Source organism: Microtus pennsylvanicus, chromosome 1 (assembly GCF_037038515.1).
Source record: "Microtus pennsylvanicus isolate mMicPen1 chromosome 1, mMicPen1.hap1, whole genome shotgun sequence".
Lineage (NCBI taxonomy): Eukaryota > Metazoa > Chordata > Mammalia > Rodentia > Cricetidae > Microtus > Microtus pennsylvanicus.
Genome location: NC_134579.1, coordinates 120265238 through 120400624, shown reverse-complemented (window position 1 = coordinate 120400624; position 135387 = coordinate 120265238). Strand labels below are relative to the sequence as shown.

Genomic DNA, 135387 nt, shown 5'->3' with positions numbered 1-135387 from the left:
ACCTGGAATCAGGAAGTGGAGGCAGGAGGATACCAAGTTTAGGGTTATCCTCTCCTGTATAGTGAGATCAAGACCATTCTGGGCTCCATGTCTCACAAAACGGTAACAAACATAAATAGTGCACACTAGTGACCTCCAAAGTGTCTCCTGGAGATATTTGTGTAGGGTATGCCAGTGTCTGCTTCCTCCCCCAGTCCTCAGTGAGGAAGAATGACACCTGGTCAATTTCAGAAACATGACAATAGTCAGGCACACACGAGACATGAGCTCAGCTGTATGAAGTGTCACGGGGCATTCGCAGCCTCCTTATCCTGTGACGATTTGTTTAGGTCCCCACTCCTCATCACAGTAGAAAGGAAACAGAACAAGGCTATCCATAGAGGTGAAGAGCAAATATGGCTAGGAAGCTGGGGGAGTGGGGACAGGAAGTGTCCAGGGGCTCTCCAAAACAGCTCTGGCTCAGACTCTCCCTTTCCAAAACAAAGAGAGATGGAACCTCAAACTTAAACAGAGATCTTGCTTGTTGAGGATGAGGTAAAGGAGAGAAGCTTCCAGAAGGGAGTGGACCTACTCTGGAAGGCTTCAGTCCCCCAGACTCCAGGACCCTCACCCTCAGAGAGCAGGCAGCAGCTTTTGGACCCGGGTGACAGATAGTACCTCATCTCGTCACGCAGCTAGCTCCCTAGCAATGATCTCAGAGACCTCCTAGGCTTTGCACAGACACACACACACACACACACACACACACACACACACACACACACACACACACACACACGCTGCTGTCTGCTGACCCAGTATGAGGTCTTTTTAAAATTTTATTTCAAAGCCTCTCTCCCTCTCTTTTCCTCATCACAGACTGCGGAGAGGTAAATCAAAATCAGTGCTCCTTGGCAGCCAGGGGAAGCGGGGGCTAAAAGGGAGGATGGTGCCAGCACTTCACACACTGTGGAAGTTGGGTTTTTTGTTGTTGTTTTGTTTTTTCCTTTTGCAATAACACCATCAACAAAAAGCCCATCCCACTATCTCATGCAGTCCAAGTAACATCAATCAGAAACAGTGGAGACAACAGACATGGCTAGCATGCTTCAGTATCCTAATACAAATGTCCACCAAGAAGTCAAATCTCCTATAGAAACAGCATTTAAAAACAACCCCATCAAATTCGGGGCAAAGAAGAAGCGCACTCGAATGAACAGCGTGTGAGCCAAGCTCCCCTCCCCCACCCTACCCTCCTTTCGATAAATACATGGTTTCCATTACTACCGGAGAATATTTACAGAGGGCTTGGCTGGAAAGTTCCATCGCAAGGTCATGGGTGCCCAGGTTCTCTCAGCAGCACAGCTTCACTGAAATGACAATCATCGGAGATGCCAACTCCTGTGTTTGGAGTTCAAATCCTCCAGAGAGATAGCCTATGCTAACAGGCAATGTCAGGCTCAAAAGCAAAACACAAAAAGGGAGGTATTCTATGACCTCTCACCCTTATGCTGGGTCTCTCTGATGTTAGCAAGTCCCCACTGCGATCTTGACAATATCTCTTTAAAGAGCCTGACACCCCTGATTCCCACCATAGCAAGCACCTTCCCTGGATGCTTTGCAAGGACTCTGTTCCTTGCTCAGAAAGGGACTAAATACAGAGAGTGTTTTCCAGATTCTGTGTAATTCCGGCTTGGTGAGGAGGGCTCGGCATGTTGCCTGCTGCCTCCCTGCCAAATAAACTCTTTGTTATTTTTTTTCCTTTGCTGATTTCAATTCTGGCAGTTAAGGGGTTGTGTGTGTGTGGCGGGGAGGCTTCAGCATTGAGTTCTCAGTTGCATTTTTATTTAATGGGTTATTTAGAGAACTGTAAGGCATGGATTCAATATGGAGAAGGAAAAATGAATGAAAGGAGCCCATTGTCACCGGACTGAGAGGGTGTGTACTTTAGGAGCTGATTACACTCAGCATAATTGACCGGGACCATTTCCCTTGTAGCCCTGTGCACCCTAATAACTGATGCTTCCTAGCAGACCCCTAGTCCCCAGGCACCAGGCAAGCGACCTGCAAATTCAGCCAGGGGAAAATGACTGTCCCTCTGGCAGGCAGTGTCCCAAATGCCAGATGCCAAGGCAGGGGGCTCAAGATCGGAGGTCAGCCTGGTCTCCAGCACCAGACCTTGTCTCAAAAATTAAAAATAAGAGTAACTGTCTCACTGAGCCCACGGCAGGCTCCCTCACCAACTCAACCACGAAGATCACAATAGAGGCAATAAAGTATCCATGCAGAGGAATAATACCTGTTTCTGTTGGAATCTTTTTTTAAAAAAATGAAAGCAAAAATTAATCATCACTTCTGAAGCAGTGAGCCCTTGCAGTCAAATATCAGTCAAGCACACAGCTTCATTATATATATATATAATATATGTATTTATATATCTATTTATTTATTTATATTAGCCCTTCGAGAAACTTCTGAAAACAGTAGCTTATCCTATGTATGTTTGGGGAGCAGGGGAATCGGACATTCCATTTAAAAGGTCCGCCCCCTCCCCAACATCCCCTGCTTGTAAATCACGCTCCTCCGTCAGAACGTAGCCATTTCTTGGCTCTTTATAAAACCTAAGCCCTGAATCCCCTCAGGAAGTGGGGGAGGCCACAGCAATCTCCCAGGGTATTGCTGCAGGGGGAGGAGGGAACTGCCAACTCCTAAGCAGCTTCTGCAACCAGGCTCGCCCCTCCTCCTTCCCAGGCACCCCGGGGTTTGCTCCTAAACCCCTGTGAGCCTTCCCTGCTCCCCCACAGAAAGACTCCCCAGTGGCACTCATCACTTGGCCCTTAAAAAAAAGAGGATATTCAAAGAGCAAAATAGAAACCTGTCATCCCCTGGCCTTCTGGGTCTGTCAGTTAAGACTCTGACCACGCCAAGGACACACTTAGCACCAAGAGAATTTGAAGTTCAGCACCACACACACCGGATAGGTAGGAAAAGAAAATGACATCCCGTTTCTCTGGCTGCGACCATAAGAGCTGTCTAGATAGGGACACAGAGAGAGACTAGGACATGTCAAGAAATGGAGAGGGACCCCCAGGCTGCACCCAACAAAACGGGCCCCACATCCCCTTTGTTTTTGTCCATCTTTGCCTTTGGCAGAGTTCCCACTACTCCACGCCAACATCTGTGCTGGGCAGTTGGTCCATGCTGAGGCTGATCCCACCAGTCCTTGTAAGTTTCCAGCACACACAGAGCAGCAAGCATCTGTCTCCCCGCTGCCCCAGACATTACAAAGTCTCAAAGTTCACATTGCAAGGTGCGGAAAGGGGAGGGACCACATGCCCCGCAGGCATGCACAGATACAGGATTTTGTATTTTCTCCTTTGTGTGTGTGTGTGTGTGTATATATATATATATGTATAGCTATATGTAAATAGCATCGGGGTGGCTATCTCTGCAGCTGGACTTCCCGGGGGCTTCCTCAGTCCGTGTTTCCACCATCAGCTCTGGGTGGGTCTTTCCACTCGGCTTCCTTCCAAGGTCCGGGCTCCCCGCTCAGGAAAATGGGAACCAGCTTCCTCCAAGGATACAGGGTTTCGCCAACCTATGGAAATAAAGATTTGTTTTTCTGTCAGTGCAGTCAGCTTCCCAGGTGATGTCTGTGCACCCAGGGAGGGGCAGAGGGGGCCTTGCAACACAAAGTTCTGACTTGTGGGGAGAGGGCTCTCCAAAGCCAGACCAGGGCTCTTCTCACAGTCCCAGAGGCTCTGTCTGTGTGGTAGTAGCAAGCCTTCCTTCCTGGAGTGCACATACCATTACCCCTACACACACACAAACACCCCCCCCCCACACACACACACACATGCTTTCAAACCTGTACATTTATATGGGCATCATCTGTGATTAAAAACAGAATTTGAGCCAGGCGTGGTTTGAGAAACTCTTGTAGCCTAGCATGCAAGAAACTTCTGGTTCCATCCATCCCCAGCATTGCAGTAAACCACACATGGTCTTGCATGCCTGCAATTCAAGCTCTGGGAAGGTGGTGCCAGGTGAATCAGGAAAGCAAGGTCATCCTTGGCCAGTCCTAGAAACTAGGAACTTCCAGGCTAGTCCATGTGACCACATAGGACCTTGTCTGGTTTGATTAATTTTGGCCCTGAAGGTAAATATCATTCTCTGTACCAAAATTAAATAAGTTTATAAATAGTAACAGATAAATAACAGGTAGATGATTGATAGGTAAGTCACCAGTAAATGATGGATGTGAGGGAGGGAGGGAGGGAGGGAGGGAGGGAGGGAGGGAGGGAGGAGGTCGGTAGGTAGGAGGTCGGTATGTAGGTGGTCGGTAGGTAGGTGGTCGGTAGGTCGATGGAACAATGAAAATCTAGAGGGTCATTACCTTTCCCTGTTTGCGAACAGGTTATTCATCTACTCTTCTCACACCTCCACCCCCATATTCCAGACAGAGTTGGGAACAATTTAGTTTTCTAACTCATTCTTTCATACCCACGCACACCCCAGTGCTGTGTTCTATGAGCCACTGCTGTACCCCTTGCTCATGGGACCTTCTGGAGCCATCAGGGGCAGAGGGGAAGAAGTTCGTAATATCTCTCTCAAAGAGCAGGTGCAGTCTGGGGAAACATGGGCTATGGCAGCCCAAGCAGAGGAAGCACATAGCCGCCTGAGAGAGAGCCCGACTGAGGGTGGGATTCCAAGGACCTAGCCAGGGTACAATGAGACTCTCAAGTCTGGGTATGTGGGAAGAAACAGAGCTAGCCGACAAGTGAGCGAGCACATGCCCCAAACATTAAAAACTAGCTCCCGGTCAACCCCACCTGCTACTGTGAGAAGATTCTCTGATGAGGGCCGGAGGCAGCACCAATCCGTTGGTATAAACTCAAGTGTTTAGAGGGCAGTTTGATAACGTGGCTATTTAGAGAAACAGTAACAGTAGGCTTCCCCCTTGGGCTGTAGTCTCCCCAGAAAATAGTTCTTGATCAGCTTCTGAGCCGTGAGACACAAGCATGGTCTTTCCATCTATAGAACGGATCATTAAAGTGAACTGGAGCAACCAGAGGACTCCGCATGGGAAAGCACCAGGAACTGGGGTCGCCTCGGATGTTAGCTGAATGCAGCTGGAGAAGGGAGGACAACCATGGCTCCCAAAGAGAGGAGACGTTACTTTCAAAACTGTCATCCCCTTTGATCCCAAAAGAAGGGAGTTAGTTTTCTTTCTAGGTAGCCAGCAACTTGCCTGTCCTACCTGTAAATAACTGAGCATAGAAAGAATCTAAGGGTTTCCTGGGTTTGTCAGTCAGCTTTCCATTGCTGTAACAAAATACCAGAGGTGATGATCAAGAGAGAAGGTTGACTTTATTCCTTTGAGGCTGGGATGTGGGATACTATAAAGCTGCTCTCCTCATGCTGACCAGGAAGCAAAAGAGGAAGAACCCGGGGTCCCAATATCCTCCAGGGTACACTTCCTGTGACTGAAAGACTTTGTACCAAAGCTTAAAGGCTCTACCACCTTGAGGTAGCACAACAGAGTGAAAACAAGCCTTTTTAACGCTCAGCCTTGGGGGATGCATCCAAGCCACATCCCTGCAGCTGCCAAAGGGAACAGCACTAGGGCCCGCTGAAGCACTGTTTGCTGAGTGATACCCACAGATATGAGCCCCACAAACAAGCGTGTGAACCGCTAATGTGTTCCTCACACTGCAGCCTCCATGTGACCAAGTCCCACAGTCGGGGCTGGCCTGGATATGCATTGTTGTTGCTCTTGTTTTTTGTTTTTGTTTTGCTTTTGCTTTTTTGGTTTTTTTGAGGTTTGCAGATCTCACTTGCAGAACAAATCCCACAGATGTGCCCAAAGACCCACTTCCAGCTTGCTCTGTGACCTCAGCAGCCACTTGAAAGGACTCAAGTGTTCCCCAATAGGAGGTTGGATTGGCAAACTAAACTATGTGTGGGTTAGAAAGATACAAAGTGAGGTGGAGCCTGATGGCACACACCTTTGGCCCCAACACTCAGGAGGCAGAGGCCGGTGGGTCTCTGTGACTTCCACGCCAGCTGAATCTTGTCTCAAAAGAGAAACACAGGGGCTGGAGAGATGGCTCAGAGGGTAAGAGCATTGCCTGCTCTTCCAAAGGTCCTGAGTTCAATTCCCAGCAACCACATGGTGGCTCACAACCATCTTTAATGAGGTCTGGTGCCCTCTTCTGGCCTGCAGGCATACACACAGACAGAATGTTGTATACATAATAAATAAATGAAAGCATAGACAAGACAGAAGACAGACAAAAACTCCATGGTACTAGAGCTGAGCTTGGGCTCACTGGAATAGTTAGGCCCTGGCTTCCATCCCCAACACCACAAAAAGTAAACATGCCGAGACAATGTTGTGGGTCTGAACTGAAAAGAGTGGTAGGTTAAACATTAAGGTCCCTTTCTCCTTTAGTATGTTTGTAGACATACACACACACACACACACACACACACACACACACACTTCAGTATTCTTTATCTGAAATGCTTGGTATTGAAGTGTTGGGGAGTGTGGGAGATGGAGAGATGTCTCAGTGGTTCAGAGCAATTGTTGCTCTTCTAGAAAACCCATGTTCAATTCCCAGCTTTCACTTGGCGGCTCACAACAATCATGAACCCTTGGGTACTGGCAGGCAAAACACCCATACACATAAAAATAGTAAACATGTTAAAAAAATATTTAATTTTGTTTAAAATTAAAAAGCCAAAGGAGTATGGAACTCTAATTGTATTTCTTGTGCTTACGCAGAGATGGGATCTCCAGAGCAAGCTGGCCAACCATACTAGCAGGAGCTGGTGAGTTCTGGATTCAAGCATATGCTTCCGTACATGAGGTGGAGAGAGATGGAGCCATGTGCACACAGATGAACTTACACACACACACACACACACACACACACACACACACGTTTTAAAGTTCATATTTTCAGATTAGAGGTGCTCAAATTGTCCAGCTAGGTGACAAACATAGTCTAATACATGTATGTATAATTTGGCAGAAGGACAGATTCTGTAAGTTTCGAATCTCCCTTGCCCAGACAGGCACTAAAGTTAGTTCTGTTTGGGATCTTTAATGTGCATTTACCAACTCTGTCTTTTTGTTCTTTCCTTCTTTTTCTTTGCTGTTTGTTTGTTTTTGTTTTTTCAAGACAGAGTTTCTCTGTGTAACAGCCCTGGCTGTCCTGGAACTCGCTCTGTAGACCAGGGCTGGCTTTGAACTCACAGAGATCCGCCTGCCTCTGCCTCCCGAGTGCTGGAATTAAAGGCGTGCACCCCCACAGCCCAACATTTTCTTTCTTATCTATCATTCTGTCTCTAGAGCCCAGCCTGGTGTTGAATTCTGTATCTGCTGCGCTCTGGCAAGTGTGGAGCATGCCAGCTCCCAGCAGCTTGACCTGGATGGAGTGAGACAGTGCTCCTGGTGCAGGGACTGAGGAGCTCTTTGGGGCAGCATCCTTGAAGATGGAAGATTGCTCTAGAGGGTTCTCACTTCAGTCTCCACCTGAGTTGTTCCTGCTGGAGGCTGAGGAGAGCCAATGGGACTGATAAACCGCTGGGAAGGGTGTCCCCTAGGCCTGGCCCCTGCTGGCGGTCATTAGGTATTGACACAGCCTATGAGGTCACTGACTAGTGTATGAGGAGACTAAAGCAACCATAGCTTCTGCCACTGCCACAGCCCAACAACTGACTTTCAGAAGGGCTCGCTCAACATAGGAGCAAACCCAAGTAAGCCGGGCATACTTTTCTCTTTTTGAGACAGAGTCTTGTTTTGCTGTTCAGGCTAGTCTCGGATTCCTGTCTTAAGCCATCCTCCTGCCTCACACTCCTGAGCATAGACCACAGCTGTGTGCCACCAAGCCCAACAGGGACAGACAGGGACTGTCCGATGTCAGGATGACTGTGTCTGTGTGTGCTAGGTGTTATAATATGGACTTGCTTTGGCGCGACGGTGTAACCTCTGAGAACTATGCATTTTGCTTGGAAGGTGTCCAAAAAAAAATGCTCACTGCAAGCTGGTTTCTAGGGTTACTAAGTGGACAGGGTGGATGCTCACTGAGAAGGTGACTAGATAAGCAAGTGGTGGTTCGTGCAAACAAAGGAACGGAGTGCAGCCATTGAAAAGGCTGATGCCCACCTTCCAGTCCCACAGGGGGAAGATCTCAATGGATGAGCTCAGGCGCTTAAAGTGGGATCTACACAGGTGTGTGTGGGCTGGAGGGAGGGCTTCCAGATGGAGGGAGGAGGAACTTCCAGGTGGAGGGAGGGCTGCCAGGGAGGATCCCACAGGTATGCACTGAAACTCATTGAGCCTCCTTTGGTAAGCCAGGATGAGCTGTGGTATGGATGGGTTTGTAACATACAGGGGTCTTACTGTCACGTGGGCATAGAGAATGTTGCCAAAACTTTTTATATTTTTAAGAAAAACTGCAGGAGAATGCCTGCTTCGTAAGTGCTTCAGGGAAATCAAAACTGAGGCTGTGTTCCCCGTGGAGGTCGCAAACTGAGTCTTTGTTCCCCGTGGAGGTTGCCCACACTCAACCCACGTTATGAGGAACAGCTACCTGGCTTTTAAGCTAACCACGTTTTACCACCATGGGTTTCCTCTGAGCCTCACTTTCCCCATCTGCAAGGTACAGGTTCCTTTGAGTCTTTACCATGAGCTTTCATTTTCTAGACAGTGTCTGTCATACACAAATGCTGCCAGGTGGTGGTGGCTCACGCCTTTAATCCCAGCACTCGGAAAGCAGAGGCAGGCGCACCTCAGTGAGTTCAAGGCCAACCTGGTCTACAAAGAGAGTTCCAGGATAGGCAAGACTGTTGCACAGAGAAACGCTGTCTTGAAAAACAGAATAAAGAAGTCCTTAGTGTTCTTCCCCACACCACACCATGAATGTGGCACACAGGCTGACCTCTGACCCCAAAGGAAAGCAGCACAGAACCCCAAACTGTCCAACTCCAAGGCACATCCATGCCAGGCTATGCACAGCAGCTTAGATCAGCCTGTCTCCCGAGGCCGGACACACAGGGCGGGTTCTTACAGCTTGGGTGACGTGGAGCCAGGCCCTCACTAGACAGGACCCATGGGTGCAGGTATCATTGTGATTCCAGTTCACAGAGCAGCACCCTGGGAGGCAAACGGACGTGCTCAGGGCCACACAGCTGATAAACGGCAGGTAGAGTCTTTATGTGAAGTCACTCTGACTCCAGGATTCATGTCCCCCACTGCTCTCCCTCAGGCACGAAATATGGATCAATATTCTTTTTTTGTTTTGTTTTGTTTTTCAAGACAGGGTTTCTCTGTGGTTTGGGAGCCTGTCCTGGAACTAGCTCTTGTAGACCAGGCTGGCCTCGAACTCCCAGAGATCCGCCTGCCTCTGCCTCCCGAGTGCTGGGATTAAAGGCGTGCGCCACCACCGCCCGGCCTGGGTCAATATTCTTTTTTTTTTTAAATATTTATTTATTTATTATGTATACAATATTCTGTCTGTATGTATGTCTGCAGGCAAGAAGAGGGCACCAGACCTCATTCCAGATGGTTGTGAGCTACCATGTGGTTGCCGGGAATTGAACTCAGGACCTTTGGAAGAGCAGGCAATGCTCTTAACCACTGAGCCATCTCTCCAGCCCCCTGGGTCAATATTCTTAATGGTGAAGTCAGAACTGATAAGTCCACGGTCTGCCAAAAGGCAGCGTTTCTTTTGTTTTTTCTGTTTTGTTTGGTGTATGTGTGTGTGTGTGTGTGTCTTTGTGTGGGTACTGTATATTTATGAGGCCAGAGGGGTCAATGTCAGGTGTCTTCACTTCCTCTCCACCTTAGTTTTTTGAGATAGGGTCTCACTGAACCTGACTGAGTTGCCAGTTTGGCTGGGTGGTCAGTGAGCTCCAGAGATCTGCCTGTCTCTGCCTCCCCAGCTCTGAGATTTCTGGCATTTGTGCAAAGCCTGGCTTTTATATGGGATCCAAACGCAGGTCCTCTGGTTTGGGTAGTAAACACTCCATTCACTGAGCTGTATCCCCACCCCCTATAGGCTGTATTTTTAAGTCTGGGCTGGTTTTCAAAATAGCAGTTCTTCTGGACTCCATTTCATTGGGCTCACACTGTCCCCACTAAAGATCAGAAGTCACTCCACTAAAAGCCATTTTCCCATTGCTAGCACAGTAGCACCCTGCACGGTTCATGAAGTCCCAAGCACCACAGCCAAGACTGTAATGATAGACATGAGTCCTGGCCTAGGGGCTAGATACCCCGAGAAACACTCCATGACTTTAGGGAGGTGGCCAAGACTTGGAGTTATCTGCACTCCTCATTGACAAGAGGTATAGATCATGAAGAACATTCCAGAGGAAGGCAAGCCCTGGGCAGCAGAGACAGGCAGATCTCTAGGAGTTTGAGGCCAGTGTGGTCTATAGAGAGTCGCATGCTAGCCAGGGTTACACAATGAGACTCTGACTCAAAAAGACAGACAAATAGAAAGACTCAGCTAGGGATGGGAGCAGCCAGCTCCACAGTCAAGCTGACAGGCAGTGATGTATCCAGGCTCCATCTTCTCACAGAGGAAGGAAAGTGGTAAGAGACCGGGTGAATGACAGTGTGTATCTAGATGCTAGGCACTTACTCATGTCTTCTAGGCCTAGAATCTAGAAGGTTCCTTTGAGTCTTTACCATGAGCTTTCATTTTCTAGACAGTCTCTGTCATACACAAATGTTGCCAGGTGGTGGTGGCACATGCCTTTAATCCCAGCACTCGGGGAGGCAGAGGCAGGTGGATCTCTGTGAGTTCAAGGCCAGCCTGGTCTACAGAGTGAGTTCCAGGACAGCCAGGGCTACACAGAGAAACCCTGTCTTGGAAAACAAAACAAAACAAAAAGGTTAGTACACGAATGGTGACAAGCACTTCCCTACCAGAGTTCTACTCTTAAAAACGTGGCCATTTTAGAGTCCGGTCTGTACAGAGCAGGCCACTGGGTGTTCCTCACCACGCCACAAACACCTGGACAGCCAACAGCGGTGGGTAGGGAACACAGATGAGGAAAGCCATAGGCTGCAGGTCTAGTCAACCCTGAAGTATCACAAGGGTGGGCCAGTGAAATGGCTTAGCGGGTAAAGGTACTTGCCACCAGGCTGGAGGCCTGGAGTTTGATCCCCAGGAGAGAACTGATTCCAGCAGGTTGGTTTCTGACCTCTACACCTAGGCTGTGGGGACACACACACACACACACGTACGTGCACATACATATAAACACACAAACACTGTGTGCACGCATGCAAACTTTTTTTAATATATAGAATACGGTTTCCATGACGTCGGGGATTTCTGGTTCTACAGCAGGTGTGAAGTGGTCACTTATTCAGGAATGGATAGAGCAGGTGCCTGGCACAGCCGAGGCTCTGGATTCCATGCTCAGCACCACAGAATTCTACTGATACAAACGTGAATAGTGGTAGAAAATCAGAGAAAGTGGCTGTGGGAAAAACCAAATAGGACGCGTTTCCTCAGCGCATAGCTGTTCAGCAGGGACCGGTAAGTCTCTGGGGGCTGAATGGTGCTGGGTCACACAAACATTAGCGGAGGGAAACAAAGCCAACTCCCTTCCTGCCTCCCAAGGAGCCTGGCTTTTTAAAACTTAGTGGTGGGAAGGCTGGACCCACCTGGCTGCATCTGGGACATCTTTAATTATCCAGTGAAGCGCTTCTACTTCCGTGGCTAATTCTGGCACTTGTACACACATCGCCCTCGCACTAGGCAAGCGAAGGTTTCAGACAGGGACCGTGTGGCCAGAAGGCTGCTGCTGTCCTGCACATCTGGCCCCTTCCCCGGAGTTCATCCTTAACATCTGTCGCCTGCAGCAACTGTCTCCCTCCCCTGCCAAGTAAGAGCCTGGGGCTGACCTCATAATCCTGGTGAATGCTGGGAGGCACCTCCAGATTTAACCACTTAATTCCCAAACTGCCCTGTCTAGCTGGTCAACCAGCCCAGCATTAATTCCTTAAAGCATCCCCATTATCTTCCTTGTAGCTGACTGCTTTGGCCACAGGCTCCTTTTTCCTCCTCTTCTAGTCCCAAAGCAGGAGTCTGCTGCCCTCCCCTGGTTCCCCTCTTAAAAACAGATTCCAGGCCCCCATATTCTCTTTCCCCTCCCTTCCCCCTCTAGAGGCACGCAGCTCCCAGCGCCCTCCCTCCCCACTCACTACACAATCTCTTTTGTTTCTCTCTGGTGTCTTTGGGCCTTGACTGGGTTACCTCACCCTCTTCCTCGGGGCCTCGCTAGCCCCCTAGGTGCACCCTCCCATCCCTACCACCTCTACTTTACCAGGTCCTCTCCTTCACTGCAGCCCCCAGGCGGGAGGGGGGTGTGGAGATGGGGGGGGAAGAGGTGGCCATCACTTCAAACTGGAAACTCCAGCGTCACCTCATGCTTTACAAAGACTTAGGTAAATGCTCTCCACCTCAGAGCATCTATCCCATCTGGAAGTGAAAAGAATGACCCCGACACTTTCAAGCTGAGTGAATCGAGAGCCAGGCCCAGCACTGACCACTCTTAAATAGCTACCGTCAGAGCACCTCCCAGCGTGATGGCTGGCCTTTACTGGCAGCCGCAGCTCTTACCTGAGGTCACACTGCCCACAAAGGCCAGGTAGCCCACTCCCATGCTAGAGGTGGAACCCGGGACCTCCTGTGTGCTGAGCAAACCCTTCCTTCCTTCTACCCGCTATGCTTGCAAACTCGGATAAACTTACCCATGTGTGCAGGAGCAGAGGCCAAAGGTGGAGGTCAGTGGAGGTCAGGTGTCTTTACTACTCTCTATCTTTTTTGGATACAATCGCACCTTTCCCCCCCCCCCCTTTTAGCTAGGCTGGCTGGCCAGGATCACCTGCCTCTACCTCACTCCACCCTCCCCCCAGAGCTGGGATTACATCTTCATGCTGCCCCACAGGGTTTGTACACACACAGGGGATCCAAACGCAGGTCCTCAAGCTTGCACGGAAAATGCTTCACCACTGAGCCAGCTCCCAGCCTCACTGCCTTGTCTGTTCTATCATCATACTCTGTCCTGAGCTGACGTCCCAAGTAAGACCAGCTAGGGGTGTGGCAGAGGGCTCTGTGGGTGAAGACATCACCAGCCCAGCCTACCGACTTGAGTTTTATATCTCGGACATACACAGAAGAGAACTGACACCCCCAAGTCGTCCTCTGACCTCTGACCTTGTGGCCTGGCACTTGTATGCCCACAAACAATGAATAAATAGAATAGAAATAAAAATTTCCCAAAAGGATGGTGCAGTTCGCCAGCAATGAACATGAGAGGACGTGGCCCATGTTGGAAAGAGAGCCAGCCGTTAAGTGCTCAGTAAGAGTCATGGTAGCACACATCGGAGGCCACTTTGTTGTTGTCATTGTTACTTTGCTGCCAGGGTTGAATCCATGTTAAGCACATGCTCCATGATCCATCATTGAGCTACACAGTAGCCCGACCCCGAGAGCTGCCCAGAAGCAGGGAACGCTGTTCATCCAACCTGTGTTGTAAGCTATTAGTGTTCCCATTTCACTACAGAAAAACTGAGTCTTCCTTCCTTCCTTCCTTCCTTCCTTCCTTCCTTCCTTCCTTCCTTCCTCATATTGGTAACTTTGAGGAAAAAAAATGTTACTGGCTCACAATTGGGGCTCAGAACAAGTTTGTTGATACCACCAACCCTGCTTAAAGCTAAGCTCCTGAAAGATTAGGAGTGGTGCCCCCCAGCCCAATACCCTCACCCAGACACACAAAGTAGGCATGAGTGTTCCCATCACCCGAGCTGAGTAAAGCGGAGAATGCCCCTCAGCCAGTACAGAATTCAACCAATTACTCTCTTGACTGATTTTCCTTGCTCTAGTCAACTTGGGCAGACTGGAAAATGATGGGCTTGGTCCTCTTGTCATGGGAGGAGGTGGTGAGGCCAAGGGGGGAACCCCAGCATGGGCTTCAGGCAGTGCAAGGGAAAATACTGGTACCTCCAGGGTCAGGAGCACCAGAGAGGTGAGAACCCTGATGGGTGCGGCTGTTGTGGGAGGTGCAGCAGGCAGGAGAACCCAGGAACTGGAATGGTTTTTGGGTCCCTAAGTCAGGGCACAGCATGGTGCTTCCTCCGGGACAGAAACAGACTAGGGTAGAAAGAAAGTCAGTTCTGAGGTGACTTGGGCTGCCGCTTCTGCAGCGGGCATCCACACCGAAACAAGAAAATCATCACCACCACCACCTGACTGCCATTCGGGCTCCAGTGTCCCAACTTCTCACCCTCGTCAGGGCGCAGACTGGAGTAACGGATCCACCTAGACCGCCGCCTCTTTTTCGGCGTCCCTGAGCACCCCAGCCCCTGACATGCATGCACACCTGTACGGGTACACGCTCCAGCCCTGGTCTTTGACCTCCTGGGTGGTAACAGAGCACTTCTGCCTTCCCGCCTGTACCCCACAACGCCAGAGTCCACCTCCCAGGTCCCTCACTACTAGCCTACCTTCCCTTCCTACTGACCTTTGCTCTGCCATCTCTTCTCAAAAATATTGATCCCACCCCCGGGATTCTGCAGCAGCAGTACTTTTGAAAAGAGGAACAGAGGGGAGACGCGCATGGGACCCCCAGAAACGGAGAATCGAGTTCAGGGCACCCCGAAGCGACACTTCTCTTCGCCAGCGCCCGGGCTGCGCGAGCCCACGCGACATCTGTCGCCCGCGCTCCCGGCTCACACCCCGCTCACCCCCGCAGCTCTCCGGGCGATGCCACCCCCCACGCTCCGGCTGCCGCCTCTCCCTGGGGCGGCGCGCCAGCTTTCCAAGGTGTCTGCGCGCCCGCGGGGCTGGGCTGGGATCAGCGCGACGTCTCCGGGTCTCTGGTTACCTCATCTGTGATCGTCGCCTCCCGACCCACCTCTCAGAGGTCAACCTAGTCGTCCCCACCACCCATTCTCTGAAGTTTCTCTACTCAAGAACGTAGGAAGGTAACCCTGATACTTCTTCCCCCAAATTAGCCTAACACAACGCCTGGCACGCAGGTCCCCTTACCAAGGACCCACCTACAGTCACCAAAAGTGAGACGCTCCGCTCAGCACCCTGTGACCGCACACAGCAGGCTCCTATACCTCACACTTCACACTGGAGGTGACGGGAGGCCAAGCTGTAAACCGCGACATCTTGCGGTAAAAGGAGCAACAAAGTTACCGGGGAAATGGGACGCTGAAGTGCGCCAACCTTGGGGATCGAGGACCACGACCCAGCCAGTGAGAAACTTCCATGGGAGGGGGGCGGGGGTCGTCACAGAGAATGGGGATTCAAAAACTGCAGACAGGACACTTGGGGAGAAGGGAGTTAAGAGCGGAGGTTTGGAGACCTGGTCAAGCCTGGAATGGCTGGTGGCTTGGATGGGACTGGGGACTCTAGGTGTATAATTAGGGAGTGGGTTTTAGCTACGACCAAGTGTGGTAACTCTGCGCGTGTTTACTGGGGCTGGTGACGACCGTCCGGGCTTCTAAAGCCCGAGAGGAGAGGAGGAAAGAAAATAGGGAGGGAGGAGAAAGGAGGAGAGATGAAAGGGAGAGGAGAGAGTGGAGAGGAAGGAGTGAGAGGGGAGTGGAGATACAACAGAGGAGGGAGAGAGGGGGAGGAGGAATGTCTGAAGACGGGAGAGGGAGAGGAGAGGGGAGGGGAGAGAGGATACAACAGAGGAGGGGGAGAGAGGAGAAAGAAAACAGATTGAAAAAAGACAGGATAAGGTAGAAAAAGAAGGGAAAGATAGACAAGGGAAAGAGAAGTGGGAAAGGAGAGAGTGAAGCCAGATGTGGTGTGTGTGTGTGTGTGTGTGAGAGAGAGAGAGAGAGAGAGACAGAGAGAGAGAGAGAGAGAGAGAGAGAGAGAGAGAGAGAGAGAGAGAGAGAGAGAGAGAGAGAGAGAAGGAACGGGTGGGAAGCGGCGCGTAGCAGTGTCTGGGCTGAGAAGGACTGGGCAAGTGAGGAGGAGCGAGCTGCTCCCCGCCGCGGCGCCCTGCCTCCCGCCGTCGCGCTCTCTCGCTCTCTCCCGCCAGCTCCCCAGCTCGCCCGCTGGTCCGCGTACCTGTTGCTCGGTCCGGGCTGGGTCTCGGCTCCGGTCCCCCCTACCAAGAAGGCCCCGCGCGCGCCGCCTACGCGCTCCGCCTGCCGAGCAGCCAGGCCGCCAGCGCCGCCACCTGCGCGGCCGCGCACAGCCAGGGCCAGCGGGCGCGGAGCGCGGGCAGCAGCGCAGGCAGCGGGTCCCGGGGCCGTGCGCGGCGCCGCATGGCGCGTCGGTGCAGCTCGTCGCCCAGCGCCTGCAGCCTCAGCGCGGTCACCTGCGCCGCCGCCCAGCGCAGCCCGGGGCGAGCGTCGCCGCAACCGCACACGGCCGGAGGCCCGCGGCCGCGATGCCGGGGACACGGGCACATGGCGTGCGGAGGAGCCTCCCCGGACCCCAAGTTTCGCCCTGCGCCGCGCGTTTGTTGTGCTGACGGCGCTATTATTAATTAAAGTGTCACATGGTGGAGGGGGCGGGGAGGGCGCGGGGAGGGGGTTACATCATCCGGCGGGGGGGGGTGCAGGAGAAGAAGCCGAGAGGTAACTTTTAACCCTCGCGACGCCGGCAGGGCGGGAACAGGCGGGATCGCGGGGCTTCGGGGATGCTGGCCCGAGGCGTCCACTGTCTCGCTTCTCGGGTTGCCGGCGGCTCTAGCTCGGACGCAGCCTCCGAAGCCAGCTCGGTGTACACTGGGAATGGCGCTCCGGGCGAGTTCGGCTGTTATTCGAAAAGATTCCCGGACTGTTGTGTGGCTTGGGTGACGGGAGACGGGGATTCCAGCGGGCATGCCCAGTTTCGGGGCACCTGTCAGCTTTTGGATCGGTGCACATACTCCTGATATGCGTTCACACCCACTTCTGGTGACCTGACCTAAGCACACCACGGGGTGAGAGCCTGAAACCTGGAATGGAGGAGGGGGTGGGAGGCGACCGGGACTGGAACGGTTGGACTCTCACTCCAATGGGTCGTCCTTGCACTCTAGAGCTCTCTCCCCTTCCCGCCCCGGGACCGTTATAGAGAGAAGTTCTTATTGCCTGCTTGCTTTGTGAACATTATCTTTCCTAATGAGGTTATGGTTGGTAGTGGACCTTGTAAAGCAATAGCTTGTCCCCTAGTGAGGTGACCTAACCCGAAGACCTCTAGTTCTGCACCAACCTGGAAAGTCCACTGGAGAGGGTGCGGACTAGCTAGAGAGTTCTTGGGACTCCTTAGGGTGTCAGGGAGACCCACCCCCTCCCACATCAAATCCACTAGAATTTGGACCTGAAGGTGCAGGGAGGTGCCTCCAAGCCAGTGATTTTAGAACCTTCGAGAAACTTCCCATCATCCCTTAAGACCTGCAGAGTATTGTCAAGGCCTGGCGAGGCCTTTGGTCCCTTGGAAAAGATTTCTCATAATCGTGAACTTGGTGCAGTAGCTCCAGACTGTCATCCTCCAGTCTCAGCACTACAAAGGCAGGGGTGTCACAAGTTCAAAGCCAACCAGGTTCACATAGTGGTTCCAGGCCAGCCAGGGCTACAGAGGGAGAACCTTATATTTAAAAAAACTCAGAGTCAGGGAGGACCACGTGGCCGTTCAGTCCTGTGAATTCACGTGATCCAAAGAGAAAACTGATATCCACAGCATGTCCTCTGATCGCCAGATGCATACTGTGCTGTGTGTATGCATGCACATAAAATAAAAAGATAAATAAGTTAATTTAAGTGTTGAAAAAAAACCCAATCCAAAAGACATAAAACTATGAACTCACTTTTTTGTGATTTTGTTGTTGTTATGGTTAGTGTTTTGTTTCACATAGTCCTGCTATGTGGTCCAGACTGGCATTTAACTGGACACTCTCCTGCCTCATCCTCCTGAGTGCTGGTGTGACCAGTGTGCCGTGACATGTTCAGCGTGGCTTACTTTCATCTGTGTTCATAGCTTCTTTTTTTAAAAAAGATTTATTTATTCATTATGTATACAACATTCCTTCCATGTGCACCTGCATACCAGAAGGGGGCACCAGATCTCATTACAGATGGCAGTGAGTCACCATGTGGTTGCTGGTTGCTGGGAATTGAACTCAGGACCTCTGGAAGAGGGGTCAGTGCTCTTAACCTCTGAGCCATCTCGCCAGCCCCCATAGCGTCTTTCTTAGCAGCTTGATGAACTGACGCTCAGAGCATGGCAGCCACGTTGTGTGCTCATGGTGACCCCGACTCACCTTCACGCAGTCTCAGTTCATCTTCCCTTACAATCGCCCACGCTGCCCAATTCCTTCCGTGGCAGCAGGCACACCAGAGTCCTGGCTTATGCTCCTAGAAAGAATCTGTCGCTGCCCTGTTTCTAAGATGAGGAAGCCAAGGCCCTGGTCCATGAGGCCTCTTGCCCAAGATAGGGGTTATTACAAAGCAAAGGCTGGCCCTGAACTAGGGCACCCAGTAGCAGGCACCAAGCCCTAGCCATGGGTAGACTGATAATGCCTCCCTCCCAGGACCAGGGCCCAGACTAAATGAAAGAACTGTGTGCCAAGTGCCTGGCATGCAGTGGGCCCAAATAAACCTTGGTCCCCTCTGCTTCTGGCCAGAACCACTTCCCCATCTCCTGGGACTCCCACTCCCTAATCCCAGCCATCCTCGCGAAGGACAGCTGAACCACTGCCCAAGTGTAGTGGTCCAAGATTGAAGATACAGTGTCTATTTAAAAAGCCCTTTGGATTTAAATTGAACAGTCCCCCCTCCCTTTTAATCTCCACGCTTTTAACGGCTCACTTCATGGACATTAATTTTAATGGGACGATTATTGCCCTGTTTGGAAGCCTGCCCCTCGAAGCGCTGGACTCACAAGGTGGCACTGGGTAGGCTCCCAGCAGCTTGGATGTTTTTTTTTAAAGCAGAGAGAGTGCAGCTTTGGCTGTGGGGTCGAGAGGAGAGAAGAGGAGAAGGGGGTTATGAGGAGATGAGGTCAAAGGGAGGCCTCTGTCTCCCCATCGCTGAATTAGGGTCTCTGAATTTTGCTCACACCAGTTACCCTGTCCCCCTTTGTACCTGGTGGCCTTTCAAAAATTTATTCCCCTCCCACTTTGTGTTTTTCCCATGTGCGTGCACATGTGTGTATGTGCGTGTGTGTGTGCGCACACACGTGACACGGAGTACATGTGGAGGTCAGAGAACAATTTGCAAGAGTCAGTTCTTTCCTTCTACCTTGTGGGTCTCAGGGATTGAACTCTGGTTATCAGCCTTGGTGGTAAGCACCCTTAATCACTGAACCCCAAGATGGACCCTGTCGAAGTATCCATTTCTTTAGCTATGGGGTGGAGATTATATCACTATCAACTTCATAGGCTTAGGAATCTTGTAAACCACCCCAACCACACTAGCATGGGGTCTAGGCTTACTGGCTTCATTTAATAAAGGATCCTTGTAGTGATATTTCATTTGTATTTTAATAAATAAAGCTTGCCTGAAGGTCAGAGAGTAAAACAGCTGCCCTGGTCAGCCTTACAGACCAGGCAGTGGTGACACACACCTTTAATCCCAGTAGCCACACTAGTTTGCCATAGAAATCGGGCAGTAGTGGTGCACGCCTTTAATCCCAGCCCTAGAGAGGAATATAAAACAGGAGGAGACAGCTCTCACACACAGTCTCATTCTGAGATTCCTGGAGGCAGGATCGCCATTTCAGACTGAGGTAGAGGTGAGAGCCAATGGCTGGGCTGTTTGGCTTTTCTGACCTTCAAGTTGAATCCCAATATCTGTCTCTGGGTTTTTGTTAATTTTGTTACAGAGCCAGGGCTGACAACAGAAGCCTGTAATCCCTGCTACTCAGAAGGCAGAGGCAGAAGCATCTCTAGGACCTTTTTGGGCTACAGAGTGAGTTCAAACCTAACCTGAGCAACTTAGTGAGACCCTGTCATGCTGGGTGTGTGGCTGGCAAGTGCTTGTTGAGACAAAGACTGGCTAGCTGAATGAATGAATGACTGGCTAACTGATAGTGACTGAGTGAGTGAATGAATGAATGAACGGCTGGTGGAATTAATGACCATCTGACTGGATAACTGATAATGACTGACTGAATGAACGAATGGGTGCTGGAATGAATGACTGAATGAATGAATGGCTGACTGGCTGAATCTCTGACTGACTAATTTGAATGAAAGAAAACATTTTAGTTGGTCTTTTCCTCTTTTAATGTCCATGGGGGGGGGGCGCTGGAGAGAGAGCTCAGTGGTCAGGCACATTTGCTGCTCTTCAAGAAGAACCAGGTTTGGTTCCCAACACTCATATCTGACAGCTTATCACTACCTGTAACTCCAGGTCCAGGGAATCCAATACCTGCCAGCTTCTGTGGACACTTGCACAAATGTGGCATCTACTTCACACACACACACACACACACACACACACACACACACACACACACACTAAGACATACAATGATGCACGTGAAAATGTTATAAACAATGACACACAAATATATGTATATATGTGTGTGTGTGTGCATGTGTGCATGTATGCATGTACATGCATGTATGTGTCTGGCTTAGACCATTCTCTTACCTCCTACAGAAACCAACACTGTTTTTACCGGAAAAGATTGTAGGCTCTTTTCTTTGATTAAAAAATGATTTACTCGCTCTGGTGTTTGAGAGCCAGGGACCTTTTCCTTGGGTGTTTTAATGCGTATGTCTGTGTACAGTGGCAAATGAAGGGACAGCTGTTGCCTCCCCCAGACAGCTGTTTCCGGAAGACATCTGTCAATGCCAAGTCCACATCTGATGGCAGGAGGCAGCTCACGGCACCATACTTTCTCTGCTTGAAGCCGGGGATGGCAGGGTGATAGGTTTAAATTTAGGAGCCAGAGGGACCTGGGTCACAGTGGCCATACTAAATTACAGCCAGCTGTCTTGGTAGTCTATTCTCTCTCTGGGCCTTGGATTTCCCATCTGTAGATGGGGAACGAAAACCCTGCTGTTAGGACGGCTGTGCGTACTACAGCAAAGAATTTATGCGGGTAGTTCATGACGTGATTGACACTAAAGTTACTTGTGATCTTTGTAGATGTCTTGGAGTTAGTAAATATCCACTCAGGAAACAAAATAGGGACTGTGACCCAATCCCACTGAGAAAACAAGGAGAGACAGTTCTCAGGGAGCCCGGAATCTGTCCTTTCCATTTGATGGAGCCAGAGCAGAATGGGTCTGTCGTGGGTATCCTGAGAAGATAGGGTAACTGTCTCCTGGGCTTGCTAATGACCCCTCTGGTGCCTTCCCTAAGGGCCTTGTTGAAAGTAAAGAGCTGCTGAATGACCACAGCAGGGGAGGAAAAAAATTAACCATTCCGTAATTAGTGTCACCACACAGATGAAGAGGGGTGAACCCGGTTTGCATAAAGCCTAATTCCTTGATTAGGAGTCAGGAGACAGGGGGCTGATTCAACTCCTGCCTCTGCTGGGAAAATTACACCTTATTGTCCCCCATTCAGGCAATAATCACCTCCCTGAGGTGGGATAGATTGAAGCTGACGAGATTGAAGGTGGGGGTGAAGGTGACTGCCGTGCAGTGATCCAGAGAGCCCAGGGACGGAACATGGTCCTCTCTAATCCCAACACCCCATTTCTTTTTATTTTATTTTATTTTATTTTATTGAGCTATACATTTTTCTCTGCTCCTCTGCCTCTCTCCTCCCCTTCAACCCTCTCCCATGGTCCCCATGCTTCCAATTTGCTCAGGAGATCTTGTCTTTCTACTTCTCATGTAGATTAGATCCATGTATGTCTCTCTTAGGGTACTCATTGTTGTCTAGGTTCTCTGGGATTGTGATTTGTAGGCTGGTTTCTTTGCTTTATGTTTAAAAACCTTACTTATGAGTGACTACATATGATATTTGTCTTTCTGGGTCTGGGTTACCTCACTTAATATGATGTTTTCTAGATCCATTCATTTGCCTGCAAATTTCAAGATGTCATTTTTCTCTGCTGTGTAGTACTCCATTGTGTAAATGTACCACATTTTTCTTATTCATTCTTCAGTCAAGGGGCATTTAGGTTGTTTCCAGGTTCTGGCTATGACAAACAAAGCTGCTATGAACAAAGTTGAGCACATGTCCTTGTGTCATGATTGAGCATTCTTTGGATATATACCCAAAAGTGGTATTGCTGGGTCTTGAGGAAGGTTGTTTCCTAATTTTTCTGAGAAATCACTGACATCCAGAGGGGTTGTACCAGCTTGCATTCCTACCAGCAATGCAGAAGTGTTCCCTTTACCCCATAACTTCTCCAGCATAAGTTGTCATCAATGTTCTTTGATCTTGGCCATTCTTACAGGTGTAACATGGAATCTCAGAGTTGTTTTGATTTGCATTTCTCTGATGACTAAGTGTGGGAACTGAAGCCCCGAGTTGATATCCCTGCCCCCATTTGAGGTGCTTATCTGCAAAGAAAACATAATAAATTCCCTCTGCTCCTGGAGCGGGGGAAGGAATTTTGAGTGCATGGTGACCGTTCCTTGATCCCTGCCAGGGTCAGGTTACAGTCCCTTTGCAGCCCCCTCCTCATTTGGTGCCATGGTATAAAAGCCAGCCCCACCGGGACAATAAAGAAGCTGTTCCACCTCAACCTCGTGCTCCGTGCATTCATTCAACCTGGACACCCTCCGCCGAGATTCTTGGTTCCAGCCCACGCTGGCGTGGCATCTGGAGGTCCCACCGAGATGTTGAGCATTTCCTTAAGTGTCTTTCAGCCATTTTAGATTCTTCTGTTGAGAGTTCTCTGTTTAGGTCTGTACTCCATTTTTTAATTGGGTTATTTGTTCTTTTGATGACCAATTTCTTGAGTTCTTTGTATATTTTAGTGGGGTTGGTGAAGAACTTTTCTCATTCTATAGGCTGCTGTTTTGTCTTGTTGACTGTGTCCTTTGCTTTACAAAGCTTTTCAGTTTCAGGAGGTCCCATTTATTAATTGTTTCCTTCAGTGTCTGAGCTACTGGGGTTATATTTAGGAAGTGGTCTCCTGTGCCAATGTGTTCAAGTGTACTTCCTACTTTCTCTTCTATAAGGTTCAGTGTGGTTGAGATCTTTGATCCATTTGAACTTGAGTTTTGTGCATGGTGATAGATATGGATCTATTTTCATTCTTCTACATGTTGACATCCAGTTATGCCAGCACCATTTGTTAAATATGCTTTCTTTTTTCCATTTGATATTTTTTGTTTCTTTGTCAAAAATCAGGTGTTCCTAGGCCAACACCCCATTTCTAGGTATCACTCTAGTTCAATGCAAGCAGGTGTTTCCCGGACAGCGTTCCATCCTCAGACCTAAAAGGCTTATTGACATCTAGAGACAGCAGTCAGAGCACTGCTGAACACCCCGCTATACACACCGTACAAGCTTTCTGGCCGCAAATGTCAGTACACTGTATTCAAGAGTCACCAGCCCAACAGGTTAGCTTCGCATGTGTGTGGGTCAAGAAGCAGGCGCACTGTCCAGCTCCAATCAGGCAGGGTTTTATTGTCCACTTGACAGCTCCAGAAGAGGGCTCGGTGACTTACAGTCCACATGCTCACCTGGCCTTTGCCCGCTCTTCCAGCAGCTTTAGTGCCCTGAGGTCACTCATGTTCATTTCTGTGTCGTATCTCAGTGTCTTCATAGCTGCAGCAGAGATGAATTGTTTTTTCATAATGTCCAGCTCACACAGCTGTTTGTTATCTGGCTCTTTCCAGAAAAAAAGTGTTAACTCCTGGCTCAAAGGAAGGGCTGAGTGTGTGCACAGATTTCATCAAGGGGCCAGGTCATACAGATGCTGCCACCTTGGCATCCTTGGTAAATCTGCTTTAATCCCGATAACCCCATGTGGACTAAGATGGCAGTGGAGAGCGGGAGAGATGTGGGCAGATTCAAGGTACACATCAAAGATGGCTGTCAGGACTCTCAGGTTTGACAGGTGATGGAGGGGATGGACCCGGTTCCTGTTTGAAGCATCTGGCTGGTGACATTGCTTGTGAAGTCAGGAAAAATGCTGGACGAGGTTCCAGAGAATTCTGTTGGTAAGGGGGGTATGTGGGACGGCAAAAAGTTGGGATGACTTGGAATAAAAAAAAGAGAGAGAAAGGAAGGGAGGGAGGGAGGGAGGGAGAAAGGAAGGAAGAAAGGAAGGAAGGAAGAAAAAGGAAGAAAGAAAAGAAATCATGTCATGTCGGGGCTCTTGTTTCAGAGGAGGCTGAATCAATATCTCAGTGATGCTGTTGACTCAATAATAAGAGTGTCTCCTTGCTGGAAGATTGCTCAGTAGTAAGAACGCTTGCTTTATAAGCATGAGAAACCAAGTTTTAGTATCTTGCACCCACTTAAAAAGCTGGGTTTTGCCAGGTGGTGATGGCACACACCTTTAACCCCAGCACTTGGGAGGCAGAGGCAGGTGGAGTTCCGTGAGTTTGAGACCAGTCAGGTCTACAGAGCAGCCAGGACAGTTACACACAGAAACCCTGTCTTTAAAAAAACAAAACAAAACAACAAAAACAAACAAATGAACAAAAGCTGAGTGTTGAGACTGGAGAGATGGCTCAGCTGTTATGAATGCTTGCAAGGGATCAGACTTCAAGTCCCAGTAGCCCTGTCGAGAAGTCCACAGCTGCATTCAGTAACCAATGCTCCAAGAGATCCAGCACCCTCTTCTAGCCCCCTCGGGCACCTGCATGCAATGTGCATACATACACACAGACACACATATGTATATGTAAGTAAAAATAAAATTTAAAATAACGTTACAAATGTCTAAGTGTGGCTGTATACACCTGTAAGCCCAGTGCTTTATGGGAACATGGGCAGGAGGCCTGATGCTAGGTTTTGAGTGCTACCTGCCCTTCCTCAGTCCATTGTCTGACTGGCCTGAGGATGGAGAGACAAAGGAAGTTGTGGAAGGATAACGGCCATCTGTAAGTCATCATACTGGGGCAGCAGCAGAAACTGAGCTGTGGTTCCCAGGGAAACACACAAATCAATAGCGGGCACAGAAGAGCTCGCTGACATGGGAGGTGCAAAGACTGCATTCCAAGAGCGCCCTCTGTGTTACAGTTCTCTAGAGGAGCCAGACACAGACTGTGTATGTTTTAAAGAAGAGCAATTGAATTGGTTTGTGAGATAGCGCTGGGAAATGTAACAATGTTTAAAAAACAGTTCTGTTGGAGAGGCTGGATGCCTCAGCAGTTCCAAGCCAGTGCTGATGGCTGAAGGGTCGCTGGTATTGAGTCCGATGTGGACGACTGGAAAAACTGGGGTCTGATCCGAGCAGGCAATGGCGATAGCCACACTGGCTTGCATGCCCCCTTCCTTTAATTGTCCTGTTCATTGGAATGGTGTCCCCCCACTTACGGCAGGTCCCCTCTACCCCAGACACTGTTTCACATGTCAGTTTTATCAGGAAACAGCCCCACAGACACAGAGGTGTGCTTCACCAGCCTATATGACAGCAAGACCTACTATCACCCTGCCTGTGGGGGACACTCTGTCTCCCCTATTTTAAGCACTTCTGGAAATCCCACTGATTGCTATCCCCTCCCCCCAGTCCCAATCCACACAAGAGCTGGCCATGTGGCTCAGGCTCCCTGCCTGGACTGAACACCAGGACCATCTGGAGACTGCTGGGGTTGCAGGAGAGTCTCCAGTCTGAGGAGGCTGCACAGAGGGCTAGCACCCAGTGACTGCCTGGGTGGGCTGGGTCATGACTGAACTCTGTCCCAGGAGATGGACTGCCGGTGGCCAGTGAACTCTGCAGAGATGGCTTCTGGGCTTCTGTGATGACAGCCACGGGCCAGACCTGAGTCTTGACATTGGGAGGATCTCTCTATGCTTGACTTTAGATTTCTCTATGCTTGACATCCTTTAACTGCAGCTCTTCTGCAAGTCAGCGAGACTTGGGGTCTGGTGCTTGTAACTGAAGGGCTGGGCTTCAAAGGTGCATGTGCAGTATGTCTGAAGGTGGCCCACATAGCTCTATAGGCATGGAGCCCTTAGTCGACGATGTCTCCATCTGCTAAGACTTATGGATCAGAGCCCTCCCGTCCTCTATCCCTCCTTCTCCTCTCCTCCCCTCTCTTCTCCACCCCTTCCTCCCCCTCCTTTCTCCTGTTCTCTTTCCACTCTTCTCCTCACTCCGTGTATATACCAGGCTAGGTTCAAACTTGCTATTCTCCTGCCTCAGACTTCTGAGCGCTGGGATGACAAGTGAGCCCTCACACCTGGCTTTGTTCTATTCTTAGTACATCACTGACCATATGCCAGCAGCCACAGTTCCACACCTTGAGGTGGCTACGGAACCCAACAAGAGCCACTATGTGGCCAGGGACATGAGCAAGCCAAGGTGTAGCCCCTGTGACAGTTGCTGAGTTGGACACTTGGGATGTCTTTGGAAAGGGTGTGGATTTGCCTTTTACAAGTGACACACCTTGGGGCTGTTCAGGGTCTCTGAGGACAAGTGGGTTTTCAAGTTCACCAGGAAAAGGTGGGGCATGTCTGTGCGCCAAGAAGAAACAAGAATGAACCCACAAAGGTCCTGACCCCCAGGAGAAATCGGTTGCCAGGACTGAGTCCCTTCTCGTACTTCAAAGAATAAGTCTATCACAGAAAAACGTTACCCACTGTACATACCACTGAAGCAGCTGGCTTTGGGCACGGGCAACCCAGAAACCTTTATGGTCAGCCACACATAGTATCACTTACTGTTTGCCCCAGGGCATCTTTCCTGCCATGGTATGGGTGTCCAAGGCGACCCATTTACTGCTATCCAGGCCTGACGTGGAAGGCTGACCTTCTCTGACGAAGGAGGAGAATCCCCAGGTAGCTGCTTCCAGCTCTTATCTCACTGAGCTGTGTTCTTCAGGCATCCTTGAAGGCACTTGTGGGATGGAGCTCATTTTGCTCATGGGAGGACCAACTGAAGAATTCTCCATGGGCCAGTCATCCCCACTTCTGGTAGTCACGTTGTCAAATAGACTAGCTTCTCAAAGCCCCCCCCCCCCCAGGCTCTGCCTTCTGGAAACATCAGGATATGTACCACAATGTACAGATGATAAAAAAACTCAGGCTTGGAACTGTAATCCCAGCTTTTGGGAGTCTGAGTCAGGAGGATTTCCATGAGTTCAAGGCTAACTTGGGCTACGTGGTTCCATACCACCTGGGCTACAGAGTGAGCCTTTGTCTCAGAAATGACAACTATCACAAAGTCTTCATTTTTATCTTTGCTGGAGAGTTCTTCTGTTATGATTTAGGTGTATATTCTTCATTCTAACACACACACACACACACCAAACAACAATATTATGTCCCAGCACTGTGAAGGGGAAGTGGGCTCAAAGCCCCACCCCTAATCAAGAAACCATTTGCAACTGATAGCTGCTGAGAGCAGGAAAATCAATGTTCTCTCCAGTGGAGTAACCCTGGGTACCAACCACACCCCAGGACAGGCCACCCACTCAGTAGTAGTGGACCAGCACAAATGGGGCCCCTTCCGTTTTGTTTCTGTTTGTGTGTGTATTGTGCTTTTTTTTTGATTTTGTGTTAGCTTTTTTGAGAGAGAATATGAAGTGGGATTGGTAGGGACAGAGGATCTGAGAGAAGTTGGGGGAGAGAAATGAGTATGACCAAAACATATTGTATGAAAACATTTTAAAATAAATTTTAAAAAAGACTCAAGATAGGGGCTAGAGAGATGGCTCAGAGGTAAGAGCACTGACTGCTCTGCCAGAGGTCTTGAGTTCAGTTCCCAGCAACCACATGGTGGCTGGCAACCATCCTTAATGAGATCTGGTGCCCTCCTCTGGTGGCATACATGCAGGCAGAACACTGTATATAGTAAATAAATAAAATCTTTAAAAAAATTCAATACGGTTTTCTGGAAAAAGACAACTTAAATTTTTTTTTCACAGTGGAGATGACAGTGTATTTCTATGGTTTGGACATGGTTTGAGTGCTCCCCCCCAGCTAAGGTTTCCTGTGTTGACATTTAATTCCCATGTAAGGTGTTATGTGTGTGGAAACTTAACTTACTATGCTTTTATTTATTTATTTATTTTTATTTATTTATTATGTATACAATATTCTGTCTGTGTGTATGTCTGCAGGCCAGAAGAGGGCACCAGACCTCATTACAGATGGTTGTGAGCCACCATGTGGTTGCCAGGAATTGAACTCAGGATCTTTGGAAGAGCAGGCAATGCTCTTAACCACTGAGCTGTCTCTCCAGCCCTTACTATGCTGTTTTGAGATGGGCTTCAGGGAGGAGGCTACAATGAAAGCCATTAAGGTGGGGACTCCATGATTTAAGCCTGGTGACTAAATAAGGAAACCAAGGGATGCCCACAGACTCACAGGCCCCATCTCTGCCATGCCAGAGGAGGGTATTGGATCCCCTGGGCTGTAGGTGCCAGGAATTGAACTCAGGTCCTTTGGGAGAGCAGCCAGTGCTTTTAAACCCCGAGCCATCTCTCCAGAGTCAGGATTACATCTTCTTCTCTTAAGGTAATATGCAGGCATTTCCTATTACTTGGCTCACGTTATTCTCCCACTCCACAGAGCCGCCATGTCCCAGGTGCCATTTCCAGTGCCGAAAATGAAGCAATAAAATCCTGCCTCTGGTTCGCATGGAGCTGGCATTCTAGATCTTTCTTCTATTTGACCCAGGCATGATTTATTTAACAGATGTCCCAGTTGTGACATTTACATCACTTGATTCCAATTTACTGTCCCCCGGTGGTGCTTCTGTAAGGATTGTTGCTAGTGTTCTTTATTATTAACACCTCTCCATGTTCTTTTTATTTGTTTACATGACTTTCTTAGAATAAGTCCTCGGAAGTAAAAATGCTGAAAGAAGTGGCTCTCTGGAAGTGTGGTGGAATGTCCTTTTCCGTCAGTCTGTCTATCTTCAATCAGCTTGTTGAAACTTACTGTTCTTTTTTTAAAGGATTTCCCTGTGTGTTTAAAATGTGTCTCTATGCACATCTATGTCCACTGAGTGCATTAGGTGCCCCTGAAGGCCTGAGGGCATTAGATCCCCTGGAGCTGGAGTTCCAGGCAGCTGTGAGCAGCCTGACATAGGTCCTGGGAATCTGAGTTCTCTGAAGGAGTCATAAGTGTTTTACTCTCTGCGTGACCTCCACAGCTCCATGACCCTGTTGCTATTTCCACTACAGGCAAAAACAAATGAACATGGTAGAGAAAGCCATCCAGTGTCCTACTTGGCTTAGATGTGGGCTGGGTGACTTAATGGTTAACTGAGTCACCATCCTCTAGAGTCCACAAACAAACAAACAAATACCCTAGTAGAACCCTGGGTTTGCAAATTACCAGTCATGTGTTTTGGGACGTATTTTTCAAGTCTTTATTCTTGGGTTTTCTCATCCATAAAGAGTTACCATACATCTCATTACCAGCTTCCGGTCTGAGAGCTGATCATCTTCAAGGACAAATTGTGCTAAAATAAAGTCACCAACAACTGTGTTGTGTGTTGTGATACGTGATGCTGGGGGATGAGCAGAGGGAGGACATGATGGACTCAGAACGCAAATAAGAATAGGCAAGTTTCTAGTGGGTTCTCCGCAGCTCACAGTGAGAGGATGTCATCGAGGTGCTCAGGGAAGGGGCTGGGCATTACTGTAACAAATAACTTCTACAGGTTTTGTTTACAAAGGTGCCTCGAGGCAGCATCGGTCTCGCTACCAGAGAGCAAACACATGAGACTCTAGAGGCCAGAGCCCCGTCCATGCCTGCTAGTCTCACTAAACCCGCCACACACTGGAAATTTAGAACAGAACATTGCTCGCAGCCAAGCTTGTCTGCAAGGCCACTCATCTGATGAACTTTAAAATAAGTAGGTTGTAAAATGTAGACATGACCCACACATGGCTTTTGTTTGAAGAAAGATGATGGAAGTAACAGACAGATGATGTAGGATAAGGAGAGGGAGGAGAGGAAGGGGCTTGCTTGCATTCAGGCTTCAATTCAATCAGAATTGCTTTGCATTCCATCAGATGCCCAGCCATGCAAAGCAGTAATCTGCAGGGCCAAGTGTCCAGTGCTCTTACTGTGGAGTGAGGGTCATTGTCTCTCACCAATATGGAGGTGGGGACACCATCCAATGCCATATCAATGTACTAACAATCTTTACCTCAAAGGGTGACATAGCTTATTCTGGAGCCAAACAGGAGTGATTGTGGTGTGAGAACCGCCTTCTGATGCCAGGGAAGGCTGAGGGTGGCGGGAGGCTGTGGGGGGAGAGACTGTGAAGAGCGGAGGGCAGACGAGAGACTTCATTTGCCAGTACACAGGTGTGAAGCGATTATTAAATAAAACTCGAGAGTCAGATATCAGGGTAAAAACCGATTGATCAGAGAAGCGGTGGTGAACTGACCAGTGACCTCCTCTCTCTCCCCTTCCTTGATCCCAAAGGGCCCTTGAATCTTCCTAAGCTCCTCCCTACTACCTCTTGTGCCTCTCTATATGTCCTGAGTCCCCCAGAATCTCTATGGCTAGTTCTAGGCAGCTCAAAGCTAGCTCACCCTCTGATTCAAGGTAAACTTCATTGACAGTCTTGGGAGTGGCAAAGTGTGATCAAAATATCCCACAGCACAGGTGGCAGGCAAGCTAGCAGTCAGTTAGGTGTCCGCAGGCACCCAGGCACACACTGATGTCCCCAGGCCACACCCAAACTGGCACACAGGCCTCCAGACCGACTCACAGGCTAACTTGTGACGGTTCAAGCTGTATTAACTCAGGCTGTGTTAACACAGAGCCCATACAAAAGTGTCACTTTGCCAGATGCGGTTGTATAAAAGATGACATCATTGTTTACTTTTGAGTTCCAAGGACATCCAATGTCAGCCATTTTGTGCTGACTCAGTGTGCCCCCCCCCCATACCCTGCCCTTGCTATCTTGGTCCACATTAACACCATGTTGTCAAAATATAAACTGACCCTTTAGGTCACCCAAACTCTATGCTCCAATGTGGTAGAGGTTTCATGAAAAGAACGAAGAAAATATGTAAAAAAAAATCAAGACACATTTAACATACATTGTTGGAAATATCAGGTAGCTGGTTGCAGCAATGTGGGGATGCTATCTGGTGACATTCTGATCTTTGGGGTTGGGAGAAGATAGGAGCTAAGCTAATATATCAAAAGGTTTCACCTGACAGTCTAGACCCAGAGGTGAGAGAGGAATGGCTAAGAAGAGGGCTGATGATAGCCCAAGACAAACAATGATTAGGCTCTAAACTCGCAACATTCCAACCTCCCCACACGCACTGAAGTTCTGAGCAGCTAATCAACCTTTAGTGGAAGATTCAGTGGGAAGTGGGGTTTCTTTCCAGAAATTTCCTTCACAGATACTTCTCCACCTTACTGCCTTTAGACGTGTGGTTCTGGAAATCTCTGATGATTTTCTGTGGCTGATTTTTCTCTTTATTAGCCAGTATTAGCTTAAATGACATCTCTTTAGAGAGCCCAGGACTTCATGGCTATCCTTAGTCACTAATTGGCCCCTTCCTGTGTCAATCACTTTGTTAATTCTTATTTTTCTACATAACCTTTCCCATAGATTCAGACATTCACATATATATATTTACCTTCGTTTTACTTGAATCTGGGTGTGTTGTGTGTAAATCTTAATGCTTACTTCAAGTTGAGCTGGCTTGGCAGAAAAGGATGCTTACTACCGAGACTGACGACTTGAGTTCGATCCCTGCGGCCCACATGGTGGAAAGAAAGAACCGACGCCTCCGAGTCTTTCTCTACACACATACACCACACACACACACACACACACACACACACACACACACACACACACACACACACACAAAAATACCAAAAAAAGTACTTAAAAAATAAATGCTATCTTTGCAATATGTATATAGCAGTCATTTAAAGCAGGTTTGCTGGACGAAGGAAAAGTGCTTCTTTGGTGCAAAGGTGGCAAAAACCCAGGGATGCCAGAGCGGAGGGGCGTGGCCGCCCGGAACCTAAGAGCCACATTCCCGGAAGTTTCCGGCCAGCGGCGGACACTTCCTGCGGATGGACGGTCCGCTAACAGCTGGCGGCCCGTGGGTGACGCGTAGGCCCGGGAGCGTCAAGCATGGACGACCACGGCCTGGAGGAATTCCGCCGGCGCTGGCAGGAGGAGTTGGCCCAGTCGCAGGCGCTGAGGCGGCGGCGGCGGCTCGAGGCCGGGGAGCGGCGGCCGCGGAGGCCCGAGGCGGGGGCGCGCGGTGAGCAGGCCTCGGGGTACCTGGCGCTGGCGCAGGGTCTACTGGAGGGTGCGGGCCGACCCCCGGCGCCCAGACCCGGCCGTGCCGACAGGAGAGACGCGAGCAGCCGCTCTCGCTCGCCCCCGGACCGCGATGCCGAGGAGCCTGAGCCGCTGGTGGACCAGCTCATCCGCGACTTGGTGAGTGGCCAGGGCAAGATGACTTTCTCTGTGGCCCACCCCAAGGAGGTGCCGACGCGGTCACAGCAGGGACCCTGTACACCCATGGCGCCCCTGGGAGTTTTGCCTGCAAACATTTTTGGGTGTTGACAGTGTGCGTGCATTTGGGCTTGCAAGAGGGTAGAGGATTGTTTCGAACAAGCAATGCTCAGAACAGAGTTCCCTAAAAGAGATTCGTCCCACAAAGTGACTACATGTGAGATTGAGAAATCCTGCCCTGGAAACATCCTTAAAGTTGTAAGATTGACTTTAGAAGAAGATTCGGAAAAAGCACAGGACAGACTTAATAGTCTCCTTTTCCTATATTATTTGATTTTCCTTACTTCCCGTGTTACTAAAACAAAACAAACAAATCCAACAAAACTTCATTTAGAAGAAACGAAAGTACCACGACGAAGAAGAATCCTTTGGTTAATATCCTTAGGAGGTTCTTACCCTTTGGAGGGCAGCCTCGGAGAATCAGGAGGCTTTTATGCCAGCATCTTTTACCAAGTTGGGAGAATCAAATCAAGACCCCCTGACAAGGATCCGTGGCTCCCAGGTTAAGAGTTAGGCCAGAATGGAAGGCTTTAATGGCCTCATTCAAACCAGGTTAAAAGAAAATTTCCACAGCGTTCCAGTAGGGAATACTTTCCTGTAAGTGGAAGTTGTATAGAGCAATGATGGGCTAGAACTGGAGAGATGGCTCGGTAGTTAAGAGCGGGCAGACTGCTTGTCTATCCAGAGTTGGGTTCCTAGTTAGTACCTGTGTCAGGTGACTCACAACCTCCTGTGTCTCCAGTTTCTGGAGATCTGATGTGTCTGGCTTCCGGGGGCACTTGCACACGAGTGCAACCCCTTATGCAGACACACACATATATATATTATTTTTAAAAAATGGATAATGTTATGCAATGGACAGTTTTGTTTAAATGACACTAGTAGCTTTTCTTTTGAGTTTCAATCCGTTCCCCTTTAAATCAAGCATCCTGTCTTGTGCTCCGCCTTGATTCTAAAGTGGCCACGATATCAGGTATATGCCTAAGGAAGGCTCTCAAAGGCAGCATTTTCTGCAGTCTCCCTGGGACTACCCCAGCTAATACATTCTGGGGATTGCGTGGATCCCTGTGTTTTGACTTGTCCAGGTGAAGTTTGAGCTGGCCTCCTTTGAGGCTTTAGTGATTTGTGGGTTCCTGGGTCCTCTCAGACCTGCTAAATCAGCAACCCAAGGAAGGAGGGCCATGTCTAATGTTTGAGAATCTGTGGAGGTTAAGATAGTCTTAGCTGCAGCTGCATAGTTTTATGTCAACTTGACACAAGCTAGAGTTATGAAGAGGAATGAGCCTCAGTTGAGGAAATACCTTCATAGGATTAAGCGGTAGGCAAACCTGTAGGGCATTTTCTTAATGAGTGATTGATGGGGGAGGGCCCAGCTTACTGTGGGTGGGAACACTCTTGGGCTGCTGGTCTTCTATAAGAAAGCAGTCTGAACAAGCCAGTAATCAGCACCCCTCCATGGCGTCTGCATCAGCTCCTGTCCTCAGGTTCATGTCCCGACTTCCTGCAGTGATGGACTACAATATGAAAGTGTAAGCCAAATAAACCCCGACTAAGATAGACCCTAAATCCCATACACAAGACTTTCCAGGCCTCACATGCCAACAGCATCCCCAAAACAGAAATAAAGTGTCCTAAAACGGAAGGGGTCTACCTAGGGGGAAAGTCCAGGCATAGCGAGCCTTACATTTCCTATGGAGTTGGCAAAAGCTTGACCCGTGTCCTGTCCCTGGACTCCCGCCTTTTCAGAAGCTCCTCATTAGGTACTGTTAGGGGCTCTTTTGAGCAGCAACCAACACCCCAGTTGGTGACACCTGTGGAGTAAAGAGGCAGTAAGTCATGTGCTTAGGTGACTGGAGTTACAGGAGGTTGAGCCGCCTGACATGGGTGCTAGGCATTGAACTCGGGTCCTCTAGAAGAGCAGACTTTGCTTTAAAAAAAAAAAAGATTTATTTCATATATATACATGCCTGCACAGCAGAAGAGGGCACCAGATTTCAGTATAGATGGTTGTGAGCCACCATGTGGTTGCTGGGAATTGAACTCAGGACCTCTGGAAGAGCAGCCAGTGCTCTTGATGTCTGAGCCATCTCTCCAGCCCCATGACACTGTTACTGTGTCACTCAGACTGGCATCAATCTCTCTCTCTCCTCTCTCTCTCTCTCTCTCTCTCTCTCTCTCTCTCTCTCTCTCTCTCTGTGTGTGTGTGTGTGTGTGTGTGTGTGTGTGTGTGTGTGTATTTTGTGTGAGAGAGAGAGAGGAGAAAGGAATCCTACAGTGTCTGTTTCTTTCTCTTCTCACCTTCTCTGGAGTCACAGGCATATGTCCTCACGCTTGCAGGACAAATGCTTTCTTTACTGACTGAGCCATTGCCCCATCCCTGGCCTTGAGCTTTTGATCTTCCTGCCTCCACCTCTTAAGTGCTGTAGTTAAAGCCTGAGCTTGGTGCTTGCTGTCCAGTGGTTTAGAGACAGTAGCTTCGATGTTCCTAACAGCCTGTTCCATAGCCGTTTTCAGGGCTACTTGGCTTTTAAGGGACAGTGAGCTCATCCTGTACCTTCAGTCTAAGAAATGACAGTAGTATTCATTTAAAAGCCTCAGATGCCTGTGGCAGTGAGTGTGAGCCCCACAGTGCACAGAAGTCACATGGGCAACTGAGCAGGGGTTGGGGCCTCGACTGTAGTTCATTAGGGGCTTTGCTCCACGTCTTACCAGATGGTTTTGTGATGACTTGTTTAATGGTGGCAACCAGAATTAAATGGTGGGTAGTATAGGATTTTTTTCTTAACTGTCCAGTTTTCTGTATTTAAGGTTCTTAATTACTGTCATACGTTGCTGTGAAAAGACACCGTGACCAAGGCAACTCTTAGAAAAAAAGCATTTAATTGGGGCTTGCTTATGGTTTTAGAAGGTTAGTTCATGATCATCATGACAGGAAATAGTCATGGTGCTGGAGCATTGGCTGAGAGCTTTACATCCTGGTTTGCAGGCTGTAGGCAGAGGGAGAATGAGAGAAACTGTGGGCTTTTGAAACCTCAAAGCCTACCCTGTTCTGCAAAACCTCTTACCTCCTCCTACAAAGCCACACCAACTAATTCTTCCCAAACAGTTCTGCTACCTGGGGACTGAGGATTCAAGCATATGAGCCTGTGGGGGACATTCTCATCCAGACCTTCACACAGGGTGTCACTCAAAGCCTGACAGTTCTGGGACCAAAGATGTGGGAGGAAGTGCTTTCACTGTTTGACTGGTTTGTTTGTTTTTATCAGATACATGTTAGGGTTGTGCTCTTGTCAGTATAATTGTCTGTTGGGAAAATTGTCTTTTGACATTTTGTTATTAGTCACACTTTGAAATGTACGATGTTAACTGCAGAGCTCAATGCTTTCTCTAGAATGTGCAGACACATGAAACACCTGATCGCAGGACTGGCTTCCTAGCCGGTCAGCACCACGTTTCTCGCTGTGTTCTCTTCCATGATGGCCCTGCTACTCACTCCACTCTGACATCTCTTCAGTGGCATCAGACAGTTTCAGTCTGGTTTGGGTTCTTGTGCAGAACATTCTGGATGAGTGGGTCCTGAAGCATGGACCTGATGTTGCTGTCATCAACACTGATAACTGTGGGTCGTTGGTTTAGTTGCTTTGGGGTTTGGGAGGGTAGTGCTGCTGGGAACATTTGTTTGTCTTTTGGGATGCATACATGTTTTTCTTGGTTATTTGCTCAGGAATAGAATTACAGGGTTGTAGACACGCAAGTCATAGTTAGAGCAATCTACTCCACAAACTTGCCATTTCTGTGTCAGTAACGGATATAGCAAAAGCAGCAGTGTTGTTAGTGCCAGCACCGCAAGGCAAGCTCTGTCTCACAGGAACTGCCTTATTGCGTGCACACTTCCCACTAATGCTGGAAAGGAAGGTGGAGCTCTCCGGGACTCCCCAAACCCACAGGCTGATGCAGCTGAGTCAGTGCACACTGGGGCTGGTTCTGCCTCCTGCCCCACCCCACACCTTTACAACTCTGTCAGACTGGCACCTCCAGGGTTTTGTCTGGTAGACTGTCCTTGAGTGTACTGTAGCTGAGGGTGATCTTGGACTTCTGATTCTCCAGCTTCTACTTCCCCTGATGCTGGAATTACAGTGTTTTGGTACCATGGGGTCAACTCAGGGCTCTTTAAGCAAGCACTGTTCCAAGCTACATTCCCAGGCCACTGTCCTGTTTTTGAGCCGTCTCCACTGCACTCTCGCTAGTGCGAGGGTAACAAAGAGAAGTGTTGCCGTCCGCTGGCACAGCTGCGTCAGAGTGTCTCTGGTTGGACAGAGGCCAGAACCTTTGATGGACAAGCACAGCTGCAGTGAGACTGTGACGTGTCTTTTATGAAGCCTTGCCTTCTTATGCGAGGCTTTTAGTCACAGCACTTAACCATCTTGCTTTGGGAGTGGCTTGTGAATACCTGCCCCGGCAGCTGGCAGTTTTGGGTAGACCAGTGCAAGGGATGGCGTACTCCGGTCAGGATTCCAGAGCTGTAGATACTGTCTTTTATGTCCCTCTCCTTGGGGACAGTGTGGTGTTTCAGTTATGCTTATGTAAGTTTCAGGCTTGTGACAGCCAGTTGCTTGGTCACATTTTATTGAGGTGGTGTATCACATCCCACTGACAAAGACACAGATGTCCAACTGACGCTGGCCTAGAAACACCCACTGGGTCTTTAGATCCCAGTAACAATTCCAGGAGGTGCTGCTCATTCTGGGCACTGGGGTAACTCGGCTGGGACCTCTCCCATCTGCCCCACTTGTCTGCTGGCTTTCTCCACAGTGGGCTGCCCCTTCTTGAGAGGATGGCTACAGCAGCTGCAGCTACATGTCCTGCCAGGGTAGCAGTGCTGGGAGAGCACAGCATGTGCTAAGTTGGACGCAGCTGAAGCCGTGTTCCTATTGGTCCAGACTGTATCATCTTGAGCCAATTACTGATTGAGATTTGTCCAGATTTTTGTCCAGTGGCCACTGGTGTTCATCTGACAGGTCTGCACTCACTGTTGAGCTAGGGCAGGGAAGTCAGTTGTGCCCAGAGTGGACTCTGCCTATACCTCGCCCGCTTCATGATTGGTGGAATGATGTTAGTTCAGGCAGGCCAGGCCTGGTAGAGCTCTGAATCTGCCCTGAGCTCAGATTCAGACCCTGCTGCTGCCTAGTTGCTTCCCTCATGGTGTGCTGAATTCACTGTCAATGGAACTGGACTGATTCCCCTGCCTCTGCTGTCTTCTACCTTCCTGTTAAGGCTCTTTAACTCCATCTGCTATGCTAGCGCTCTCTGATCTCTACAGCCCAAGTTTTCTTCTAGCTAAAATGTTCTTATCAGTGCTATTGGTTTAAAAAATGTTTTTTATGAACTAGCAGACCTCTGTGTGGGTGCCTTCTCCCATGATCTATTTGTGTATTTACCAAAACAAATGTGGATGTCTTTGCTGGGAGGTTCTTTTCCTTGAAGCTATATGGGCTTTATCCATCTATCCACCCATCCACCCACCCACTCATCCATCCACCCACCCGTCCGTCCGTCCGTCCATCCATCCGTCCATCTGTATGTCCATTCATATATCAATTCCTCAGTCCACACTGTTCATTAAGTGACATGTCAGCCCCACACACTATTCTAAGTGCTGAGGACAATAACAGTGAACAAGACAAAGCCAGCCCTGTTTGGGGACAGACACTTGCCAGGTAAGCAAGTGCTCTGGAGAGAAGAAAACCTAGGCAGAGTGGAGAGTGTCTGAGGAGAGGGGTTCCGTCTTACCCAGCATTGCCCAGGCTTTCTGGAAGGTTGAGCAGCTGCAGAGGAATGGGGGAGGGGCTAGACAGAGAGTGGTGCCAGTGACTTCCTCTGAGAGACAAGTGCTCACATGGGTCATACCCTGCACTTGCTTTAATGCTTGCAATTCTTTTTTTTTCTTCCATTTTTTTTTGCTTTAAAATGATGTGTGTGTATCTATCTGTATGCCAGTTTGTGCATGCTGCCAGCAGAGGCATTGGATTCCCTGGAGCTGGAGTTGTAGGAGGTTGTGAGCTATCTGACATGGGTACCAACAATTGAACTCAGGTTCTCTGCAAGAGCGGTAACTGCTCTTAACCCCAGAGCTATCTCTCCAGCCCCTGCAATTCATTCATTCATTCATTCGTTCGTTCGTTCATTCATTCATTCTTCCTTCTTTCTTCCCTCTCTCCCTCCCTCCCTTCCTCCCTTCTTTCCTTTCTGTCTGTCTTTCTGTCTCTCTATCTCTCTGTCTCCCTCCCTTCCTCCCTTCTTTCCTTTCTGTTCCTCCCTCCATTCCTCCCTTCTTCTTTTTGAAGCCGGTATAGTTGGAATTTTCTTTGGGCTGCCAACCAGCTCCCAAATAAAGACACGAATACTTATTGTTAATTATGAATGCTGGGTCTTATTAGGCTTGTCCCCCCCCCCCCCCAGCTCTTTTAGCTAAACCTGTTTCCTTCATCTGCATTTACCTTGAGGCTTTTTACCTTTCATTCTGTGAGTCCTACTTTCCTGCTTCCTCCTGCCTGGCTTTCTGGCTCCTGGCATCCTCCCCTACCCCCCAGCCAAAATTCCTTCTCCTGCCTGCTCTCCTCTCCTAGAAGTCTCCCATCTATACCTCTTCCCTTACTGTTGGCCATTCAACTTTCTATTAGACCAGTCAGGTTCCATAGTCAGACAAGGTAAAACAGCAGCACATCTTTACATAGTTAAACAAATGCAACGCATCTTGCTTAGTTAGACAGATGTTCTGCATTAGACCAGGTCTCTCCCTGCAGCCCTGGCAAGTCTTAAAATCCTTTGACCTTAGGAACCCTAACATGCTTGTTTTCACACCGAGCTCCACAGATTCTGTAGTGGGTCCGATTGTGCTTTGGCGTGTCTGCCGGGCCTTTTAACCAATCAAATTCACATGCTCAGTCCAGCCCTTCCCAAGCTGAGCTCCCTTCCCAATAGGCCCTCTTCTGCCCTCTGTCCTGCCTGGCTCCCCAGTCTCCCACCCCAGCTTGGAACCACAGCTTTGTGAGCAGAGGCTGGCCAGTGTGTTGCACAGACTTCCTTCACTGCCACACCCACCCAGCCTCCTGGGAGTCCCAAGTTCATAGCTGCCTCTTCTACCTCCCTTCTTTGCTGGAGCCCCCGGGGAAATCGCCAGTAGGTGATGAATGAGAATGTATCTCACAGTTTTGGAACCAGTTCTAAATAAATAAATCTCAGTGTCTTCACCAGGTGAGGGCACATGTGAGGCAGGCAGGTTAGCTTCTGTAGGTGGCTGTTGTCTGTGCAGACAGCCCACATCTTTACTGAACACTGCTCGACTCGACTTGGGGTTAGGTTCAGTTGAAGAGATAAATTGGCTTTTTGTGGACTGCTTGGGGAACTTAACCTCTCTTTATAGCATTTTATTATTATCATTATTATTTTGAGAAAGGATTCCTAAGTTCTAAATGGCTGACTTACTAATGAGCCCTTGTATACCTTGGGGGACTATCTCCTGTATTTATTCTGTTTTATATGCGATGACTTACCTCCATAAAAGATTCAACTCCTTCAGTGTAGAGGCCATTTCTCATGCATTTGCTAAAAGCACTTCCCTTCCCCCTGCCCTGGGCATGGCCCTGGATTCAGACAGCATTTTGCACATAAATTATTTTTTTAAAGCTGGATGGTGTGGCCCCTGTACAGATAGTCTAGGAACCCGAGAAGAAATCTGTGGTGTACACTGACACTCCTGTTATTTGTGCCAGGAAGGTATCTCAAGACAGAATTGGTGCCTATTTTGAGAGTGATTTGAGACTTTCCTCATCTACCACCTTATTTTCTCAAGCCAGAAGTGAAACTGGATGCCATCCATTCCTGTGGTGGGACTGTGTGGTATGTGGGTTCAGATAAGCCCAGCAGACACAGGCCTCTCCATCCCAGGGTCAGTAGGAGCAGTGAAGATCTGTTTAAACACCAGCCTAGAGAGCGTCTGAGTGGCGGTCGCTGCAGAGATAACTGTTAGGAAGTGCATCCAGAGTTGGTTTCTTCCCTCTGCGCTGATTTGGCTCCTAGTAATTACTCCTTCTTCTCCTAAACAAGGGAAGGCAGATCCAGTTTCTAACACGATGGCATAAAGACCATCCATTTATGGAGTCAGGCTTATATTAGCACATGGGGGACAATCAGCCTCCCTGGGGACAGATCTCTTCACAGTTTCTTTCGGTGTTTTTGGAGTGAGTTCAGTAGACTTTGGGAAAATCAGCATTCACTGACCTGAGCGTAACACAACCCCTTTGTGCGACTCCTCCCTTGACTGGAGGAGGAATCTAGAGTCTGAGCTTGGCAAACTGCGATGTCACTGTTGCTCAACTGATGTTCTTACAGTGTCACTTCAGCGTTTCTGTGCTGCTGCTTCTCAGAATGGCCATGTCGTCTGCTTTGTCATGGGGTCATCCTGCTGTGGCTTATAATTGTTAGGCTGGCTGTGTGCGCCAGGTTTCTAGATGGCAGCTCGACAGCATCTTCGTAGTATCCAGGGCTTTCTCTGCACACGAGCACAAGTAGTGTCCTTACGTTCACTGTGCACTGTGGGAGGAATGGCTGCATGTCATCATAGGAGACCTCTGCAGCAGCTGCAGTGGGAGGAATGGCTGCATGCCGTCACAGGAGACCTCTGCAGCAGCTGCAGTGGGAGGAATGGCTGCATGCTGCCACAGGAGACCTCTGCAGCAGCTGTGAGCTTGGAGTGCTTGCTGGACTACAGCTTGGATCAGGGTGTGGCTTCAGGTCTGCCTTAGGTCCGCACAGGGTTGACTAAACTGATGATGTAGTCTCTGATGAGGTGTTTCTCAAGTGGTGCGCTACTAACACAGCAAGCTGACGTTTATAGGCCAGTCACTTACCCTGTTGCCTCTGGTTGGATGGTAGAACACCCCCTCTTCACCTGCATGCTCCTGTATCACCTCAGTGGATATCAGAAGGAGGTTTCTATACCGGCCTGTACAACTGTATGCTTAGAACTCTTGGGGATGCTTGTACTCAGCACATGGTTTTATGGCCTCATTGGTTGTTTGGAGGGGAAGGCTGTGCTTAATGGAGTCAACTCTGAGGTGTACATTCACATGTGGGCTTAGTAGGCTGGCCATTTAGAGGTCTGAATTGAGGCCAGAGGCCTATGTGTTCTGGAGGGGATGGCACTTTGGTGGGGCAGGCCCTCTGGCATGTGGTAGGGGACTCAGCTGTGAACCAGTAGCAGGCAGGCCCCAATCTCTTATTTGGGGGAATCTGAGTGACCCACTGCCCCATCACTAAAGGCCACAGCATGAACATTTAGGGTGTGGTCTCCTGACCGTGGCCATGCATGTGCCATAACTGCTGGGTGCTCTTTGGATGACTGGCCTCCTTTTCTTCCTGCCATTCCCTAACCAGTGGTGGGAGCAGGAAGCTCAGCCACATAGAAGTGGGGGAGGGGACTTAGACTGGTTTGAATGGGCACTGTTGATTGACATTTTGGAGTCTAGAGGTACTCCTAAGAATGGTGATTTGAAAGGAAAGGTTGGCTCTGCAGTGTTCTTACAGTTTATCCTTGAAACAGTGGCTCCAGATCCTAGAGACAGCCTCGCACAGTGTGACTCACAGTGCAGTGGCCCTCAGCACTGGTGGTCTTAGCAGCCTGCTGGGTTTCATCTTTGCTACCCAGGCACCACAGCAAAGCCTTCCTGAGTTGTTAGATGCCCTCTAGAGTTGGTGATGCTGGTCTGTGTGTCATCCCCCGCTGATGGGATGTAGCCTAACTCTGCATGTAGTCCTTGTACTGCTGGTAATGTATTGGCTTCAAGTTAAAGGGCAGCAAGTCACCAACAGGCCAGCTAAGAGTGACTCGGAAGTCAGTAACATGAGAAAATGAAAAGGAGCTGACATGGCATTGAGGAAAGTGGCACCTAGCCTCTGCATGCTTAGCCCTAGGGCTTGCATTGGCTTCTATGGGAAATTTCTTCATGTGTTCCTTGGACAGGCACCCTGAGTTTGTTCAAAGAAATCTTAGGTATCTTTTGGCTGATCATTTGGGATCATGGTGCCTCCAGATTCTGCTCATCCCAACAGAGGCTCAGATCAGGGAGGGCAGTGGGAGGTGGGGTCATGTTTTCATGGAGGGACTGTCTTCCATGGTGAGCCTGGGAAACAGGCCAACAAAATAGGCATTTGATGGAAGGCTGTGAATTCTGCCCAGAATAAAACCAAGGCGGCATCTCATGTTCATCTCAAGACCAGTTTACAGTGTGGCCTACCGTAAAGGAGTCCACAGCTCAAACGAGCTCCTCGCCCTGGCTCACCCTGTCTTGCCCAGCCTCACTCAGCCATAGCTCTGGTTGTATCAGCATAAGGGGACATTTTTCTCTTGTTTCTTTACTTTGTGGACAGAGTTGGTCCTCTCTGCTTCTGCAGACAAAATAATGTAGAAGAAAAGGCAAGAAGGGCATTGGGAGTAGCATTGTGAATGATCGCTTCTCAGTTTGTGTGTGTCTGCCAGGTCCTGACCAGCAGTGATTCCTGCAGGAGGTTGGGGTATCTCTACCTGCATCTGGCCGGGAGTAGTGCTCTTCCGTGGTGAGTGAAGGTGTCATTGTAGGCGAGGACCTTGCCTGACTTGAGGCCCAGTGACTTTGCTTTGTTTTCTTAGGCAGAGCCCAGTGCCTCCCAATTACCCTTGCAGATGTTTTCCTGTTTTTCTGCATGGCCAGCATCCTTCCACTGACTGAACATTCTGTCCTTCTCTTCCTGCAGAGACTGGTCAGTGCCCTTTCCCCAGAGAGCATTTTTGGCCTGTGTGCTTAGTCTTGCTCTGTTTTTGCCATCAAACACCATGTTTCCTCCTAGGCTCCAGATTCTCCTTCAGTCCTGAGACTCCTGGATGAATAGTAACATGATTCTTGAACATTCTTGAACTTCAGGCTTGGAGGAGTCTGATTGGTGCTTGCACTCCTCCGTGCAGGGAGGCTGTCTTCTGAGGCGGCCACCTCGTGCTGTGGAAACTCATAGTGAGCGCTGATTAGCAACTTGCTTTCAGCAGTAAGTCAGTGATGGCAGCCAGAGCTTCTAAACATGAATTTCCCAAGCTTAGTCTGTTGGGACAGAGGGCACACACTGCAGCTTGGCCATAGCCATGACTGGCAGGAGGACCTGTTCAGGTCACACTTGGTCTTTCCCCATTTTTGGATTCCTTTGTGCACTGGGATCCACATGACCTTTGCTTTCCGCCTGAGCCCCTTACCTCATCTCCGACTGCTTACCCCAGGGCAGGCTGGCTTTTGTTGATGCACATTAATGAACAACACTTGGAGAAGCAGTTTGTTTGTACTGGCTCGCTCAGGTTCACCAGCGTAAGCCCCCAGAGCATTAAGAGACCCCAAGGAGGGGTGGGCCTGGCTCCAGCAGAGCAGCCTCCACCCTGCTCTTTGCCCATGAAAACATGCTAGTGACCTGGTCAGCACTTCTCCAGCTGGGGCCACTGTTCCCACGTGTTGGGGAGGCTTGCTTGGCCTTGGGGAGTGGCAGCCCCCTGGCCCAGGTGGGCTTTCTGGGGCACCTGCCACCTCACCTTCTCTTAGAATTCTGACAGGAGGTTTCTGACACTTGGGCACCCACTCCTGTAGCACCCGTGCTTCTCCTTCGGAGCATCATGGGAAATAGTCACGTGGCTTTCATAGTGACCCCACTGCTTCTCTCCCTGAAATGGCCCTGCTCTGGTCACTTACAAGAGTGTCCAGTGATGGACAGGTCTGGAAATGCAAGCTGCACTCAGCCTCACCCTCAACCTCTTCCTTCTGTTTCCACAGAATGAGATGGATGATGTGCCCTTCTTTGACGTCCAACTGCCTTATGAATTGGCAATCAATATATTTCAGTATCTGAATAGAAGAGAACTGGGTCGGTGTGCTCAGGTAAGCGTTTGCTGATACATGTTCAAGGGTCCCCAGCTCTGACTGAGTGTGGGGAGCCCCTAGAGCAGTTGATTCTGTAGAATCACAGTTGACAGAACTGATGAATGCATAACGGCCTTCTTGAAGGAAGCCTACCTTGAACCAACAGGGTCTTTCTTGTTCCACAGTCCCTTTGATGTATATCTCCTGGTGACTGTCTTCTGTGCTGGCTCTGAATTATGGCTGAAGTCCTGGGCTCTGCCTGCAGCGAGATAGCCTGTGTTAATGCATCACATGTGTTAGTAGAAAGACGTAGCCCTTAAATCAGACTAGTCATTAGGGTGGCAGCTACGGGTCAGCCCAGGGACAGATTGGTGAAGTCATGTTTTAGACAAATAGTCTAAATTACCCTTTAAATAGCAGAGCCACGCTCATGAGGCAAGTGAGAGGGGAGACACTGGGGGATTACACAGGAGCATTGCCCGTGTCTTGCCGACTCTGGAGCAGAACGGTGGCCAGGCCTTGGTTGCATGCAGGGATGTTGTGAGAACTCTTTCCCTGGGGAGACATAAACAAACATCTTATATGGGGCAAACACTTATATGATGACAAACAGTTCCATCACAGTGTTACCCAGGGAACTGCTTCCCTAAAGAGCATAGGTGGAAAGAAACCTATCGAAGCGTAATGACCCCAAAGCAGCCACACCCAGAAAGCCTTACCCCAACATGGATGTTGCATCCCAGCTGCATAGATGAAGAAACCTCTTCAGTTAACCTCCTACAGTTAATATTCCAGCTCCCCGGAGACTCCCAGTTAAGGCAGAATTGCATATGCATGGCCGGGAGGTGCAGGGGGAGCAGGTGTCTCTAGTGAGGGTCCAGTAACCATCCCCACCTCACTGTCTCTGAAGGAGGTCAGCAGGTTGAAGCTCCTGCACGTGGTCACAGCTGTCCTGATGATGGTGATGGCTGTCAGCTCAGCAAATAGCGCTCTGCAACAAGACACTGGAGGTCTGAGGTTGGCCATGGTCTATATTCCTGACCATGTATGCTCTTGGGAGGCCAAGGCTTATGCCCTTAACATTCTTTTCATGTTTTTGGCCAAAAGCATGTGATTAAATTACCTTTTCTCCTTTTAGGTTTCTTTCCAGTTGTCAAAATTTGTATGTCTAATAAATTGAATGAGTGTTCATAGCCGTGAATTTGACCTCTAGAGCCACCGCCAGAGAAAAAGAAACAAGCAAACAAACTTAGTTTCGCTAATGATGTAACTTAGCGGTAGAGTGCTTGATTAGTACATAAGGTCCTGGGTTTAAACCCATCACTGCAAACATAACCACTTCAATGGAAATCTGCAAATGTGGCAGCATGGCCACTGTGAAAGCCAGAAGTCATGTCATTGTGGATACAGTTCAGCATCCATCGTCTTGTGCACAGTAATTGCACAGATCAGCTGGGACAGTCCCTGGTATTGGGCCTTTTTATGAAGTATGTGCTTCGTCTGTTCCTTGAAGATGCTGAGCGCCTTTGGTATGTGATCGCAGCAGTGTTCCTTAAGTAGAGATGCCAGCACATGTTCTTGATGCAGTGTGTCTGCAGTAGTGGAACATTGACACGCACTCTGAAACATGTGCCAAAGTGTAAACAGTACTCAGTGCTGTCAGTTGCATGAAGAGTACCTACGTTGTCATCCCTACCCCTACCCCAGGAAATTTGGTTTATTGTTTTTTAGTTCATGCCTTGGCTCTGCTCCCAGGAATGGAGGCTGAGGGCATAGTTATCAGCCTAATGCCAGGGTATGGAGTCCTGGACCTTCTCAGCCAGCTCTGCCCTGCACAGCCAGCACTACGCACTCACCAGCGTTCTGCAAGTGGGCTGCTGTTGCAGGAACACTGCCTTCACATGGATTTCCGCTCTCACGTTTTGTGGAGAGCTCTCAAGTGACTACCTTTTGTCTAAAGAGTTAAAGAGTTAGTCAGGGCCGGACGGTGGTGGCGCACGCCTTTAATCCCAGCACTCGGGAGGCAGAGACAGGCGGATCTCTGTGAGTTCGAGGCCAGCCTGGTCTACAAGAGCTAGTTCCAGGACAGGCTCCAAAGCCACAGAGAAACCCTGTCTCGAAAAGCCAAAAAAGAAAAAAAAAAAAAAAGTTAATCAGGGCATGATAGGGTTAGGTGGGAGCAGTCCTCTTTGGTACAATGGGTTGCATTCAGGAGAGATTGACAGTTGACCTGCTGGACAATTATCCTGCAGGTGTGAACCATTTCATTTGCAGCACACCAGTCTAGTTCTCACTAGAACTCTAGAACTCTTCCCTTTCTCTCCAGTTGGCGTGTGTGTCTGTGTGTGTCTGTGTGTGTGTGTGTGAGAGAGAGAGAGAGACAGAGACAGAGACAGAGACAGACAGAGACAGAGACAGAGAGGGACCTATTTTGAGAACACGCGGAAGTGTGGAAACTATTTCCAATCAGGCCCCTTCAGTTCTCGGTGATGGAGTTGGTTGTGATAGGGAAGCTGAGCTTTCAGAATCTTACATGAAGACAACAGTGGATGGCCAGCAGTCAGGAGGATTGGCTTGTTTTCTGTCCTCGTTATCATAAACTACAAAGTGATAAATATAAAGAGTGTTTTCATTTGCTCCTGTGGTGGTTGTTTTTGCAGCAGGGAGAAAGTCCTGTTGAATGGGGTCCTACTGCTTTATGGGCTCCCTCTGCTCTGTCTCTCTCCTGTTCTCTTTTTCTCTTATAATCTAGGCATGTCGGGACTTTAGTGAAGTGGGGCCAGTTGTGTGGAATTGGCATCCTGAGCTAGTTTTGTGCTCTTTGAGAAACCTGTTGCTTAGGTCTTTATGCCAAGCTGCTCTCTGACTGGCAGCAAGTAGGCCTGACTGGAGATACCTCAGAGATGTCATTTGCCACTGCCCCAAAGTGCTTCCCTTCAGCTGGTACCCTCTGTACTGATGTGCACTTCACCCTTGGCAGCAGCCAATCTGTGGCACTGTGTGTGGATTGAGTGTCTCTGCTAGGAGGTCTTCCTTCAGAGTGTCATGAATACGGCAGGGCTCTTAGGAAGCACGTTATCAGTCTGACAGCACTAACATTTTGTGAGCATCCTTTCCATGTCCACAGGACTCCTAGTGTTTTAAAGGGTAATATTTTACCGTGCATATTGAGAAGATTGCCAATTTCAGAATTACAAAATTGTTTGGTTTCTGTGAGAAGAAAGTTAAGTGCTGTTGTATAGCAACATGAATAATTCTGAAGAGGGATGGTTTCTGGTATTTATCAGCTTTCTGTTGTTTTGTAGGCTCTTGCTGTGTAATCTAGTCTGTCTCAGGCCTCCAGACTTGTTTTAGCCTCCTCCTTGGTTCTGGGATTACAGGCATGGGCCACCATGTCCAGTTCCAGCATTCTTTTTAGTTCTTAGATTGATGTATTGTTTGTATGAGTATCCTGGCTGTGTGCCCTCACATGCACTGCTTAGAAAGTCAGAAGGCATCTGGCCCCCGGGAACTGGAGTCACAGATGGCTGTGAGCCATCCTGTGGGCACTGGGAACTGAGACCAGGTCCTCTGCAAGAGCCACAAGTGCTCCCAACTGCTGAGCCACCTTTCCAGCCCCTTCCAACATTCTTTTTAAACATTTGAAGGTAACTATGAATCTCCAGGAAGCTGCAGACATGCATGCAGACAGGTGCTGTGTGTCTGCCTGTTTCTTCCTGCGATGGTTCCTCCTGTGCTTAGTGGGAACAGCATCAGGCACATTGATGTCGGTCCACTCCATGATGCCTGCCTGGGTTTCACTGCTTTTTCATGCTCCCATCTGTATTTTTAATTCTGTTCTGTCTTACTGTAGGTGTACATCTGTGTGTTCTCTGCTACTGTCAGCACACAGAATGCTCACCACAGGGATCTCCTGTACCCTTGACGGCCACACCTATTTTACCCATGCCTCCTCTCCACCCCTAGCCCCAGCAGCCTCTGGCAGCCTTTGGTCAAAGAAATACATGTTATAATGTGGGTACTTCTTTTTCCAAAAATAAAATAATTTATTTTTATTTTATGTACATTGGTGTTTTGCCTGCAGGTATGTCTGTATGAGTTCGTTTGATCCCCTGGAACAGGAGTTGCAGACAGTTGTAAGCTATCATATGGGTGATGGGAATCAAACCCAGGTCCTCTGGAAGAGCAGCAATGCTCTTAACCACTACGCCATCTCTCCAGCACCCTTGTGACTATTTATTTCTTAATGTCTAGTTTTAGTAGTTGAGATGCATAGACAGTAATGTCAGAATTTTCAGGTAAAGGGTAGGAAGTTGCACATAGAGGTCCAAAGCATAGTGGGGCATATCTGTAATCCCAGCACTTGGGAGACTGAGGCAGGAAGACTGTGTAGACTCAAGACCAGCCTGGGCTACATAGTAAGACTTAGTCTTAAAGCCAATAAAGAAAAGGAAGAGGCAGAGGTGAGCCACTGAAGGTTGTGGTACAGTGAGCAGAAAGCAGGCAGGACCAAAACAAGCTAGTGATTTTGGGGCAGAGTCCCAGTGAGCCAGAGTCAGGCTGTCAGCTTTCAAGGGAGGGGTAATGCCATGAGCTGACCACGTGTTCACCTTGGGATGTTAACATTTGCATTTTACTTTACAGCTCTGATCCTGAAGTCTCTCTAAGTCATGGATCTGTCACTAAATAGGTGTGAGCAGACCCTCATGCCATGACTGCACAGATTTTAGTTCCCAGCAGCTCTTTAGTTTGACCATCTTGGTGGCTGTCAGAGTCATGTCAGAGGGTCTTTGTACACAAGCACAAAGCAAAAGCACCCCCAGGAGCCACTTAAGTGGCTGTCTACTTCACATGGGTTTAGAGAAAGGCAGAGCCACTAGGAAGGATGGGGTGCAGGAAACAGTGGACTGAGTGGCGGATACCGGAAGGATTCTGGTGGTCTACTATCATGTAGGACATCTTCCACGACTGAAAAAGTACAAAGAGAACATAGAAGGTGCGAGAATAAGAGAGTTAGAGCCTTCTGGGCCCAGTGCATGTAAGGGGTTGCAGAGTTCATAAAAACCAAAAGAGCTCTTTTCTTTTGAGTTTTTAAGACATTGGATTTACCCATTCCTCACTTCCAAGGTTTTGCTGAGGGCCAGGTGCCGTTCCTGACAGCAGGTGCTGCAGTGAGCAATGCTAGTGAGGACCCTTTATAGAGGGAGCGGGTCCTGTGCAGTGAAGACAGGCGGGAGAGGGAGGGAGGGTGGGAGGGAGACGGGCATGCAGGAGTCCTGAGGTAGGCAGAGCTGAGGCTGTCCTGTGGAGCATCTCCTGTGGATGAGGACTGGCAAGGTCAAAATGACTGGACTGTGGTATACACAGTGATCAACCTAATGTGTTCCTCCCCCAGATGTATCACTGGGCCCCTGTCCCTGTGTTCATGGTAAGAGACATTCGCAGATGCTGCTCAACTAGAGTCCTGGTGAGAGAAAGTGGCTGTGTGGTAACTGGACAGGCTAATGCAGGTAAAGGACCAGAGCTCAGATGGAGACAGATACTGTTGACATTCTGGCTTTGAGGGCAGAGGAAGGGACCACATGCCAAGGACGACTTCCGGAAGCTGGGACTGTTACTAAAACCTCCTGAAAGGATGTTGCCTTGACAAGCACTGGCTCCCACACTCACCTGCAGGGTCTGTGAAGGAGAGTTTGTGTGGAGCCCTGCATCCGTGGTCCTCAGAACACGTGGAAACTGGTGCAGGACATTGAGCAGGAGTGAGCACAGGAGAGACAGAAACTGAAGGGCATTCTGGTGAGCTAGGAAGGTCTTGCAGTGTTGCCAGCAGCAATCAAGATCGTCTCTGTGTGTTGAACGCATCGCTTTGCCTGCTCTAGGGAGACCAGCTAAGGCTGTGAAGTCATCTAGAGGAGAGGACATGGTGACTATTGAGGGTTATACAGTACAGATGGCTGGAGTCACGATTGCATGAGGGCGGGGAGAAGGCTAGTGCAGGGAGTGAGGCTGGGGTTGAGTCCCCAGCTGAGCCTGGGGTGCTGCTGGCACATCAGTGGTAATTAAGCCAGGACACCAAAAGAGAAGGGACACAAGAAAGCGAGTGTCCCGAGAGTGCTCGGGATGGGGCGTGAGGCCAGGCAGGGAGGAGACAGTGCTCTCCTTGTCACTGTCACCTGACAGACAGCTTCTGGAGAGAGAGCTGACTGACTCAGAGCACAAGGTAGCCCATGGCAGCAGGAGCAGAGAGGGCAGGAAGAGGGCTGGGCTGTAACCCCAAAACCCCTTCCACGTTTAGCTATATCCCATCTACTAAGGTTCTTCCCCAGCAGCTGCTGCCGGCCAGCTGGGACTGCACGCCCTAACACGTAAGCCTGGCACCAAAACATGAAAGCTTTCAGGGCAGCAGGAGAGACTGAAGACGTAAGTGCTGCTGTTTGTCATGGGGACAGGACTCAAAATGACCACAGGTGTTGGTCTCCTTGCAGGGTGTCTTGGTGTGTGTGTGGGAAGCTCCTGGGCTCAGGAGCACAAAGAAAGACAACAGCTGAGGTAAGGAGCGCATAGATGCTGTCCTGCTCTGTGGAGTGCTTTCCTCAGGCCAACCTGGGGTCTGGACCTGTGGAGAGAGCCTAGTCCAGGCCGACCTAATAAAGCCAGTTGTTTTTTGTTTTTTGTTTTTTTTGCCAAGGGCTTTTTTTTCTCAATGTGGCAATTCACAGTGGAGCCATAAAGCAGAATGCTGCAGCTACTTTTATTAGCAAAAGTTCTTGCAGCTGAGGCTCACACAGTGGGGTTCTGAGCTGGGCCGTTCCAGTTCTGGGTTGTTAAAGACAATTAGACCTTTGGAAATGTAAGGCTTGTAAACTTGTTGGATTACAATATAAGTTAAGAAAGCAAAACTGTTAGAAAGGCTTTCCTTGAGTGGGACCCTTTCAGATTTGCTTGTGAAAGTTTAGCTGTCTGTCATTTTCTCCTTTGAAAGGAAGCAGCCCTTTGTGTAGTTTGCTGATGACTGTTGGTGCGTCACTGTGTAATACCTGGTTATGGTGTGATTGGGACCATGGAAATCGTTCTCGGCTTACCTCTTACAGATCCTCCAAAGATGTGCCCTGCTGATTCTTAAAGGCCCTTCTTCCCAGGCAGGCAGAAGCAGCCAGCACATACTTGCCCAAGGCCCAGTTTGGGCAGCTGGAGGTGGGAGGTGGGGACGATTGTTGCCTCGGGTTGACCTGCAGAGCTGGAACTGAACCGTGCCTGCCCTGAAGACGTAGAAGCAGTTGGGTGTGGGAGACAGAGCCTCCGATGCCCTTCCTCTTAGAGATGAACAGTGCCAGACGAGAGGCTCCGAGGAGTCCCAGCAAAGGATTCTGTTGCTCAAACCTGAGTTCTCTTAACTCATTTCACTTTGGGATCCCTCTTCAGAAACCTGCCAGCACTGCAAGAAGCCAGCGTCCATTAGATCGCACTGCCGCCTGTGTCTGTAGAGTCTGCGGCCATCCTAAGTCTTGTTCAGTAGTTGCAGCTCAGGAATTTTATTAAAGTTTGTCTAATTATAAATTCTAGGGATCAAAGTTCATACCCTATGTCAAGCTAACACTGTATCCTTGGAGAGCCCAAGTGTTTGTCACTCCTTGTAACCACATTAGGTCCAAGTTGTAGTGGTCTAGAAGAAAAGCACCTTCCCCTCTGGAGTTGAGTGTGGCTGCCCTGCCATGGCTGACTCTGCTTCCCTCTCCCTTGTGCTTTGTGCTCAGCTCCGTCCTGGCATAGACAGATGAACAGACACTACTGGGTGTCATGGGTAGGCTCAGCTGTGGACCAAATTAGCCAAAAACAAAACCAGTGTTCTGTCTAGTAAAAACTGGGGTCTCCACTTGACTGAGTCGTTTCCTGGTTTTTACGGCCTGACCACGTGTGCTCAACAGCCCGTGGTTGAGGTAGATGTGTGGCCTGACAGTGTGGTTAAGTGGATCTGTGACTGATGGTGTGGCCGTGCCAGTGTGGGCTAGCTTCCGTGGTTTGTCTTCAGCCTGTCTTGCTTAGCTCCCCCTCCCTTTCATTCCTCCCTCTTAGAAATAAGACACAAAGACCCACAGATCACATTTTATCAATGACTGACAGGTGTGAAAAAAAGCTATTGCAGCGGAAGACAGAGCCGGAGTTCATGTTATCTGAGGAGTGTGGATCAGTAGGCAATGGGGTGACAGTTAAGGTGGGCAGTGTGGTTAGAAACTTAAGGATTTACTTATGGAAAGACAGTATTGTGAAAGTGAGATTGAACTTTGTGTTCATGAGGGATGGGGTACACATATGTACATGCATACATGTGAAGATCAGAAGCCAACCTTGGCTTCATTCCTCATTTCCTGTCTACTTTATCCTTTTCCCCTTGACTGGTCAAGAGCTCACAATGGTCTGGTTGGACTTGCTGGTCAGCCACTACCAGGGATTCCCCTGCCTCTGCCCCTCCCAAACCCAGTATGGGAGGGTTTTCAAATGCATGCCACCATAGCCAGTATTTATGTGGGTCCTGGGGGTAAGCGTAAGCGTAAGTGCTTGCACGGCAAGTACTCTGCTGATAGAGCTATCTCCCCATTTGGAACTATATATGTATGCATAAAACATATATATTATGTTTATGTGTATTTGCTGCCTGTATGTGTGTGCACCATGTTTGTGCAGTGCCTGTGGAGATCAGAAGGTGGTGTCAATCATTTCCCCTGGATTAGAATAGAGGCAGTTGTGAGCCACCTTGTGTGTGCTGAACTTGGTCCTCTGGAAGGATAGCCAGTGGTCTTAACAGCTGAGCCATCTCTTTAGCCCTACCCTTTGGAACTTTAAAAAAAAAATGAGGGCTGGAGAGATGGCTCAGAGGTTAAGAGCACTGACTGTTCTTCTGGAGGTCTTGAGTTCAATTCCCAGCAACTACATGGTGGCTCACAACCATCTGTAATGAGATCTGGTGCCCTCTTCTGGCCTGCAGGTGTGGCGGCTGAACACTGTGTACATAATAAATAAATAAATCTTTAAAAAAAAATTGAACTCTAGTTCACGTTTTTGAAAGACCTGAAAGAATATACAACTTGAAGTCCCTGACGGGAAAAAGAGAAAAAACAGTGAGAGATTTGTAGTCATTGGAAACTTCATTTTTTTTTCCTTCGAGACAGGGTTTCTCTGTGTAGCCACGACTGTCCTGGAATTCACTCTTAGACCAGGCTGTCCTTGAACTCAGAGATCTGCCTGCCTCTGTCTCCCAAGAGCTGGGATTAAAGGCTGCACCATTACCACTTGGCAGGAAGCGTCTTACAATATTCTAAGTAGGTGGCATAAGTATGAGGCTGTCCATAACAACGAATTTGATGTGCCTTTAACGTCTAGTAAGCTGAGCCACTCTGGAGGCTTAAGCACACCATCCCTGGAAGCCATGATGACCTGTCTGTAAGCGAATGAACAAAGTGATGCGTAAGGGCTGGGGTGGGGACTAGCCTGTTGCACACGTGCCTTCTGCCAGTTACCAGTCCTGTGAACAAAAGCAGAGCCCCATCTCAAATGGTCCTGGTCATGGCACCCAATAGCCCATGGTTGGGGGACTGTCCCACTTTGAGTACCTCAGTCAAATGGGGGAGTTTACATTCACAGATATTGGGTAGCATTCTGAAAGGTGGCTATGGAAACCAGTCATGTGCCCGTGGCCGAATGAGGAGGAAGAGAAAGGACAGTGCTTAGTCCAGTGAGAGAATGACAAGGGTACACAGTGGAAGCTGCTGTCCTCAAAAGGGACAGCCAAGGTGGTTTAGCAGAGTGGAAGGAAGCACACTGTAGCAGGCCACCTTGTGGCAGCCCATACATTGGGAAAGGTAGCTCACTATGGAAGAGGGTGCTCCAGATTGCCTGAACCCCAGCAGCGAAGGATGCTAGGGTGCCTTCTTGTAGTAGCGTGTGTCCAGTTGATCTGCACACTCCCTCTTAATTCTCAGCTTGAGCTGTGTGGTGACAGCTGTTCTGGGGCTGAGAGGCAGAGCTCATGGAGTCCAGCCACCTTTGACTTTATGAAGTTTCTTCTATTTCTGAGTCTTCTGTCCTTTTTTTGAGACAGGGTTTCTCTGTGTAGCCCTGGCTGTTCTGGAACTCACAGTGTTCTTCCTCTGCCATCTGAGTGTGGGGATTAAAGGCCTGGGGCATTATATCTGGCTGGAGTCTTTTTTTAGATTTTATGTATGAGTTTTGCCTGCATGTATGTGTGTGCCACCTGTGTGCCTGGTGCCCATGGAGGTCAGGAGACAGCGTCAGATCTCTCAGAGCTAGAATTAGAGGTGGCTGTGAGCCGCCTGTGGGTACTGGAAATTGAACCCAGGTTCTCTGCAAGAGCAGCTGGTGAGTGCCGTTATTTGGTTGAGTCATCTCTCCAGCCCTCTTAACTTTTGTTCATCTATTCCTTTAGTGATGCCTTGGGTTAAAAAAACATTCTCTAATGTGCCATTTTTACTAACGGTTTGAGTAATTTTCTTTGTTATTATTATAATCACTATCACTGTTTTTGGTGGTTTGAAGCAGGGTCTCACTGTAGACTGGGCTGTCTCGAACTCACAGAGATCCACGCCTCTGCCCCCAGTGCTGGGATTACGGAGGTGCTCCACCAGATCTGGCTTTGGTTATTCTCTCAACAGTTGCCCAGGTAACAGGGAATTGAAATTCAGCCCCTTCACCTCACAGCTCCTCATATGTCTTCCAGCCTCTGCACTTTGTGCACTTGGTTGTTGGCACACACAGGTTTCAGAGGCTTTGTTCTGTAGAGTGGATGATCTCACCTGAGGGACTGATTTTCTGCTGGCTCAGATTGGCCAGTGAGCCCTCTAGTGAATGCTTGCTGCAGTTAGCTCCCCTCACAGCTCCTCTTGTGCACCCTGACTAGGAATCTTCTTCCTGAGCCCGGCCCTCATTGAGTCTTATAGCTGCTGTTTTGCCCTGTGCTAGGGTCTCCTTTCATATTTGCTTATATGTGCTTACTTGATTCTGTTTTGTTTACAATGGGCATTTCGGGTGACTGCTGTGGCTCTGTGGCTGAGCTTCTGCCTAAACGCCCACATTTGAACTAGCCACTCCTGCCTCTGGAAGGGGTGAGCTAACGATAGTTTAGGTGTCACTGTGGCCCCTGAAGTCTCCTTAGCTAGTGACTGAATAGCAGCAGTGGCCCTTCAGCCTCTGCTGAGGGCCCATTGTGTGTTGGTTACAGCTCTGCCTTAGCCTTGGTAGCTTCATGCTTGTGCAGAGTTTCACGGCCAGCTGGAATCTAGAAGTCAGGGCTTTCTTATTGCCCCTGCCTCAAGTGCCCAGCAAAACCCCTGTTAGCAGCATGCTAGACTCCCAGAAATGCCAGGGTTTTCGAAGATCTTGGGGACACTCATTCCTGTTTTTCCTCTTGAACTGTTTGACCAGCATCTTGTCAGTCCCACTCTCAGAGCCTTCTCCAGTACTGCAGTGTTGAAACAACTGCTCTTTCCTCAAGATAGTGGCTTGTGATGTACTTCTGGCTGACAACAACTCACTGTAGCCCAGGCTAGCCTTGATCTCACCAGCCCCTCTGCCTTACTCTGCCTTAGCTTCCTGAGTGCTGGGAGTACAGGTGTGAGCCACCATGCTGGGCCAGCAATGTTAGGCTCATTTAACCCTCACTGTTTGGAATAGCTGCCCTGCAGGTAAAACAGATCAGGTAAATCATCCGGAGTGCTTTCCAGCAATCCACCAGGCAGGTCAGCGCTGCCAGCTCTTTAGGAATTAGGTTTGGTAAGCTCAAAGCCTGCCTGTTCCATCCTGTGCCTCCACCCCCACTACTGCTGGCTGTGTAGTTGTTATAAATCTGAGGCTGACGGTTTTCAAGGAGCTGAAGGAAGAAGAGGTAACACAAGTTGATGGGCTAGTGCCTCACAGTCTTTACTGAGTCCAACCTTTCTTTTTTTCCTTGTTTGTTTTTAAAGGTAGAGTCTCACTATGTACTTCTGGCTGGCCTGGAACTCACTTTGTAGACCAGGCTGACTTTGAACTCACGTATAATTGCCTACCTTTCCTAAGTGCTGGAATTAAAGGCATGCACCACCACACTCTGCCGTTATCCTTTTTAACATTTATTTACTTGTTTGTTTGTTTATTGAGTACTGGTCCTTAGAAGGTTCAAGCTTTTCATCACCTTCTGAAACAGTCAATAAAATAAAAACTCTGCTGACACATGCTTAAGTATGGGTACATGTAAACCACAGTTTACACATGGAGGTGTCGGTCCTCAACTTCCACCTTGAGATAGAGTTGTTCTCTTTTTATTAAACTTAATTATTGTGTATATGATGTATTTGTATGGTGTGTGTGTGCACATGTTTTTATGGTGCGCATGTTTGTATGGTGCTTGTGTTGTATAGTGCTTGTTTGTATGGTGCACATGTGTGTATGATGTATGAGTATATGGTACATTTGTGTGGTGCACGTGTGTGTATGATGCGTGTGTGTATGGTGTGGTGCTCTTGTTTGTATGGCATGGTGCACTCATGTATATAAGGCATGCATTTTTGGCGTGCATGTATGTATGGTATGTTCATATCTCAGCCTATGCGTATGGAGTTCAGAACCAGTTCTCTCTCACCTTTATGTGGGTTCTGGGGAATCAAACTCAAGTTGTCAGGCTTGTACAGCAGGCACTGTGACTACTGAGCCATCTCCCTGGGTTTCTTATTCACCACTGTGTGTGTACGTGCTGGCACTGGAATCCAGGTGTCCTCCCACCTTCCCACAGGAGATGGGCACTGCCTCCAGCTTTACCTGGCCCTGAGGATCCAAACTCAGGTCCTTACACTGCAGCAAATACCAGACCCACCAACCCGTCTCCTCAGCTCCTTTCCCTTTCCTGCTTACAGTACTAGCCAGACCTAGAGCCTCCATGTGCTAGGTAAGCACTCGACCACTGAGCGATTGCCCAGCCCAGCCTTCATTTTTGGTAGTGCTCTAATTGCCACCACGGAGGGGCAATTAGACTTTGAGACATCTTCACACCCCCATCCCAGCTGGTCCCCTCGGTCATGTTCTCTTCCCTCATCCTCCAAGGTCTGGTAGTCCCCCAAGGAGTGGTAGCAAGTGTAGGTTCTTGTAAGCTGCTGGCCTTCTCTGTTTACCAGGAGTGAACTTCAGTCTCAGGGTGATGGCAAACATGGCCTCCATCCTCCATCCCCAGTGCATGCTGTAGACGAATGATGTTGCTCTGTGGGGTCAGTTTCTCATTTGCCCACGAGAGTTCATGCTTGGTGTATGGTCCTGTGATGGGGTAAGCCTGGTACACCCCTACTGAGGGCTGGAAAAGAACAAACATCTGAGAGTTAAAGCGGTTGGTTCTTCCTGGTACTGTGGGGATTGGAGATTTGTGCCAGAAGTAAGTCATTTCTCCACCATATATTGTGGGTCCTGCCCAACAGCGCGAGGGCTGTATTAATGCTAACACTGTGTTTTAATCTGTATGTATAAGAGTTCTCCATGCAGCATAAATTTGAATTTTATACCTCAGAAATTTAGTTAGATTAAAACCTTCCACATCACAGGCCACCAGACTCCGCTTTGTAAGATGGTCACGCAGATCTGTCCACAAAGTCACCTGAGAAGCTCCATGTGCTTGTATGGTCCTTACCGTGTTCAGTTTGTTCTTTTAGCATTTTTTTGTATTGGTGCATTGTTTGTCTCTTTCATTTGTTAGATGATAATGTATCACACCATTTAAAATGTGACGTTACATGGTGGTATAACAGTTTTGAAATCTTGAAAGATATAACTGGAAACATTTGCTTGTATTTTTTCCACCTCAGTGTGTTTTGTTAATGAGACGTTCTATGCTGCCATAAGCCCGGAGCTGTAATATAGGTGTTGATTGATTTTGGATGGCAAGGCCTCTCTAATTGCAGATCTTGACATTTGCGTCACTTGTGCTGTTCTAGGTGAGCAAGACATGGAAGGTGATTTCTGAAGACGAGGTGCTGTGGTACCGGCTGTGCCAGCAAGAGGGGCATCTTCCCCGGAGCAGCATCTCTGACTACTCCTGCTGGAAGCTCATCTTGCAAGAGTGCCTTGCCAAGGAGCATATGTTAAGAACCAACTGGAAGGTAGGCAGTGGCCAGCGGCATCCCCTGAGGCAGGGACAGTGGACAGCAGGCCTGCAGTTGCTGCCTGAGGCTCATTCCTAGAGTGGAGGGAGCAGGGTGTGCTGAGCAACCCCAAGCCCCTCCAATCATTGATTTCAGCATCTTCCTTACAGTCTAGAGCTTCTTCCTGCTGTGCAGGAAGGGGGCTGAAGTGGATTGTCTGACACTGCCTTTCCTGGCTGGTTAGGGTCACTGAAATCTTCTGTCAACCCCCTGCTCCTTTCTCTTTCCTTGCCTCCAAGAGGGCTGACAAAGCAGCAGCACCATGCACAGGCAAGAGACCCTTGGAGGCCCCTGTGGAGCTGCTGCTGGAGAGGTGGTGTGGTGCTGAGTGCTGTCTGCTCTTGCCTCACGTAACCCTTGGCTTGCTGCCCTGACATTTATCACTTCAAGGCTCTACAGAAATACTAGATCAAGCTAAGCATTTGCAGAGAAGCATTTCTGGGAGAGCAAGCTGTCAGGAAGCATGTTCCAGGGTTTGGTGAAGCACAGCGAGGTGGTGCATGGCCAAGCTGCTTCCCACCTAGGCAGCTGGGAAGTCACCCATTGGAGATGGGGTAGAACTGGGCCTTTCTCTCACTTAAAGGTTAATCCAGATAGACTTTGAGGCAAGAAAGCCTTGTCATGACTGGTGATGATATGTTTCCTATGTGATGTCTGGTCTGTCTGTAGTCACCTTGTAACCAGATTAATAACCAGTGCACTGGTTCCATGACATCAGTGAGCAGTGCTTACCCCTCTGAGATGGCCAGCTTCAGCACTGGTGATGTTGGGCCAGCTCTTTTCAGGATGCCAAGCGATACACCAGGGTCCCCACTAGATGCCAATAGCACTCTGCCCTTGTTGTGGCACACAAGATGTCTCCTCTCCAGGTGTTACCAGGTATTCCCTGGGTGGCCAGTTGCTCCTAGTTAAGAACTAGTCATCACTGGAGAGTTGGCCAGGCCAGTCTTCTTAGCGCATGAAGACACTGGCCCCATGGCACCTGCATCCATAGAAGGTAGCAGGAAGTAGGCTCCTAATTAGGTCTTCTGATGGATGGGTAGAATGATCTGTGTAAGAAAGCTGCTCAGATGAAGCAAGGCCTGGACACAGAGGCCGCAGTCCACCTGACGGCAGAGGAAGGAAGGCTTGGAGCTGGGCTTTCCTACCTTTCTGTCCAGAGAGGCAGGAACCAGGAGAGTGAGCTTGTCCCTGGCATTGAATTCAGAGATTTCAGAGCCAAGGGAAGACAACAGCTCTGCTTATGCTGCTGCTTTGGGGTGGGATGTGGGGTGGGGGAAAGGGGAGGAGGGCAGGGTGTCCTCATTTGGGCTAGAGGTAGTAGAAGTAAGGAGCCTTTGGCATTTGGTCACAGTTCACAAGGAAGATGTGATGCTACCCAATGTCTGTTCCCTGTTTTTCTCCAGCAAGTGTAAAACCATCAGGTGTGCTTTGTATGTAGTTGTCTGTCAAGTGATCTGGTTAGACGGGCAGCAGCACGTGGGGGGCTCCTGGCATCCTAGGTCACCTCCCGAACTCTGAGCAGTGAGGACCTCTTGGGTGAAATTTAAGTGACGGGTCGTTGGCTACATGTCAAGGTAGACATCTTAGTGCAGTTTTAGGAAGACCCTTCACTGACACATGGTGACACTGGGTGGCTCAGAGTAAACACTGCTCCCAGGCCTGTGACCCTAGGGATGGTCTGACATGGCCCCTGTGTTCAGGGCTCTGGCCAAGTCACAGGTACAGTGATTCTGACCTAACTGAGATTTATTTCAGAGGGCAGGCAGTTGGCATGGTAACTCCTAAGTTAGTGTCTGAAAACCCCAGAAAGGACCCTAGAGTTCTGAGGACTTCCTCTTAAGGCATGAGCCGTGAATGCATGTCTACCTGGACCTGCAGCTCAGAGCTGGCTGGAAATGGGTTTCCATAAAGCTTTCCTTCTGGCCTTTGCCTCGCAAATGCCAGGAAGGATGAGATTTTTAATGTCCTAGCTGCGTGCTGTTCTTCTCTCTCTCCAATAGGGGAGCCAGGACCATGCTTGGATCTAGAATGGGAGGCAGCTTCTCCATTTGTGAGCTCAAACAGCACCTGCCAGTATACCAATGTAAAGATGGTTTCAGCGATTATGGGAAATAACCCAAAAGTCACACGAGGGCCCAGAGCCGGGACCTGCCTCCTTTCACCCTCTCACTCCCCACTTATGTTCCCAGGGAGCACCCCAAGTTCAGGCTTAGGCCTTTCTTCGAAGACCATTTCCCAGAGAAGTCAGACTCTTAGTCAGAATGGCGTCTTTTCTGCCCTCTCTGGTCTGTGTCCCCTGTGAGCGTTTCATTTATTCTGAAGTTCTTTTACATGTCCACTAAATGCTTTCTCCTGCAAGCTGAACTGCTTAATGTACTTGATGTACTGCTTCAGGCCCTGCCCTGTGCAGGGACACTTACCTGTGTGCACATACTTCTTCCTACTGGTGACATTCTGGGGACAGGCCAGCACCTCATTCACTGCTCCATGCAGTGCCTCTGGTATAGGCTCACCATGTTGCCATTTTATCCTCCTGAATGCCCAGTGTCGTGTGTGAGGTCAGTGCCACTGAAGACGGTTGTGACGTGTGAGACAGAGCACGTTTTCAAGGGGCCACCCCAAGGCTAGTATAAACCACACCCCCTTTTCCTCACAGAATTGTTTACAAGGGGCTACCCCAAGACTGGTATAAACCACACCCCCTTTTCCTCACAGAATCGCAAAGGTGCCGTGAGTGAGCTGGAGCACGTTCCTGATGCCGTTTTGTGTGATGTGCGCTCTCATGATGGTGTCGTCATCGCAGGGTAAGCAAAGCCATGTTCCTTCGCATCAGCTCAGTCTGTGTCTTCACTTTGTACCCTCTGCCCAAGTACCCCACTTGGGTACTGTGGCCGCTGCTCCTCCTTCCCATCAGTGCAGCTTCTGCAGGCCTTGTTGTATCCTGGCTGGGACATTTAACATCAGCTTCTGAGTTTCTTTGGCTGCTGTTCCAGAACCCACTGTGAGGAGTTCTTCATGGCTGTTACCACAGAGATCTGGACATGCATTCTTTTATTGTACAATCAGATCAACTGTATTGTAGGGTTACGATGTCTCTTGAGCTAGTGTCTGAAAATGTAAACTATATATACTTTTGTCATCTCAGCCTGTGTGCCAGAAAGCAGGAATGTAGCCCATTCTTCTGGGTCAGTTGGCTTTGTGGGAACTGCTGCAGGACTCCTGCCTAGAGGAAACCAGAACTAAGAGCCAGCCTTGGACTTCTACAGTCAACAGTCAGCTCTTCCTTCATCGTTTTCTCTCCTTAAGTAGCATTCCTCAGTGAGCACCGCGTGAAGGCCAGCAAATGGCTCAGGCGGTCAAAGTGCTGCCACCAAACCTGACAATACCCGAGTCTGACCCTGGAACCCACACCTCATGGTGGTGGAAGGAGAGAACCAGTTTTTGCAAGAAGTTGTCTGACCTCTGTATGTGCCATGACACCACACCCAAATAAATAAAATGTTTTAAAAAAAATTAAAGCACCATTTGAATTGAAATTCCAAATAGATTATTGAAATATTTTATGGCAGGCCCTGACATTAAAAATTGTTTCTCTTTCATTACACTTTATTCATTTATTTACTTGTGTTATATGTGTGTTTGGGAGTGCACACAGTACTTGTTTGCAGGTCAGAGGACAACTTACAGGATTGGTTTCTCCTGCTACTGTGTGGGTCTCAGGGGTCGGACTCAGTTTGTCAGGTTTGGTGGCAGGCGCCCTTAACCACTGAGCCATCTCACTGGTCCTTCTGATTTAAAGATGATCTGGCCAGGAAGGCCAACTCTCCTTAGCTTCTATTCACTGGCCTCACTTTCTTAAGTGACCCCTCAGCTCTTACATCTGAGTGGGTAACCTGCTTCCTGTCTGTCTGTCTGTCAGGAGCAGTCAGACCTATAGCTTCATTGTGAGGTGTGGTTCTCTGAGCTCCTTGACAGCAGAGAGCTTTGCCCCATGCCTGAGGACCAGTGGTAACCAGCCAGGGTTACATTGCTCTGGGTTCTGCCTAAACACATAAGGAGGTTGTGATGCTGCAGCTGGACTAAGAATCCTGGCAGACTGGAGATATAGGTGACCCTCCTTCCTCAAGGCCAGTTAAGAGCTTCTGAATGTATAGCCCCCAGAAAGACAGAGTCTGAAGGTAGCTGCTGCCCTCTCCCCCTCCTTCCTCTCCCTGGGGATCTGCTCAGCACTAGATAGGCCACCAAAGGCCCAGCCATACCAGTGTTCTGGGGATCGATTGTGTGAAACTTGAGCTGCGGGTCACAGAGCCTCCTCGGCTCCTCTCTGAGAGAAGCTGCAGTTGATGGCTCCGTCCGAGACCCTGCGATCTTACTGTGTGCAGAGCATCTTGTGTTTATCATTAAAATTTTATCTGGCGGTTACGATGCTTGTTTTCTGGGTCAGCTCCTGAATCCTTTTCATTTGAGACAGTGGTGTTTGTGGTTACCTCATTCCCAATCAATGTTGTATTCTCTAGGCTTTCTGCAGTTCAGCATCTCCAAGGAGCCTCTTAAAGAGACAGCACTGCCTCTCCTGCTTTTGCTCATGCTGATTTCCATACTCTTCTTGTTTCTCTTTGTTTGGCAGAAGTAGAACCTGACCAAAGGTTGTGCTCCATGTTTTAGCCTCTGAGATCTACTCCTGCGGTTGAAATGCAGGCTTGCTCCTCCCCACCTTGGCATTATCTGTCCACTGCCCTTGCCCCTTTCCTGTCTTAGACGTTCTTGATCGTCCCTTCCTGACATTCAGACTCCTGTGTGGTCTGTGGTGATTCCTAACTCAAGTGCACTGTGTGTTTGCCACACTGTCTGTTGAGTCACCTGCCACATCTGTGTGAAAACTGAGCTATAGTGAATATACCACGGTGTTCACATTTCACTCTCAAACAGTGAACCTCAGACATTTCAAGATTCTACAACTGCTGCTGCTAATTCCAGAGCATCCTGCAAAAAACCCATTTCCCGTGCTTTATTTTTATTTTTTTGTTGTTGTTGTTTTGTTTTGTTTTGTTTTTGTTTTTTCGAGACAGGGTTTCTCTGTAGCTTTAGAGCCGTGCTTTTGTTTTTCAAAAGAGGGTTTTTCTGTGTAGCCCTGGCTGTCCTGGAACTCTTTTGGTAGACCAAGCTGGCCTTGAACTCAGAGATCCACCAGCCTCTGCCTCCTGAGTGCTGGGACTAAAGGTCTGTGCTACCACACTCAAGAACCTCAGTCCCTATTTTTGATGGGCCATTTGAGCCCTGCCTCCTTCCAGGAGTTCCAGGAGTTCCTGAATACTCTTGATTAAGACTGTTACCCTGGGGTGGTGTGTGGTTCTGTTACCCTGGGGTGGTTAGTAGTGCTGTATGTGATTTTGTATGGAATAAGCACCAACATTTCATACATAGCCTCTCTCCCCTCCCATTATACTTCATTTTCCCTGGGAAGGCAGAGAAATGTTTGGGATTTTTTGTTTGTTTGTTTGATTTTTAGTTGTCACAACTTAAAACCATGGAGTTTTAAGCTTGGAAGCTACTTCAGCGCTGATCTTGTTCCAGAACTCTCGGGTGTAAGTGGCAGAGACTCAGAGCCTAAATGGACACTTGCCCTGTGCACACACCACCCTCCCATCTCCTCTGAAGCCTGTCACAGCATCATTTTGTTCAAGATGCTAATGTAGTCATGTTACTTTTGCAGAAGTGTTAGAGAGTGGCTGGAGTCTCCTGACCCCACAGTCTGCACCTGTAACTTGCTGGACCACGTGTGTTGTTTTCCAGGCTAGTTTTCACTTATTTTCATATAATATAGTCAAAGCTTATATTGTATATTATTACTTTTTTCTTGCAGAGTTCTTCTGTTACTTTTCATTACTTTCTTAGACTTAATGCAAAATTCCCCAGCTAGTTCCTAGTTTTCCCCTTCATTCACCCAATGGCAGACAGTAAATTAAGTCGCTTTCGGTTTCCTAATTGTTCTGAGAAGTGTGTTGGAGGATGACATAGGACATATAGACACAAATTAGAAGGCTGTGATATCACTAGGCTACATACTCTCTGAGGGATACAGTTGTGTGTGGCCTGCTGCTGAATGGGCCGTTGTGTGGCACACGATGTGGTAGCGTTAAGAGCATTTCATGTGTATGGTCTGCAGATGGTTTTGTTTCTGTTTTGGTGCCGCAGATCGTCTTTAAGATTATAAAGCAGAGGCTGCTGCAGAAGCTTGGTGTCCTTTGTAAACACGTGTCCAGTTCAGGTTCTGTGCTATCACTGTGTTGATAGTTTTCTAAGTGGAATCCCTTCTGTGAGTCTGTGGACTGAAAGGAATTTTCTATCTTCCAGATTCAGAGACTTTGAAAGCTCTTCCATAGCCCTCAGTTTTCCCAGTGTGACTTTGTGATTTGAAGTTTGCAAACCACACCTCACGCTTGCTCCTGTGCACATCTCCTTATTTCTGGATGCTGCCAGAAATACCTCTGTCCTCGGGCCTCTGGTGGCTTTCTGGCTCATAATCTACCAGCCGTTACCTCTTGAGCATCTTGCGGTTTGATTCTGTTGACTGCACCCTTCTTGAGAAGGCAGGGTTGTGTGGTAAACATCTTTGGCCCCATAGCACCACCCAGGTGACATGGAGAGCAAGTCCTGGAGTCCCAAATGAAGTCTCCCTCTGGCCTTTCCTCTTGTCTTACTGAGTCTCCATAGGTTACTCAGCCGGGAGACCAGCATCCCAGAGCATGTGAGGGCTAGCTGAGCCTGCTTCTGCTAGGACTAGTGCTTCAGACATCTCTGTTCCAGTTAAAATTTTCCACTTCTTAGGGAAAAAATCATGTTCAAATTAACTCTAAGTACATCCCTTCCTGTCCTGCCAGACTCAGTGTCCACCTGTATGTCTGTGCCCTGGCCCTTGCTGTGCTGGCCGGGCGGCCCCAGCCTGCCTTCTGTGTCACATTTCATCTGCAGAGCTGGTTGGCAGTGCATCAGGAGATGTCTGGGTGGCCTGTTTTTTAACTTTCAATTTTGTAGGTGACTACTTTTAAAATTTTAGGAGGTTCTTTAAATTGTATGTTGGAATTGAACGTTTAGCTCAGGAGAAGTGTGTTTGGAAAACACGAGGTGTTAGGTTCAGTTCCCATCACAAAGAAAAGAGCATCAGGAATGCTGCATGAATTTGTGGAGGAGAGTTCATAGAGGCAGAGAGTTGCGATAGTCTCCCTGTTCTCTGGGGCTTGGCTTCTCTTCTCCCCAGTGGTCCTTCGGAAGTTAAGACTTGCAAACAGATGGCATCATGGACTCAGAAAGCTCACTGCACCAGCCCAAGGTGTGGGGCCAAGTTGTGTTTGCTGTGCGTACTGCCGGAGAGCCACCTAGAGAAGAGCAGCCCAGGCAGAGCCTGGGGGTCCTGGGAGCTAAGCCTGGGTTCCTTTGAGGTCCCATGCCAGCTCTGCCGTCATTAAGCTATTAGCTCACCAAAAGCTTTTATCCATGCCCAGGAGTGTATGGTGGTGTGTAGTACCTCCCACTCGCTTGGGATCACATGTCTGTGGCATCCCATTTCCATTAGTTAGCTCACTTTCTACTCAGACTAGAAGACTGCATCTCTCAGATGTTTAAAGTATTTACCCATTTACATGCTAAGGGATGCTTCAGTCTACCCAGGTGTTTCCCCTGGTTTCCATGGTCACCATGCATGGTTCCTGCCTTTCCTGGAGAAAGCCACAGCTGTGCATCCTTGTTTCCCCTCTGTAGTGGGGTTGGAGGGAAAACTATCAGTTAGTGCTGCACAAGTTAACTCTTCCTTTACCTGAAAGTGCTGGGCTGGCCTATTCTCTCTCCATCCTCAGAGGCAAGCGCACTGGAGCAGATGCTGAGAAACACTGCAGCTGTCTCGCAGCCAGGTGAGCCCTGTCTGTGTCTCCACTGCAGGCCTGGTGCTAGTTTATCTTGTCATCTGTCCACAGGCTCTGGGATCTCAGTGTTTGTTCTTTGGACTTGGAGTTTCTTTAGGCTCATAAGCTCATATGGTGTCATCTGCCTCAGGCCTTGGTCATTCACAGTGAGAGTCATATAGGAATGCTGTTTAAACACAGTTGTCCAGGACTGACCAGCATCTTCCCTCCACTTTCTCAGCCAAATCTTCCTCCACTCTGAATGTGTGGCAGCCCTGAGAGGCTGCGCTCTAAAGTTCCCAGGTGCGCCAGCTCTGCTGCCGAGAAGTTAGAAAGAGCAGATAGCCCTGCATGCTCCTCAGGGGCTGCCTGGGACAGCAGGGTTTGTGAGTGCCACCCTGGGGTGACGTTCTCGTATGTTCTGTCACCGTCCTCACACTTAACCAGGACGTGCTTTCCAGCTTTCTCCTTTTCAGCCTCCTTTCCTGCCAGTTTTCCTTTCAGCCTCGCCTCGTATGGATTTTGTGCGGCTGCTTATGGCTCTGGGCTGCTTCCCATAAGGGGCTCCGTCATGACCCACCAGGGACCGCTTTTTTAAAATACTTTGAAATTTATTTATTTTCTGCTGCGAGGCCTGCGTGCTCCTCTAGTAAATAAGTCTGAGGTAAGCTGCTGATACCCGACCAGGGGAGCTTTGCATTCATTACATCTTTAATGAAGGCGCTCCAGAACGTCCTTAATAAATACTGATGAACTCATGGCTGCATTTATCCATCTCTGCTTCTCCAGGGAATTATGGGAAGGGCCACAGCTCCAATAACTCTGCATAATCATCATCGACTCTGACTCTATTGATTGTCATTAACCAAGATATATGGAGAGCAGTTCTAAGTGTGCAGTGTGTGGACCACACAAGGGCCATTAAGATGTTCATTAGTTTTCAATTGCTACGTCTTACGCCCCCTCAATGTTGGCTCTGGTGCATTTCCACAGAGTGGCTGCACTGTGGGGCCGAGTTCATTTTGTTAATTGTGCAGTACAGCAGTCATGTTCTGTAGAAAACGGTAAATACCCTGGATTTTATTGATCACTACAGAAGGCACGGAGCAAGTGAAGAGTTCTCAGAGCCTCTGTGTGTGTGCTGAGGGTGTAAATAGCCTCTGTATGTGGGTGCTGCACCTCACTGGCCTTCAGCCACTTCCACCGCCCAGGTTGAAGCCAGAAGATCCCGCATTCTGGTCGCGGTCAGCGTGGGTAGGCTGCTCACAGCACTCTGTGCACAGAAGCAGTTCTCAGGCTAACAAAGGCTACAGCTGCTGATGGCTATGGGACGGCATGGGAGATGCTGGGGAGTGGAGTGGGAAGAAAGGGACCTGACACCAAGGAGAGTACTCCAGACATGCCCAGGACCAGGCCAGGTTCCTCCTGGGAAGCCCACTGCAGCTGGTCCAGAGGATTGTGAGCACTTAGGAGTGCTCGACTATGGGGAGAGGGTGTCCCTCTGTACTCCTGGGCTACACTGGTCACTAGTAATCCACTACAGCATTTGTGTGTCTTCCTTCCTGGAGTCCTTGGCACGGGGCTTCAAGTGTTTGAAACCATGTGCTGCTGAGGCCTGATCAGAATAGAGTTGGGACTTCATTTGAGAGTGGCAAAAACAGGGTCCTGTGAAGGCAGAAGAAATTTCGATGATCTTTGTTATGTGCTTGCCAAGGGTATGGAAGGTGTTCTTGGGTCAACCCAGCCTCATGCTCCGGTTCCCACTGTTGCTGGTGTCTGACTTCCCATGAAATAGGGTGGTGAGACTGATGGAGAGAGTTTGGTGGAGCAGGGAGGGGGGAGGGCTGTGTCCTGCCCAGCTGAGCACAGTATGCAAACCACAAATTCTCTGTGCTTCACTTAACTGGGGTTGGTTCTTGTGAGCGGTGTCTGTTGAAAGCTGTTCTTTTGGGGTGTGAAGTGCCTGATGGGCTTAGCAGCAGGCTGAGGCAACGATCGCTTGACTCTGCCTCAGCACTCTTCTGTCAAACCCTCCTCCACTTGTCCAGGTTGCTTGGAAGAGCCGAGGACTCGTTTGTGTCTAGTGACTAAGATCTGGCACCGGGAGCACATGTAGCCTCCCCTGCAGAGTGTCACACGGGAGGGATATGAATGGTCGTGCAAGGTAGGACCAGTTCCTCTAGCCCCCTTTCTTGTGGCCTTTTGCTCTGAATAAATCTTCTGCTGGAAGAAGCATCCATTAGCAAAAGCTCTTTGATGGTAATCATTTTAAATTGGCGATTGCCCTGGTGTACTGAGGAGCCTGGCATTGGAGTCAGTTACTGTCTCTGACCACCTCCATTTAGAGGTAAGCACCACCTCGCCAGGCATAGCATGACTGGGAAAGCAGGTGGTTCTTCATGTCCCTGGCCCTTGTGCATCTGGGGTGAATCCCCACTTGCTGTGACGAGGTTGCCTCCACTCTTCTGTGCCGTACATCAGCTCATGTTTTAGTTGTACCGTGCACGCTAATTACAGCCATCAACGCCAAGGTTCAGAGGCTTCCTGACAGTGCGACTGTCATAGTGGGGTCTTAATTGGTTGAGTGTAATTGTCATTAGGCTGTAGTGGAGCATCTGGAGCCTTTTCCACCTCCATACCCGTGTCTTCCCTTGCCCTGGCCATTGTGAGTTAAGCACGCTTTAGACCACACTTAGGAGTTCGTGCAGGTCCCTCTGCCCTAGCTAGTGTTATCCATTGGTGAAAATGCCTGCCTGCAGCCTGCTCCAGCAGCACCACCTGTTGTTGGTTTCTCCCTTAGCTCTCAGAGCCTGTGCATGGGTCCTACAGCGCCTGTTCAAATGGGAAATCTGCTTTCTCGGTGAAAGGGGCAAATGCTTGTGATTTGCACACTTCTTTGGCTGCGAAGAACAGTTAATTCAAGTGGCTGTTTGGAAAGTTCCCTGTTTATGCAAATAACTGGGCTTGCGTGCTGTCTCCTAGAGCTACAGTCTAGTGTGCTTGGAAGGAGAGCAGAAGTCTGAGGAGAGTCGCCTGTGTTCTGGGTGTTCTAGCCTCCCGTTAGTACTGGAGGCTGCTGGCTGGGAGCAAGGACAGCTGCTGCCACCTGTGAGCACACTGCTGGTGACCTGCCCTTTCCAGACACCAGTTCTCGGTAGCATTAGCTTGTGTGAGATAGAGATGCAGGCCAGGTGAGGAGGCAAGGCCAACTGGTGATAGCACACAGCTGCTGAGACAGCAAGGCAGGCTGGCTGCAGGCAGGGCTGGCAAGGAGTCTAGGATGGCCCCTGGAATGAGTGGGAGGCCCTGGTGTGTAAGTGTTGGAGGGAGTGGAGATAGCTCTGAGAGGGAAGCCGTGTGCTGCCAGGTGGAGTGAACGCAGTGACTTCGCTGTGCCCTCTGCTTATCCCCAGTGAGGACACAGCAGTAATGTCTCACACCGCTCGCTCACTGCTGTGTGGCTCAGAGTGAAGCATGTTTTCCTTGCCGTGTTCCTTGCTGTTTGTCTCAGAATTATCTGGAGAGGGCGGTGAGCTGGAGCACTGATCCCTCAGAGCCTGCTCTCTATCCCCTGCTCCTCCCGCTGTACCCCAAGGGAGCATCAGCATGAAGTTTGCTGCAGACAAGCATTTTCAGCAATGGACAGGAATGCTGAGTGAGGGCAGAGGGACCTGCACGAACTCCTGGAGGAACACAGTGTGAAGATCATGGACGTGCTGAAAGTCCGGCCAGGGCTGCCGGGAGCACGAACATCCCGTGCTTATTTTCTTCTCATGAGCCTTTCTCTTCATCTTGCTTTTCTGAGTTCTTCCTTTTGTTGAGTTGAACCTCAAGAGTGGACTCACAGTCTAGACTCCCATGCTTGCCTTCCTGACTGTAGCTGAAACTGGCTGTATTCCAGTGATCAACCCAAGTCAGACTGAGGGTGCTGAGCTGGGTGCAGTTGTGTGTAGGCTCCTCACCAACAGTGGTCATCTAGACCACGTCCTGAAGAGCCTGGAGTCTGTGGCTGTGTTGTTCAGGGCACATGAGTGTACAGCTTTGGTCATGCACTGCCACTGTTACAGACAGTAGGAGGGTAATGATTGTTGGAGCAGCAGCAGTCAGTGTTGGGAGCCTCCTGCTGTGTGCTCCTCGTGCAGAGCTCTGCCTGCACCCGGTCCTGCAGAGTGAGCTCATGTGCACATGTAGACTAATAGCTGGGGAGCACTGCAGTGTGTGCTCGAGGAGTCCTCCTGAGTCAGGGCACGCAGTGAACGCATTAAGAAACCTCACCCTGGGGGCTGAGATGGCCGTGTGGGTGAAGCACTGCCCTAAAAGGCCTGGCCTCGCACGTCCAGTTTTGGAACCACGTGATGGTAGAAAGAGAGTCTGCTCGGCAAAGTTTCCCTCTGACTTTCACATGTGCTGTGGCAAACATGTGCCCCTCCTCCAGCATACATGCACACAGTTGTTGTAGGAGCTGCGGGGCTGCGTTCCGGCCCCCCTGGCGCCCACATGGCTAGCTTTATCCGAAATAATTACATGGAAACTGTATTCTTTTAAATACTGCTTGGCCCATTATATCTAGACTCTTCTAGGCTAATTCTCACATATTAATTTAGCTCATTTCTAATAATCTGTTGTAGCACCACCAGGTGCGCTTACCGGGAAAGATTCAAAATGTCTGACCTGGTGGCTTGCTTCATCACATCTGCCCGGGAGAGGGTGCATGGCCTCTGAGCTCACTTCCTCTTCCTCCCAGTATTCTGTTCTGTTTACTCCACCCACCTATGTTCTAGCCTATCAGGGCCAAGCAGTTTCTTTATTACTTAACCAATGAAATCAACAGATTGATATATGACACTCCCACATCACACAGTAAATACATAACCATGGGACTCTGACCTGAGACTGGCCTTCTGTAGCCACCCCAGACACTCATGTGTCCTAGGTTTTGGAGATGAATTAAGTTTTTTGACTCTACAATGTTGTGTGGTTGGGGCCTCAGGAAGACTGTTCCTTAGCATCCCTGTGGTCCTCATGAGGCCCCCACAGGTGCTTCTCCTCAGTCCCCGCCCTCCTCAACGGAGGGATTCAGCAGGAGGAATGCGGACACCTCAGTAACAGGCAGTGTAGCATCATTTGGCTGCACCATCATCTTGGGACTTCATGACCGAGTAGATCATCCAGGAAGTGACCAAAGCCACAGGCTAGAGTTAGTGCCTTGCTTTCTTAGTGGGCAGGACGGCGCCTTTCACAGGAAGGCAGCAGTGCCTGAGCAGGAGTCCTCAGGGGCCCTTACCAGTTAGCTCTGCTCCTGGAGGAGGTGAGAGAGCTTAGCTGCAGGACTGATAGTTTTCAGTCCCAGCTGCTCTTGTGTCTCTGCAGGCACAGTTCATGAGGACACCAGCATGCGTCCCTGTTTCTCCCTTGATTCCTAGTGTGGAAGGAGCGGAGGCGACAGCCTGTTGATGAGGGTGGGAGGGGGGACACCATCGCAGTGCTCATTCCTTCTCTCCACCTCCCTTCCTTCTTGAGACAGGGTCTCGTGGTGTAGATCTGGTCATCCTGGAATTCACTCTGTAGAACAGGCTGACTTTGAACTCACAGAGCTCTGCCTGCCTCTGCCTCTCGAGTGCTGGGATTGAAGGTAGTTCACAGCCTTTTGTGGTCAGTTGACTCCTTCCCCACTAGTCATCCATCCAGACAACTACAGGAATGGAGCCTCCCAGCCCGCCCATGTGCTGCTGTCTGTACTCTCCAGATTTCCCTTGGAACCAAGAATGTTCTTCTCTTCCAGATACACGTCAGGGGACGTGAGGGTGTGGGACACCCGCACCTGGGACTATGTGGCCCCCTTCCTAGAATCTGAGTCGGAAGAGGAGGAGCCTGGAATGCAGCCATATGTCTCCTTTGTGAGGATCAACAGCTCGCTGGCAGTTGCAGCTTATGAGGATGGTGAGTACCCCAGTACCCCAGCCCTCTGCCTCCCTGTGCAGGAGAAAGCCTCATCAACTGCAGCAGCTGCAGCTGCTCCCATATCCTCCATGCACACACATTCACGTGCTCCTGCCTCCTGTGCATAGGCATATACACATTCACACATACCCGCCTCTTCCTGGGAACACAAGCACATGCACGTTCATGCACTGCCTTCTGCCTCTATATGAAGAAGCTAGCCAATAACCCTGGTCCATTAGTAGACATTGGAACATGGTACCCATTAAAACTGGTGTTTAATTCATCCTGGAACCCTGGAGCTGGATGTCAGTGCCAGGCATGATGAGGCTGGCCAGACCATCTTAAGCAAATGGTGTGTTTAGTTTAAAATATTAAATATACTTGGCCTCCTTTTCCTGTATCCTCGGCTCAGGCTGAAAAGACTAGAGATAAGGATAGAGGGGTGATCTGACATGGATGGGCAGAAAACTGGCGATCAGTGCCTGCCTTTACCTGGCACTCACCCACCAAGCGTGGTCCTTGATGTGTTGTCTCCAGCCTGGAGAGAGTGTGTGTGAGCAACTGTGGGTTTATAGAACTGTTATGGAAATGATGGGACATGTGACATTGTTAGCTGATGGAAGTGATCACTGCCTGCCTACTGCTCACAGTCCTGATGTCCATTGTGTCAAAGTCTGCAGCTCCAAGAGCCCCACCTACCCCCACCCTGGCCTGGAAGTTGTACCGTAGCACATTTCTGGGACTCAGTGTTCGTACCAGGGCCATGCAGATCTTCAGGCAGCATGGTGTCATTTGGCACAGAGGGGTGGAGCTATGGTAGCCATTAGGGAGTTTTATAAATGTCTAATATTCAGTGATAAAAATTCAGATCTAAAAAGAGCAAATATAAGGATTTAAAAAAATTGAGCAAAACTTTGTACTTTATTCTTCTGGTTAATGTTATTAGACACTACAAATGGACATTTGATAAGTTAAGACGGGTGTGGCTCAGCATTGTGCTTGCCTGCCATGCATGAGGCCCTAGTTTCAACTCTAGCTTCCTCAGAATGGTAGCAGCAGCAGCAGTAGCACCAGCATGCTGCTTCTGTGGCCTTGTTAAGCTTTTCCATGCATAGTTGCTGATCCCAGGTGAGCAGTGTAGCCTCGGCCTGAGCTGATCCCAGGTGGGCAGTGTAGCTGCAGACTGAGCATGCTTGCTGCTTAGCCTGTAGCTGGACTCGCAGCTTTGGAATGCTCTAACAGCACTTCCTGTCCTGCATTCTTGAATGGCAGACTCTTCTATCATTGAGGAAACTGAAGACTAGAGGGTAAAGTTGAAATCCAGCTGCTGTCGTCTCCCAGCTCCTGTGTTGGCTGGAGTGGTGTTACTGACAGCAAACACAGAGACTCTTGTGAGTCCTGAGCTCATCATAGCTGATGAGCTTACAAATAGAGCTTGAAGGGAAAATAAAGTGTGGTGCAAATTAGGTATGCAGGCAAACATACAGGCACACAGTGACTGTACACACATGAACACACGTGCAGATATGGGGAGCCTCCTCCGCTGAGCTATACTTGCTGCTGACAAGAGTGTCTTTGGCCCAGTCACTGCCATTGCATATAAATAGGGGAGCACCCTAGGCATGGTAAACAACTTTCTTCACGGTAAATACTTGAACATAGAATTTCAAAACATATGTCAAATATTTTGCTTAAAAACCTTAATTCATCCAGGATTAGTGGACATCTTTACCAACAGTATTTGGGAGGCAGAGGCAGGTGAGTTCCAAGTTTGAGGCCAGCCTGGTCTACTTAGCTGCAGGCCGTCTGGGGCTACAAATTCATAGTTAAAGGGCAAACAACAAAGCTGTTGAAAAGGTAAAAGGAGCCACTCCTAGTCTTCTAGGTCTTCTCATCTTCCTAAGCCAGCTTCGTGCACTTCAGTGGGTCTTGTTGTTTTTAAACCAATGCTGCACGTTGGTGACCTGTGTTACTCCTTCCTCTTCTCAGTGCTGTGCCCTGGTGCCATGCTGTACCATGCCACACGTGTGGAGCCCTTATCGCTGGACATCTGGACTCCTTGTTCTTGTTGAGTGCAGTGACCTTGAATTTGTGCATACGTAAATCCAGGCTGCAGCACTGGCCATTGCTAGACTGAAGGCTTCAGTGCTTGGGGTTTGCATGAATAATGACTGAATTGTCCCTACAAGTGTTCTGTCAGATGCTAGTCTTTTGCTGTTGTCTAACTTTCATGTGTATGGGGTTTTGCCTACATGTATATACTTGTGCACTACGTGCACGTAGTGCCTGTGGAAGCTGAATCCCCTAGCACCGGAGTTATGTACAGTTGTGAGCCACCATGTGCGTGCAGGGTCTATGGAAAAGCAGCTAGTCCTCTAACCACTGAGCAATCTCTCCAGCTCCCCTCCTTGGCTTTTTGATGTAGTATCATATCTGAAAGCCTCATTTTTCACACCTAGGTAGCTCTCCTTTTTGTATATGCCTGTGACTCATTGCAAAGCAGGTGTGTGTGCATTTGCTCTCACAAGCAGCATTGTAGTGAAAAGCTTTGTACAGATGTCCTTTCACGTGTAAGAAGGATTTCCAGGTAGGAGGTGAGCACAGATGCCATTCTGTCTTTGCTCTTCTCAGTTTGGGGTATTGATGGATGTGATAGGGAATGGAACATGACTGTGGTTGTGGTTCTCCTGGTGGGAATAGTTGAACTTTTTCTTATGCATGCCTGCTGCTTGTAGTCCTTCTGTTTCCCTTGTAGTTATATCATACTTAAATCCTAGCCAAATGAATCCATTCTATATCAGTAGGAAGTAGGGACCTGAGTATTGGTAGTCATTGGCACCGTGAGACAGGCTGCCACATCCCACAGGTCCGGGCTTTTGAGTAGGAGCAATTTGTGCTTGGTCTATTCAGGGACACTGTTGACCTGTCTGGTTACATCTTGTGCTTTAGGATCTCAGGTCATGCTGGCAGGCAGTCACTTCGCTGTGAGGTCAACTGCAGTCCTTTCAGGGTTCAGGATTTGCCTCAGAGCTTTGGCTTTGTCCACTTCAGTGTGAAGAGAGGAAGAGCATTCCTCCCGCAGGAACTCACCTCTCATGCTAGGCAGGCTTTACCAGTCATGTCAGATTGCCGGGATTTCCATGGTGGATAGCAGCTTCTGGCCCTTTTCTCCATCCCAGGTGGCCTTGGCCTCAGCCTCACTTGGGTGACAGATTGACATATTCCCGAAGAGCTGATTTAGTGCTCACAGGTGTAAATATCAAACGCACAAACTCCTTGTCCCCTTTCAAGAGCAGTGGTTGATGCTTCTTGGTCAAAAACACTAGAAAAGGGCCTTGTGGGGTCTGCTGTGTGTAGTTCAGGGAGTTAATGAACTCCGGCCTTCTCACTGTGCATAAGTGAGGTTCCGAAGCCATTGAGACCCAGACCCCTTGTTGAAGCTGCCATGCTCTCCTTAGCAGGAGCCTCCCTGCAGGGAACTTGGGAGACAGCCCTTCAGCACCCTTCCTGAGCTGCGCCTTGAGAGGCCTGCGCATGCACTGGGGAGCTGGGATTTGGCGGGCGATCCACAGTTGTGAGCTGAATTCCACCCCACTGGCCTCATATTTCTTGTGCCTTGTTTCCAATTGTCAGCCCCCTCCAGTTTGATTTTACCACTAATTGTGCTGTACGTTACCATCCTGAAATGAATCAAATCAAAATGCTTTTCCTGGAGCATTAGATAAAGCAAGTGAAGGTTCTGAGTAATGAGCAGACGCTGCTAATGCAGGGACAGCAGGGACCTTGCCAGGACGCCATCTGCTCCGTGCCTGCCTGCCTGCCTTTGGCCTCAAGCCATGACATTAGGGGATGGCAGTGCGCTGGGACCCATGCCCCACTCGAGTTGCCCTCAAAACCTACTCTTGGTGAGAGTGAGATTAGACACTTGTTCTGCGAGAAAAAGTTCCTGTCTGTCTCCCTGAGGGGGAAAAAAGAGGCAAGACCTGGGGTGTCAGTACTTAAGACCTCTATGGGTCAGGGCAGCTTTCTCTCTGGTACCACCAGGCAGGGTGAGTGGGCTCATTTATTCCTGCCGCACCTCGTGCAGTTGTCACACGCGCGCAGGCCTCATTGTCCTGCTGGATCCTGGAGAAACATTTCTCACTTACCAATGGATCAGTGCTGGGTGGGGGTGTCTGCAAGCCCCTCCATAACTGTAAACGGTGGTGTAAAAGACCAGTTTTCTTAGGCAGCTCTGGAGACTGGGTGCTCCTAAGGTCCGTTCTCTAGGTTTACATTTAAAAACTAGAATTGTAGCCGGGCGGTGGTGGCGCACGCCTTTAATCCCAGCACTCGGGAGGCAGAGGCAGGTGGATCTCTGTGAGTTCGAGACCAGCCTGGTCTACAAGAGCTAGTTCCAGGACAGGCTCCAAAGCCACAGAGAAACCCTGTCTCGAAAAACCAAAAAAAAAAAAAAAAAAAAAAAACAAACTAGAATTGTCCCAGAATTGTGTCCGTGTATGCTGACTGTCGGCGGTGATGCCCACACTACGTGGTTGACTCCTTCCCTCTGGCCAGGGCTAGTGCTTTAGAAATGGAGCACCATGATTGTGAGGTTTGTGTGAGCTGCGAGCTGCCTGCCCACTCTGCTTGTGGATTGTGGAGAACTTTTCTCTTAAAGTCTGAATAACGAGCTCTTGCCTGCTGTCCCAACTGCCCTGAGGCTCAGGAACAAAGAACAGAATGAAAACCGCCAGACACTGACAGCGTTTCCATAGCAGTGGGGATGCTCGCGGTTTATGATACTCAGGAGAGTCAGCAAACAAGTGCGTGGTGACTAGTGGGTGGGCTCAGTAGGTGAAGGTGTTTGCTGTCACACATGATGCCCTGAGTTCTTCCCAGAACCATGTGCTTGAAAGAGCACCAAGTCCACATGCACGCACACTCTAAGTGTTGTCTGTTTTTAAGTGCAGAGTTCAGAACTGAGATGGTTTAGAAGTATTTAAGACATTGAACTCTTTGATTTTTGAGTCAGGATCTCTCTGTGTAGTCCTGGCTGTCCTGAAGCTCCCTGGGTAGACCAGACTGGCCTTGGAGACATCAAACTTTAATTGACAGATACTCAGCACATCCCAGGGCATTCCATTTTGTTCATTAGACAAGCTGTGGAAACTGTAATGTGTTGAGCTGCTGAATCAAACTGTTGCTTTGAAGGCTTTTTTTGCCCCTCAGGGAGAAGAGCTGGGCACCATGCTTGTCATGTGTGCCCGGGGCAGGCTGTTCCCTCAGCAGAGGCTGCAGGGGACTCACTAGGGAGGACTGTGTTGATGAATCTGTCCTTTATTTCCTAGTGTAGTGGTGAGCCATGGTTAAAGTGACTTGGTGTTGGAGAGCTGTTAGTAAATCACAATCCATTGTCTGAAGTCAGTCCAGACATCGACTTAAGTGAACAGGTGACAGTGTTGCCCACCAGGACTCCACTGTCCCCAGATGCAGCGACACTGGTTCCACTGCGTATTGTGCCTCTCCCTCACCGACCTTGAACTGTAAGGGGCATCTGCCTAGAATGGTGGTGCGCAGTCTTCCGGCATCTCCTGCTTACCCCCGTATGGCAGCACACAGGTCTCCTACTGTGTCCTTTCTAGTGTTTAAAGCTCTTTAAGTGTTCGTAGAGCAGATCATGGGATGAGGCAGTCTCCCCACAGAAGTGAACAGTTCAGGAGGCATTCAAGAAAACCCATTTAACTTCCTTTTTGCCTCCTGAATTCTGAGAACTGCTGAATTCAACCTCTCACCAATAAGGCTCCTTGACCCTTCAGGGTAGGAGAGAACCATCTGCCCTGTCAGGACTGTTGTTGTTGAATGCATCACTCAAGGTAGACATAAAAATGTTTCTTGATTAAAACAACAGCAGCAGCAGCAGCAACAAAAATTCCGTAAATCAACACCCGAGGGCTTTGCTTTTCTGCTGGTACTTGCCTCTCAAGGATGTTGGCTTTCTCATTGTGGAGGGAGCTGAGTAGTACCTGAAGCAGTTTCCGGTAACCGTCCTGCTATTGATTGTGTGCATAGACCACAGCAAGGCTGTTCACAGTGTCTCTGGTTTGCCGCACTAAGGGGGATGCTCTGTTTTCATCCAGCCACCTGTGTGTGTGGTCCTGCTTTATGTCACCAGCCGAGGACTCGAGGGTCATGTGCACTGTCTTTGCAGTAAGCTCCTGCCTGACAGTGAGTGTACAGCTTCACAGGTCTGCCCTGCTGAGTCCTTGTGTGATCTCTTTCCAAGGTTGCTAATTGGATGTTACTGGGTTGGGTGGGATGGGGGTGCCCTATGCAAGAGGCAGCATGAGCTTAGAACCATTAAAGCTGAAGACAGATTGACTCATAAAACCATCCTTGGTAAATTCCCTTGTCAACTGGCTCTATTATCCATGTCTGTTGTCTCTGTAGGTCCTACCATAGCTCTCTGTCCTCCTTCCAGTGTCTCCTTCTCCCTTCAGTATCCTCCTCCTTCTAGTGCCCCCTCCTCCTCTTCCTCTTCCTCTTCCTTCTACTGCCCCCTCCTCCTCCTTCCTGTGCCCTCCTCCTTCTAGTGCCAGCCTCCTCCTCACAGTGCCCCTTCTCCTTCTAATGCCCTCCTCCTTCTCTCAGTGCCCTCCTCCTCCTTCCGTACCCTCCTCCTCCTCCCAGTCCCCCTCCTCCTCCTCCCACTGCCCCCTCCTCTTCCTCCTCCTAGTGCCCCCTCCTCCTCCCAATGCCCCCTCCTCCTCCCAGTGCCCCCTCCTCCTCCCAGTGCCCCCTCCTTCTAGTGCCCTCCTCCTCCTTCTCCTTCTTCTCCCAGTGCCCTCCTCCTCTCCCCAGTGCCCTTCTCTTCCCTTTCAGTGTCCACTTAGATTGACTTTGTGCACGTGACACAGCAGTGATGCCTGAAGGCTCGCACACACCAGTGTTCCTGTTCAGTCTGTATCATCCCTGAGTGGTGGAGAGAGCGTTCTCTTTGTCTTCATCTTCACTGTGAGTCCCAAGAGCAGCAGACATGCGCATCAGTAAGGTCTGATGCTAAGGGCTGCTCTGAGTCTCAGGAACCCAGGTTACAAATGGTGAGCAGTCATCTGTGTAAGAACGTCAGTGCTCAGATTGGTGGGCCTGTGTGAGTTCATTACAGATGAGGTGCCGAGAATGAGACATAAACACCCTCCCTTCCATCCTGCGTACTGCGTGCTGCCTGAGTAGGGCGAGGGGCATTTGCTTCAAGGGCTGCAAGCACTGCTAGGAGTCTTGGGAAGAAACTAAAGACAAGGGGTCTGATGCTGTCATTCCCATCTGAGCAAAGGTTTCTCGGGAGAGACCATGAGCTCGGACTTCCAGAAACTTGATCTGCATAGTCCTTCCTGTAAGGTAATCACCTAATATGCCTCTGAGTTAAAGCCTACAGGAGGAGGACCCATAGGACAGCTGCTCCTTCTGCATGACAGTCACTTTCCCTAATGTAGGCGAGACACATTATTGGGATGATGCTTTGAAGGCCGTCTCCACTGCGCCAGCGCAGGAGAGGAACTGGGACATCTGTGGTGCAAAGCTCTTCCATTGTCTTTGTATTGTATCTCTTCATCTGCCTGAGAATGACTGACGGGTGGCGTGTGACGTTGACTCTCCTGCATCTGTTTCAGGATTATTGCAGCCAGGTGACTGGTAGTCTCCCTAAATTCCCCAGGAGTTGGTAGTTTTGAGGATTCAGAACCAGAAATACAGGCAACAGTTTGTTGAGCATTGTTCGTTGGGGCTTTTTCGGGGATTTGAGGCAGGGACCCTACCAGTCTCCAGAGGAGTTAGCATCTTTAACCATGGATATCTCCTGTGGCCCAGAAAGCAGACTTCCTATGTGTAGGCAGCCCTTCACACCGGCTCAGGCCTCATGGGGCCAAGGCGTCAGTCATGGCAGGACTCTGACTAAAAGCTTTAAAATGTGCATTTATGTTTACTGGAGTCTCAAGGAAAAAAATCTCTACCTTCTGACCCTGAGGTTGACTAGAGCTTTAGAGTCTCCGTCTGAGGAGCTCTCATTGGTTCTGCAGGCTCTTGTGTTGACCTTGTCGTGCACTCTTGTCCATGCCCAGGGCTGTGGACGATTCTCGGGGATCCAGGAGCTCTGGAATGTAAACCTGGAGTCTTGGCCCAGGGCAGGTGTTCCTGGGTGGTATGACAAAAGCTAGCTGAGCAGAAGCAGTTCTTGCAAGCACACACCTTAACGATGGACTGTAAGCTGAAAACTGTAGCCAACCCTTCCGAAGTTGCTTTTGGTCACAGAGACAAAGGTGGAACTGGAACAGTGTTGTGTGGTCATGGGTGGAGAAGGCTGAGCAGTGACCATGTCTTGAGCCCTGCTCTTGAGGATGCTGTAGGGAGGAATGGCTGTCTGTGGAACATGGGCAGGAAGGACAACCTTGAGAAGTATGAGAAGGCGTCACATACAAAGAACGTAGAGCTAGCCTGATAGTGTCCCATTAGTCAGATCTGGCCAGCTCGAGTATCAACGTGAGCAAGGACAGCACAGATTATAACCCAGTGAATAGGCACGCACAAGCATGCTGTGACAAGGGCAGAAGGATAAAAAGGGAAAGTGAGGAAGTCTGCTAAGCAGGAACGTCAGCTCATAAATATAAAAAGATGGTGGGAGTGGAAAGTCACTAATTGGTGACTAATAACTAGATGAGGAGAAAAAATAGTTTATGCTAAATCTAATAGATAAGAATGAGACAAGATCAGAATGTTCTATAGTCCCAAAGAGTATCTTCCGAAAACATTCATTAAAGGAGAGAAGAGTGGTATGCAGTGGGGCAGCCTGGCAGTCTGTCTGTGAGGGGCCATGCTGACATATTTGTGCATGACGGCATGGCAGAATCAGCAGAGTGCAGCTCTGACCAGCCAGCTGCACACAGTCGTGAGGCAGTAAAGGGCGAACCCAGGTGGAGGGTCATCCCATGAAGTGGCTGCCCTTTCTCAGGGCTGTTGGAGTCATGGAGAGCTAGGGCAGTCTCTCAAGGCTGTTCTAGACTGTAGGACAATCAGCATTTCAGGGGTCAGATCCTGGGTCTTGTCATGCTGAGCTTCACTGAGCTGCATGCTACCTCTGGGCCTTGGGAGAGGACAGCCAAGTACTGAGGCATCCTGGCTTGGGTCTCATAAAGGATGTAGTTAGGCAGAGGCTTGAGGACGGGTTATGGGGCTTCTTGAGACCCTCTGTGACTTTGAAATTATTTCATAATAATAAGAATGAAACTTTTTTGTCTCTGCTCAAGAGTGTGCATTTGGAATTGGATTTTTCCATCCAGGTTTTTCTTTTAATTTATGTGTGCACATACTTGTACACACATGTATATGCATACATGTACATGTGTGTGTATGAATGTGCACAGTATCTGAGCTAATGTCTGCCTGCTTTTGTGACAAGTACTTCACATACTGAGCCATCTCTCCAGCTCTTCTGTTACCAGGAACTCAAAAACTAGATAAAATATGTTAAACCGTGAGTTTCCAACATTGCCATCCCTCAGAGAAGAATAAAGGTGAGGCCCAGAGTTACCTTAGTGTACAGGCAAGGGACAGCACAGGCCAAAGCAAGGGAAGTGAACATGTGGAGCGCTATGAGTTTACGAGGCAGCTGCAAGAGCCCAGGATGCATGGTGGACAGAAACCTGGTCAGTCCAGACACAAAGATACTTTTATTCACTTAACAATCTCTCTAACAGTGAGTAGGTTTCCTCATACACAGTAATAGCAGTGCTTGGTGGCGGTGGGCAGGATAGAACATATGTAGAAGCTATTTTTGTTGTTGTTGTTTTGGTTGTTACCAAAAACCTTAGCAGAAACGATAGTTTTCTGTTTGTTTAAGAGCATCTGTGAAAACCCTGAGCCCAATCCATCACTAATCATACCAGGGATGGTCTTAGAAACCAGGTCCCACTGGCTCAGTGCTGCACAGGACTCCTAGCTGCTGCAGAACGTGAGAACTAGACACAGAAGGAAAAGACCCATAGATAGAGAACTTCCTGAAGGGCCCAGTGGGTCAGATACTGAAGAGGCGGCCTGGAGTCTGCCAACTGCTGGGCAGATGCACAGACACACACGGGAACTTCATTTGAGGGATGAAGCCTAATTCTTCATTTTATTTTTCTCTCTCTACTGTTCCTGCTCTATTCTTCCTCTGCTCTGTTCTTTTGCCCTGCTCTTCTTCCCTGACGGTTTCCTTCTGCCTCTCTTGTTTTTTCTTATCCCTTTTCTAACTCCTAAGACAAAAAATTTTTACATAAGAAAAGATTACTTCACAACCACAAGTTGCATATTTCCCAAAACCAAAATCTTTACACAGGAAGAAATCACATGATCACAAATTTTATGTTTTCCTTAGAAGCCCACATGTAGTTAAACATTTTTCTTTTTATTAATTTTCCCACCATAACATGTTCACCCCAAAGCAATGAGTCTTTTGCAATTGATTTATAATTTATTGATTTTTTTTATAATTGATTAATAGAGTTTTAAGCAAGCCACATATATTTCAGCCAATCTCTTTTGTATTGGTAGGAAACTGCGGTTACAAAGAAAGAATCATTTTATTTATCTCAAAAGGTAATATTACAAAAGATCTTAAAAGAATTGCAAATCTAAATTTTTATTTATAAAAAATAGTCATTTCTACTTTAAGTCCTCATTGACAATTTTTATTAAATTATGCCAGGAAGCTGAGGATGAAAATGGGTACAAGAGATTAACCATCACCTTCAATCACCAACCCATCTTTAACAAGAAAGGTACATCAGTTAGTAATAACCAAGCTGCCACTGTTCTTGTTCCCCTGACCTCAATGAGACCTTTGCTCAACTATTAAAAGAGTGCTTTTCTAAACTTTAAATTGTTCCTCAAGATTTTCTATATCAAAGCCAAACAAAACAAAAACATCTTTTTTTGTTTGTTTGTTTGTTTTTTGAGACAGGGTTTCTCTGTACCTTTGGTGCTTGTCCTGGAACTAGCTCTTGTAGACCAGGCTGGCCTCGAACTCACAGAGATCCGCCTGCCTCTGCCTCCCAAGTGCTGGGATTAAAGGCATGCGCCACCACCACCCGGTTAACAAAAACATCTTAAACAACTTTACTAACAATCCCCAACTCTAAATTCTTTCCAAGGCTGGTGGTTGAATAATCTGCTCCAGGAGCAGTGCTTGGCAAACACCAATCACTATTATTGCACCCGTGACAATGTCCAGTGAGGGGCTAGACGCCCTCTTGGAGTTTTCATCCAACTGATAGATTATAAGGGGTGTGGAGACCATGAGGGCAGTAAGCAGAGCCATGTTCATTAACAGCATGCGGTCCTCAAGACTCTAGTCCTCAGCTCTGTCTCTCCCAGGCTCACCCAACTGACTATGCTAACTGCTGGGCTGTTTTCCGTGAGTTCCAAAGCTGTTGCAGTTCCTCTCACATGGCCTCTGACAATAATTTATGTATACAATCCATATCATGAATACACAAAAAAAATCAGTTATATTCAAGTAGCAGCAAACAATTACAAACTTGTTTTGCATTAAAATGTGAGGGAGTGAGGGGAAAAAAAAGAAGACTGGGTAAGAAGGCTGCTTGTTTGTTTCCCAGCCACCCAGACCCAAAATAATCACATAGAAACTATATTAATTACAATACTGTTTGGCCAATGACTCTAATGTATTCCTAACTAGCTCTTACATCTTGAATTAACCCATTTCTATTAATCTGTGTATCGGCATGAGGCTGTGGCGTAATAGTATGGATCCATTGTATCTGTCTTCTTTGGCAGCTACATGGCGTCTCCCTGACTCTGCCTTCTTTTCTCCTCTATCTTTGCTTGGAATTCTTGCCTTGCTCTATTCTACGCTGCCATAGGCCCAAAGCAGCTTCTTTTTAAACCAATGATAATAAAACATATTTACAGCATACATAGGGGAATCCCACATCACCTCCTCTTTTCTGTCTAAATAAAAAGGAAAGTTTTAACTTTAACATAGCAAGATTACATACAACAAAACAGTTATCAAGCAAGAATTATAGTTACAATATTTAGTCCATTTCCATTTAGCAAATTAAGGAAAATATTCTGTCATCTATCCTATTTTTGTGAGTCTAAAGTTTTATATCTAGTCTATCTTTTATAATTATAACTATCTTTCATCAACTCCATTAAAGTCCCCAGAAGGATCTAATATTACCTAAGTAAACAGGAAGTGCATTGTAAGCAACTTCCAAAATTCTAGAATTGACAGAGACAGCTTGCTGCCTGGACAGTCACCCAAAGTTTTTCTTGTAACATTGGGGCATCCATCTTTAGTCTACAGGCCTATAGTATCCAGCACACTTTTTCATGAAGCAGAAAATTATAAAGACAGTTTTGCCTATATTGGCAGTTTGTCTGTTACTTTTGTGTGTGTGTCCTGTAGAATGTCTGGCTGACTCTTTTTTTTTAAATTGATTTTTCTTGAGCTCTACATTTTTCTCTGTTTCCCTCCCTGCCTCTCCCCTCCCTCCTTCAACCCTCCCCCAAGGTCCCCATGCTCCCAATTTACTCAGGAGATCTTATCTTTTTCTACTTTCTACTTCCCATGTAGATTAGATCTATGTAAGTCTCTCTTAGTGTCCTCATTGTTGTCTAAATTCTCTGGGATTGTGGTTTGTAGGCTGGTTTTCTTTGCTTTATGTTTAAAAACCACCTATGAGTGAGTACATGTGATAATTGTCTTTCTGTGTCTCAGTTACCTCACCCAAAATAATGTTTTCTAGCTCCATCCATTTTCCTGCAAAATTCAAGATGCCATTATTTTTTTCTGCTGTGTAGTACTCCACTGTGTACATGTACCACATTTTCCTTATCCATTCTTCAGTCGAGGGGCATTTAGGTTGTTTCCAGGTTCTGGCTATGACAAACACAGCTGCTATGAACATAGTTCAGCACATGCCCTTGTGGCACAAAAGTGGTATTGCTGGGTCTTGAGGAAGGTTGTTTCCTAATTTTCTGAGAAATCACCACACTGACATCCAAAGGGGCTGTACCAGCTTGCACTTCCACCAGCAATGCAGGAGTGTTCCCTTTTCCCCACATCCTCTCCAGCATAAGTTGTCATCAGTGTTTTTGATCTTGACCATTCTTACAGGTATAAGATGGAATCTCAGAGTTGTTTTGATTTGCATTTCTCTGATGACTAAGGATGTTGAACATTTCCTTAAGTGTCTTTCAGCCATTTTAGATTCTTCTGTTGAGAGTTCTCTGTTTAGGTCTGTCAGACTCTTTTATGAAGCAGGAACTCCGAAGGACTATCTCATCTTCCTTTGGCAACTTGAGCAGTCATTTTTCTGTGGGTCCTGTATGTCCAGTTTATACAGCATACCATCAAGCAGTCCAGTCAAGGGCAGTTCCTTGCCCAAATGGCTAGTGAAGACAAATTTCATAATGAGTTTTTTTTAAATGCCCTTCAACCTCCCCAAAGTAATTGGTGCTGTCAGAAGCAGACATGACTCATTGTCAAGAAAAATCTAAGTTCTTAAAACATTTTAAATGCCATATTCTGTGCATCCCTCAAAGATTTGAAAAATACCTATCCATCTGAAATGTATTTTTTACATCCAGAAAGCCTACCATGACTATCATTTTGACTATTATAAATGACTCTCTATTAATCCGTATTTTTAACCATGCATTAATTTTTAGATGAGCTGCACAAACACAATACCTTAAACAAGAGCAGAAATACAAATATAACAAAACTGATCTTAAATTTGTATCAATAAACCAAGATCCATACTCATGCAAAGTATTTCTGTATCATATACCCTTTTAAATGAAATCAAACATTTATAAACAATATTTGGGAATTTAGGCATTGTTTTCTCTAAACTGCTTTCTGCTTTTTGTTAGATGAAGTAGCTTTGGGGGTTTATGGAGACCTTTTGGAAGAATTGGGGAGGAGAAAATATGAGAAAAAAATATTTTTCAAGGAAAAAAGTGTGTTGAGGGAGTTGAGGATTAGTTCAACAAAATACAGTAAGATTTCTGTGCTGGGAACTTTCTGGAATATGTGAGGGGACTAAAGAAAGCCATATACAAGACTTGCCATGTCTACAGTCTGCTTACCCAGCTGATGGGGATCTCAGGCAGAGTCCAGGTTAGCTGTGAGTGTGTGAAGATGGATATACTGATGCTATGATGTGAGCCCTAGGAGAGTTTAAAAGTCTAAATTAAAAAATATATATACAGAGCCAAAAATAATGTGGAAAAAGGAGCTATAACCTAGAGGATACAAGATTTACCGTAAAAACCAGAGTTCAAGACCATGTTGTTGGGCACCAGAGTGGACCTGTGCACCAGGGATTACACGAAGTCCACACAGGGAAATCACTTGTTGCTCAGTCTGGACCACCTAACAGAAGGGGCCTCTGTGGGCAGTGTCCACTCCCAACAGTACTCCTCCCTGAAAGGGCTCTCAGACTCAGCAGACAGGGCTGTCTAAGGTGATTCCAGAGCGCACCAGCTTGACAGCCAAGATTGAGCACCCCCATATGCTGTGTGGCTTGCAGCTAGATGTAGAAAGAACTTTAGAGAGATACAGACAGCAAACAGTTAAACACAGCAATGCAGTAACTGTTGCTTCAGTGAGATGCTTGATGGCCGCTGTTGAAAAGATGATCCGTGCTAGCTACCGAGTCACATGGTCAAGACGTCATAAAGCACCATTCCCCACCTCCAATGGCTTAACTTAAGAGACCTACTAAGTGCTGGTGAGCCTGCCTGATGGGAACAGCCTTAGTGAAGAAAGCTCGTGACAAGTGGAGTGTGGGCTGCCTTAGGATGCAGTGTTCCACTGGGTGACAGCACGTGCACACACACACTTGTGCTTGGTTGTCTATAGAACATTGCCCATGGTAGCTCTACACTGGACGCAGCCCCAAGACTATGAGCTGGCAAGTGTGCCTTGTGTATCCATGCAATGGAATGCTGCACATCAGTCAAGTTGGGTGGACTGTCAGCCACGCAGCAACAGTGAGCTGAACCTCTGCAGTGTTACAGTGCATGAAATCAGCCAGATGGTCAAAAGTGCATCCTGCATAAAAATTCCACTGCTAGGGAGTCCTAGGGCAGGTAGATCCCTCACAATAAACAAGGTGAGTAGTCACCAGAAGCTGGAACTGTGGGGAGAGACTTGGCCATAGAAGGGTGTAAGGGGACTTCTGGGTCTGGAGTAGTTCTCTATGGTATAGTGGAGGCTACAGGACCAGCGTTTTCCATTCTGGCCAAACTGTACATTGAAAATTGATAACTTTGTATATGTAGTGTATTACACTCAATAGAGTTGGTTTTTAAAAAGCATACCATTTTAATTACAGTTGCAACATAGTCTTGTTCTTGTACTGATGATTATTTTGGTCAGTGCAAAAGCAGTAGCTCTGAGTGTGACTCATGTCCTAGTTCTGATTCCTAAGGTCACAGGAGTATATTGGTGTAGAACCTGAACTGGAGAGATGGCTCAGGTTCAGAGCACTTACTGTTCTAGCAGAAGATCCGGGTTTGATTCCCAGCACCTTAACTCTAATTCAAGGACTCCAGAGCCCCCTGCTGGCCTCCTCAGGCACTGCACTGACACATAACAAACACAGGGTCAGGGGTTGGTTAAAATACACATTGTGCTCTCGTAGTACAATGCTGAGTCCAGCCCCCACACAGATTCTGGTTTAAATATTAATGCTGGAAGTGACAGGCTAGGACACCTGTGTACAAAGTGAGTCTGAAACATCTTTGGGTAAACAGGATTGGAGATAGCAGTCAAGCTAAATTAGAATTCCCAGAGAATGAAATAGGGACATCTTGAATAACGAAATAATCTTGTGATGGATTATAATCCAAAGGGTGCACCCAAGACCAGCAAGCTCTCTGCTTACTGGGGATATCGTTCAGTTACTGTGAGGGGCTGTGGTTAAGTGTCAGGTGACCTATGGATTCAGTTTTCTCACTCCGTTTGATATTGGATAACTAAAAAACAGCTGTGCTTTGCCGTATCTTGTCTTTCTGTGTCCCCTCCTGAGTCTGTTGGACTGTGGGAGTTCCTTGGCCCTCTGGGGACTTGGATTGGGACCTTAAGGCTGCAGGGGCCACCCTGAGGTTGTCTGTGAATCTGAGAAGGAGCTTCGCTGGCCAGAGACTATGAAAAGATTGGTAAGCCACATACAGTGGTGCGAGCTGTTATCCCAGCCTCCGGGGAGGCTGAGGCATGGGATTATTTGAGCCTATGAGTTACAGATCATTCTGGACAATAGTGCAAGACCACGACTTAAAACAGTTAACAAAACCAGAAGTTAATATGCTTGTGCTTGTAGCATGATTAATAAAAACCCAGAGATAGAAATTGGGGTTCAACCTGAAGGTCAGAGAAGAAAAACAGCCAGCCACTGGCTCTTACCTCTATCTCAGTCTGAAATGGCGATCCTGCCTCTAGGAATCTCAGAACAAGACTGTGTGTGAGAGCTGTCTCCTCCCGTGTTATATTCCTCTCTAGGGCTGGGATTAAAGACGTGAACCACTACCGCCCGTCTTCTATGGCAAACTATAGTGTGGCTCCTGAGATTAAAGGTGTGTGCTTCCGCTGCCTGGTCTGTAAGACTGACCAGTGTGGCTGTTTTACTCTCTAAACTTCAGGCAAGCTTTATTTATTAGAATACAAATGAAATCTCACTACACAGACTGACTCCATACTCACTGTTTAGCTCCTACCTCAGCCTGCTTCGTGCTGGTTTACGCACGCACCGTCATGCCTGACCTCATCGTTTTACTCTATTAGAAATAGTCCTAAAATTGTGTTTTAAACCCTTGTATGAGGGGTTGGTTAAGAGCGCTGGTTGCTCTTCCAGAGGACCCATATGGCGGCTCACGCCTATGTGTAGCTCCAGTACCAGGGGATCAGACACTGTAGGCACTAAGCATGCAAGTGGTACACAGACTTACACACAAAACACCCACACACATACAGTTTTACAGTCCTCTTAAGAAAAATGTAACACAAAACTTGAAATGACTGGTGTCGTAAACCCTACCACTGTCTTCTGCTTCAGTAGCTGTCAGCATCACTAAATTAAGTGGTTCTGAGTTCTGTACAGCTATGTCATAACCAAAGTAACTTAGGGGAAGAAGGAGTTTACTGGGCTTACACTTCCGGTCATAGTCTATTGGTAGGGAAGTCAGGGCAGGAACTCAAGCAAGAATCTGGGAAGGTGCTTGATGTCCCACACAACATTACCTCCAGCCAGGGAATTCATAGCCAGAGAAGTGCAGCAAGAACCATGGAGGATGCTGCTTGCTGGCTCACACACAGGCCCATACCCAGCTGACTTTCTTAGACAGCTCAGTACTATCAGCCCAGGGATGGTGCCACCCACAGTGGGCCGGGCCCTCCTTTATACATTAAAAATCAAGACAGTTCCCCACAGACATAACATACCCAAAGGCCAGTCTCGTCTGACTCTCCTTTAATTAAGACTCCCTTCTTTTAAAAAAGATTTTTTATTATGTGTATGAATATTTTGCCTGCATGTATGCATGTTTACTACATGTGTCCCTGGTGCCAAAGAAGATCAGAAGAGGGAGTTGAAGACGCTCAGATTGGAGTTGCAGACAGTTGTGAGCTGCCATGTGGGTTCTGGGAATTGAACCTGGATCCTCTATTAAGAGCAACAAATACTCTGAACCACTGAGCCAACTTGGCAGTCTGGAGACTCCTTCTCTGGTGACCCTAGGCTGTGCCGAGCTGACTGCTGAGCTAACCGGTTAGAAATAAGCAGGTTTAAAGAAGGGAGAGCAGCACAGTGCCAGCGTTTACTAGAAGCTCCTGGCTGTGCTGCGATGGCTGCTTCAGCTCATCCAGGGAGGATGTGGCAACCAGAGTTTTTGGACTCAGAGTTTAATTCACCTGAATTGATTAAAAGACCTTTTAAAATTTGAGTTTCTAATTTAATTTTGCCCACCAGAATTAAATATCCTCTATAAAATTATGCAAATCGTACTTGAAAAAGTTCACACTAGTCAGATCGTTATCAGATATGTAATGGGCTGTGTATACTTTTACATACATTGCATGGGGAAAGATTGAAGCCGTGTGGAAGTGCACATGACAGGAAAGCACTTCTGGTTTGTCTTAGGCGTCACTATTAAGCTATGACTGTCCCAGGACCCCAGTTAGCCTCCCCACCAGCATCTGAAGCTCTCCTAGACGGTGTGTCCCTGTTCCCCTCAGGGACATGATAGGAAGGCAGTGACCAATAGCATCAGGCTTTGCCAAAGTGATGCCTTGATGATGTCCCCTGCCTTCTAAGGTCATCCTGGTAAAGCCTCCTCTGCGTTGGCTGGCTTCTCTGCCCGTCTCCTCTTCCTTGGTCTCTGCACTCCAGACTGCACGGAGATGCTGGGCAGTTAGCAGTGTGCTGTTCACGCCCCCTCAGCCTACTCTCTCTTTTTAGATGTTCTCTCCTGATGACTGTGCACCTGAGAGCTTCTAGGAACCCACCCTCCTCCCTACCTCCCTCCTTGAGCCTCTGCTGCCCTGCTCATCCCAACTTCGGCCTCTGCTCCTCTTTCCCTAACCTTGGTCTTCAAGCCCGTTCAGAGTCCAATCTAAAATGCACTTTCCAGAATATTTTCTATTTATTGTTTCCTCTGGAGGCAGCGGCATGTGACCTTGGGGAAAGAGTCATCTTCGTGCTGCCCTTTTCTCCTTCGAGACATCCCTGTCTCAGCCCTCTGTACCCTTGCTTGCACCGATCTACACCCTTTTCTGGGGAGATGATTCAGGGGGTAAAGGACTCGCTGTGTAGTGTCCACACAAAAGTCATCTGTGGTGGCACTCCTACATGCCTGGACTCCAGTGCAGGGGAAGCCAACATAGGTGGATCCCTGGGGCTCACTGGGCAGCCAGACAAGCAAAGAAGTGAGAGACCCAGAGCCAGCTCTTGTCCTTTCACATTTGATGTCTGCAGCCTGAGTTCAGTGTGGTGTGCAGTTGATGAAGAGATCGTGTTCATGTTTAGTGAGTGCTCTGGGTACATTTTAAATTTCTGTTAGAAATCTTTTTTCCCTTGTTATAGGATTCCTTCTGCGTCCTTCTTAACTGATTGTAGAAAAGCATTTATTTCCGTAGTGGGAACTGAGCATGCCAGCTGTCTGTATAAATAGCCAGCTCATTCCGTGTCTCTGAACACAGCTAATTGATCCTGTCTGTCTAGCTGAGCCTGAGCTTCAGGTGTTAATTGTGTGAGTGCAAGAGGCTTGAGCTCACAGTAGACGTGTCCTCAAAGGGAAGACTCCACGGAGATCACAAGCAAACGTGGTAGTTGAAGGGTCTAGTGTGTGGCTGTCTAAACTGTAACCTCTTTTAGACCGTAGGTAGGTGGAGCAGACCAGAGGGGAGGGGCAACGCCAGTGTTTGTTTCCAAAACCAGTTCAGTGGTTATTTACCTTTCAAGCAATTAATGTAATTACCATTGTGCTGAGAAGTAATTGGGGAAGTTCTGCCCTGAGCTCTTATGGCCCCACCGGGACAGTTTTAGTTGGGACTTATTTTTTTGATGGAAGCCTAATTGCAGTTTTGGCTTTGTGCACACAAACAGAAGCAACTAATTGTTTAGGCAAATAGCAGATTAATTTAAATATGCATCCCTAATAAAACAAAAATGGTATCCATTATGGTCCTTGTTCCCATGCCGAGTAATATAAATATTGTGCTCAAGCACCATTAGGCGGAGTTCTTCAGGACTGTCATCGCGATCGCACAGTGGTAGCACTTTCCTGATACGCGTAATCTTTACAAAAGCTAACATAAATCAGCTTAGACTCATTTAGATCCCATTTCTACTATGTGCAGTTTCATTACCACACTCTGGCTGGTCTCCTTTGGGAGGTGGAGGGACGTGCTACAGACTGGCATGGGTGCCCATCCACAGCTGCTTCACAGCCTTTATGTCTCCTCCAAAGCCTGGCCCTCGTCACTCATGTCACTGCTAATGACTTCCTGGTCTAGGGCAAGTGCTGAGTGCCTCTAGCCTGGCTGCTCATCAAGGTGGAGGGGACCGAGCAGGGAGCCCGTGGAGCTGCCAGGTCCTGCCCTGGCCTACTTGGGGGGCTTTGGCCTTCACTCGCTGTCTTCTCAGATGGGCTTCCTTTGTTTGCACCCTTTGCGAATTTCTGCTGTAGTCCCAGCACTGGCTGAGCTCTGCGGGTGTGAAGGTGCCCAGGATGGATGCCTGCTCCCTTTGTTACGCTCTTGTGGGGCCTGGCCTCCAACTCTCAGAGCTGAGGCTGCTGCAGGAAGTGGCCACACATTCCTAAGTCACCAGGTAGCTGCTAGGGACCTCTGTTTGCCTTCCTGAGAGATTTTCTTGTTCTACCTTGTCTTGAGATGCCGGGGGAGGTGGACAACACCTCAGTGCCTCCGAACTCTAAGATCTATTCCAAGCAGCAGGCCGAGGGCAGGCTTAGAGGACTGACTCATCTTTTGGCATCCACTGATCACACCAGGGATGGGGACCAGGGTTCACATTTTGTTTTGTGCTTGGAGTAGAAGCCCTTGTGGGATGGAGCTGGCTCCTTGGAGGAAGCTGGATTGTGGAGACAGAGAGGAGGAAAGAGTTGTAGAGGTTGGAGGTGAGATCTGTGGTATGCACAAGTGGCCTTGATCCTCAGTGTTTTCTAGGTTGCTGGTTCTGATCCCTTGTGTTTCCTGTCCTGGTTAAATGGCCCTTGCCTGTCTGGTCAGTTTCATTCTGTGCGTCTCCACTGGGGTCTGTTACTGCAACAGCATTGGCCTGGTTCTGCTAATGGCATACTCCTTCCGAACCCAGAACAGAGGGAGTGCAGAAACCCAGCACACAGCCTGCCTCTTCAGGTGTCTTCCACCCTGCTGCTGCGGCTGTAATGTGGTCATTCAGACAAATCCATGCCCGACTTTTAGATAGTGTACTCGTTAGAGGACTGAACTGCTCTGGTTCTGACCCTTATTGCTGGCATCTTCCTTAACAGCCATGTGGTGATCATGGACCAACTCAGCTCAGTGCCTAGAAAGGTCAGCAAAGTTTATAGCTTCCTTTCTGTTGCTGCGATAAAACACTGATCAGAAGCAACCGAGGGAGGAGGAAAAGGTTTCTTTAGGTCACATTTCTCAGTCCCAGTCCATTACTGAAGAAGGGCAGGACGGGCACTGAAGCAGAAACCTTGGAAGCAGTTGCTTGCTTGCTCACTCATACATATCCCAGAAGCACCTGCCAGGGAATGATGCTGCACACCGAGGACTGGGCCTTCCTGTGTCAGTTAACCATCAGACAGCCCCACCGCCACCCCATCATGCCCTCTGCATAGTTTCTGAGTTGAGACCTAACTCCTCAGGTGACTCTAGGCTGTATCAAGTAGACAGTTAACTCTTGGGAGGTCTACAAGTAAGGTGCTCTATAGAGGCCCCCAGAACTCCACTGCATGCAGTAAGGGTTCTACGCGGTCCTAACACAACCCTTGATGCAGCACAGGGCACAGCAAGCCCTTGCTCAGTGTGTGACTTTATTGGCTCCTCCTTCTTTCTTATGACCTCATGATGTAGCATGGAGCATTCTCATAGCAGAAGGGATTTGCTTTTCATGTCTCTGTAGTCCTCAGGTTGGGAAGTACTGGGATGGAACTGCGTTTAGTCTGTTGTCTGTCTGTCCCCCACCTAAGCTCTCCCCTTTAGTGATGCGGGAGTAGGAGGACCTTGTGCACACTGAGTGGGTCAGAGCTGCCCCGCTGCTACCCTGTGTTAGCAAAGTTTCTGGGTTTCTCATGTTGAAGGGGATGCTGGCGATGGCCATGGTATGGGGTGGGGGGGCTGGGGGCTATGAATCCCTCTTCTTGGTGTGGGTGAGAAGTGTCACTTGAAGCTAGGCTGTGGTGTGCTAAGCATGTATCTCAAGATCCTAAAGCAGCTGCTCAGTAATTCCAGGGAGAATTTTGGCCTAGAGGCCAGCAGAGGAATCATGATGGAGTAAGCACATACCAAACCTAGGTCCATGGGAAGATAAACACTGTAAGTAGTGGGACTAGAGAGAAGGCTCAGTGCTGCTCTGGCAGAGTGTCCCCAGATACCCACTGGGGAGCTCACAGCCACATACAACTCCAGCTTCAGGGTATTGGAGGCCTCCGGCCTCGTGGGCACCTACACTCATGTGATGTACATGCAACAGAAACACACATACACTTACATACTTAAAAATAAAATAGATCTAAAATGTAAGTAGTCTTAACTTGTATTTAAAAAACAAGACCAAACAGTATATAGACTATCTTCAAGAAATCCACTTTGTGTGTGTATGTATTTAGAGGCAAGTGATTATTCATCCTGGGTTTGCCATGTTGCTCAGACTAACCTCAGACTGTCGGTCTGCTGCCTCCTCCTTCCTGTTGCTGAGGCTGCAGGTGTATGTCACCATGCTAGTCCAAGAATCCTATAAAATAAAGACACAAAGCAAAATAAACAGATGGAAAGACAGTTCCTTGTTTTTATAAGAATCAAAACGAAGCTAGAGCTCTGGGAGAGTGGTAAAGGCAACCCAGGGACAGGAAGGGAGGGACTTTGTATGTGAGAAAGGGGCAGTTAATTCAAGAAAACGGAAGAGCACTAAATGTTTGCACACCAGAACTGGTGTTAGGAGACTGCAGTGATACCAATGCCATTGAGGGTAACAGCCTAGTTGTACACATAAGAATGTAACTGAAGAAGAGGGGTTATTAATGGTGACAGTATGGCAGGCGCCCAGACAGAGTGGCCATCAATGAGAGAGGCGACCTGAGTGTCTGAGGCAGCTTGGAGCTCTGGTTTGTGCTGAGGTATGTTTACATGTTCACTGCATCCAGTTCTGTTGAGAAAAGGACACTAGCCAAATCAGCCCTTGCCTAACAATGAAAACCACGTCTGTAGACACACTCCAAGGTGCACTCTCCACGTCTGTAGACACACTCCAAGGTGCACTCTCCACGTCTGTAGACACACTCCAAGGTGCACTCTCCACGTCTGTAGACACACTCCAAGGTGCACTCTCCACGTCTGTAGACACACTCCTGTAGTAATAAGGAGGGCGGCGGAGGGGCTGCGTCCCCAAATCCCCAGCCGCCTGGCTCTGCCCGGCTAGCTTATGCCCGAAATAATGACACAGACACTGTATTCTTTTAAACACTGCTTGGCCCTTAGCTCTAGCCCTTACTGGCTAATTGTCACATATTAATTTAGCCCATTTCTAATCATCTGTGTAGCGCCCCTAGGTGCGCTTACCGGGAAGATTCTAGCCTAAGTCCATCCTGGGTAGGAGCTTCATAGCGTGCGTCTTCCCTGGAGCAGGTAGCATGGCGTCTCTCCTGCGTCTGCTCCGGAGAGCAGAGCTGTGGAGTCTGACCTCACTTCCTCTTCCTCCCAGCGTTCTGTTCTGTTTACTCCACCCACCTAAGGGTGGGCCTATCCAATGGGCCTAGCAGTTTCTTTATTGCTTAGCCAATGAAATCAACAGATTGATATATGACACTCCCACATCACACTCCAAGGTGCACTCTCCACGTCTGTAGACACACTCCAAGGTGCACTCTCCACGTCTGTAGACACACTCCAAGGTGCACTCTCCACGTCTGTAGACACTCTCCACGTCTGTAGACACACTCCAAGGTGCACTCTCCACGTCTGTAGACACACTCCAAGCGTGCGCAGAGTGCACTGTTAAACAGCTCCCACGCCAGGCAGAACCTGGGGCGAGTTTGGTGGTGTGCCGGTCCTCACCAGGCCCCAGCATCTCACCCCAACTCAGTGCTCTCATGGAACAGGTGGTGATGAAGCAGTGGTCTAACACTTAAAGCTTCCACTGTTCTGCCTCTGTGGAATGGAGGACATTCTCTTCCCACAGCGAGAGGAGTCATGTGATGTGGAGTGTCCAGAGGTTCTGTGTGGCAGTTCTCACAGAGTGATGCATCAGAATGAACTCAGAGCAGTGTTTGGAAGAATTCATATTAAGATGAGGCTGCTTCGGGAAAGGGAGGATGGGACGGGATGGGGGATGGGGTGACGTCGGACACTAACTCCTATTTAATGAGTTGGGCCCTAAGAGCAGCCCATCTCCCTCTAAGTTAAAGAGTTTACCAAAGTGCATGCCAGGGACCATGGAGCCTTTTGTGACCTGCCTGTCCTCTATTTGATCATAGTTCTTAGAAAAGTGTGTACCGTTATGTTGAAGCCTTTCCCTGGAGGAGAGTCCTGTTGCTGTTTGTGACTACCAGCTGCAGGCCATTTGAAAGCCTTGCAACACCTAACTCTACGTCTGTGAGCAGGATGGTACCTTAGAGCAAGAGCCTGAATTCAAGGCACCTAGTGTGCAGATGAAGTGTGGTGCCAGGAAGAAAGAAGACAATAGACTTCTCAGTGAGAGAGTGAGTGGTGTCTAGGAAGGCTGGGAGCTAGGGCTGGCTCCATGGACAAGCCATAGAGGAAGCCATCTACATTTTTCATGGTGGGTCTCCCTTGATCTGCCCAGTAGTCCTGTGTGGTGGATACTGCTGTCTTCACTGTTAAGACACTGGTAAGGAAGAGTGACACACCCAAGTTCTACAGCTAGGAAGAAGTGGGATAGATTCAAACAAATATGCATGCGTGTCATCTTCACGGAGTACATCTGAAACATGCTTATTCTGTGCCTGTGTGTACTGGGTTTACAGTTGCTCTCTGCATTCCTCCTCCTAGGGATTCTTAACATTTGGGACCTGAGGACCGGGAAGTTCCCTATCCATCGTTTTGAGCACGATGCAAGAATACAGGCCCTCGCGCTCAGCCGGGAACAGGCCACGGTTGCCACTGCTTCTGCTTTTGACGTCGTGATGCTGTACCCTAACGAGGAGGGGTACTGGCATGTAGCTGCGGAATTTGAAGTTCAGAAACTGGTGAGCTCTTAGGATGTTTGTTAACTTGCATTCTGATAATCCTTGGGTCTAATAAAACAGATAGCAATGATGCCTGGGGCTTCAGTTTGTCAAACTCTCAACAGCCCACTGAAGTGGGTGATAGAATGTTCTTCAATCCCAAGAAGTCAGGAACGGCTCAGAGTGGTGGACAGACCCGCTTTTGCGTCTGAGCTGCGAAGTTGGGATTCAACTCCAAGTGTGGGACTGAGGCTATAGCTTAATGGTAGAACATTTACTTAATGTACATGAAGCCCAGGGGTCTAGCCCCTCCACCTCTGTGTGTGCAGGTATGTGCTTATGAGGAGGTCAGAGGTGTTGGATAATGGAGCTGGACGTGTAAGTGGTTGTGAGCTGGGAATCTAATTCAGGCCCTTTTCAAGAAGCAATATAAGCTCTTTCCTGCTGAGCCATCTCCCCACCCCAGCCCCACTTCTAAAACAAAATTACACAGCAACACAAGCAGACATGGAGCTGGTTCAGGGTTTGTTCTACCATGGTTCCTGCCTCCTTCCGGCTAGCACAGCAGATGCACCCTGGGACCTGAGCTTCGTTTCTGTCCCAACACCTAAGTGAACGGCAGTGGTGCATGGCAGTCTGTGTGGAAGGGCGCGTTCATCCCACACTCTTGTCCCTGAGTGAAGTCCATGAAAGGCAGTGTGGATTGCGAACCAGGCTCTGGGGTGCAAATAAAACTGAGCCAGCTCAGGGCTCTAACAACCTCAGTTGTACACAGATCTTGTCCACCATGCAGAGATGGTTTGGTGATAAAGCAGTACTCGTCTGTGCTGAATTTGAATTTAATTTGTGCACACTTCATTTTGGCATTAGCCAGAGAAACAGAAGAGCCAGCCTTGATCAAGGATTGATGGCGACTTGGAACCAACTCACCCTCCCTTTCCCTGTGGGAATCTTAGATTTGAATAGCAAGCACCTGGCATCAGGGCTTCACCTCCCTGAGCTGCTCGCTGCTGCAGATAAGCTCTGTGGCTGTCATGCAGTGTTCCTCGAACATGACCTATCCTGGGGCCTCCAGAGAGACATGGAGTGCAGGGCTAATATTGTAGACTAGCCACAGCTATGCAAGCTGAGCACCCCTCATGAAGAGTAAATCCTGCCTTGGCAGTCAGGTGCCATCCTGGGGCTGACTGGAAGCTTTTGGGGTCATTTACACTTCCCAGCGAATGGTGGCCACTGCCAATCTGAGCCTCTTGGCCTGCTAGAAATCCAACCGGAAGATGAAGTTAAATGGCTACCAAAAAGGTGTCTGTTTTAAGAAACTAAGAAATGGATTTTCTTTAGAGAGAGAAAGTGGGCAGCCCTGCTGAGGATGTGTCAACTCTCGGCATTGTTTGCCCGTCTGGATGCCAAGTTGTCACAGTATGCGCTGGGCATCCCTGCATCAGGCACCCCTACCCATGGAGCCGGATCATCTTTGTTCCCTAGCTGTGCTTCCTGAATAACAGTGGCACCATTCCCAGGTCTGCAGTCTAGCCTGGAGCAGCTGGCCTTTGTGATGGACCTGCAGCCCAAGATGTTGGGCTGCCTCGGCACAGTTTGGGCCCAAGATTAGCAGAGGCACTGGATGTTTGCTTGTGCTCAGCTCCCCAGGGCAGCCTGCAGAGCACGGGCTTTAGCGCCTCTGGCATACCGTCTGGGCGATGCTGTCCTCCACACCATGGGGTTTCATGATTCCACAGTGACTTACCCTCAGCATCCACACTCTGTGATTACTGAGCAGGTGTACCTGAAATAGACTGCTGTGGGGATCGGGTCACCCTAACTGGGGATCTTCCCTGTGCAGTCAGAGAAAATGCTGACATGACAGGAGCGTGTTTTGTCCGTCCTGGTCTCTGTCCTCAGGTGGTCCCGTGGCACAGGGCGATCAGTGCCTGACAGGCAGACAGGAGAGTGCTAAGAGCAGCTTGGGTCTTCTGGTGATGCATTTGTGGTACTTACACATAGTTTTCAGATGCTCTTCTTCATTTGGAACTCTGGGAGTCTTACTTTTTCAATTTCTGGTAAAACAACAAAATAAGGATTACTCTAAACACTACTGTGTTCAGGATTTAAAAGACCCAGTAAAACTAACAGCCAGAAACTGCCTTTCCATCTCACAGGCTGTTTCAACCCTTGAAGACACACCCCTGCCTGAGCCTTATGGTTCCACCCATTTGCCCAAATTTTGGGGTAGTTCCTTTGCTCCATCTCCATTGTGATCCCACTGGATGATAAAGAAGCCTTCAGGTTCTCCTGTGGTTGTTGGGCATTTGCTGCATGGCTGTATCATGTCTGCACAGTGACAGGAGCGGCCCTGCAGTGAACACCATGCACAGCCCTTTGCTGTGCGGATATCTGTCAGCACTGCTAGACGGACCTCCTGAGGGTCAGAGTGAGCTTGGCACTGTGGGAGGTGTTGCCAGTCTTTCCTGAGTAGGAGTCAGACTGGGTTACGTTCCCTGTTCACCTCTAACTCTGTGACCTCTGGCTTCCTGGTCCTCTTGGGGCGGCAGGTGGAAAATGGTGTCTCCGTGGTCTTTGCTTTGTTCCTTTCCTTCTCAGAGTGTGTTGTGTTTCTGCTGTTACAGGCATCTTTTCATCTGGTCAGGAGCCATGTTCATCCCTGTAAATAAATGATACCTATGCCCAACCTGTTTCTGTGAGCTGGGCCTCTGCCCTCTAGATGTACAGGGGAAATTCCTTTCATGACCAAATCAAGATGACTGTGGGTAACTAAACAACTCCTCTCTTTGCAGGTTGACTACCTGGAAATAGTTCCAGATACTGGGAGGTACCCTGTGGCAATAGCCACAGCTGGGGACCTGGTGTACCTGCTGAAGGCTGAGGACTCAGCCAGAACCCTCCATTATGTCTACGGCCAGCCTGCCACGTGTCTGGATGTCTCAGCCAGCCAGGTTGCCTTTGGGGTGAAGAGTCTGGGATGGGTGTATGAAGGAAACAAGGTACGGAAACAGTGGCTTGTACACTAGCAAGAAAAAGCATGGGGTTAATTTGTTAAATGCAGCTGAAACATTAAGCTCTTCCTGTTCTGGTTTAGCTTGGTTACTTGAAGTAGGGTCTCACTATCTCAGGCTGGCCTTGAACTCACTATGTAGCCTTGTGCCCCATCTCTTCCCGAGGGCTCGGAATAGCAGTGAGCACCACCATGCCTGGCTGCTGCACTCGTGATGCTCTTGTTTCCAGCTGTTAGGACAATGGACTAGCATGGCAGAAAAGAATCAAGCAAGTGAACGGAACATGAGTGAAGATTTTCTCCTCCACTGCACACAGTAGATTATTAGTGATTTCCCAGTGTCTTCATACCTAGACACATCTGTCGACAAGGGGCAGGTCTTTGCAGACATGGGGTCATGGTATGCACCCTGTTCTGTGCCTAGCATTTACTCAGCAATGTGCCTCAGACAGTGTTTCATATCTCATGGCCCAGCTCTCTGCCCTAGAGTTCCAGCATGTGCTTAGAGCTCATATAGGCTGTGTAGCCAATGCTCTCACTGATGTGCATGTATGTAGGCCACCCTCACTGTTTGGGTTGCCTCGGGGAGTGCTACACCACATACTGCGACTTGCAGAGATCCTTGTGCAGTCTGTCTTTAGGATATGCATCACAGTGTAGGTAGCCAGTGAGACAGCTTAGCAAGTAGAGACATTTACTACACAAGCCTGATGACCCCACTTCTGTCCCTGAAATGAGAAGAGCAAACTCCACAGAATTATCCTCCGACCTCTACTCATGTGCCATGGCTTATGTGTCCCATGCACACAATAATGCGATGAATTCAGGAAATGAAATGAAAATTTTCCATTACAGTTTCTGTAGTTATTAGCTGTATGAAAGTGCCCGCTGATGTGAGCAGACAGGAAGACAGTCTTCGCTAACTCTCGGGTGATGACTGTGTTTTAGCACTGCAGGATTTTCCTCCCAACTGCAGGCCAAGTCCTCCGTCTTAAAGCTGGCTGATGGAAGATTCAGGGGAGGCTGGTGAGCTTTCGTTTGTTTAGGATCCTTCTGGTTTGCCTGCTCTTGACCCCACTGGCAGTCGGGGTCTTCCTGGGAAGGAACATCTGAGCCTAGGGCTCCTTCTAATGAAGGAGTTCCCTTTCCTACACATCTGTGGTGTGAATTGGAGAGGCAGACTCAGTACATAAGGTCTGTAGCCCTGTCCCCGCAAGCCAAGTTGCCTAGACCTCCTTGTGCCTCTCTCTCTTAGACATTTTTTAGGTTAATATATTTTATATGTGAGAGTCGTTTATCTGCCTGTGTTCTGTGCACTACATGCGTGCCTTGTGCCCTTGGATGTCAGAGTGAGCTTTGCTCGGCTCCGTGGAGAAGAGTACTTGGTTCACGTCAGTGCTGCTCTGCTAGCCCTGGTGCGATTCTCTCTTCTCTGCTGCTCACACTTGGACCCAGGCTCCCATGCTGTTTCTGCGTTTCATTTCCCAGTATATGTGAGTTGTGCAGTCTGATACTGATTTGTTAGGTGCCACTGGGGCAGTACTCAAAAGCGGAAGCATCCGGGCTTCTACTTAGACAAATAAGAAGACTGGTCAGTGGCTGCAAAAGCCTTTCTGCAAGGCAGCACTTTGTCTTGGATCAGTCCACGTGCCAGAACAGACACTCCTTCTGGGTCACAGCTGGGAAACCTGAGGGGAAGACAGCAGCCGGAGTGACTTCCCAGGCAGGGGCAAGGAGGAGGGACCTGTTTCTCTGTCCGAGCTGTCCGAGGTTTCCTTCCTCCACTCTGAAAAGACTCTGGTTTCTAGAGGAAGGACTTGATGGCTCGTTTTGTCTGTTTTGCCCTCAGTTTTATTACCTCATTTGTTTTTAGTGCTCGCAGTGAAGTCAAGTGCTGGCAACATTAATCCTCATCTGTTTGAAGTCTTGGTATTTTTAATCGTTCTCTCTCTTTCGGTACCTAGGGCTCTACTTGCTAATAAGCATGGGCTCTGCCACTGAGCTGTGCCCTCGACTCTGCTCCTCTTCTCTGCCGTGTTACTCCTAAGGTCCTGCTCCTTAGCTGTCAAAGCTGCACTGACCCCTCCCCTCACAGACTTCCCGACCCAGTGGAAAGCACTGACTGTACAGTCAGCTCAGTAAGAAATTCGCTTTTTTAAAATTCATGCTTAAACGTGTCCCACCCTGCTCATTGCTCACTAGTTTTGGTTGATCTTTTAAAGTGAGGCATGGAGGTGTGTTGATCACACAAGTGTCGCTGAGCCCATCAGTTTACATGCTGACAGGAGCAGTCAGACGTGCAGATTTGCGTACCTCAGTATGGTGATGTTCCCCCAACATCAATGCCACCCACTTGGGGAGGGAGACGAGGACCAGGCGCTCGTCGGCCCTGTTCTTTAGTTTCACAGAGCATCTCCTTTTCTTCACTGTGTCTTCTGCTTCCTCGAAGCACTGGGTATTAATCATGGTTACTGGTATGTGATGGTTAAACCGTGTCATGGAGGTTCAGTGCTGTTTGTGAACACTGATTTGGCCATGTGCATTCAACTTGGCAATGCAAGCCACTGTGCCATTTATTAGATTGCTGTGAGCTGCCTAGCAGCAGGTCTGCCTGGAGCTGTGCACACATTGTGGGGGCGTCTGTGCCTCTGGCCTCTATAACTGGGCTTTTATGGGAACATTTGTACCTGGGGCTTAACTATACTTGACTGTTTGAGCCTTGAAGAGGACACACTGAAGTCCAAATGCTGAGATGGATTTTAGTTAGGAGTAAAACTCTGTAACTCTCTGTCGACGTGTATTGTTCCTGGTCACTGGACAATGCGTTTAACCACATGCTGACCACACTGGTGTTTTACAGGCACCACAGCTGCATGAGCATTGAGTAATGGTGTTTCAGCATCCACACTCCATCCACCCAGCAAACCAGCCAGCCTGTCATGTGGTCGTCACGGATACTCACCACATCAGTGTGTCTCTGGCATTTCTCCACACTGGGCCGTCAAGTGACTAAACTCTTAATAAGCCATTTACAAAGATGATCTGCCTGAGCTTGAGAGCAGGCTGTCCTCTGTGGTGCATGCGGAAGGCCTTAGAGAGTTAGTGCTCAGCACATCTGGACTCCCATGGGACGGTTATTCCCAGGCTTGATTTGGAGGTCAAGGCTGGTGGCCACAAGGATTTACCAGTATTTCTTTGGTTGTATAAAGTCAGAAAAAAAATGTCTAATTTATATTTTAGCTTTCCTTTAGAAGTTGGGTTTTTAACAGTTTTATGTTACTGGTGTTTTGCCTGAATGTATATTGTGCACTATGGTATGCAGTGCCTACAGAGGCCAGAAGAGGGCGCTGGACCTCTGGAGCTGGAGTTACAAATGGTTGAGAGCCACTATATGGGTGCTGGGAACTAAATCCAGGTCCTTGGCAAGAGCAGCCAGTGCTTTGAACTTTTGAGCCCCTGCTCCAGCCCCTAATGTTTTTTTTTTTAAAGCACTTTTATTCTGATAAGGTAAAGCATCCTCCTGATTCAGAAGTTCAAATGAGAGGAGCGCCAGCTGAGAGATTCCTCCAAGGTCCTCTCCATCCCCTGCCCGTCTTTTGGTTTTGGAGCCAAGTTGGTGATGCCCATTTCTTAGGCATCCTGAGATGGACCATGAGCAGCTTCCCAGCAAAGTGCCATCCTTCCTCTATAAAGTGTGGATGGAGCTGGACATGGTAGTGCACACCTTCAGTCCCAGCACTCTGGAGGCAGACAGGTGGACCTCTGAGTTCAGGGCCAGCCCAGCCAGTCAGGGCTCCACAGAGGAACCTTGTCTCGGGACAACAAGGATAAGCAGTAGAACTCTGTGCTACAGTTTTGCACCTTGTCTTTGCCTGCAGGGAAGTCTGTTGGGGTAGTTTTGTAAGACACATCATAGAGTTCCCTGGTCTTGTTCTGTCGGTTTTTGGAACTTTGTAGCATTGCAGCTGATGGGTGACCTCACCATCAGCACCAGAAGGTGGGTTACTCATTGAGGACCTGCTGGAGCAGAGTGGTGTGCTTCTTCATGACATTGATAGCACTGGCTCTGTGCTAGGGTGCGGTTGAGGGGACCGGCACGGCTCCCCAGGATCCTCTGTGGTTGGGGGGCGGGGGAGTGTGAAGCTGTGGCTGACTTTGCTGTTCCGTTCATACTTCACCTCAATGTACCTGGAAGATGAGCGGCCGGGCCACATAGCTTCACTAGCATCACGTGACCCCCCTGGGCCAGGTCATAGCGGAAAGAGTGCTGACATGCACTGCTGCGTGCCTCCCCTCTGCTTGTTGGGTACTCTTTGGGGGTCCATGATCTGTTGAATAGTTTTCTCCTTTGTTAGTGAGGGATGGCCACATGACGTTTGAGTTAGGTGAGTGGTGCCAAGGCCTGTGTGTTCTGTCTGTGGACCATGCTCTTTGCTGCGGGCAGGAATGACAGCACAGGAATGGTGTCCCCACAATAAGAGGGGCTACTCAGAGGTCTTTCAACTGTCAGTAGAAATGGATTCTGAATTCTTGATGTCCTTTCTTGGGTTCTCAGACTTCTGTGGTACATTTTCTAGAGGTAGCCACTACTAAATGGCAGGTGACAGTAGAAGTAACAAAAGGAGGGGCTGGAGAGATAGCTTAGTAGTTAAGAGCACTAGCTGTTCCTCTAGAGGACCTGGGTTCTATTCCCAGCACCCACATGGCAGCTCACAGCTGTCTGTGACTCCAGTTGTTGTAGGGGATATGACACCTTCTCACCAATGTACATAAAATAAATTTTAAAAAAAAAAGAAGTAACAGAAGAAAAGTGTCTTGACCATCTCACTTTATACTGCAGTGCAGTCGGCGCAGCTCTAAACATGGCCCTTGATGCTCAGGCAGCCTTCTCGATTTTGTTCTCTGTGTGTGTGTGTGTGTGAGTGTGTGTGTGATAGTTCTGAATTCATCAGCAGTGCTTTCCTTTCTGTGGTCATTTATAATAGCATGCTACCTTTATTAATCCCTTTGCTGCCTGAATTAAATTGTGCTCTCAGGGTGGACAGCCAGAGGCAGAGCTGCCGTGGTGGAATCATGCTGTCAATGAGTCTCATGCCTCATAAAGGGAGCTGGAGCCCCACTTAGTGCTCTTAGCATCCTTCTATGTATCTGGACATATTTCCCAATTTAGTTCTGAAGCACTTGGCTTTGATGGCAGATTGTATTAAGCATCACACGGCGTGCATTCTAATCAGGGCGAGGGGTGAAGTCATCGCAGGCTGGAATGTGCTGGGCAAGAAGGCTGCCTTGGGCTGCAGTAGCTTATATCATGCTAGAAAATAATTGCTCGAGTCTCTGAGCTAATGACTCCATGTGCAGCCAGGAAGAGACTTGGGACTAGTTGTCTGCACTGGCCACAGGGTTAGCTGTCTGTCTGGATCCTCAGGGGTCAAAGTGTGGCTGCAGATGGGCCACTCTCTGCCTGTCTTGCCAGGATCAGAGAGCTAGCTTTTCTTTAGTTGACGTTTCTGTTTTTGAGAATCAAGACTTGATACTTCACATGCAGAGCAAGTAAGTAAACATGGAAAGTTTATAAAATGTTTTCACATTCTACCCAAAACTAACTCTGTCTGTCTCTCTCTCTCTCTCTCTCTCTCTCTCTCTCTCTCTCTCTCTCTCTCTCTCTCTCTCTCTCTCTGTCTTTCTATGCTGGGGAGTTGGTACCTAACTAACCCTAGAGACTAGTTCAACATTCTTGCATTCTGTCACATCAGTGGGTTCGTTGCATGGGCCTGTGCAGGGTCTGATGGGTCCTGGAAAGAGATGAATGGAGCATGTTTTTCTCTTTCGGTTCTTGACCTGTGCTCTTTTACAGTGACCAGCAATGCAGAGGTGTTTTCTCTGGTAGAGATGGACACTGTGAACTTGGGGGATTTCAGAGTGCTGACAGTCTCAAAGATAAATGGATGAGAAATGAACACTCAGGATTGTTTGTGCAGGTTTAGTATTCAAATAATGCCAATAATTGATATTGTTGGTATTATTGATAATGAAACTCCACAGCTTTTACTAAGAACCTTGAAGTATTGCCACAGAACCCCAGGGTTGCTCTAGACTTGTCAGCCCCACTCAACTCAGAGGCCTCTGAGGACTTAGAACTGAGCATCCACAATGCCACGCAGCATGAAGGGTTCTGTGGAAGACATTAAGCATTGTTTAAGATCCTGGTTCCTAGAAGGGTGAAATAACATGGTGGAAGGTTTATACAGGGAACGGTGGCTTTCACTAGGGGCTCAAGCAGGGCTTTTGGAGTCAGATAAACTTTGGGCAAGATATTTGCCTTGATTATTTGTAGGCAGAGACTGCTTGTTTGTTTCTGATCTCCTAGACCCAAAATAATCACACAGAAACTGTATTAATTACAACACTGCTCAGCCTGTTAGTTTGGGCTTCTTATTAAATTAACTAACTCTTACATCTTAATCCATTCCTATTTTATATATTACCATGAGGCTTGTGGTTTACCAGTAAAGTTCCCCAGTGTCTATCTCCTTCCGTGGCTACATGGTCTCCCTGACTCTGCTTTCCTTTCTCCTCTATCTGCTAGGAATTTCCACCCTACTCTATTCTGCCGTAGGCCAAAGCAGCTTTATTCATTAACCAATAAAAGCAACACGGATATCGAAGGACATCCCATATCGCTTCCCCTTTTCTGTCTAAATAAAAAGGAAAGTTTTAGCTTTAACATAGTAAAATTACATATACCAAAATATATATAAGCAAGAATTAGTTATAATATTTATATTTATTTTATCTTTTATCATAACTAAAGAAAATAACTATTCTTTAACTCTGTTAAAGACCCTAGAAGCATATAATATTACCTAAGTTAGCAAGAAGTGCATTGTAAGCAACTTTTAAAACCTTAGAATTGACAGACATCTTGCTGCCTGAACAGTCACCCAAAGTTCTTCTGTAACATTGGAACATCCATCTTTAGCCTACAGGCCCATAGTATCCAGCAGACTTTTCCATGAAGCAGGAAATTTTAAATACAGCTCTGCCTATTTTGGCAGTTTGTCAGTCACTTTCTTCTGTGTCCTGCAGAATGTCTGGCAGACTTTTTCATAAAGCAGGAACCCTGAAGCATCATCTCACCTTTAGGCAAGTTTAACGGTCCTCTCTCTGTGGGTCCTGCACGTCCAGTTTATGCAGCATATCATCAAGCAGTCCTGACGAGCAGTTTTTTTGCCCAAATGTCTAACCAACTCCATAAGGAGCCTCTTCAGCCCATCATCCTCTTGAAGTAAATTGGTGCTTCCAGGAGCAGACATGTCTCACTGTTAAGGAGAGTCTAAGTTCTTAAAACATTTTAAATGTCATATTCTGTAAATCTTTAAAGGTTTGAAGAATACCTATCTATCTGAACTATATCTCTGAACATCTATAAAACCTAACATGGCTACAAGCTTGACTATTATAGATGACTATTAACCTGTATTTCTTAATCATTTACATTTTTAATGAGCTGCACAGTCAAGAGCAGAAGTACAACAAAATTGCCCTTAAATTTGTATCAATAAACCAAGATCCATTCCAATGCAAAGTATTCATCTTTATATCATATCCCCCTTTAAATGTATACATTTAAACATTTATAAACAATATTTGGGAATTTGGATCCCACATCAATTTTCCTGAGTGAGAAATTGGGGTGGTGTTTAGCACATGACTGGTGCTCCTGTGTCCACTAGCATTGGGGTGTTGTTGGGGTTGTGCGGGTCAAGATCCAACAGACCTGAGGACGGGAGCCTGGGGTGGCCAGGAAGGTCGGAGCCCCAATGATCCATTTCTTTTCCTGAGACTGGATTTTTAAAAGCCTGTGAGTAGGAAGAGCCTTGTGGAGCTAAAGGAATGAGCTAATAAGGAGCTGAGTCACCATACAGCCTTGCTGGCAGGGCTTCTGTCTCCACACAGGCTTGTATAGTTTGGATGCCACTGACATTTGTAATAGTTCCTGATTTTTTTTTTTTTTGAGACAGGGTTTCTCTGTAGCTTTTGGTTCCTGTCCTGGAACTAGCTCTTATAGACCAGGCTGGCCTTGAACTCACAGAGATGCGCCTGCCTCTGCCTCCCGAGTACTGGGATTAAAGGCGTGCTCCACCACCGCCCAGCTAGTTCCTGATTTTTAAAGAAGCTCAACAGTATTCTGAAGGCATTGAGCAAATTTATAAAGCTTTATATTGAAGTATATGATGTCTATCGCTCCTTCTTATTAGGCTTTTGAATTAAGATTAGATTTTTATTTAGGGTCTGATTTTTCCAATGGCTTCTCTGATTGTATGTAGAATTCCTGTCCTGGTTCACCATCTCACACACATGGGAGACTGAACTTGGAGCCGACTGTTGTGATTATTTCCCCAGCACAGATGGGGATGGCTTTGATTTCTTTGTGCCAGATGAGTCTCGGGATAAATATTGCCCAGACAGCAGCTAGGTTTATTAGTGTTAAAAATCAGCATGTTTTTCGGCTAGTCATGATCTGAGGGGGCCTGGTGGAAATGTTTGCCTCTTTCCAGCAGAGAAAACAGTGACTATGCTCCTACATAGTCAAGACGGTGGAGATTGATAAGCTTCACAGAGAGAGGGTGGGAAAGCAAGGACACACAGCACATGGCCTGTTTACTGTGTTCAGAGAACACACAGCAGTTAAAGTAGAGACAGCACCAGAAGACTATATTAACATAGTCCACACTTTGTCTTTTAAGGCCCTAGCTCAGAGTTGGGTTTGCACAAGTTACTGAGTTGCACAAGCACTGCTAATGGACGCCAAGCTGCTCCTCATAACATGCCCTGCAGTTAATTGCAGAATGGATTCCCTTGCAGCTAGGCTCTCTACACAGCCCAGAGATGTCACCCTCTTGAATGTGAGGTTCCTTCCTGCCCAGGACTGGCAGATGCCACCACTTCCCTCTCCTCGTGTCTTTTCAGAAGAGGCCTTAGCTTCAGCCCTGCAGTTCCTCTCCTGACGTCAGCACACATGCGCCTGAAGCTCACATTTAACCCTGCTGCTGCACTGCAGCCCACCCTAGACTGGTGGACAGGAGACCAGGGGCTCACAGCTGAGGGCAAAAGAGAAGCAATGCAGTGCAGTGGAGGGCAGAGGTCCTGCTGTGTCACAGGAACAGAGCTGGCCATCAGTGTGGCCTGGCCAGGTCGTGCTGCTGTTGACACTCTGCTGGGCCTGCACCCTGGGTGGCCTTGGGTAGAGGTTGAAAGAGCAGGAGCTTTGAAGGCTAGCCCCCAGGCTCAAAGCCTACTTCCAGAACTTCCAAGCTGGGCAAGGGATGTACCCTCTGTCCCTCCATCTCCTTGTAGGAACAGTGGGGAGAATGGTGGCCCCACTTAAGCCCTTGTGAAGTCAGATGGAGCTGTGACCCCAGAGTGCTGCACACACAACTGTTCTCAGGAGCACCTGTTCTGAGCAGGGACCAGGAAGAGGCACTCCAGTGTGGTAGCTTGGGTGGGAAAGACCGGGTCTTTCTGCCTGGTCTGTTTCCCAGCTGCTCCCTGCACAATGTGGGCTAAGCTATTTCAAATGGTTTTTAATTCAGTTTCCTGATGGCTAAGTGCAGGTGTTGGTGTGTCTCTCTTCTGGGTGGTCGAGATTCTGGAGTATATTCAGAAGGGCTTGTGGGAGAGGCAGTTGCCACACAGTTCTGCTGGTCTGCTCTCTGAGCCTCTGTCTGTCTAATTTGGGGCTGAAGCAGAAGTCAGGCTGGTGAAAAGAAAGGGTAATGAGACAAATGAGTTTCCTAGACCGTGTCTTCAGTCTGTAGGCCATAGAGAGCTTTGATCACCAGCCCTTCTGCCTGTTACCTTCCCACTAAAGCTCATGCAGACTTTTTACTTTAAGAGTCCATGTCCCGGTATGCAGCTCGGCTCCTCCCTCTAAAGCTCATGCTGCACGTGTGGCTGATGCCTATGAGTGTTTAGAGAGCGTGCCGCCATCTGGGATGAGGCCACCTGGATGTTTGCGTTGTGACTCTAATCTGCATGGGACAGCAGGCGTTCTCTGCTCACTTTGTGTCCCCCTCATGGTGCGCTTGGTGGTCACATCTTCCCTGCTTCCCTGTAGTGATGGTTCTGTAAGGAAATATCTGAAGCAGGCGGGAGCAGTGTCTCCTGCTGCTCTGAGGAGACCTGTTGTCCTGTACCACCCTGGGCATGTGTCAGGAGAGAGACGTGGAGACCACGTCCTGGACTCCACAGGGGTACACTTACTCTGGCTCCTTTCAGGCTTAGGTCACAGTAGGTGTTGGTTTGGCCTCGGTCTGGTCCTTTGTAGACATCTGCCCACATCACAAAGCCCCAAGCCTGGCAAGCCTATGTGATTGGCATTGCCTTCCCAGGAAGAGCCCAGTCCTGGAACAGCCAGGGTTGCAGGTGCATTGGCACGTAGTGGGGAGTGTGTGCAGGCCTTGCCTACCCGGTGCCTGGCAATGCTCGGCAACACCGTCCCATCCCTGAAATATCTTGGCCTTTGGGCTTGTCACTCCAATTAAAACTTAAATACGAAAGCAGCCAAGCTTCTTCCCTTTGTGTGAGTGAGCGCAAGACAGTGCCAGAGTGTGTCATGGAAACTGTTGGGGGGCTGTTTTCAGGGAGCTGTGCTTATGTAGGGGAGCCATCTCTTCAAGTGCTATGTCTTGCTGGGGTGCTGCTCAGGGCACCTGAGAGGCAGGTTTCTGTTTGCCAACAGTGAAGTCACCTCTGAGGCAGTGGTGAAAGTCATTCTCCACATGGTCACAGACACGGCCGCGCCAGGCCTCACGTGATGACTTATCTCTGGCAAGGACTTAAAATCGTCTCTCTGGCTGGTTGTCAAAAATTACATCATATCAGAGTAAACTGCTTTTAAATCGGACATCCATTATTCATGTATATTAACTGCTTTTTTATTTTTTTATTGGCTGTTTTGTGTGTGATTTACTTTTTTCCCCAGCTTCCTTGCCCTCCCCAATTGTCTATCTTTCTCATTCTTTTAAAAATCTTAGCTCACCTGTGAATTCCCCAGGTTGTTCACTTAGCTGTGTGTGTGTGAAGCAGTGTGCACACCTTGCTGTGTGTGTGAAGCAGCGTACACCTTGCTGTGTGTGTGAAGTGGTGTGCACACACTGCTGTGTGTGTAAAGTAGTGTGCACACCTTGCTTTGGGGTGAAATGTCTTGCTTGTCATTACCAGGATATATAATGTGTCCTTTCCCTTCCTATCTTCTGTATTTATAAAAATGAGCATTGGTGGTGGCCCTGTTCTTGCAGAGATGCACATAGGGAGCTGCAGAACTGCCCAGGGCAGCTGACCCGCTGGGAGGGCAGCAGACTGCAGGTCTTTTGTAAGACTGCTGTTCTCGCCATGGGCAGACAGCACTTACAGGTTGTGCATGTCACCGAGAACTCAGCCTGTGTGGCTGGCATCTGGTCGCTATGGGACATTTCCCTCACTTCCGGCCTTGCACTGGAGTGGGGGCTCAAGTCCGCCCTGTTACTGCCCGCAGTGCTGACGCTGCGCTGTGCAGCCTGTGTTTGCTATGTCTCTACAGTTACTTGAGTCACTATCCCTCCCAACCTTGCAGGCCTTTTTCTGGAGTGATTTCTTCATTTGCTTTGCTAGTGAAGCCCAGAGCTGTGTTTCTACTTAAAATGTCCTCATTTTCCCATCCCTCTTAAAGGCCCGTGTGGCCAGACTGCCATTGTCCGAGGTTGATAGGCGATTGCTCAGTCCCTTGAAGACACTGCTGGTTTTGACATCCATTGACGCTCGTGAGAAGGTGGCTGGAACTGCTCACCCCTCAGAGGACTTCTCCCCCTTTGCTGTTGGAAGGTTGGCTCATCCAGTTCTGAGCCAACCTGGAAACCCAGCACGGCCCTGTCTCAGAAACAACAGAACCACAGCACGAGGTCCTCACCTGTGGTTTCCCTCCAGCATCTTCGTATAGACTTATTTTCATTTCTCCTGTTGGGGATTTCTGGTGTTTCCCTCAGCCGTAGAAAACACTCAGTCTGTACCTGTTGAAGCTTCTTCATTTGCTCACTGGAGCTCACGTGAGATGTGTGCTGAACCAGCTTCCTGCTCCCCACTCCCTCCCATCTACCTCTCTGCGTGTGTACTGAGGAACTGTTCAAAACCAGCTTCCTACTCCCTGGTTCACTCTCAGGCTTTGCTTAGCCTGTCCGTCTACCATGACTTCTAGAATCTGGGTTCAGTTTCTCAAACACACTCAGTTTGCTATGCTTCTCACATGGTAGGTGACTCTCCACACACTGACTCTGTGGCCTTTACCTGAAACGGCCAATACCTTGTTATCCCATCCCTGCTTCTCTCTGTCTCGGCTGTAGGACTCATCCTTTATTGTGAGCCAATGCATGACTGGTGTTGATTCGTGGGTCCCACAAAGGTCTGGTAGCTCTGGGTTTGGGGGAGCATTGTGCTCCCCTGAGTTGAGCTGAGCTGAGCTGCTCCAGACATGGGCCCACTGTCACCCCACAGGCTTAGCTTTATACAGAGATCTCAGCTGTGCTGTTCTCTGCTGCCAGATGCTGGGTCCCCACTTGGCATTGTCAGGTGTCCCCAGAGTAGCCCCTGGCCAGGCTCCCTCATTTCTTTCTGGTCTCAGTGCTCCCATCACCTTGGGCTTCTGTGAATTGTACTGCTTCCCTTGAGTGAATGGAAAGTGCAAACGGCTGTTTGGTAACAGACTTGATTTGCACTTTGAGAAGCTGTTTGCTAGGTGAAACACGAATTAATAAAAACTCGGGGTCAGAAATTGGGGTTCAACCTGAAGATCTGAAAAACAAAACAGCCAGCACTGGTTTTTACCTCGACCTCAGTCTGAAATGGCGATCCTGCCTCGTGGAATCTCAGGAGACTGCATCTGAGAGCTGTCTTCCCCCATTTTATATTCCTCTCTGGGGCTGGGATTAAAGGCATGCCCCAACCAGTTTCTATGGCAACTAGTGTGGCTACTGGAATTAAGGTGTGTGCTATCATGATCTGGTCTGTAAAGCTGACCAGTGGGACTGTTTTACTCTCAAATCTTCAGGCAGTCTTATTAAAATACAATTAAGGGCTGGAGAGATGGCTCAGAGGTTAAGAGCACTGACTGCTCTTCCAAAGGTCCTGAGTTCAATTCCCAGCAACCACATGGTGGCTAACAACCATCTGTAATGAGATCTGGTGCCCTCTTCTGGCCTGCAGGCATACGTGGAGGCTGAACACTGTGTACATAATAAATAAAAATCTCTAAAAAAAAATTAAAAACTTAAAAAAAAATACAATACAGTTAAAATCCACTACTACCAGGCTTCCTGGTCTGCCAACTTGTCAGACAACAAGGGAACCCACAGGATTGGGGCAGGATGAGACATCTCCTTGTGGATTCCCAAGGTCACCTAATGGAGGAAAGAGTTAAGCACAAACTGGAGTGGATTCTAGGTTTGCTTGGTTACCAATCCTAGCTGGTTATCACCAAACACAAATGCACACACCTAGCAAGATGCAGGCCCACATAACTACCATGGCATCTGATCCCTGCTAGTCATGCTGAAAGGCAGTGGGCAGCAGCATTTCTGCTCCAGGGACCTTACAGCCCTGGTTGAGGAAGCACTCTCCACTGTGTAAGAGCTGGGTAACAAAGCCGCACCCAGCCTTCAAGACTGCAGTCTTGGGCTGTTTCCCCTCCTTGTTTGCAAGCTGCAGGCTTATAACATGGTTCAGGGTGGCATTTGGGAACACCAGATGCAGTGCATTGACCAAAAACACCCCCTGCTCTGCTGAGAGGGGAGAAACCTTCATGCCAAGGGTGGTAGTGGACAGGGCAGAGTACACTTAAAGTGGGTGCAGATGGAGCGCGCGAGCCGGCGCTCTCTGTTCAGAACTGGCTTCTGACCATGGCTTTTCTCAAAGAGCAAAGTGTATGTGGTAGTGAAGGAAGAGGCCCGGAGGGTGGCAGGGAGGGAGCGGGCAGCTGTGTCTACAGTCTGCAACCCTTGGGTCAGCTCTTCCCTCTGAGTCCATTCAGCACACCCCTTGCTTAAAGGGGAGCAGGCAAACGCTCTTGGATTCCAAAGGTTCTTAGTGCAGTTGTTGTGGGACGAGGCTCTGTCCACTGCTGACCGTGTTGCCAAGGTGGCTAAGGTCCTGAGGAGGTGAGCCAGCCACTTTCTGCAGTTTTGGTAAAATTAAACTCAGAGTTGTGTTCCTTGTTCATCAGAACATGACACAGTTTCTCTCTCGGCAAGGCTCCAAAGCTCTTTGAAGACATCTCTGTCTGTTGGTGGCTCATGTTCACAGATGGGTGATGTCAGTCCTGTGTTTAGGAAGAACTTGCTGTGCTGAGTCCTGGTTTCAAAGGGTGGAGGAGCAGGTGGCAGGCTTTGAACCAACTACTACTGAGAGGGTAGTAGCCATCTTCTGGCCCTTCCATCAGGATTTGGCTAGAATCCCGCAGCCTCTATAATCCAGCACAAACCAGTCACATGGAGAAGATACAGACCTCCCTGCCCAGAGTAGTTGCTGATGCTTTCTAGACGTTGGACCTGTGATCATTTCCATCCTGACTGTGTGACCAGTACAACAGCCCTCCTCCTGCTTGAGACCCCAGCTGCTAGGGCATAGCAGCACGACGGCTCTGTGGTCCCAGAAGAGGCAGGTCCCATGTGTGGGAGCGTGGGGCGGCTGGGCTAGCAGCAGCTGGTACAGACACAGCTCTTTCAGCTGTCAGTATGTTGGCTGCCACACCCGTTCACTCCAGTCCTGCTGCACAGAAGAGGATTCATAAGTGTTTGTCACTGGCTGTTGAATGTTTTATCAAAAACTGAATAGAAACAACTTATCATATGGAATTATATATGCACAAAAGTTCTCCATTCAGAAGAACCAGAGCTACTTGTGGAGAAGCAGCTGTGAAATACCAAGCTCACAGAAATGCCTTGTATGTTCAGAGCAAGAGAGAGGGACCCTCACACTCAAAATCTACTTGTTCTTACCAGACTGTTCTGGGTGGCTGGTTCCTGGAGATGGGTCACACTCTTCTACTATGTAATTTATTCTTATAACTTACTATGAGATACATTACAGTCTTTCAGTTGTAATATATCTTTAAAAGTATAGTTGAGACCAGTCAGAATAGTTGAAAGTCAGGATTCGAAAGCTATGTTTTATCAGAAATGACTTCAGCTCTCAGAGGGGGAAGTAAGCGGAAACGGAAAGCTCCCTGTCCAGTCCCTTACGAAGAGGATGCTTCTGTTCACGTGGGGGTCATGCAGGTCCACTAGAAAACAGTGACACGAGAACTCGATCTCATAGCGCATCTCATGCAGATGTCTTCAGCATGCACAGCAGTCTGGGCTTCGCTTTAGAAAGAACTCCTAGGAGCACAGAGGATGACAGCACATGCCTGCACCATGATTGCTGCTAACACTGCTGAACCTGCATTTGCTGCTTGGCCGCTCTATCGACTCGCTGGCCACATTAGTGCCGAGCATCTGCTCCCAGATTGCATCTGGTGGGGGAGTTTCCCCTTCTCTCCAGCATCTCTGAACACCTCTGAGAACAACTCAAGTGGTCGTGGGTTAAGACTCACCCAAGCAGGGCAATAAAGAGAAAAATTCGTCTAATGCATGGTCTTAACAAGAGGGAGTGTGAGCATGAATAATTGATACCACTCGTCTGTGGCAATCAGATAAAATGAAGTCCCATTTGCTCAACCTTATTAAAAGAGAGAGAGAGTGGGAGGGAGGGAGCCATGGTAAAGGTCGTTAAGGGACTTGTAGCGTGGAAGACCTGCCTTCGAGATGGTAATGTGTTTTCCAATCTCTGTGGTCTTTAACTAAACGCAATGGTAAAGGTTCTCTTTGGATAGTTCTGATCCGTTGAATTATTGAACATTTAGAAATCCTTGACTGCTGACTTAGATGTCTTTATGATGAATTTGCAGTCTTTTTGGCGGGGATTATCTCCCTGTACCACTCAGATGATTGATCCACTTGTCAAAACAGAACTGGAAAAAAAGTGGAGGCTGCTGCTGACTTGTGTGAGCCTCAGTCCTTGTACTTTTACCTTTGCCTGCTCCTGTAGGTCCATCTGCCTTCCTGCTGTGTGCACTGGTGTACTTTAAAAACAAACAGATCAATCCAAAATATTGAAATCTGTGATGATAATTAAATCCAAAATGGTTGCTCCAAAAAGATGGGTCACTCTTTTAAAACTGTCCCCCAGTAGTTGTGCTTGTTGGGGGGCGCTGTGGACCCTCTCTGCGTGCGGAGCAGGGCACTGGAGTGTCTTTCCACAGACACTACTCAGTGCTGGGGACATTTTGAAGACACACCATCAGGTTGCTGGTTTTCACTTTTCATCCTTGAGGAGCCACCTGTGATAATGTCCAGCTCATTTGCTGAAGATGGATTTGATCACGTGTCTGTTAGAAACAGCTTTCTGTCAGGAGCTAGGGATGGTGCATATCTTTAATTCCAGCACTCAGGAGGCAGAGGTACAGGGGGATCTCTGAGTTCAAGGGCAGCTTCGTCTACAGGCTGAGTTCCAGGACAGCCAGAACTACATAGCAAGACCCTGTTTTTAAAATAAATAAGTAAACAAACCCAACTTTCTGTCAGGAACCTTTCATCTTAGCTGCATCTTGGCTTGTGCATTAGGCGCTGAGAATCTGTGACTTCTGCTGTCTTTCCTTCCGGTGTTAGACAACCACAGAGTCTCAAAGATTCAGGTATAGAAATGTGTATTGTTCCCAAGGAGGAGATGATTTTACTTGTTAGGAATTTCTCAGGACAGACATAAGACTCTCCACTCAGAAGTGTCTGGGTTAACCAGAAGAGAGAGCATGGTCTCTATAGGAGTGCCGCTGAGTTGCTCTGCAAACACAGCTCACATGCTCACCACATGCTCAGCAGAAGTCAGCAGAGGTGCGGTGAGGAGGCCTGGGTCCTGTACTGTTCATTGAATGCCTCCCATGTGCTAATAATTTCTTTCATTAAAAAACTCTCGGGGCTTCTGTGCAATCCGTCCTTTATTCCCCTTTGCTGAGGAAGCAGTGCAGACACCTTCCAGGAGGACTGCACCATGTGGAGCCCACAAGCACCTTCTCACCGGCTTTCATGACCAAACCGAGGGGAGAGTGGGGAAGAAGACGGAAGAAGGTGCTGTTGGGCCGTAGCTCCATGCACTGTCTGGTGCAGCTTCCTAGGGCCTCTGTACGCTCTTCAGTTAACCCCGAATTCGAAGCCAGTGACCTGTAGCCTTCTTTCCTTTCAAACAAACAGAAAACAATCACCTGGGCTGGGCTTCAGTGCAGCAGTGTGGGGGAAAGCAGGCTGCTGACCCGCCATTCATGTGTCTCTTTCTCCTGCTTTTGCTTTGGCCAAGGACCTCTTTGGTTTCCCTTTCTTGGTCTTTTGTCAATTGAGTAGTTATGCCCCTGGGAAGTGTCCAAGCCATCGAGTAACCCAGTGTCTTCTGGGGACGGTGAAATGCTCATTCCTCAAAGGTGGCACAGTAAGAAGTGTGTGACATCCCTCTGCCGTGTGAAACTGACACCTATGCTCTCCCCCTCTCAGATCCTGGTGTATAGCCTGGAAGCAGAACGCTGTCTCTCAAAGCTCGGCAATGCGCTCGGTGACTTCACCTGTGTCAACCTCCGGGACAGCCCTCCCCACCTCATGGTCAGCGGCAACATGGACAGGAGGTAGGTCCAGGCTGAAATGATGCTCATCTGTGGCCCTGAGCGTGAGTGCCTCATGCTTGAGCCTTGCCTGCAGTCCCCAACCCCCACTCCATCCTCTGGACTTGGAGTGAAGTCTTGCATTAGGTAATAGTTGGACCTTCTATGCCTCCGCTTCGCTTCTGAAGCACACAGGATGGTTGGTCCTCTTTTCAGGCAGTTGGTGGATGGTCCAGCGAGACCACTTGGAATATCTTTTGTCCCCCTGTTACAGAATTTGTTTGGCACAGAAAAGCTCGCTTTCTGATATTAAAAACAATAACCTAAGAGACTGGCCGTGCTCAGCACAATAGGGCTGCCTGCCAAGTGATGCCAAGAGTGTATTTCAGAGCACTGCGTGTCCCTCTGGTGACGGGAAAGAGACTTGATGGGAACAGATTCCAGTTTCTATTTAACTGATTAGCAGCCTTCTCTTTAACACATTGGCTGAGGAAGTCGGTTTTCCTGGTCCAGGGGCCAGTGCCAGCCTTTAGCACCGCAGGGTTAGTGTTTAAAAAGACCCTTCCAGTCCAAAGTTTAGTTTTCTCCCCCTTGTCTTGTCTTCTCCTTTGCTTTCTCTCTGCTTTTTGGCTAGTTACCTACTGCATCTGATTCAGTGCCCCAGAGAGAGGTAGACTGGCCAGTCGCCAGGGCTGCTGGCACCCCTCCCCTGGGCCCAGCCCCGGGCTGCAGGTGCGGGGCTGCTCGGTTCTGGGGTTTCTTTGTGCCAGATCCCAGAGCTTTGTCCCAGAGGAGTAGCAGCTTGCAGAAGCCACTGTTGGATCACATAGTGTTTGTATCCCAAGCCCCACCCCAGCCCACCCCACCTAGAGCAAAGAGACTGAACGTGCTTTGTGGGGAGAAGGCTCTGTCCCTCTCTCACAGGGACTCCTCCGGTGACTCAGAATGTGGGGCTTGTAGATGGATGTCTGAGTTTGCTGTGCTAAGGCTTCAGTGGCTAGAGAGGTAACTCAGTCAGTAAATGACTGCGGGGCAAACATGACCTAAATTTGGATCCCAGAACCCATGTGAGCACTTGGGAAGCAGAGGCAAGGGAATCTCTGTGAGTTCAAACCTAGTCTATGTAGTGAGGTCTAGGCCAGCAAAAACTACATGCTGAGACCCTTTCTAAAAACAATAACAACCACAAAAGCAATTGTCACACTCATCTGTAACCCTGCAGGGAAGGGAAACAGGCATGACTGTCCTCAGAATTCAGTGGCCAGCAAATGAGAGAGCTCTGGGTTCAGCCTTTCTCAGAAGATAAAGTAGAGGGCAATCGAGGACAGCTGGCATTAACTCTGACTTCCACATGCCCTTGCTCACAGTTGCATACATGCATACACTACACACATGCATGCCCTTGCACACACACACACACACACACACACACACACACACCAACACAACCGCTGCCTAGGCTTTGCAAGTAACCCCTGTGTGTGGCCAGGGGAACAAACCACATCCTGTGAACTGAGCAGACAGTCTCCTCTGTTTTCTAGTGGAGCAAATGTTAGGGGCTCTTGGGAACTTCCAGGTATCAGGCCTGGGCAGTGGACTCTGCCCAGGATGTGTGTACAATATGAGTTTCTTGTTGCTGGCAGGAACCCAGGGCCCTGCTCCAGAGCAGAGGAGCCCCTCATGTGTGAAGACCTTAACTCCAGAATGTTACAGCACTGTTAGCTGTCTTTCGCCGCAAACTGTCCTCCAGAACACGTAGGCATTCTCAGTAATGCTGACGTTTCCCTCTGGAGTGTACCCACTTCATCACACATCATAACTAGATGCCCTCTGGTCAGCGTGGAGCCCAAATTTGATTTTTAGAAACCCATTTTATTAGGATGTAGCGGAATTAAGTTTTTAAAATAAAGCAGGGAGGTCCCAGGGTTCTCCATACAACATCAATCTTCCTCAGCATTAGAGCTCCGCCCCCCACTCCCCTAAGAATAAACCCAGTTTACGGACCTGGACTTGTGTCTGCAGTGAGGGCTTACAGTTAGCCTTCTGAGGAAAAGCCAAGATTCCCTGCCTCATCTAAGAGTCCAGCTATGTAAATAATAATTTTAATTCTGTGGAAGATTTAAAATGTTTGAAAGTCCTTATGGGTAAGTTTTCTTCCATGTGCAGGCCAGGGCAGCTGTGCCCAGTGGCTAGGAGTAGCTCCATGGAAACACTGTCCTCAAAGCTAAGTCCTAGTCTGCTCTTTCCTTTTAATCTCATTCCTGCCCCACCCTACAGTTGTATTGGGAACCCCTCTTCAGGGCAGGACCACAGAAAGCACTGGAGCAGTGGGAAAGGAAGCCTGGCAGAGCCACTTCCCCAGGGGCTCTGCTGCAGTCCGTCAGCAGACTGCCAAGAGCAGCAAACTGAACCCAGAGCCTCCGCGTTTCTGTCAGTGAGTGGATGAAAACTTGGAGCAGTGAGATTCCCTCCCTTTGTGCGTTGGACGGTGAAACCCAGGGTCTGGAGGGGAGAGAGGGAGGGAGGGAGGGAGAGTCAGGATCAGAGTCAGTGCTGGGATGAGACTGCAACTGTCAGGGTGCTAAGGCACATTCTTTGACCACGAGCTCTCAGCCACTCTCCCCAGATATACAGCTTACTTAGTGTGTGTGTGTGTGTGTGTGTGTGTGTGTGTGTGTGTGTGTGTGTGTGTCTGCGTGTACATCCGTGTGCGTGTACATCCATGCGTCTGTGTGCACCTGTGTCTGTGCGTGTCTGTGCGTGTACATCCATGTGGGGGGTGGGTGTTGGTACAGCACAAGTGTGAATGAAGCTCAGAGGACAACACTGTCTTCAGCTTCACCTCCTCCATGTTGGCTATGTGTTCAATCACCAGCATCTGGTGATTCTCCTGTCCCTACCTCTCATCTCACCATAGGAGAGCCAGATTACAGACGTGCTGCTATGCCCATCTTTAGCTGGGTCTTGAGGGGCCAAACTCAAGTCTTTATTTTTGTCTGCCAATCATTTTACCCACAAAGCCGCCTCCCCAGCACAAGTCCATTTTCAGAACCAGTTCCTTGAGGCAGAACTCATGTGTCGTGTGACCCACCAGCTTAAATGCAGTCAATTCCAGGGTGATACCCCAGAGAGAAGCCCTGCACTGGGAGCTGTCACTGCTGTCTCCCCCACACCCTCCACTCTGAGCAACCATTATGTGACTTTCCTTTGGTGTGCGTTTACCTGTGGACGCACATAAAATGGTTGACATGGCCTTTTATGACGTATTCCTACCTGGTCCAGTGTTTTCAAGGTAAGCCCAGTGGTAGCTTGTATCCAGGCATTAGTCACTTCTTTTTAATGGCCAACTAATATTCATCACTGGCAGACCTCATTCTGTCCATCTTGTTAAACTAGTGGACATCTGGGTGGCCTGATTAATTAATCTCTTAATAGTTTTGACCATTATAATTCCTGTGTAGATTTTTGTGTATCTTCAGTTTTCTTGGGTATAGACACCTCGGGATTGAGTTGCTGGCTTCAGTGGTAACTGCCACACTCTTCTTGTTTGGCTGTTCATCCTGCCTGTCCTGGCCTTGGGGAATCTTCCAGTTTCTCTGTCTCCTCAGCCCATGTATTATCCTCAATCTGTGTGGCAGTCAACCTCGTCTGTGAGGTGTTTCCTCGTACTTTGATTTGCATCATGCTGGTGCCTAAGGACCCGATTTCCTGTCTTATGGTTCATCTGCACATCTTCTGTGGAGAGATGACTATCGAAATCCTGTTTTTGAGTCAGAGTGCAAATTGAGATATGGTTTCACTGTGTAGCAAACTGGCCTAGCACTTGCTTTGTAGAACTTAGGGCAGTTCTGTATCTGCTGCTGAGTTCTGGGATTACAGGCATGAGCTACCACACTCACACTCAAATCCTGTTTTTAATTGAGACTTTTATTGTTGTGTTTTGATGGGTTTTTCAAGTTTTCCATCTGTAAGTCCCTTGTCAGATCTGTCATTTACAAGTAATTCTTCTTCTTGTGTAAGCTGTTTACTTGTTGAAAATGGTCTTTAAAATATGGGCTTTAAATGTTGATGGAGTGTGATTTATCTAGTTTTTCTTTTATTGCTTGTGTTATTACTTATTTGTAAAAAAAATTCCTACTCTAAGGTTTTTAGTCTGTTTTCTTGCGTTTTATAATTTAATGTCTTATATTTGAAATGCATGACCCGTGAGGTAATTTGGGGTGTAGTGTGAGGTAGGGTTGTGGCTTTATGCTCAGTTGTCTCAGCTCTGTTTGTTGTCAAGATTGTTCTTTCCATTCTTAAAAATTGAGTGTGTTTCCAGTTCCGATTCCTCCCTGTTTATGTTCCACTGGCCTCCGGAACTGGCCTCCACTAGACTTCCCTGCATCTTTTGGTTAGGGTGTACTAGGTAGAGAGACCATCCTTCCAAATGCCAGGCTTGCAAACAGTCTCCATACATGAAGGGAGGACCTCTGTGTCGGAGTTGTGTGTGGTGGTGTGCTGCCTGGGCGGTTAGCCACAGGTCTCAGCACAGCTCAGGCTGTGTAGTGAGTGGGCAGAAAGATGATTCTACTTAAGAGCATGCTCTGCCCATGCGGAGAAACTGATCTTGACTCCCAGCACCCACAGCAGGTGGCTCACAACTGCCTGGAGCTCCTGCTGAGGGGACCGGATGCCTTCTTCTGGGCTCTGTAGGCACCTGCACTCTTGTGCACACAGACACACAGACAGCTGTGGCATGGGTTCTCTCCGACCACTCTTACCAAGGTTCTAAGGATGACACTCGGGTCACCAGGCTTGCCCTGAGTGTTCTGCTGGGCCAGCCTGCGAATTCTCACTGCAGAGTTAAAGTGGAAATGTTAGCTAGAAGTGTCCGTACTTCAGCTTTTGCTTTGGCCATTAGTGCTGTCCCAGGCTGGCCTTTTGTGAGCCACAGAGCTTAGGGTTTAGAAGATTCCTTGAGGAATCAGATGCTAAGAGCTTCGGGGATCACCCCAAAAGGGACAGCTGCTCGTATTTCATGTGGAAACCTCACACCGCAATGCTGGTTTGGCACAGAACATGTTATAAGCTTAGCCCAGCTGGACAAAGCTGGATATGCCATGCATCTAAAAATGTGTTTCCCATTGCTGTTAAGATGTACATCTCAGAAGGCTGGCTTCGGTGCTGTGAGTGAGGCGTGTATTCTGCATATACACCTATGAGCTGCCTTCCTCCCCAGCTCGGGGACAGCGAGGTCAGGCGGAAGTGTGCACGAACCTTTTGAAAATACCAGTTTTCCCAATTAATTTAGTCATAATTTTAAAATACTTGTGTGTTAATGATTTCCATGCATTTACCTTTATTTTCTGGATCTGACTGTAGCCAAGGTTGCATTCTTCCTGAAGAACAGCCAACCCAGAGTCTGGGCACTGCCAGTTTTGCCAGCACAGTCTCCTTGTTATCATCCGGGACTGTGGAGTCCAAACCAGTAGGAAACACGCCCCAAGGTGTGACCCCCCAATTAGAGTCTTCTCACTTCCTTCCTGCCCAGCACATAGAAAGTTGTGGTGTGCTTGTGTGTGGTGCCTGCTGCCAGGGCGCGTGCAGGGCACGAACATTACGCTCACTCCATCTGCAAGTGTTATAATGAGTTATTCAAAGCCCTTCACACAGGACCAACCAGAGCGTGCCTCCCTCTCCGTTCCAGCGCGTTTTCCTGCCCATCTGATGGATGCTCCTCTGCTGGAGTCTTTGGAAGGTTCTGGTGTCTTTTGTTTTAATTGGCGGGCTAAAGCTGCCTCCTATGGTGCGGTTTTCATTAGTGAATGCTGCGGGGGGGGGGGGGGGGGGGTTGGCCTCCAAGCCCATCCATGAATATTAAACATAAGACAATTAGAGCTTTCAGACCAATTATTTTTCTTTCAGCAAGCAAGGTTGGTGATACTCACTAGATGAGGACTCGCAGGATCTACCATTGGCCCCTTCTTGTCCCTGGAATCAGTCAGCCTGGCATGTCTCCACCCATTTGCTGGGCTACCTGTTTCCCAGCGTGGAATCTGCAGTTTGAGTGCTGAGGCTGCTGGCTCTGCCAGGGCATGCTGCCTTTGGGGCTGGTACTACACTTTGTCAGATGCTCTGGGCTGATACCTGCTTCCTAATGTGAATTTGATGGCTTGGGTGGACAGGACTCAGTTCTGTCTGAGACAACAAGCCAGATGTCTCTCTAAGATGTCAGAAGACTGGTCTTCCACAGGGTGGTTTCTGTTTCCCTAGTGAACCTGAGCTGCTGATGTCTCTGCTGCTGTCTTCATCTGACACCATCATGCCGCTCTCTAAACACAGTAGAGAATCAGACGACAAACTCTGAACTAAGGGTCCAAATGTGTTTACCCGCATCCATGTGTTACGGCCACACGGTAAACACTCACTGAGGGGCTCTTGATAGCCAGCTTACACTCCACCCCCATCTTTTCAAAAGTCCATGCTGGGCTCCAGCCCCAGGCTCCCTCCTGGGTGCCCCACAGCCTTGGGTCTCTTGGCAGCTGTGTGCACTTAGAGCCCCTCGCTGGAGACATAGTCTGCACTGCCATCTTGCCGTGTGGTCTTGATTCTGCATCCCAAGACTGTGATTGTTGGTTGTTTCTTTGTCAACGGTGGTAGTATGTTTTTTACAACAGGTTTTCTTGAACTTGCTTTGTTACAGCCATGTAGTCAAGAATGACCTAGAACTCTTGGTCCTTGTGCCTTTACCTCCCTGGTACTAGGATTCTGGATTGTACCATGATGCCTAACGTCTGTGGTTCCGTGTTATATATACCTACTTATCACTAGCTATGAAAAAGATAAACTGTCTGAAACAAACGAGGTGTGCGCATTTGTGCGCACCAGGGTGGAGCCAACACCCTCTGAGGCCTGACTTTTCAACAGCATAGTCACATCTAGAATAAAGCAAAAACCCCACCTCTCTTCCCAAGGAGCTGCTGTTAGCATTTAACTTCTGAACCGCGTTGATAGGAAGCATGCTCTGCACCTAAAAGCAAGTGCGATAGGGGCCTCAGCGCGCAGCTCTGTGATAGCTGCCTGTCGCCATACACACCTGCTCACACTTCAGGAGGACTAGCCCGTGACCTTTGCCTCAGCTGAGCAGTTCTTGTCCCCCTGGCCCCTCTGCAGGTGGTGTAGACATGTCACCTGCTGACAGGTAGAGCTCTGAATGTCTGCCAGTGCTCCACCGTGGCTGCCTGATGTGATGCAGTTACTACGGCATCCCCATCCAGTCGTTCAAATTCATGGCATCTCTAATGCTGCCTCTAATCTCCCTGGAAGTCTAATGATAAATTCTTAATAGGTAATTCCTTCTCCCCCAGGCTGCTTAAAACTTCTTTGTATGCTCCCATTGTTAAGATGACAGTTTCCAGAATGTAGTTTTTATTGTGATAGTGTTGACTAGCACTAACCCCTGGGCATTATCAGCCCATTTTTCTCCAGGACCTTCCTTAGGTGTGATGCACCTACGCCCCGTGTCGCTTGCTGCTGGTCGCGCTGTGCTCCTTGCCTTCTCGTGAAGTTCGTGTTCAGGGTCTGTGTCTTCATTCTGGAAGATGCATGCTTGTTGTGAAGCAAGAGTCAAGGTGTTGCATGGCTCCTCACTGCTGCAGTGTGGACTGAGGGCAGCAGCCTCACCCCCCTCCAGCTGCTCTGCTCTAAACGCTCTGCCGCTCTCACGCAGTGGAGAGGCAGTTCCTGAGCCCAGCAGAGCAGTAAAGGGTGTTAGTTTTGTTGTTTTTACCACATTATGTGGTGTGGGGGGAGGCTGCCCAAGCTGTCTGAAACCAAAGCCTGTCCCTGGGCTGTGTTGATGAGCACACGTGGCGAGCCCACAGGAGCCTGAGTGTCCTTACTCTATTCATCGTGTTTTCTCATTTTTGTGACAGAAACAGCTTAAGAGTTTATTTTGAGTTCAGGGTTTGAAGCTATGGTCTATCAAGGTGGAAAGCCATGGCAGCCGAATGTGTCCACTCTGGAAACACCCAAGTGGGAATGCCTTCTAAGCCAGTCCAGCCTAGCCCTCACACTGGGGGACTCGAGCTCAGTCCCTGCAGAGGAGTTTGTGTGTGCACCAGCCATGGGTCTCACCATCAGGCCCAGGGTATGAGGCGTGTAACAGGCTCTGTTTTTGCTGAAGAGAGGTGATATAGGGGTAGCATCCGTTTTTACTTCTCAAGACCGGTAGACTTGGACACAGTATGCTCAAGAGGTGCTCCTTGCCTTTCCTTTCCTCTCACTGTGAACTTGGAGGAACTGGTGAGGAAGGAGCCTCGGCTGTATACTCCTGTTCATCATCTGAAGATCTTGTATAATCTTTTTAGAGTGGCTTGTGGGTTTTAAGAAGCCCCTCCCACTCATCTTTTATTTTTTTGAAACAAGGTCTTGCTGCACAGCACAGACCAGCCTCAGACTCTAGCAGTCCTTCCTCCGCCGGTCAGGCAAGAGCTCACCCACCAAGCCACATTCCAGGCACATTTTTATTCGACACAGAATATCACTTAGCTGTTGAGGGTGGCCTGAAACTTGTAATCCTCCTGCCTCAGCCTCTCAGGTAGCTGGTATTATATGTAACTCAGCTCTGAGTTGAGAAAACACAGCATACTGACATTAAATGTTTTCATAAACTGAAGTCCATTTAAGATCATATGGTGCCCACAGAGGTCAGAAGAGGGCACTGGGGCCCCAACAGCAGGAGTCACAGGTGTTTGGTTCCTAGCACCCACGTCGGGCAGACAACAGACTCAGGTCCTCTCCACCAGCTCCTTGGCTATGTTTCTTACAATTAGCGGTTGTCTATACAAAATTAGCTGTTGGGGCTGGAGAGGTGGCTCAGCAGTGAACAGCACAGACTCTTCTTGCAGAGGACCCAGTCTAATTCCCAGCACCCATGTGACAAGTAGCAACTGTTACACCAGTCCCAGAGGATCTCATGGCCTCCTCTGTTCTGCAGGCACTGCACACATGTGGTACACACATACAAATATAATCTTTAATGTTGAGTTGGGCATATTAATGTGGATAAGTTGCTGTTTCTCCTGGTGTCATTCCTGATCTTAGGTGCATTCACCATTTTTAGCAAGGTGCAGGAGCAGTGCTGTCGAGCCTGGCTGTCTGGAAGCAGATGCATGCCGGAAGTCCTGAGTTGGTATGATTACACCTTGTGGAGCTGACTGCGGGTTTCTTCTGTGTGCAGTACGTGGTAGCTCAGCTAGTCTCCAGGGGCTTCCTGTGGTCCTGTTGTCTGCCTGATGTTAGTTGCGCTGACGGCCTCCTCCCCTGGCTTCTGGATTTCAGAGCCCTTGTGGGCAGCTGCCCCTTACACACCTGGCCAGCCCTTGTCCGTTGCTCTTGATCACTTAATCTGTTCTAGAAAGTCACTTATTCATCTCAATTTTCAATTTTGCAGATTTAAAAAAAAATGAACTCAAACAGAAAAGCTGGGGAGATTATGGAGACCAGGGAAGCAGATTTGAAATCCATAAAACATGCTGTCTGTAAAAAGGAAGTTAGGTCCCCATGGCTTTGATAAAATTTGTCCCGAAGTCAACTTTTCTGGCACAGAACTGCAGTAGCCACCTTCATCCTCGGCACGTGCGTCAGGTTGGACCCGGGGTCCACGCGACGACAGGCAGATGCTCACTTTGAGCAAAAGACAAGTTTTCCGTGGTGCCTGCAGGCCTGGGGAGTCAGTGAGTTAAAATGACCCCAGGCCACTGGAAGCGGCGAGTGTGCATCTCGTAGATGATATACACTTTATCTCTGCCTGGTCAGCCCTGCAGGGGAGCCCCATGCACTGCTGAGGGACCACACAGCGGAAGCAGGCGGAGCTGCAGGCTTCCTCACTAACCCTCTCCTGCTGGTGCTCTTCTTGCATCTTCCAGAGTCAGGCTCCATGACCTCCGCAGCGATAAAATCGCCCTGTCACTGTCTGCCCATCAGCTGGGGGTGTCCGCAGTCCAGATGGATGACTGGAAGATTGTCAGCGGGGGCGAGGAGGGACTGGTGTCCGTGTGGGATTACCGCATGAACCAGAAGCTGTGGGAGGTTCACTCCAGGTAAGCTGGCCTGCGGTGTGTGGGCGTCCCCAGGCCACCTGTGCCCACGCTGCCGCCTTCCTGAAAGCACCTTTGCAGGAGAGGAGACCTAGAAAGCCCAGTCCTGAGACTTCAGCTCCTCTCTTCCCCATTACTTTGCCCTGAGTAACACGCGGCCTTGCTGAGCGTCCTAGTGAACTTTCCACAGCTATGTGGTTACTGTAGATTCCTTCATTTAGTTACGAGGAGAGGAGAATTTCCAGTGTGAAGGCAGATGGGTTGTCATGTGTCCCCTTGTGCCAGACTGTGTCCAGGTGTGTGGCTTGCCCCTTCTCTCACTATGAAGATGGGCACATAGTGTGCAATTTAAGTAACGCCAGCTAAGACAGCTCATGTAGCCTTGAGCAGAGGAGACTCTGACTGGTGCCTCCTGGTAAAATTGCTCCTTTGGGCCTGCCTCAGTTCTGAATTTAGAAGCAACCTGGATCTCCCACCGCTTACGGGCCCCAGAGTCCTGTCTGGCTGAGCGTCAGCGCCTCGGTAAAGAGAGTGTGGCACTGTGGAAGAGCACAGCGGAGAGCATAACGTGCATCTCTCCCACCAGACGCAAAGTCAAGGCAGCTCTACCTTTGCCTTCATTTTTTTTTTTTTTGATTTACAGGTTGGTGAATTCTCTGGTACCACACTGCTCTAATGTGGTACCCTTCCCTAATGTCCCTAATGTCCCTGGTGATGCACCATAGTGCCACCGGGTGGCGCCAAAGGGCAGCGCAAGCTCCCACACTAGAATCCAGCGTTTCCCCAATTTCAGGAAAACCAGTAGAGAGCTGGTTCTCTGCACCTCCAGGACAGCACTGTCCTTTCTGGGCTTCTGCAGTGGCCCTTTCAGGATGCCCACACCCAGCATATCTTTCCAGCACTCGAAGGAGGCCCAGGGAAGTGAGGCTTTCTCTTGCAGGAGTCCTGGTCAGCACTCAGCTCTAGTCCGGCTGCTTGTCTGACCACCCACCCTCAGCCTGCCTTCCCTCGCCGAGCCCTTCCTTTATCACTGTCCTGTTATTCTCCAGCCAGAAGGCCTGCTCCCCGGTGGCCTCAGTCAGCCCCAGCTGGGGTGGCATGGGACTCCTTTCTGCAGAGGAACCTCTGAGGACAAGTACCCATTTCCAGGAGACTGCACGCTGCTGTCTCCTGGATCACAGTGTGACTATCAGTTGTAGCCATCACTTCTGTTGGCTACATCAACATCTGCCATGTAGCAGGTTTGGCTCAAACACTCCAACTTGTTGAAGCATTGGTTGAAATGTGGAAAGGGTGCAGGTGTATGCAAAATGGAGGCAGACAAAGGCTCGGCTCGTGTCTGCTTCGTCATAATGGAAAGTTTGCCTAGAGAGTTCCAGGGTGCACAGCCAGGGCAGGCTGCCCCAGCCTTACAGTCTTCTTCCCCGTGGCTCCAGGCACCCTGTGCGCCACGTCTCCTTCAATAGCCACAGCCTGATTACCGCCAACGTGCCCTATGAGAAGGTGGTGCGCAACTCCGACATGGACAACTTCGCCTGTCACAGGAGGTCAGTGCGGGTTTGGGCACATCCTGAGAAATGGCTCAGTGTGGTTGTATTGGCACCCCCCCGCCCCCTCCCCATTTCCAGTCACATACTCCTCTTAGGGCAGGGTACACAGTGACTGCTGTCAACCAGAAGCATGCACTGAGTGTCTGTCTGGAACATTCTGCAGCTGCTCCTGCATCTGGGGCAGAGCAGGACCACAATCAGCTTGACAGAGAGGCGATGCCTCTTCTTAAACATTGTCTCTTGGGGCTCCCTGCTCACCTCAGTCGTGGCGTCTGCGTATCTGATAGTGTGGGCTCCACATACATACTGTCACAACGGAGGGCTAGCCTCGACTGCATGCCTGTGCCACAGCAGCCTTGCTGACTGGTGTTCATATCTGCTTCCTCTAGGCATCGTGGCCTGATCCATGCCTATGAGTTTGCAGTGGACCAGCTGGCCTTTCAGAGCTCTCTTCCTGTCTGCCGCTCTCCTTGTGACACCATGGCTGGGTACAGCTATGACCTAGCGCTGTCTTTCCCCTATGACAGTGTTTAGGCCAGCACCTCCTGAAGAAGTGGGAGGGCAGTTTACAGACGCTAGAACTGAAGAAGCTCTGCACACAGTGGGAGTTGGGGGCGGTGCTCTCCCAGGCGGCCATGGCCACAGAGCCGTGCTGCTTCTGAACCACCCACACCACGTCTGCTGCTCTCCTTCACCTGGGGACACACCTCAGCCTGTGACGGGAGCTTCTCCACACTCTAGGGCCTCACCTTGCTGGTCTGTGTGCCGTGCTGGGGGTGGGACCCAGAGCCTCAGTGTAGGCAAGCGCTCAGAGTGGACTCCCGACCCCACCTAGTCCAGCCCTGCTCTGTGGTTCTCACAGCTCGTCATTACAGACCTTACCTGTGAGGACTGCTCATTTCACCTGCTCTCCTCAGTACCTGCTGCAAAGGAGACATCCATCCTTCCCCAGGGAGGAAAGGGCCACTCCCTCACTCCCTGGGGATGGTTCCCGAGCCTGGCTGGCGGTACCTCTTCCCTCAGCACTCTGCCTGCAGAATGTTCAGGCAGATCCACAGTGGCCAGGAGAGCCAGTCAGGGAAAGCACTTGTGTGCAGAGACCAGGCAGAGTCCCGTCCCAGCGGGTAGCCAAAAGCAGCGTGGTAGGCAGGTGGTCAGGACATGCCACGCTGGGTCTGCAGACAGCAAAAGCCATTGGGGCGGGGGAAGCTTTGTGCTCTGGAGACCAAGGCAGTTGAAAAAAGGGCGTACATTTTCGGGGGGGGGGCTGACCCACCTCTAGCCAGAATAATACTGAGACCAGCCCTGAGGTACTCATGGTTCCCGGGCCTATAGGGACTTGGTCTTGTTTCCCAGTGCTGGGGATGAAACCTGGGGCCTCAGATGCCTGCAAGGCAAGTGCTCCCACTGAGACACACTTCAAACCAGTATGTGCTTTTGTGGCATGAAGATTTCCCAGCTCAAGACAGTCAGGCCTCAGACATCCACTGTCTAGCTGAAGCTGAGCATGGCCTCCTTGCAGCCCCCCTCCCACACATCAGAGGGCCAACAGGCAGCAGCTCTCTCTCTTGCTGGGCTGGCGCCCCCTCCTGGCCCGGTCTTGCTAGGCCTTCTCTACAGCCCGAATACTGGAGAAACTTGTCAGTCAGCACTGCACGACCAGGAAGGACCAGGAAGCTCTTGGAGAGCAGCTGCAGAGGTGACTGGAGTGAAGACGGCACACGCACTGCCAGCAGCTGGGGTGGCTTCATGCAGGGCGCTTGGGGACATGGCTCCTCACAGCAGCTCTGGGTGGTCCCTACTATCAGCTAGCCTCCTGGGAGACTCCCCCTCCAGCAGACCTATCAGAGATCTCCCCACCGGCTTCTGGGGTTGCTGCCGAGCATCTGCTCAGAAGCCAGGAGACACCAGGACACGCCCCTGTAGCTTGCCGTTTGCCTTATGCCATGTCTGCTGTTATTAAAGGTTCTGGACTCAGTCGTGGCCTCGTGTGCTGCTCCTGGAGGGGGCTCGGTGCTGACCCCTGGCGGTCGTGAAGTCTTCCGTTTATCACCCACAGCTGGGGGGTGGGGCACCACGACAACAAGAGGTCTTTGGCTGGGCTGGCTGACCATGGAGGCCATGAGCAGCCCTGCTTCTACAGAAGTCCAGACAGCAGTTCCCATGAAATGTCTCAGGGACTGTGTGGCTTTCAGCTGAGCGACAGACTCACCAACCCTCCCCAGCAGTGGGGTTTCCATTCTTCCTGAACTGGAAAGCCAGCAACCCCAGGGGCAAAGCACTGAGTTCCCACTGTAAACTCACAGCCCTTCCACGAGGGCGTGGCATACCCCAGTCCACTAGTTAAGTGACACGTGGCCGTACCACAGGCCGTTTGCTTGGAGTTGAGAACCACATCCCTAGTGAAGGGGCTTTCAGTTGATAACTGCCCCAGGATAGTGGCTCAGACAGGGACACCGCTCCTCATGAGCTCTTGCTTGAAGCAGCAGATGGCACGGACCGTGGCATTGTAGCCACACATCCAGGCCAGATGGTTACCTGGCTACTGTGGCAGGCCTGCAGTGACTTGGCCCCCACTGCCTGTGTGTGTGGTAGCAGACTCCCCCCTGGGCACCAGCCTGGGCTCAGCCTCTGATGCTGCCTCCTGCTTTGCACTAGGGAAAGGAACTCGAGCCCGTGCCCAGCTGAGCCTTGCTGTCACAGCTGCTCTTCCCAGGATACCCACCCCTCAGCCTCGCTACCCACTGCAGGGGCCCTTAGAGTGCCACCATTTTCCTGGGAAGACAAGCCTGCCCTTTGCTGGCTTGTCGTCACTGGGTTGCCCTCCTGTGACTGTTCCTACACCAAGCCCTGCTGGTGTTTATCCAGCTGTGGCAGAGACAAAGGTGCTATGGAGGGTGGCCTGGTTCCAACAGGAGCTCCTCAAGGTCATGGCGTGCAAGGACAGCCTTTGAGGCAGGTGTTTGCATTTCTGCCTCTCCTTGGGCCGCTTCCAGCTCAGCGGAACTGAGCCTGGTCAACTGCAGGCAGGTGGGGACAGAACCCAGAGTCAGACCAAGGGTCTGCCCTCTCCATCAGCACAGCACACAGGCACGTGAACCAGAGCCCAGTGGTTTTATTCAAGTGCTGAAGAACCTGCTTCCCTAAGGGGTCAGAGCTGCAGGCTGCTCTGGTCTCTGACCCTTTCCCATGATTTACATGTCACAAGGCTGCAGCTGTCCATAAAGCTGTTTCTATGACGTTTGCATTACGGAGCACACTGGGAAACGGACCAGAATAAGCATTTGTTTCACAAACCACCAAACAAAAAACAAAACAACAACAAAACCTTTTATAAGTGGCGCACGGTGACTCCCACTTGTCCCACCCCCAGGAGGCTGAGACGGGAGGGTTTTAAGTTTGAAGCCCTGATTTTAGAAACAAAAGTTGATAACAGGGCAATAACACAGGCCTAGATCTCACCTGACTGCTGTAGAATATAAAGAGCCCACCAGACCTCCACCCACCTGAGGATCCAGCTCCACACACAGCCCATGGGCCTCACAGCCCCTGCTCACCGGTACCCTCAGGCGTGCGACTTCTGCTTCCACCTGGTTGGTTGCCAGAGTTTCTGATGATCACTAGTGTGCTTGACACCTGTCCCCAAAAAGATATCAGTACATACCTGCTTCACGCTGCTGGTTGGGCACCTCATCTGGCTCATGTTCCCACAGGGGTGGGCGGCCTGGCTGCACCGGGGCCAGATATCCCAGCAGTCCTGCAAGTAACAATGCACCCGCTTCCCCCCTTACCTGCAGACCACACAGCCCACTGGCAGGACTGTGCCAGGGCAGTGACCTTCAGCTCTTGTTGCTCCAAGGGCAGAACCCCCAACGGGGCACTAAGGGATTAGTCTGCGCCTACTTCCGTAGGAGCAGGTTTATGCCAGTTCATGGTCCTGCCCACCTATCGCAGAGCAAGCCTGGCGCAGAGCATGCTGGGAACAGAGCGGTTTTGCCCCAGGTGAGTTCTGCAGCGGGAACGGGGCCCAGCTGAGTCTGGTCCTGGCTGTTGTGAGCAGATGAGCACGCCTGTGTGCCCGGAGGACCGTGCTTTCCGGTGAGTCGGTCTCATTAGCCGTGCCCAGGGCTTCAAAGACATGAGCAGGCCAATGGCGGGCAGCACGCACAAGCACGTTTGATACGCGTCCCTCACAGCAGCGTCTTCCTGACTAGAACTCCCGGCGTGGGCTGAGGGACGGCGATCCATTATTTATGAAAACATTCTACATTCATGAACTGCCTTTGTTGAGAAGAACACAACTGAGACAAATTGGGAGACTCTCAGGAAACCCAGGCCCTTGAGAAGCCAAGGTGATGGCTGCCCACGGAGCCTGCAGGCCCTACAGAAGCCAGGCAGCCCCCGAGTTGGGGGATAGAGTGGGGAGGGCACCTTTGTAGGGTTCTCACTGAAGCTGACGGTCTGCCTGGCTCTGAGCAGGGAGACAGGAGCGTCAGGCCATGGCCAGGCGAGGCCTGCATTCAGAAGAGCAGCCCTGGCAGCGCCTTCAGACCTTTGTCCTCACCGGTCCAGAGAAGAGTGGTGGTGACAGGTAGCCCTGTGACCCAGCGCCAGTCACAGGACAAGTCCTGCCTACCAAGCAGTTCAGAGCACCTGCAGATCCCCCAGCTCCTCACCCCTCGCCTCTGAGGTGCGACATAGTAACCAACCAGTCCCGTCTCCCCCACACACAACAGCGATCCTAACACATTCCTCTGAGCAGCCTGCTCACCCATGTAACTGATCACAGCACATTTCTGCTTTTAAATAGGAAATGCTAATTTGAACCTCATCCTCAGCAGTGGCTTGGGGCCCCCTTCGTATCTGTGAAACAGGAGAACACCTGTTGATGAGAAGACTAGCCCACCACTTAGAACCTCCTCAGACAGCTTACTTAGGAACAGCAGCATGAACCCATAGAAGCTACTGAAGCTGGCACATCACCATGGAGACACAGCCTGCCATCAGCACGACAAGCACCCACAGGCAGAGAGGAGGCTGCTGGGGTTCCTTCAGGCATAAGTCGCTGTGCCCTGGGCAGCAGCAGGATAGTTGTACTAGTAACGACGGGCACCATTATTTTACTAAACCAACGGAACTAAAATGCATGTAACAGGCCAGCAGGAAGTGAAAGCATTTGCTGCAAGAACCTAATGGCTTGAGTTCGATCCCCGGAACCCATGTTTAAAAAAAAAAGAAGTTCAATTCCCACACCCACATCAGGCAGCTCACAGCTGCCTGTAACTCCAGCTCCAGGTCTGTCTCACGCACTCTTGGTTTGGAGCACCCACACTCGTGTGTACAAATTCACGTGGGCATACTTTGGTTTTTGTTTTTAAGTTGAATGTGATGGCCGACACCTGTAATCCCAGACCTCATGTGAAGTGGGAGGCAGAGACAGGAAAGCTGCCCAGAAACCTGTGGCTCAGCTGGCCTGCAGCAGATAGACTGGAAGAGACCTCACCTCAACATGGCGGAAGACAAGAACTGACTCCCAAAAGTCCTGACCGCCACACAT

General features: G+C 49.1%; 2 protein-coding genes across 2 annotated transcripts; one reads left to right on the top strand and one right to left on the bottom strand.

The window, feature by feature from the left end:
- Positions 1–3438: 3438 nt before the first annotated feature.
- On the bottom strand, positions 3439–16496 carry Hrk (harakiri, BCL2 interacting protein). The gene is made up of 2 exons (XM_075982003.1): positions 16104–16496; positions 3439–3577 (listed from the first exon to the last, which is right to left on the bottom strand). Exon 1 carries the CDS (start codon positions 16447–16449, stop codon positions 16171–16173), a length of 279 nt encoding a protein of 92 aa, XP_075838118.1. The 5' UTR covers positions 16450–16496; the 3' UTR covers positions 3439–3577; positions 16104–16170.
- Positions 16497–32110: 15614 nt separating this feature from the next.
- On the top strand, positions 32111–131807 carry Fbxw8 (F-box and WD repeat domain containing 8). Its single transcript, XM_075981976.1, has 11 exons — positions 32111–32489; positions 44411–44515; positions 58465–58629; positions 61390–61478; positions 72355–72512; positions 97297–97493; positions 100268–100474; positions 118095–118222; positions 128110–128283; positions 129717–129827; positions 130220–131807. Exons 1-11 carry the CDS (start codon positions 32178–32180, stop codon positions 130362–130364), a joined length of 1791 nt encoding a protein of 596 aa, XP_075838091.1. The 5' UTR covers positions 32111–32177; the 3' UTR covers positions 130365–131807.
- Positions 131808–135387: the final 3580 nt, after the last annotated feature.

Bases quoted from the DNA above. Each gene is read 5' to 3' on its own strand.
- Hrk (XM_075982003.1), bottom strand. From the start codon at position 16,449: ATGTGCCCGTGTCCCCGGCATCGCGGCCGCGGGCCTCCGGCCGTGTGC.
- Fbxw8 (XM_075981976.1), top strand. From the start codon at position 32,178: ATGGACGACCACGGCCTGGAGGAATTCCGCCGGCGCTGGCAGGAGGAG. The intron at 118,223-128,109 runs GTAGGTCCAGGC...TGCATCTTCCAG, and splicing joins AGCGGCAACATGGACAGGAG to AGTCAGGCTCCATGACCTCC. The intron at 129,828-130,219 runs GTCAGTGCGGGT...TGCTTCCTCTAG, and splicing joins AACTTCGCCTGTCACAGGAG to GCATCGTGGCCTGATCCATG.